The following is a 144179-nucleotide window of genomic DNA, read 5'->3' as shown; positions in this document are numbered from 1 at the left end:
AAGATTCTTACTAGTCAGATATATTCCTCTGTGGGAAATATGGGGTTTTGAGTCTCTTTCACTGAGGAAGGTGTAGGTCTTGTCTATTCCAAAGTTGGTTTTTGGAACGGTCCCTGTGCTTATATCAAACTCTGGTTTTATGCATCACCCCACCTCTCCTTCCCCTTTAAGCAGGCATAAGAGTGTTTTCTAAATGTGAGACTCTGTTCTCTTTCCTAACTCAGTTCACGTGTAGCCATGTTTACAGGATCTTCATAAGTGATATCTTATGATAAGTTTCTTTTTCTGTGTGACTTATTTCACTTAGAATCATCGTACCTGAATCCACTCACTTTGCTGCTACTGGTCTTATGACATTGATTTCATGGCTGAGGGATATTCCATCGTACGTAAGTACCACAATGTATTGAACCATTTTTATATTTCCTGGGATATTTAAGGTGTACCCAAGTTGAGGTTCTTGTAGTCAGTGCAGCCCTAAATTTGGAGGTGGCTCTTTCTTATTGATTTTCAGTTTTCCCAAGGTATATTGCCTAAACTGGAAGTGGCCTTGGCTCTGTAGCTCTGTTGTTTACTTGTTTTAGGGAACACAATGCACTCCTCCAGTGAGGCAGTTGGCAATTTACATCCCGCCCATCAGCATAACAAGGCTCCCAGTTCTCCAGGGCCTGTCTTGCCTTTCTGGTTTTTACACATTTTGTGGATGTCCCTTTTGACCGGTGGGAAGTGATACTTCTTTGTAGTGCAGATTTGCATTGCCCGCTTGCTTGCTTGGCCAAAAAGGGCGTATGTGTTTTCTCCTGAATATATTCAGGAGAAAACGCATACGCCCTTTTTGGCCAAGTGCACCATTGTCCAAGTTGTGCCCCTCTTCCTGTGCTTTACAGGCGATTCCAAGGTACCTCTTGAAATCTGTTTCCTGCTATTTTGCCTCGCTTTCAAGTCCGCCTCGTTGACTTCCCTCAACAGATTTTTGGACGATAGTTGTCCTTTATCACTCTGCCAGTTTGTGAATTGCTGTGCCCCTGAGCTCCATTTCTCAACTCGTTTTTTGTGAGCTGAACGCAAGTCCAAAATTTTGGATCATGTCCTATACTGGTTCCTGGTGGGTGGCTGAGACTTTGGTTAATTCTTCTTCCTGCCGGGAAATTAGAGTGACATGTGCCCGTCCAAATGCCTAACAGCTACTCTCTCATGGGTTCTCCCTCGTCCCTTCCATCCTCTGCCAAATTGGGAACCTGTGCAAACCAGGAGGTTAAAGGGCCTGTCTCTCCAAGTTGGGAGATTGATAGTAAGGCAGTTGGAAAGTCAAACTGGAGCACCAGGAGAGGGACTATTCGTTGAGTTTTAGAAACCTTTCGTATTCACAGTGTGTCCATTCTCTAGGTTTCCTGTACATGTTATAGCTGTAGTAATATTCCCTTGAACCTGGAGAGTTGGGACCCATGGAATGGGGGCCATGCATTATTGCTTGAAAGGGTCTGCATTTGCTCACCCAATCTCACCAATCCTCTCAGTCCCAAGTGTCCAGCCTTATGCCACATCCAGCTGTCATTGTACATAGGGTCTTTCCAGGTTTCCTCAGACACCCTGAAGGAATTGTAAAGAATTTCCCTGTTTTTTGGTTTTGCTTTTGAAATTCCTTTTTATAGTGGGTTTGAGCTGATTCTCGCTGCCATGTTTATGCCACTCTAGACACACTTGATTCCCTTATGGAGACATATCAATACATAGGTTTTAAGATTCTTACTAGTCAGATATATTCCTCTGTGGGAAATATGGGGTTTTGAGTCTCTTTCACTGAGGAAGGTGTCGGTCTTGTCAATTCCAAAGTTGGTTTTTGAAACGGTCCCTGTGCTTATATCAAACTCTGGTTTTATGCATCACCCCACCTCTCCTTCCCCTTTATGCAGGCATAAGAGTGTTTTCTAAATGTGAGACTCTGTTCTCATTCCTAACTCAGTTCACGTGTAGCCATGTTTACAGGATCTTCCTAAGTGATATCTTATGATAAGTTTCTTTTTCTGTGTGACTTATTTCACTTAGAATCATCGTACCTGAATCCACTCACTTTGCTGCTACTGGTCTTATGACATTGATTTCATGGCTGAGGGATATTCCATCGTACGTAAGTACCACAATGTTTTGAACCATTTTTATATTTCCTGGGATATTTAAGGTGTACCCAAGTTGAGGTTCTTGTAGTCAGTGCAGCCCTAAATTTGGAGGTGGCTCTTTCTTATTGATTTTCAGTTTTCCCAAGGTATATTCCCTAGACTGGAAGTGGCCTTGGCTCTGTAGCTCTGTTGTTTACTTGTTTTAGGGAACACAATGCACTCCTCCAGTGAGGCAGGTGGCAATTTACATCCCGCCCATCAGCATAACAAGGCTCCCAGTTCTCCAGGGCCTGTCTTGCCTTTCTGGTTTTTACACATTTTGTGGATGTCCCTTTTGACCGGTGGGAAGTGATACTTCGTTGTAGTGCAGATTTGCATTGCCCGCTTACTTGCTTGGCCAAAAAGGGCGTATGCGTTTTCTCCTGAATATATTCAGGAGAAAACGCATACGCCCTTTTTGGCCAAGTGCATCATTGTCCAAGTTGTGCCGCTCTTCCTGTGCTTTACAGGCGATTCCAAGGTACCTCTTGAAATCTGTTTCCTGCTATTTTGCCTCGCTTTCAAGTCCGCCTCGTTGACTTCCCTCAACAGATTTTTGGACGATAGTTGTCCTTTATCACTCTGCCAGTTTGTGAATTGCTGTGCCCCTGAGCTCCATTTCTCAACTCGTTTTTTGTGAGCTGAACGCAAGTCCAAAATTTTGGATCATGTCCTATACTGGTTCCCGGTGGGTGGCTGAGACTTTGGTTAATTCTTCTTCCTGCCGGGAAATTAGAGTGACATGTGCCCGTCCAAATGCCTAACAGCTACTCTCTCATGGGTTCTCCCTCGTCCCTTCCATCCTCTGCCAAATTGGGAACCTGTGCAAACCAGGAGGTTAAAGGGCCTGTCTCTCCAAGTTGGGAGATTGATAGTAAGGCAGTTGGAAAGTCAAACTGGAGCACCAGGAGAGGGACTATTCGTTGAGTTTTAGAAACCTTTCGTATTCACAGTGTGTCCATTCTCTAGGTTTCCTGTACATGTTATAGCTGTAGTAATATTCCCTTGAACCTGGAGAGTTGGGACCCATGGAATGGGGGCCATGCATTATTGCTTGAAAGGGTCTGCATTTGCTCACCCAATCTCACCAATCCTCTCAGTCCCAAGTGTCCAGCCTTATGCCACATCCAGCTGTCATTGTACATAGGGTCTTTCCAGGTTTCCTCAGACACCCTGAAGGAATTGTAAAGAATTTCCCTGTTTTTTGGTTTTGCTTTTGAAATTCCTTTTTATAGTGGGTTTGAGCTGATTCTCGCTGCCATGTTTATGCCACTCTAGACACACTTGATTCCCTTATGGAGACATATCAATACATAGGTTTTAAGATTCTTACTAGTCAGATATATTCCTCTGTGGGAAATATGGGGTTTTGAGTCTCTTTCACTGAGGAAGTTGTCGGTCTTGTCAATTCCAAAGTTGGTTTTTGAAACGGTCCCTGTGCTTATATCAAACTCTGGTTTTATGCATCACCCCACCTCTCCTTCCCCTTTATGCAGGCATAAGAGTGTTTTCTAAATGTGAGACTCTGTTCTCATTCCTAACTCAGTTCACGTGTAGCCATGTTTACAGGATCTTCCTAAGTGATATCTTATGATAAGTTTCTTTTTCTGTGTGACTTATTTCACTTAGAATCATCGTACCTGAATCCACTCACTTTGCTGCTACTGGTCTTATGACATTGATTTCATGGCTGAGGGATATTCCATCGTACGTAAGTACCACAATGTTTTGAACCATTTTTATATTTCCTGGGATATTTAAGGTGTACCCAAGTTGAGGTTCTTGTAGTCAGTGCAGCCCTAAATTTGGAGGTGGCTCTTTCTTATTGATTTTCAGTTTTCCCAAGGTATATTCCCTAGACTGGAAGTGGCCTTGGCTCTGTAGCTCTGTTGTTTACTTGTTTTAGGGAACACAATGCACTCCTCCAGTGAGGCAGGTGGCAATTTACATCCCGCCAATCAGCATAACAAGGCTCCCAGTTCTCCAGGGCCTGTCTTGCCTTTCTGGTTTTTACACATTTTGTGGATGTCCCTTTTGACCGGTGGGAAGTGATACTTCGTTGTAGTGCAGATTTGCATTGCCCGCTTACTTGCTTGGCCAAAAAGGGCGTATGCGTTTTCTCCTGAATATATTCAGGAGAAAACGCATACGCCCTTTTTGGCCAAGTGCACCATTGTCCAAGTTGTGCCCCTCTTCCTGTGCTTTACAGGCGATTCCAACGTACCTCTTGAAATCTGTTTCCTGCTATTTTGCCTCGCTTTCAAGTCCGCATCATTGACTTCCCTCAACAGATTTTTGGACGATAGTTGTCCTTTATCACTCTGCCAGTTTGTGAATTGCTGTGTCCCTGAGCTCCATTTGTCAACTCGTTTTTTGTGAGCTGAACGCAAGTCCAAAATTTTGGATCATGTCCTATACTGGTTCCCGGTGGGTGGCTGAGACTTTGGTTAATTCTTCTTCCTGCCGGGAAATTAGAGTGACATGTGCCCGTCCAAATGCCTAACAGCTACTCTCTCATGGGTTCTCCCTCGTCCCTTCCATCCTCTGCCAAATTGGGAAGCTGTGCAAACCAGGAGGTTAAAGGGCCTGTCTCTCCAAGTTGGGAGATTGATAGTAAGGCAGTTGGAAAGTCAAACTGGAGCACCAGGAGAGGGACTATTCGTTGAGTTTTAGAAACCTTTCGTATTCACAGTGTGTCCATTCTCTAGGATTCCTGTACATGTTATAGCTGTAGTAATATTCCGTTGAACCTGGAGAGTTGGGACCCATGGAATGGGGGCCATGCATTATTGCTTGAAAGGGTCTGCATTTGCTCACCCAATCTCACCAATCCTCTCAGTCCCAAGTGTCAAGCCTTATGCCACATACAGCTGTCATTGTAGACAAGGTCTTTCCAGGTTTCCTCAGACACCCTGAAGGAATTGTAAAGAATTTCCCTGTTTTTTGGTTTTGCTTTTGAAATTCCTTTTTATAGTGGGTTTGAGCTGATTCTCGCTGCCATGTTTATGCCACTCTAGACACACTTGATTCCCTTATGCAGACATATCAGTACATAGGTTTTAAGATTCTTACTAGTCAGATATATTCCTCTGTGGGAAATATGGGGTTTTGAGTCTCTTTCACTGAGGAAGGTGTAGGTCTTGTCTATTCCAAAGTTGGTTTTTGGAACGGTCCCTGTGCTTATATCAAACTCTGGTTTTATGCATCACCCCACCTCTCCTTCCCCTTTAAGCAGGCATAAGAGTGTTTTCTAAATGTGAGACTCTGTGCTCTTTCCTAACTCAGTTCACGTGTAGCCATGTTTACAGGATCTTCCTAAGTGATATCTTATGATAAGTTTCTTTTTCTGTGTGACTTATTTCACTTAGAATCATCGTACCTGAATCCACTCACTTTGCTGCTACTGGTCTTATGACATTGATTTCATGGCTGAGGGATATTCCATCGTACGTAAGTACCACAATGTTTTGAACCATTTTTATATTTCCTGGGATATTTAAGGTGTACCCAAGTTGAGGTTCTTGTAGCCAGTGCAGCCCTAAATTTGGAGGTGGCTCTTTCTTATTGATTTTCAGTTTTCCCAAGGTATATTCCCTAGACTGGAAGTGGCCTTGGCTCTGTAGCTCTGTTGTTTACTTGTTTTAGGGAACACAATGCACTCCTCCAGTGAGGCAGTTGGCAATTTACATCCCGCCCATCAGCATAAAAAGGCTCCCTGTTCTCCAGGGCCTCTCTTGCCTTTCTGGTTTTTACACATTTTGTGGATGTCCCTTTTGACCGGTGGGAAATGATACTTCTTTGTAGTGCAGATTTGCATTGCCCGCTTGCTTGCTTGGCCAAAAAGGGCGTATGCGTTTTCTCCTGAATATATTCAGGAGAAAACGCATACGCACTTTTTGGCCAAGTGCATCATTGTCCAAGTTGTGCCGCTCTTCCTGTGCTTTACAGGCGATTCCAAGGTACCTCTTGAAATCTGTTTCCTGCTATTTTGCCTCGCATTCAAGTCCACCTCGTTGACTTCCCTCAACAGATTTTTGGACGATAGTTGTCCTTTATCACTCTGCCAGTTTGTGAATTGCTGTGCCCCTGAGCTCCATTTCTCAACTCGTTTTTTGTGAGCTGAACGCAAGTCCAAAATTTTGGATCATGTCCTATACTGGTTCCCGGTGGGTGGCTGAGACTTTGGTTAATTCTTCTTCCTGCCGGGAAATTAGAGAGACATGTGCCCGTCCAAATGCCTAACAGCTAGTCTCTCATGGGTTCTCCCTCGTCCCTTCCATCCTCTGCCAAATTGGGAACATGTGCAAACCAGGAGGTTAAAGGGCCTGTCTCTCCAAGTTGGGAGATTGATAGTAAGGCAGTTGGAAAGTCAAACTGGAGCACCAGGAGAGGGACTATTCGTTGAGTTTTAGAAACCTTTCGTATTCACAGTGTGTCCATTCTCTAGGTTTCCTGTACATGTTATAGCTGTAGTAATATTCCCTTGAACATGGAGAGTTGGGACCCATGGAATGGGGGCCATGCATTATTGCTTGAAAGGGTCTGCATTTGCTCACCCAATCTCACCAATCTTCTCAGTCCCAAGTGTCCAGCCTTATGCCACATCCAGCTGTCATTGTAGATAGGGTCTTTCCAGGTTTCCTCAGACACCCTGAAGGAATTGTAAAGAATTTCCCTGTTTTTTGGTTTTGCTTTTGAAATTCCTTTTTATAGTGGGTTTGAGCTGATTCTCGCTGCCATGTTTATGCCACTCTAGACACACTTGATTCCCTTATGGAGACATATCAATACATAGGTTTTAAGAGTCTTACTAGTCAGATATATTCCTCTGTGGGAAATATGGGATTTTGAGTCTCTTTCACTGAGGAAGGTGTCGGTCTTGTCAATTCCAAAGTTGGTTTTTGAAACGGTCCCTGTGCTTATATCAAACTCTGGTTTTATGCATCACCCCACCTCTCCTTCCCCTTTATGCAGGCATAAGAGTGTTTTCTAAATGTGAGACTCTGTTCTCTTTCCTAACTCAGTTCACGTGTAGCCATGTTTACAGGATCTTCATAAGTGATATCGTATGATAAGTTTCTTTTTCTGTGTGACTTATTTCACTTAGAATCATCGTACCTGAATCCACTCACTTTGCTGCTACTGGTCTTATGACATTAATTTCATGGCTGAGGGATATTCCATCGTACGTAAGTACCACAATGTTTTGAACCATTTTTATATTTCCTGGGATATTTAAGGTGTACCCAAGTTGAGGTTCTTGTAGTCAGTGCAGCCCTAAATTTGGAGGTGGCTCTTTCTTATTGATTTTCAGTTTTCCCAAGGTATATTCCCTAGACTGGAAGTGGCCTTGGCTCTGTAGCTCTGTTGTTTACTTGTTTTAGGGAACACATTGCACTCCTCCAGTGAGGCAGGTGGCAATTTACATCCCGCCCATCAGCATAACAAGGCTCCCAGTTCTCCAGGGCCTGTCTTGCCTTTCTGGTTTTTACACATTATTTGGATGTCCCTTTGAACAGTGGGAAATGATACTTCTTTGTAGTGCAGATTTGCATTGCCCGCTTGCTTGCTTGGCCAAAAAGGGCGTATGCGTTTTCTCCTGAATATATTCAGGAGAAAATGCATACGCCCTTTTTGGCCAAGTGCACCATTGTCCATGTTGTGCCCCTCTTCCTGTGCTTTACAGGTGATTCCAAGGTACCTCTTGAAATCTGTTTCCTGCTATTTTGCCTAGCTTTCAAGTCCGCTTCGTTGACTTCCCTCAACAGATTTTTGGACGATAGTTGTCCTTTATCACTCTGCCAGTTTGTGAATTGCTGTGCCCCTGAGCTCCATTTCTCAACTCGTTTTTTTGTGAGCTGAACGCAAGTCCAAAATTTTGGATCATGTCCTATACTGGTTCCCGGTGGGTGGCTGAGACTTTGGTTAATTCTTCTTCCTGCCGGGAAATTAGAGTGACATGAGCCCGTCCAAATGCCTAACAGCTACTCTCTCATGGGTTCTCCCTCGTCCCTTCCATCCTCTGCCAAATTGGGAACCTGTGCAAACCAGGAGGTTAAAGGGCCTGTCTCTCCAAGTTGGGAGATTGATAGTAAGGCAGTTGGAAAGTCAAACTGGAGCACCAGGAGAGGGACTATTCGTTGAGTTTTAGAAACCTTTCGTATTCACAGTGTGTCCATTCTCTAGGTTTCCTGTACATGTTATAGCTGTAGTAATATTCCCTTGAACCTGGAGAGTTGGGACCCATGGAATGGGGGCCATGCATTATTGCTTGAAAGGGTCTGCATTTGCTCACCCAATCTCACCAATCCTCTCAGTCCCAAGTGTCCAGCCTTATGCCACATCCAGCTGTCATTGTAGATAGGGTCTTTCCAGGTTTCCTCAGACACCCTGAAGGAATTGTAAAGAATTTCCCTGTTTTTTGGTTTTGTTTTTGAAATTCCTTTTTATAGTGGGTTTGAGCTGATTCTCGCTGCCATGTTTATGCCACTCTGGACACACTTGATTCCCTTATGGAGTCATATCAATACATAGGTTTTAAGATTCTTACTAGTCAGATATATTCCTCTGCGGGAAATATGGGGTTTTGAGTCTCTTTCACTGAGGAAGGTGTAGGTCTTGTCTATTCCAAAGTTGGTTTTTGGAACGGTCCCTGTGCTTATATCAAACTCTGGTTTTATGCATCACCCCACCTCTCCATCCCCTTTATGCAGGCATAAGAGTGTTTTCTAAATGTGAGACTCTGTTCTCTTTCCTAACTCAGTTCACGTGTAGCCATGTTCACAGGATCTTCATAAGTGATATCTTATGGTAAGTTCCTTTTTCTGTGTGACTTATTTCACTTAGAATCATCGTACCTGAATCCACTCACTTTGCTGCTACTGGTCTTATGACATTGATTTCATCGCTGAGGGATATTCTATCGTACATAAGTACCACAATGTTTTGAACCATTTTTATATTTCCTGGGATATTTAAGGTGTACCCAAGTTGAGGTTCTTGTAGTCAGTGCAGCCCTAAATTTGGAGGTGGCTTTTTCTTATTGATTTTCAGTTTTCCCAAGGTATATTCCCTAGACTGGAAGTGGCCTTCGCTCTGTAGCTCTGTTGTTTACTTGTTTTAGGGAACACAATGCACTCCTCCAGTGAGGCAGTTAGCAATTTACATCCCGATCATCAGCATAACAAGGCTCCCTGTTCTACAGGGCCTGTCTTGCCTTTCTGGTTTTTATACATTTTTTGGATGTCCCTTTTGACCGGTGGGAAATGATACTTCTTTGTAGTGCAGATTTGCATTGCCTGCTTGCTTGCTTGGCCAAAAAGGGCGTATGCGTTTTCTCCTGAATATATTCAGGAGAAAACGCATACGCCCTTTTTGGCCAAGTGCACCATTGTCCAAGTTGTGCCCCTCTCCCTGTGCTTTACAGGCGATTCCAAGGTACCTCTTGAAATCTGTTTCCTGCTATTTTGCCTCGTTTTCAAGTCCGCCTCGTTGACTTCCCTCAACAGATATTTGGACGATAGTTGTCCTTTATCACTCTGCCAGTTTGTGAATTGCTGTGCCCATGAGCTCCATTTCTCAACTCGTTTTTTGTGAGCTGAACGCAAGTCCAAAATTTTGGATCATGTCCTATACTGGTTCCCGGTGGGTGGCTGAGACTTTGGTTAATTCTTCTTCCTGCCGGGAAATTAGAGTGACATGTGCCCGTCCGAATGCCTAACAGCTACTCTCTCATGGGTTCTCCCTCGTCCCTTCCATCCTCTGCCAAATTGGGAACCTGTGCAAACCAGGAGGTTAAAGGGCCTGTCTCTCCAAGTTGGGAGATTGATAGTAAGGCAGTTGGAAAGTCAAACTGGAGCACCAGGAGAGGGACTATTCGTTGAGTTTTAGAAACCTTTCGTATTCACAGTGTGTCCATTCTCTAGGTTTCCTGTACATGTTATAGCTGTAGTAATATTCCCTTGAACCTGGAGAGTTGGGACCCATGGAATGGGGGCCATGCATTATTGCTTGAAAGGGTCTGCATTTGCTCACCCAATCTCACCAATCCTCTCAGTCCCAAGTGTCCAGCCTTATGCCACATCCAGCTGTCATTGTAGATAGGGTCTTTCCAGGTTTCCTCAGACACCCTGAAGGAATTGTAAAGAATTTCCCTGTTTTTTGGTTTTCTTTTGAAATTCCTTTTTGTAGTGGGTTTGAGCTGATTCTCGCTGCCATGTTTATGCCACTCTAGACACACTTGATTCCCTTATGGAGACATATCAATACATAGGATTTAAGATTCTTACTAGTCAGATATATTCCTCTGTGGGAAATATGGGGTTTTGAGTCTCTTTCACTGAGGAAGGTGTCGGTCTTGTCAATTCCAAAGTTGGTTTTTGAAACGGTCCCTGTGCTTATATCAAACTCTGGTTTTATGCATCACCCCACCTCTCCTTCCCCTTTATGCAGGCATAAGAGTGTCTTCTAAATGTGAGACTCTCTTCTCTTTCCTAACTCAGTTCACGTGTAGCAATGTTTACAGGATCTTCATAAGTGATATCTTATGATAAGTTTCTTTTTCTGTGTGACTTATTTCACTTAGAATCATCGTACCTGAATCCACTCACTTTGCTGCTACTGGTCTTATGACATTGATTTCATGGCTGAGGGATATTCCATCGTACGTAAGTACCACAATGTTTTGAACCATTTTTATATTTCCTGGGATATTTAAGGTGTACCCAAGTTGAGGTTCTTGTAGTCAGTGCAGCCCTAAATTTGGAGGTGGCTCTTTCTTATTGATTTTCAGTTTTCCCAAGGTATATTGCCTAGACTGGAAGTGGCCTTGGCTCTGTAGCTCTGTTGTTTACTTGTTTTAGGGAACACAATGCACTCCTCCAGTGAGGCAGTTGGCAATTTACATCCCGCCCATCAGCATAACAAGGCTCCCAGTTCTCCAGGGCCTGTCTTGCCTTTCTGGTTTTTACACATTTTGTGGATGTCCCTTTTGACCGGTGGGAAGTGATACTTCTCTGTAGTGCAGATTTGCATTGCCCGCTTGCTTGCTTGGCCAAAAAGGGCGTATGCGTTTTCTCCTGAATATATTCAGGAGAAAACGCATACGCCCTTTTTGGCCAAGTGCACCATTGTCCAAGTTGTGCCCCTCTTCCTGTGCTTTACAGGCGATTCCAAGGTACCTCTTGAAATCTGTTTCCTGCTATTTTGCCTCGCTTTCAAATCTGCCTCGTTGACTTCCCTCAACAGATTTTTGGACGATAGTTGTCCTTTATCACTCTGCCAGTTTGTGAATTGCTGTGCCCCTGAGCTCCATTTCTCAACTCGTTTTTTGTGAGCTGAACGCAAGTCCAAAATTTTGGATCATGTCCTATACTGGTTCCCTGTGGGTGGCTGAGACTTTGGTTAATTCTTCTTCCTGCCGGGAAATTAGAGTGACATGTGCCCGTCCAAATGCCTAACAGCTACTCTCTCATGGGTTCTCCCTCGTCCCTTCCATCCTCTGGCAAATTGGGAACCTGTGCAAACCAGGAGGTTAAAGGGCCTGTCTCTCCAAGTTGGGAGATTGATAGTAAGGCAGTTGGAAAGTCAAACTGGAGCACCAGGAGAGGGACTATTCGTTGAGTTTTAGAAACCTTTCGTATTCACAGTGTGTCCATTCTCTAGGTTTCCTGTACATGTTATAGCTGTAGTAATATTCCCTTGAACCTGGAGAGTTGGGACCCATGGAATGGGGGCCATGCATTATTGCTTGAAAGGGTCTGCATTTGCTCACCCAATCTCACCAATCCTCTCAGTCCCAAGTGTCCAGCCTTATGCCACATCCAGCTGTCATTGTAGATAGTGTCTTTCCAGGTTTCCTCAGACACCCTGAAGGAATTGTAAAGAATTTCCATGTTTTTTGGTTTTGCTTTTGAAATTCCTTTTTATAGTGGGTTTGAGCTGATTCTCGCTGCCATATTTATGCCACTCTAGACACACTTGATTCCCTTATGGAGTCATATCAATACATAGGTTTTAAGATTCTTATTAGTCAGATATATTCCTCTGTGGGAAATATGGGGGTTTGAGTCTCTTTCACTGAGGAAGGTGTAGGTCTTGTCTATTCTAAAGTTGGTTTTTGGAACGGTCCCTGTGCTTATATCAAACTCTGGTTTTATGCATCACCCCACCTCTCCATCCCCTTTATGCAGGCATATGAGTGTTTTCTAAATGTGAGACTCTGTTCTCTTTCCTAACTCAGTTCACGTGTAGCCATGTTTACAGGATCTTCATAAGTGATATCTTATGATAAGTTCCTTTTTCTGTGTGACTTATTTCACTTAGAATCATCGTACCTGAATCCACTCACTTTGCTGCTACTGGTCTTATGACATTGATTTCATGGTTGAGGGATATTCCATCGTACGTAAGTACCACAAAGTTTTGAACCATTTTTATATTTCCTGGGATATTTAAGGTGTACCCAAGTTTAGGTTCTTGTAGCCAGTGCAGCCCTAAATTTGGAGGTGGCTCTTTCTTATTGATTTTCAGTTTTCCCTAGGTATATTCCCTAGACTGGAAGTGGCCTTGGCTCTGTAGCTCTGTTGTTTACTTGTTTTAGGGAACACAATGCACTCCTCCAGTGAGGCAGTTGGCAATTTACATCCCGCCCATCAGCATAACAAGGCTCCCAGTTCTCCAGGGCCTGTCTTGCCTTTCTGGTTTTTACACATTTTGTGGATGTCCCTTTTGACCGGTGGGAAGTGATACTTCTTTGTAGTGCAGATTTGCATTGCCCGCTTGCTTGCTTGGCCAAAAAGGGCGTATGCGTTTTCTCCTGAATATATTCAGGAGAAAACGCATACGCCCTTTTTGGCCAAGTGCACCATTGTCCAAGTTGTGCCCCTCTTCCTGTGCTTTACAGGCGATTCCAAGGTACCTCTTGAAATCTGTTTCCTGCTATTTTGCCTCGCTTTCAAGTCCGCCTCGTTGACTTCCCTCAACAGATTTTTGGACGATAGTTGTCCTTTATCACTCTGCCAGTTTGTGAATTGCTATGCCCCTGAGCTCCATTTCTCAACTCGTTTTTTGTGAGCTGAACGCAAGTCCAAAATTTTGGATCATGTCCTATACTGGTTCCCGGTGGGTGGCTGAGACTTTGGTTAATTCTTCTTCCTGCCGGGAAATTAGAGTGACATGTGCCCGTCCAAATGCCTAACAGCTACTCTCTCATGGGTTCTCCCTCGTCCTTTCCATCCTCTGCCAAATTGGGAACCTGTGCAAACCAGGAGGTTAAAGGGCCTGTCTCTCCAAGTTGGGAGATTGATAGTAAGGCAGTTGGAAAGTCAAACTGGAGCACCAGGAGAGGGACTATTCGTTGAGTTTTAGAAACCTTTCGTATTCACAGTGTGTCCATTCTCTAGGTTTCCTGTACATGTTATAGCTGTAGTAATATTCCCTTGAACCTGGAGAGTTGGGACCCATGGAATGGGGGCCATGCATTATTGCTTGAAAGGGTCTGCATTTGCTCACCCAATCTCACCAATCCTCTCAGTCCCAAGTGTCCAGCCTTATGCCACATCCAGCTGTCATTGTAGATAGGGTCTTTCCAGGTTTCCTCAGACACCCTGAAGGAATTGTAAAGAATTTCCCTGTTTTTTGGTTTTGCTTTTGAAATTCCTTTTTATAGTGGGTTTGAGCTGATTCTCGCTGCCATGTTTATGCCACTCTAGACACACTTGATTCCCTTATGGAGACATATCAATACATAGGTTTTAAGATTCTTACTAGTCAGATATATTCCTCTGCGGGAAATATGGGGTTTTGAGTCTCTTTCACTGAGGAAGGTGTCGGTCTTGTCAATTCCAAAGTTGGTTTTTGAAACGGTCCCTGTGCTTATATCAAACTCTGGTTTTATGCATCACCCCACCTCTCCTTCCCCTTTATGCAGGCATAAGAGTGTTTTCTAAATGTGAGACTCTGTTCTCTTTCCTAACTCAGTTCACGTGTAGCCATGTTTACAGGATCTTCATAAGTGATATCTTATGATAAGTTTCTTTTTCTGTGTGACTTATTTCACTTAGAATCATCGTACCTGAATCCACTCACTTTGCTGCTACTGGTCTTATGACATTGATTTCATGGCTGAGGGATATTCCATCGTACGTAAGTACCACAATGTTTTGAAACATTTTTATATTTCCTGGGATATTTAAGGTGTACCCAAGTTGAGGTTCTTGTAGTCAGTGCAGCCCTAAATTTGGAGGTGGCTCTTTCTTATTGATTTTCAGTTTTCCCAAGGTATATTCCCTAGACTGGAAGTGGCCTTGGCTCTGTAGCTCTGTTGTTTACTTGTTTTAGGGAACACAATGCACTCCTCCAGTGAGGCAGTTGGCAATTTACATCCCGCCCATCAGCATAACAAGGCTCCCAGTTCTCCAGGGCCTGTCTTGCCTTTCTGGTTTTTACACATTTTGTGGATGTCCCTTTTGACCGGGGGGAAGTGATACTTCTTTGTAGTGCAGATTTGCATTGCCCGCTTGCTTGCTTGGCCAAAAAGGGCGTATGCGTTTTCTCCTGAATATATTCAGGAGAAAACGCATACGCCCTTTTTGGCCAAGTGCACCATTGTCCAAGTTGTGCCCCTCTTCCTGTGCTTTACAGGCGATTCCAAGGTACCTCTTGAAATCTGTTTCCTGCTATTTTGCCTCGCTTTCAAGTCTGCCTCGTTGACTTCCCTCAACAGATTTTTGGACGATAGTTGTCCTTTATCACTCTGCCAATTTGTGAATTGCTGTGCCCCTGAGCTCCATTTCTCAACTCGTTTTTTTGTGAGCTGAACGCAAGTCCAAAATTTTGGATCATGTCCTATACTGGTTCCCGGTGGGTGGCTGAGACTTTGGTTAATTCTTCTTCCTGCTGGGAAATTAGAGTGACATGTGCCCGTCCAAATGCCTAACAGCTACTCTCTCATGGGTTCTCCCTCGTCCCTTCCATCCTCTGGCAAATTGGGAACCTGTGCAAACCAGGAGGTTAAAGGGCCTGTCTCTCCAAGTTGGGAGATTGATAGTAAGGCAGTTGGAAAGTCAAACTGGAGCACCAGGAGAGGGACTATTTGTTGAGTTTTAGAAACCTTTCGTATTCACAGTGTGTCCATTCTCTAGGTTTCCTGTACATGTTATAGCTGTAGTAATATTCCCTTGAACCTGGAGAGTTGGGACCCATGGAATGGGGGCCATGCATTATTGCTTGAAAGGGTCTGCATTTGCTCACCCAATCTCACCAATCCTCTCAGTCCCAAGTGTCCAGCCTTATGCCACATCCAGCTGTCATTGTAGATAGGGTCTTTCCAGGTTTCCTCAGACACCCTGAAGGAATTGTAAAGAATTTCCCTGTTTTTTGGTTTTGCTTTTGAAATTCCTTTTTATAGTGGGTTTGAGCTGATTCTCGCTGCCATGTTTATGCCACTCTAGACACACTTGATTCCCTTATGGAGTCATATCAATACATAGGTTTTAAGATTCTTACTAGTCAGATATATTCCTCTGCGGGAAATATGGGGTTTTGAGTCTCTTTCACTGAGGAAGATGTAGGTCTTGTCTATTCCAAAGTTGGTTTTTGAAACGGTCCCTGTGCTTATATCAAACTCTTGTTTTATGCATCACCCCACCTCTCATTCCCCTTTATGCAGGCATAAGAGTGTTTTCTAAATGTGAGACTCTGTTCTCTTTCCTAACTCAGTTCACGTGTAGCCATGTTTACAGGATCTTCATAAGTGATATCTTAGGATAAGTTTCTTTTTCTGTGTGACTTATTTCACTTAGAATCATCGTACCTGAATCCACTCACTTTGCTGCTACTGGTCTTATGACATTGATTTCATGGCTGAGGAATATTCCATCGTACGTAAGTACCACAATGTTTTGAACCAGTTTTATATTTCCTGGGATATTTAAGGTGTACCCAAGTTTAGGTTCTTGTAGTCAGTGCAGCCCTAAATTTGGAGGTGGCTCTTTCTTATTGATTTTCAGTTTTCCCAAGGTATATTGCCTAGACTGGAAGTGGCCTTGGCTCTGTAGCTCTGTTGTTTACTTGTTTTAGGGAACACAATGCACTCCTCCAGTGAGGCAGTTGGCAATTTACATCCCGCCCATCAGCATAACAAGGCTCCCAGTTCTCCAGGGCCTGTCTTGCCTTTCTGGTTTTTACACATTTTGTGGATGTCCCTTTTGACCGGGGGGAAGTGATACTTCTTTGTAGTGCAGATTTGCATTGCCCGCTTGCTTGCTTGGCCAAAAAGGGCGTATGCGTTTTCTCCTGAATATATTCAGGAGAAAACGCATACGCCCTTTTTGGCCAAGTGCACCATTGTCCAAGTTGTGCCCCTCTTCCTGTGCTTTACAGGCGATTCCAAGGTACCTCTTGAAATCTGTTTCCTGCTATTTTGCCTCGCTTTCAAGTCTGCCTCGTTGACTTCCCTCAACAGATTTTTGGACGATAGATGTCCTTTATCACTCTGCCATTTTGTGAATTGCTGTGCCCCTGAGCTCCATTTCTCAACTCGTTTTTTGTGAGCTGAACGCAAGTCCAAAATTTTGGATCATGTCCTATACTGGTTCCCGGTGGGTGGCTGAGACTTTGGTTAATTCTTCTTCCTGCCGGGAAATTAGAGTGACATGTGCCCGTCCAAATGCCTAACAGCTACTCTCTCATGGGTTCTCCCTCGTCCCTTCCATCCTCTGCCAAATTGGGAACCTGTGCAAACCAGGAGGTTAAAGGGCCTGTCTCTCCAAGTTGGGAGATTGATAGTAAGGCAGTTGGAAAGTCAAACTGGAGCACCAGTAGAGGGACTATTCGTTGAGGTTTAGAAACCTTTCGTATTCACAGTGTGTCCATTCTCTAGGTTTCCTGTACATGTTATAGCTGTAGTAATATTCCCTTGAACCTGGAGAGTTGGGACCCATGGAATGGGGGCCATGCATTATTGCTTGAAAGGGTCTGCATTTGCTCACCCAATCTCACCAATCCTCTCAGTCCCAAGTGTCAAGCCTTATGCCACATCCAGCTGTCATTGTAGATAGGGTCTTTCCAGGTTTCCTCAGACACCCTGAAGGAATTGTAAAGAATTTCCCTGTTTTTTGGTTTTGCTTTTGAAATTCCTTTTTATAGTGGGTTTGAGCTGATTCTCGATGCCATGTTTATGCCACTCTAGACACACTTGATTCCCTTATGGAGTCATATCAATACATAGGTTTTAAGATTCTTACTAGTCAGATATATTCCTCTGCGGGAAATATGGGGTTTTGAGTCTCTTTCACTGAGGAAGATGTAGGTCTTGTCTATTCCAAAGTTGGTTTTTGAAACGGTCCCTGTGCTTATATCAAACTCTTGTTTTATGCATCACCCCACCTCTCATTCCCCTTTATGCAGGCATAAGAGTGTTTTCTAAATGTGAGACTCTGTTCTCTTTCCTAACTCAGTTCACGTGTAGCCATGTTTACAGGATCTTCATAAGTGATATCTTAGGATAAGTTTCTTTTTCTGTGTGACTTATTTCACTTAGAATCATCGTACCTGAATCCACTCACTTTGCTGCTACTGGTCTTATGACATTGATTTCATGGCTGAGGAATATTCCATCGTACGTAAGTACCACAATGTTTTGAACCAGTTTTATATTTCCTGGGATATTTAAGGTGTACCCAAGTTTAGGTTCTTGTAGTCAGTGCAGCCCTAAATTTGGAGGTGGCTCTTTCTTATTGATTTTCAGTTTTCCCAAGGTATATTGCCTAGACTGGAAGTGGCCTTGGCTCTGTAGCTCTGTTGTTTACTTGTTTTAGGGAACACAATGCACTCCTCCAGTGAGGCAGTTGGCAATTTACATCCCGCCCATCAGCATAACAAGGCTCCCAGTTCTCCAGGGCCTGTCTTGCCTTTCTGGTTTTTACACATTTTGTGGATGTCCCTTTTGACCGGGGGGAAGTGATACTTCTTTGTAGTGCAGATTTGCATTGCCCGCTTGCTTGCTTGGCCAAAAAGGGCGTATGCGTTTTCTCCTGAATATATTCAGGAGAAAACGCATACGCCCTTTTTGGCCAAGTGCACCATTGTCCAAGTTGTGCCCCTCTTCCTGTGCTTTACAGGCGATTCCAAGGTACCTCTTGAAATCTGTTTCCTGCTATTTTGCCTCGCTTTCAAGTCTGCCTCGTTGACTTCCCTCAACAGATTTTTGGACGATAGATGTCCTTTATCACTCTGCCATTTTGTGAATTGCTGTGCCCCTGAGCTCCATTTCTCAACTCGTTTTTTGTGAGCTGAACGCAAGTCCAAAATTTTGGATCATGTCCTATACTGGTTCCCGGTGGGTGGCTGAGACTTTGGTTAATTCTTCTTCCTGCCGGGAAATTAGAGTGACATGTGCCCGTCCAAATGCCTAACAGCTACTCTCTCATGGGTTCTCCCTCGTCCCTTCCATCCTCTGCCAAATTGGGAACCTGTGCAAACCAGGAGGTTAAAGGGCCTGTCTCTCCAAGTTGGGAGATTGATAGTAAGGCAGTTGGAAAGTCAAACTGGAGCACCAGTAGAGGGACTATTCGTTGAGGTTTAGAAACCTTTCGTATTCACAGTGTGTCCATTCTCTAGGTTTCCTGTACATGTTATAGCTGTAGTAATATTCCCTTGAACCTGGAGAGTTGGGACCCATGGAATGGGGGCCATGCATTATTGCTTGAAAGGGTCTGCATTTGCTCACCCAATCTCACCAATCCTCTCAGTCCCAAGTGTCAAGCCTTATGCCACATCCAGCTGTCATTGTAGATAGGGTCTTTCCAGGTTTCCTCAGACACCCTGAAGGAATTGTAAAGAATTTCCCTGTTTTTTGGTTTTGCTTTTGAAATTCCTTTTTATAGTGGGTTTGAGCTGATTCTCGATGCCATGTTTATGCCACTCTAGACACACTTGATTCCCTTATGGAGTCATATCAATACATAGGTTTTAAGATTCTTACTAGTCAGATATATTCCTCTGCGGGAAATATGGGGTTTTGAGTCTCTTTCACTGAGGAAGATGTAGGTCTTGTCTATTCCAAAGTTGGTTTTTGAAACGGTCCCTGTGCTTATATCAAACTCTTGTTTTATGCATCACCCCACCTCTCATTGCCCTTTATGCAGGCATAAGAGTGTTTTCTAAATGTGAGACTCTGTTCTCTTTCCTCACTCAGTTCACGTGTAGCCATGTTTACAGGATCTTCATAAGTGATATCTTATGATAAGTTTCTTTTTCTGTGTGACTTATTTCACTTAGAATCATCGTACCTGAATCCACTCACTTTGCTGCTACTGGTCTTATGACATTGATTTCATGGCTGAGGGATATTCCATCGTACGTAAGTACCACAATGTTTTGAAACATTTTTATATTTCCTGGGATATTTAAGGTGTACCCAAGTTGAGGTTCTTGTAGTCAGTGCAGCCCTAAATTTGGAGGTGGCTCTTTCTTATTGATTTTCAGTTTTCCCAAGGTATATTGCCTAGACTGGAAGTGGCCTTGGCTCTGTAGCTCTGTTGTTTACTTGTTTTAGGGAACACAATGCACTCCTCCAGTGAGGCAGTTGGCAATTTACATCCCGCCCATCTGCATAACAAGGCTCCCTGTTCTCCAGGGCCTGTCTTGCCTTTCTGTTTTTACACATTTTGTGGATGTCCCTTTTGACCGGTGGGAAATGATACTTCTTTGTAGTGCAGATTTGCATTGCCCGCTTGCTTGCTTGGCCAAAAAGGGCGTATGCGTTTTCTCCTGAATATATTCAGGAGAAAACGCATACGCCCTTTTTGGCCAAGTGCACCATTGTCCAAGTTGTGCCCCTCTTCCTGTGCTTTACAGGCGATTCCAAGGTACCTCTTGAAATCTGTTTCCTGCTATTTTGCCTCACTTTCAAGTCCGCCTCGTTGACTTCCCTCAACAGATTTTTGGACGATAGTTGTCCTTTATCACTCTGCCAGTTTGTGAATTGCTATGCCCCTGAGCTCCATTTCTCAACTCGTTTTTTGTGAGCTGAACGCAAGTCCAAAATTTTGGATCATGTCCTATACTGGTTCCCGGTGGGTGGCTGAGACTTTGGTTAATTCTTCTTCCTGCCGGGAAATTAGAGTGACATGTGCCCGTCCAAATGCCTAACAGCTACTCTCTCATGGGTTCTCCCTCGTCCCTTCCATCCTCTGCCAAATTGGGAACCTGTGCAAACCAGGAGGTTAAAGGGCCTGTCTCTCCAAGTTGGGAGATTGATAGTAAGGCAGTTGGAAAGTCAAACTGGAGCACCAGGAGAGGGACTATTCGTTGAGTTTTAGAAACCTTTCGTATTCACAGTGTGTCCATTCTCTAGGTTTCCTGTACATGTTATAGCTGTAGTAATATTCCCTTGAACCTGGAGAGTTGGGACCCATGGAATGGGGGCCATGCATTATTGCTTGAAAGGGTCTGCATTTGCTCACCCAATCTCACCAATCCTCTCAGTCCCAAGTGTCCAGCCTTATGCCACATCCAGCTGTCATTGTAGATAGGGTCTTTCCAGGTTTCCTCAGACACCCTGAAGGAATTGTAAAGAATTTCCCTGTTTTTTGGTTTTGCTTTTGAAATTCCTTTTTATAGTGGGTTTGAGCTGATTCTCGCTGCCATGTTTATGCCACTCTAGACACACTTGATTCCCTTATGGAGACATATCAATACATAGGTTTTAAGATTCTTACTAGTCAGATATATTCCTCTGTGGGAAATATGGGGTTTTGAGTCTCTTTCACTGAGGAAGGTGTCGGTCTTGTCAATTCCAAAGTTGGTTTTTGAAACGGTCCCTGTGCTTATATCAAACTCTGGTTTTATGCATCACCCCACCTCTCCTTCCCCTTTATGCAGGTATAAGAGTGTTTTCTAAATGTGAGACTCTGTTCTCTTTCCTAACTCAGTTCACGTGTAGCCATGTTTACAGGATCTTCATAAGTGATATCTTATGATAAGTTTCTTTTTCTGTGTGACTTATTTCACTTAGAATCATCGTACCTGAATCCACTCACTTTGCTGTTACTGGTCTTATGACATTGATTTCATGGCTGAGGGATATTCCATCGTACGTAAGTACCACAATGTTTTGAACCATTTTTATGTTTCCTGGGATATTTAAGGTGTACCCAAGTTGAGGTTCTTGTAGCCAGTGCAGCCCTAAATTTGGAGGTGGCTCTTTCTTATTGATTTTCAGTTTTCCCAAGGTATATTCCCTAGACTGGAAGTGGCCTTGGCTCTGTAGCTCTGTTGTTTACTTGTTTTAGGGAACACAATGCACTCCTCCAGTGAGGCAGTTGGCAATTGACATCCCGCCCATCAGCATAACAAGGCTCCCTGTTCTCCAGGGCCTGTCTTGCCTTTCTGGTTTTTACACATTTTGTGGATGTCCCTTTTGACCGGGGGGAAGTGATACTTCTTTGTAGTGCAGATTTGCATTGCCCGCTTGCTTGCTTGGCCAAAAAGGGCGTATGCGTTTTCTCCTGAATATATTCAGGAGAAAACGCATACGCCCTTTTTGGCCAAGTGCACCATTGTCCAAGTTGTGCCCCTCTTCCTGTGCTTTACAGGCGATTCCAAGGTACCTCTTGAAATCTGTTTCCTGCTATTTTGCCTCGCTTTCAAGTCTGCCTCGTTGACTTCCCTCAACAGATTTTTGGACGATAGATGTCCTTTATCACTCTGCCATTTTGTGAATTGCTGTGCCCCTGAGCTCCATTTCTCAACTCGTTTTTTGTGAGCTGAACGCAAGTCCAAAATTTTGGATCATGTCCTATACTGGTTCCCGGTGGGTGGCTGAGACTTTGGTTAATTCTTCTTCCTGCCGGGAAATTAGAGTGACATGTGCCCGTCCAAATGCCTAACAGCTACTCTCTCATGGGTTCTCCCTCGTCCCTTCCATCCTCTGCCAAATTGGGAACTGTGCAAACCAGGAGGTTAAAGGGCCTGTCTCTCCAAGTTGGGAGATTGATAGTAAGGCAGTTGGAAAGTCAAACTGGAGCACCAGGAGAGGGACTATTCGTTGAGGTTTAGAAACCTTTCGTATTCACAGTGTGTCCATTCTCTAGGTTTCCTGTACATGTTATAGCTGTAGTAATATTCCCTTGAACCTGGAGAGTTGGGACCCATGGAATGGGGGCCATGCATTATTGCTTGAAAGGGTCTGCATTTGCTCACCCAATCTCACCAATCCTCTCAGTCCCAAGTGTCAAGCCTTATGCCACATCCAGCTGTCATTGTAGATAGGGTCTTTCCAGGTTTCCTCAGACACCCTGAAGGAATTGTAAAGAATTTCCCTGTTTTTTGGTTTTGCTTTTGAAATTCCTTTTTATAGTGGGTTTGAGCTGATTCTCGATGCCATGTTTATGCCACTCTAGACACACTTGATTCCCTTATGGAGTCATATCAATACATAGGTTTTAAGATTCTTACTAGTCAGATATATTCCTCTGCGGGAAATATGGGGTTTTGAGTCTCTTTCACTGAGGAAGATGTAGGTCTTGTCTATTCCAAAGTTGGTTTTTGAAACGGTCCCTGTGCTTATATCAAACTCTTGTTTTATGCATCACCCCACCTCTCATTGCCCTTTATGCAGGCATAAGAGTGTTTTCTAAATGTGAGACTCTGTTCTCTTTCCTCACTCAGTTCACGTGTAGCCATGTTTACAGGATCTTCATAAGTGATATCTTATGATAAGTTTCTTTTTCTGTGTGACTTATTTCACTTAGAATCATCGTACCTGAATCCACTCACTTTGCTGCTACTGGTCTTATGACATTGATTTCATGGCTGAGGGATATTCCATCGTACGTAAGTACCACAATGTTTTGAAACATTTTTATATTTCCTGGGATATTTAAGGTGTACCCAAGTTGAGGTTCTTGTAGTCAGTGCAGCCCTAAATTTGGAGGTGGCTCTTTCTTATTGATTTTCAGTTTTCCCAAGGTATATTGCCTAGACTGGAAGTGGCCTTGGCTCTGTAGCTCTGTTGTTTACTTGTTTTAGGGAACACAATGCACTCCTCCAGTGAGGCAGTTGGCAATTTACATCCCGCCCATCTGCATAACAAGGCTCCCTGTTCTCCAGGGCCTGTCTTGCCTTTCTGTTTTTACACATTTTGTGGATGTCCCTTTTGACCGGTGGGAAATGATACTTCTTTGTAGTGCAGATTTGCATTGCCCGCTTGCTTGCTTGGCCAAAAAGGGCGTATGCGTTTTCTCCTGAATATATTCAGGAGAAAACGCATACGCCCTTTTTGGCCAAGTGCACCATTGTCCAAGTTGTGCCCCTCTTCCTGTGCTTTACAGGCGATTCCAAGGTACCTCTTGAAATCTGTTTCCTGCTATTTTGCCTCGCTTTCAAGTCCGCCTCGTTGACTTCCCTCAACAGATTTTTGGACGATAGTTGTCCTTTATCACTCTGCCAGTTTGTGAATTGCTGTGCCCCTGAGCTCCATTTCTCAACTCGTTTTTTGTGAGCTGAACGCAAGTCCAAAATTTTGGATCATGTCCTATACTGGTTCCCGGTGGGTGGCTGAGACTTTGGTTAATTCTTCTTCCTGCCGGGAAATTAGAGTGACATGTGCCCGTCCAAATGCCTAACAGCTACTCTCTCATGGGTTCTCCCTCGTCCCTTCCATCCTCTGCCAAATTGGGAACCTGTGCAAACCAGGAGGTTAAAGGGCCTGTCTCTCCAAGTTGGGAGATTGATAGTAAGGCAGTTGGAAAGTCAAACTGGAGCACCAGGAGAGGGACTATTCGTTGAGTTTTAGAAACCTTTCGTATTCACAGTGTGTCCATTCTCTAGGTTTCCTGTACATGTTATAGCTGTAGTAATATTCCCTTGAACCTGGAGAGTTGGGACCCATGGAATGGGGGCCATGCATTATTGCTTGAAAGGGTCTGCATTTGCTCACCCAATCTCACCAATCCTCTCAGTCCCAAGTGTCCAGCCTTATGCCACATCCAGCTGTCATTGTAGATAGGGTCTTTCCAGGTTTCCTCAGACACCCTGAAGGAATTGTAAAGAATTTCCCTGTTTTTTGGTTTTGCTTTTGAAATTCCTTTTTATAGTGGGTTTGAGCTGATTCTCGCTGCCATGTTTATGCCACTCTAGACACACTTGATTCCCTTATGGAGACATATCAATACATAGGTTTTAAGATTCTTACTAGTCAGATATATTCCTCTGTGGGAAATATGGTGTTTTGAGTCTCTTTCACTGAGGAAGGTGTCGGTCTTGTCAATTCCAAAGTTGGTTTTTGAAACGGTCCCTGTGCTTATATCAAACTCTGGTTTTATGCATCACCCCACCTCTCCTTCCCCTTTATGCAGGTATAAGAGTGTTTTCTAAATGTGAGACTCTGTTCTCTTTCCTAACTCAGTTCACGTGTAGCCATGTTTACAGGATCTTCATAAGTGATATCTTATGATAAGTTTCTTTTTCTGTGTGACTTATTTCACTTAGAATCATCGTACCTGAATCCACTCACTTTGCTGCTACTGGTCTTATGACATTGATTTCATGGCTGAGGGATATTCCATCGTACGTAAGTACCACAATGTTTTGAACCATTTTTATATTTCCTGGGATATTTAAGGTGTACCCAAGTTGAGGTTCTTGTAGTCAGTGCAGCCCTAAATTTGGAGGTGGCTCTTTCTTATTGATTTTCAGTTTTCCCATGGTATATTCCCTAGACTGGAAGTGGCCTTGGCTCTGTAGCTCTGTTGTTTACTTGTTTTAGGGAACACAATGCACTCCTCCAGTGAGGCAGTTGGCAATTTACATCCCGCCCATCAGCATAACAAGGCTCCCAGTTCTCCAGGGCCTGTCTTGCCTTTCTGGTTTTTACACATTTTGTGGATGTCCCTTTTGACCGGTGGGAAGTGATACTTCTTTGTAGTGCAGATTTGCATTGCCCGCTTGCTTGCTTGGCCAAAAAGGGCGTATGCGTTTTCTCCTGAATATATTCAGGAGAAAACGCATACGCCCTTTTTGGCCAAGTGCACCATTGTCCAAGTTGTGCCCCTCTTCCTGTGCTTTACAGGCGATTCCAAGGTACCTCTTGAAATCTGTTTCCTGCTATTTTGCCTCACTTTCAAGTCTGCCTCATTGACTTCCCTCAACAGATTTTTGGACGATAGTTGTCCTTTATCACTCTGCCAGTTTGTGAATTGCTGTGCCCCTGAGCTCCATTTCTCAACTCGTTTTTTGTGAGCTGAACGCAAGTCCAAAATTTTGGATCATGTCCTATACTGGTTCCCGGTGGGTGGCTGAGACTTTGGTTAATTCTTCTTCATGCCGGGAAATTAGAGTGACCTGTGCCCGTCCAAATGCCTAACAGCTACTCTCTCATGGGTTCTCCCTCGTCCCTTCCATCCTCTGCCAAATTGGGAACCTGTGCAAACCAGGAGGTTAAAGGGCCTGTCTCTCCAAGTTGGGAGATTGATAGTAAGGCAGTTGGAAAGTCAAACTGGAGCACCAGGAGAGGGACTATTCGTTGAGTTTTAGAAACCTTTCGTATTCACAGTGTGTCCATTCTCTAGGTTTCCTGTACATGTTATAGCTGTAGTAATATTCCCTTGAACCTGGAGAGTTGGGACCCATTGAATGGGGGCCATGCATTATTGCTTGAAAGGGTCTGCATTTGCTCACCCAATCTCACCAATCCTCTCAGTCCCAAGTGTCCAGCCTTATGCCACATCCAGCTGTCATTGTAGATAGGGTCTTTCCAGGTTTCCTCAGACACCCTGAAGGAATTGTAAAGAATTTCCCTGTTTTTTGGTTTTGCTTTTGAAATTCCTTTTTATAGTGGGTTTGAGCTGATTCTCGCTGCCATGTTTAATCCACTCTAGACACACTTGATTCCCTTATGGAGACATATCAATACATAGGTTTTAAGATTCTTACTAGTCAGATATATTCCTCTGCGGGAAATATGGGGTTTTGAGTCTCTTTCACTGAGGAAGGTGTCGGTCTTGTCAATTCCAAAGTTGGTTTTTGAAACGGTCCCTGTGCTTATATCAAACTCTGGTTTTATGCATCACCCCACCTCTCCTTCCCCATTATGCAGGCATAAGAGTGTTTTCTAAATGTGAGACTCTGTTCTCTTTCCTAACTCAGTTCACGTGTAGCCATGTTTACAGGATCTTCATAAGTGATATCTTATGATAAATTTCTTTTTCTGTGTGACTTATTTCACTTAGAATCATCGTACCTGAATCCACTCACTTTGCTGCTACTGGTCTTATGACATTGATTTCATGGCTGAGGGATATTCCATCGTACGTAAGTACCACAATGTTTTGAACCATTTTTATATTTCCTGGGATATTTAAGGTGTACCCAAGTTGAGGTTCTTGTGGTCAGTGCAGCCCTAAATTTGGAGGTGGCTCTTTCTTATTGATTTTCAGTTTTCCCAAGGTATATTCCCTAGACTGGAAGTGGCCTTGGCTCTGTAGCTCTGTTGTTTACTTGTTTTAGGGAACACAATGCACTCCTCCAGTGAGGCAGTTGGCAATTTACATCCCGCCCATCAGCATAATAAGGCTCCCAGTTCTCCAGGGCCTGTCTTGCCTTTCTGGTTTTTACACATTTTGTGGATGTCGCTTTTGACCGGTGGGAAGTGATACTTCTTTGTAGTGCAGATTTGCATTGCCCGCTTGCTTGCTTGGCCAAAAAGGGCGTATGCGTTTTCTCCTGAATATATTCAGGAGAAAACGCATACGCCCTTTTTGGCCAAGTGCACCATTGTCCAAGTTGTGCCCCTCTTCCTGTGCTTTACAGGCGATTCCAAGGTACCTCTTGAAATCTGTTTCCTGCTATTTTGCCTCGCTTTCAAGTCTGCCTCGTTGACTTCCCTCAACAGATTTTTGGACGATAGTTGTCCTTTATCACTCTGCCAGTTTGTGAATTGCTGTGCCCCTGAGTTCCATTTCTCAACTCGTTTTTTGTGAGCTGAACGCAAGTCCAAAATTTTGGATCATGTCCTATACTGGTTCCCGGTGGGTGGCTGAGACTTTGGTTAATTCTTCTTCCTGCCGGGAAATTAGAGTGACATGTGCCCGTCCAAATGCCTAACAGCTACTCTCTCATGGGTTCTCCCTCGTCCCTTCCATCCTCTGCCAAATTGGGAACCTGTGCAAACCAGGAGGTTAAAGGGCCTGTCTCTCCAAGTTGGGAGATTGATAGTAAGGCAGTTGGAAAGTCAAACTGGAGCACCAGGAGAGGGACTATTCGTTGAGTTTTAGAAACCTTTCGTATTCACAGTGTGTCCATTCTCTAGGTTTCCTGTACATGTTATAGCTGTAGTAATATTCCCTTGAACCTGGAGAGTTGGGACCCATTGAATGGGGGCCATGCATTATTGCTTGAAAGGGTCTGCATTTGCTCACCCAATCTCACCAATCCTCTCAGTCCCAAGTGTCCAGCCTTATGCCACATCCAGCTGTCATTGTAGATAGGGTCTTTCCAGGTTTCCTCAGACACCCTGAAGGAATTGTAAAGAATTTCCCTGTTTTTTGGTTTTGCTTTTGAAATTCCTTTTTATAGTGGGTTTGAGCTGATTCTCGCTGCCATGTTTAATCCACTCTAGACACACTTGATTCCCTTATGGAGACATATCAATACATAGGTTTTAAGATTCTTACTAGTCAGATATATTCCTCTGCGGGAAATATGGGGTTTTGAGTCTCTTTCACTGAGGAAGGTGTCGGTCTTGTCAATTCCAAAGTTGGTTTTTGAAACGGTCCCTGTGCTTATATCAAACGCTTGTTTTATGCATCACCCCACCTCTCATTCCCCTTTATGCAGGCATAAGAGTGTTTTCTAAATGTGAGACTCTGTTCTCTTTCCTAACTCAGTTCACGTGTAGCCATGTTTACAGGATCTTCATAAGTGATATCTTATGATAAGTTTCTTTTTCTGTGTGACTTATTTCACTTAGAATCATCGTACCTGAATCCACTCACTTTGCTGCTACTGGTATTATGACATTGATTTCATGGCTGAGGGATATTCCATCGTACGTAAGTACCACAATGTTTTGAAACATTTTTATATTTCCTGGGATATTTAAGGTGTACCCAAGTTGAGGTTCTTGTAGTCAGTGCAGCCCTAAATTTGGAGGTGGCTCTTTCTTATTGATTTTCAGTTTTCCCAAGGTATATTGCCTAGACTGGAAGTGGCCTTGGCTCTGTAGCTCTGTTGTTTACTTGTTTTAGGGAACACAATGCACTCCTCCAGTGAGGCAGTTGGCAATTTACATCCCGCCCATCAGCATAACAAGGCTCCCTGTTCTCCAGGGCCTGTCTTGCCTTTCTGGTTTTTACACATTTTGTGGATGTCCCTTTTGACCGGTGGGAAATGATACTTCTTTGTAGTGCAGATTTGCATTGCCCGCTTGCTTGCTTGGCCAAAAAGGGCGTATGCGTTTTCTCCTGAATATATTCAGGAGAAAACGCATACGCCCTTTTTGGCCAAGTGCACCATTGTCCAAGTTGTGCCCCTCTTCCTGTGCTTTACAGGCGATTCCAAGGTACCTCTTGAAATCTGTTTCCTGCTATTTTGCCTCGCTTTCAAGTCCGCCTCGTTGACTTCCCTCAACAGATTTTTGGACGATAGTTGTCCTTTATCACTCTGCCAGTTTGTGAATTGCTGTGCCCCTGAGCTCCATTTCTCAACTCGTTTTTTGTGAGCTGAACGCAAGTCCAAAATTTTGGATCATGTCCTATACTGGTTCCCGGTGGGTGGCTGAGACTTTGGTTAATTCTTCTTCCTGCTGGGAAATTAGAGTGACATGTGCCCGTCCAAATGCCTAACAGCTACTCTCTCATGGGTTCTCCCTCGTCCCTTCCATCCTCTGCCAAATTGGGAACCTGTGCAAACCAGGAGGTTAAAGGGCCTGTCTCTCCAAGTTGGGAGATTGATAGTAAGGCAGTTGGAAAGTCAAACTGGAGCACCAGGAGAGGGACTATTCGTTGAGTTTTAGAAACCTTTCGTATTCACAGTGTGTCCATTCTCTAGGTTTCCTGTACATGTTATAGCTGTAGTAATATTCCCTTGAACCTGGAGAGTTGGGACCCATGGAATGGGGGCCATGCATTATTGCTTGAAAGGGTCTGCATTTGCTCACCCAATCTCACCAATCCTCTCAGTCCCAAGTGTCCAGCCTTATGCCACATCCAGCTGTCATTGTAGATAGGGTCTTTCCAGGTTTCCTCAGACACCCTGAAGGAATTGTAAAGAATTTCCCTGTTTTTTGGTTTTGCTTTTGAAATTCCTTTTTATAGTGGGTTTGAGCTGATTCTCGCTGCCATGTTTATGCCACTCTAGACACACTTGATTCCGTTATGGAGACATATCAATACATAGGTTTTAAGATTCTTACTAGTCAGATATATTCCTCTGCGGGAAATATGGGGTTTTGAGTCTCTTTCACTGAGGAAGGTGTCGGTCTTGTCAATTCCAAAGTTGGTTTTTGAAACGGTCCCTGTGCTTATATCAAACTCTGGTTTTATGCATCACCCCACCTCTCCTTCCCCTTTATGCAGGCATAAGAGTGTTTATTAAATGTGAGACTCTGTTCTCTTTCCTAACTCAGTTCACGTGTAGCCATGTTTACAGGATCTTCATAAGTGATATCTTATGATAAGTTTCTTTTTCTGTGTGACTTATTTCACTTAGAATCATCGTACCTGAATCCACTCACTTTGCTGCTACTGGTCTTATGACATTGATTTCATGGCTGAGGGATATTCCATCGTACGTAAGTACCACAATGTTTTGAACCATTTTTATATTTCCTGGGATATTTAAGGTGTACCCAAGTTGAGGTTCTTGTAGTCAGTGCAGCCCTAAATTTGGAGGTGGCTCTTTCTTATTGATTTTCAGTTTTCCCAAGGTATATTCCCTAGACTGGAAGTGGCCTTGGCTCTGTAGCTCTGTTGTTTTCTTGTTTTAGGGAACACAATGCACTCCTCCAGTGAGGCAGTTGGCAATTGACATCCCGCCCATCAGCATAACAAGGCTCCCAGTTCTCCAGGGCCTGTCTTGCCTTTCTGGTTTTTACACATTTTGTGGATGTCCCTTTTGACCGGTGGGAAGTGATACTTCTTTGTAGTGCAGATTTGCATTGCCCGCTTGCTTGCTTGGCCAAAAAGGGCGTATGCGTTTTCTCCTGAATATATTCAGGAGAAAACACATACGCCCTTTTTGGCCAAGTGCACCATTGTCCATGTTGTGACCCTCTTCCTGTGCTTTACAGGCGATTCCAAGGTACCTCTTGAAATCTGTTTCCTGCTATTTTGCCTCGCTTTCAAGTCCGCCTCGTTGACTTCCCTCAACAGATTTTTGGACGATAGTTGTCCTTTATCACTCTGCCAGTTTGTGAATTGCTGTGCCCCTGAGCTCCATTTCTCAACTCGTTTTTTGTGAGCTGAACGCAAGTCCAAAATTTTGGATCATGTCCTATACTGGTCCCCGGTGGGTGGCTGAGACTTTGGTTAATTCTTCTTCCTGCCGGGAAATTAGAGTGAAATGTGCCCATCCAAATGCCTAACAGCTACTCTCTCATGGGTTCTCCCTCGTCCCTTCCATCCTCTGCCAAATTGGGAACCTGTGCAAACCAGGAGGTTAAAGGGCCTGTCTCTCCAAGTTGGGAGATTGATAGTAAGGCAGTTGGAAAGTCAAACTGGAGCACCAGGAGAGGGACTATTCGTTGAGTTTTAGAAACCATTCGTATTCACAGTGTGTCCATTCTCTAGGTTTCCTGTACATGTTATAGCTGTAGTAATATTCCCTTGAACCTGGAGAGTTGGGACCCATGGAATGGGGGCCATGCATTATTGCTTGAAAGGGTCTGCATTTGCTCACCCAATCTCACCAATCCTCTCAGTCCCAAGTGTCCAGCCTTATGCCACATCCAGCTGTCATTGTAGATAGGGTCTTTCCAGGTTTCCTCAGACACCCTGAAGGAATTGTAAAGAATTTCCCTGTTTTTTGGTTTTGCTTTTGAAATTCCTTTTTATAGTGGGTTTGAGCTGATTCTCGCTGCCATGTTTATGCCACTCTAGACACACTTGATTCCCTTATGGAGACATATCAATACATAGGTTTTAATATTCTTACTAGTCAGATATATTCCTCTGCGGGAAATATGGGGTTTTGAGTCTCTTTCACTGAGGAAGGTGTCGGTCTTGTCAATTCCAAAGTTGGTTTTTGAAACGGTCCCTGTGCTTATATCAAACTCTGGTTTTATGCATCACCCCACCTCTCCTTCCCCTTTATGCAGGCATAAGAGTGTTTTCTAAATGTGAGACTCTGTTCTCTTTCCTAACTCAGTTCAGGTGTAGCCATGTTTACAGGATCTTCATAAGTGATATCTTATGATAAGTTCCTTTTTCTGTGTGACTTATTTCTCTTAGAATCATCGTACCTGAATCCACTCACTTTGCTGCTACTGGTTTTATGACATTGATTTCATGGCTGAGGGATATTCCATCGTACGTAAGTACCACAATGTTTTGAACCATTTTTATATTTCCTGGTATATTTAAGGTGTACCCAAGTTGAGGTTCTTGTAGCCAGTGCAGCCCTAAATTTGGAGGTGGCTCTTTCTTATTGATTTTCAGTTTTCCCAAGGTATATTCCCTAGACTGGAAGTGGCCTTGGCTCTGTAGCTCTGTTGTTTACTTGTTTTAGGGAACACAATGCACTCCTCCAGTGAGGCAGTTGGCAATTTACATCCCGCCCATCAGCATAACAAGGCTCCCAGTTCTCCAGGGCCTGTCTTGCCTTTCTGGTTTTTACACATTTTGTGGATGTCCCTTTTGACCGGTGGGAAGTGATACTTCTTTGTAGTGCAGATTTGCATTGCCCGCTTGCTTGCTTGGCCAAAAAGGGCGTATGCGTTTTCTCCTGAATATATTCAGGGGAAAACGCATACGCCCTTTTTGGCCAAGTGCACCATTGTCCAAGTTGTAACCCTCTTCCTGTGCTTTACAGGCGATTCCAAGGTACCTCTTGAAATCTGTTTCCTGCTATTTTGCCTCGCTTTCAAGTCTGCCTCATTGACTTCCCTCAACAGATTTTTGGACGATAGTTGTCCTTTATCACTCTGCCAGTTTCTGAATTGCTGTGCCCCTGAGCTCCATTTCTCAACTCGTTTTTTGTGAGCTGAACGCAAGTCCAAAATTTTGGATCATGTCCTATACTGGTTCCCGGTGGGTGGCTGAGACTTTGGTTAATTCTTCTTCCTGCCGGGAAATTAGAGTGACATGTGCCCGTCCAAATGCCTAACAGCTACTCTCTCATGGGTTCTCCCTCGTCCCTTCCATCCTCTGCCAAATTGGGAACCTGTGCAAACCAGGAGGTTAAAGGGCCTGTCTCTCCAAGTTGGGAGATTGATAGTAAGGCAGTTGGAAAGTCAAACTGGAGCACCAGGAGAGGGACTATTCGTTGAGTTTTAGAAACCTTTCGTATTCACAGTGTGTCCATTCTCTAGGTTTCCTGTACATGTTATAGCTGTAGTAATATTCCCTTGAACCTGGAGAGTTGGGACCCATGGAATGGGGGCCATGCATTATTGCTTGAAAGGGTCTGCATTTGCTCACCCAATCTCACCAATCCTCTCAGTCCCAAGTGTCCAGCCTTATGCCACATCCAGCTGTCATTGTAGATAGGGTCTTTCCAGGTTTCCTCAGACACCCTGAAGGAATTGTAAAGAATTTCCCTGTTTTTTGGTTTTGCTTTTGAAATTCCTTTTTATAGTGGGTTTGAGCTAATTCTCGCTGCCATGTTTATGCCACTCTAGAAACACTTGATTCCCTTATGGAGACATATCAATACATAGGTTTTAAGATTCTTACTAGTCAGATATATTCCTCTGCGGGAAATATGGGGTTTTGAGTCTCTTTCACTGAGGAAGGTGTCGGTCTTGTCAATTCCAAAGTTGGTTTTTGAAACGGTCCCTGTGCTTATATCAAACTCTGGTTTTATGCATCACCCCACCTCTCCTTCCCCTTTATGCAGGCATAAGAGTGTTTTCTAAATGTGAGACTCTGTTCTCTTTCCTAACTCAGTTCAGGTGTAGCCATGTTTACAGGATCTTCATAAGTGATATTTTATGATAAGTTCCTTTTTCTGTGTGACTTATTTCACTTAGAATCATCGTACCTGAATCCACTCACTTTGCTGCTACTGGTTTTATGACATTGATTTCATGGCTGAGGGATATTCCATCGTACGTAAGTACCACAATGTTTTGAACCATTTTTATATTTCCTGGGATATTTAAGGTGTACCCAAGTTGAGGTTCTTGTAGCCAGTGCAGCCCTAAATTTGGAGGTGGCTCTTTCTTATTGATTTTCAGTTTTCCCAAGGTATATTGCCTAGACTGGAAGTGGCCTTGGCTCTGTAGCTCTGTTGTTTACTTGTTTTAGGGAACACAATGCACTCCTCCAGTGAGGCAGTTGGCAATTGACATCCCGCCCATCAGCATAACAAGGCTCTCTGTTCTGCAGGGACTGTCTTGCCTTTCTGGTTTTTACACATTTTGTGGATGTCCCTTTTGACCTGTGGGAAGTGAGACTTCTTTGTAGTGCAGATTTGCATTGCCCGCTTGCTTGCTTTGCCAAAAATGGCGTATGCGTTTTCTCCTGAATATATTCAGGAGAAAACGCATACGCCCTTTTTGGCCAAGTGCACCATTGTCCAAGTTGTGCCCCTCTTCCTGTGCTTTACAGGTGATTCCAACGTACTTCTTGAAATCTGTTTCCTGCTATTTTGCCTCGCTTTCAAGTCCGCCTCGTTGAAGTCCCTCAACAGATTTTTGGACGATAGTTGTCCTTTATCACTCTGCCAGTTTGTGAATTGCTGTGCCCTTGAGCTCCATTTCTCAACTCGTTTTTTGTGAGCTGAACGCAAGTCCAAAATTTTGGAGCATGTCCTATACTGGTTCCCGGTGGGTGGCTGAGACTTTGGTTAATTCTTCTTCCTGCCGGGAAATTAGAGTGACATATGCCCGTCCAAATGCCTAACAGCTACTCTCTCATGGGTTCTCCCTCGTCCCTTCCATCCTCTGCCAAATTGGGAACCTGTGCAAACCAGGAGGTTAAAGGGCCTGTCTCTCCAAGTTGGGAGATTGATAGTAAGGCAGTTGGAAAGTCAAACTGGAGCACCAGGAGAGGGACTATTCGTTGAGTTTAAGAAAACTTTTGTATTCACAGTGTGTACATTCTCTAGGTTTCCTGTACATGTTATAGCTGTAGTAATAATCCCTTGAACATGGAGAGTTGGGACCCATGGAATGGGGGCCATGCATTATTGCTTGAAAGGGTCTTCATTTGCTCACCCAATCTCACCAATCCTCTCAGTCCCACATGTCCAGGCTTATGCCACATCCAGCTGTCATTGTAGATAGGGTCTTTCCAGGTTTCCACAGACACCCTGAAGGAATTGTAAAGAATTTCCCTGTTTTTTGGTTTTGCTTTTGAAATTCCTTTTTATAGTGGGTTTGAGCTGATTCTCGCTGCCATGTTTTTGCCACTCTAGACACACTTGATTCCCTTATGGAGACATATCAATACATAGGTTTTAAGATTCTTACTAGTCAGATATATTCCTCTGTGGGAAATATGGGGTTTTGAGTCTCTTTCACTGAGGAAGGTGTCGGTCTTGAAAATTCCAAAGTTGGTTTTTGAAACGGTCCCTGTGCTTATATCAAACTCTGGTTTTATGAATCACCCCACCTCTCCTTCCCCTTTATGCAGGCATAAGAGTGTTTTCTAAATGTGAGACTCTGTTCTCTTTCCTAACTCAGTTCACGTGTAGCCATGTTTACAGGATCTTCATAAGTGATATCTTATGATAAGTTTCTTTTTCTGTGTGACTTATTTCACATAGAATCATCGTACCTGAATCCACTCACTTTGCTGCTACTGGTTTTATGACATTGATTTCATGGCTGAGGGATATTCCATCGTACGTAAGTACCACAATGTTTTGAACCATTTTTATATTTCCTGGGATATTTAAGGTGTACCCAAGTTGAGGTTCTTGTAGCCAGTGCAGCCCTAAATTTGGAGGTGGCTCTTTCTTATTGATTTTCAGTTTTCCCAAGGTATATTCCCTAGACTGGAAGTGGCCTTGGCTCTGTAGCTCTGTTGTTTACTTGTTTTAGGGAACACAATGCACTCCTCCAGTGAGGCAGTTGGCAATTTACATCCCGCCCATCAGCATAACAAGGCTCCCAGTTCTCCAGGGCCTGTCTTGCCTTTCAGGTTTTTACACATTTTGTGGATGTCCCTTTTGACCGGTGGGAAGTGATACTTCTTTGTAGTGCAGATTTGCATTGCCCGCTTGCTTGCTTGGCCAAAAAGGGCGTATGCGTTTTCTCCTGAATATATTCAGGAGAAAACGCATACGCCCTTTTTGGCCAAGTGCACCATTGTCCAAGTTGTGCCCCTCTTCCTGTGCTTTACAGGCGATTCCAACGTACCTCTTGAAATCTGTTTCCTGCTATTTTGCCTCGCTTTCAAGTCCGCCTCGTTGACTTCCCTCAACAGATTTTTGGACGATAGTTGTCCTTTATCACTCTGCCAGTTTGTGAATTGCTGTGCCCCTGAGCTCCATTTCTCAACTCGTTTTTTGTGAGCTGAACGCAAGTCCATAATTTTGGATCATGTCCTATACTGGTTCCCGGTGGGTGGCTGAGACTTTGGTTAATTCTTCTTCCTGCCGGGAAATTAGAGTGACATGTGCCCGTCCAAATGCCTAACAGCTACTCTCTCATGGGTTCTCCCTCGTCCCTTCCATCCTCTGCCAAATTGGGAACCTGTGCAAACCAGGAGGTTAAAGGGCCTGTCTCTCCAAGTTGGGAGATTGATAGTAAGGCAGTTGGAAAGTCAAACTGGAGCACCAGGAGAGGGACTATTCGTTGAGTTTTAGAAACCTTTCGTATTCACAGTGTGTCCATTCTCTAGGTTTCCTGTACATGTTATAGCTGTAGTAATATTCCCTTGAACCTGGAGAGTTGGGACCCATGGAATGGGGGCCATGCATTATTGCTTGAAAGGGTCTGCATTTGCTCACCCAATCTCACCAATCCTCTCAGTCCCAAGTGTCCAGCCTTATGCCACATCCAGCTGTCATTGTAGATAGGGTCTTTCCAGGTTTCCTCAGACACCCTGAAGTAATTGTAAAGAATTTCCCTGTTTTTTGTTTTTGCTTTTGAAATTCCTTTTTATAGTGGGTTTGAGCTGATTCTCGCTGCCATGTTTATGCCACTCTAGACACACTTGATTCCCTTATGGAGACATATCAATACATAGGTTTTAAGATTCTTACTAGTCAGATATATTCCTCTGCGGGAAATATGGGGTTTTGAGCCTCTTTCACTGAGGAAGGTGTCGGTCTTGTCAATTCCAAAGTTGGTTTTTGAAACGGTCCCTGTGCTTATATCAAACTCTGGTTTTATGCATCACCCCACCTCTCCTTCCCCTTTATGCAGGCATAAGAGTGTTTTCTAAATGTGAGACTCTGTTCTCTTTCCTAACTCAGTTCACGTGTAGCCATGTTTACAGGATCTTCATAAGTGATATCTTATGATAAGTTTCTTTTTCTGTGTGACTTATTTCACTTAGAATCATCGTACCTGAATCCACTCACTTTGCTGCTACTGGTCTTATGACATTGATTTCATGGCTGAGGGATATTCCATCGTACGTAAGTACCACAATGTTTTGAACCATTTTTATATTTCCTGGGATATTTAAGGTGTACCCAAGTTGAGGTTCTTGTAGTCAGTGCAGCCCTAAATTTGGAGGTGGCTCTTTCTTATTGATTTTCAGTTTTCCCAAGGTATATTCCCTAGACTGGAAGTGGCCTTGGCTCTGTAGCTCTGTTGTTTACTTGTTTTAGGGAACACAATGCACTCCTCCAGTGAGGCAGTTGGCAATTTACATCCCGCCCATCAGCATAAAAAGGTTCCCTGTTCTCCAGGGCCTGTCTTGCCTTTCTGGTTTTTACACATTTTGTGGATGTCCCTTTTGACCGGTGGGAAGTGATACTTCTTTGTAGTGCAGATTTGCATTGCCCGCTTGCTTGCTTGGCCAAAAAGGGCGTATGCGTTTTCTCCTGAATATATTCAGGAGAAAACGCATACGCCCTTTTTGGCCAAGTGCACCATTGTCCAAGTTGTGCCCCTCTTCCTGTGCTTTACAGGCGATTCCAAGGTACCTCTTGAAATCTGTTTCCTGCTATTTTGCCTCGCTTTCAAGTCCGCCTCGTTGACTTCCCTCAACAGATTTTTGGACGATAGTTGTCCTTTATCACTCTGCCATTTTGTGAATTGCTGTGCCCCTGAGCTCCATTTCTCAACTCGTTTTTTGTGAGCTGAACGCAAGTCCAAAATTTTGGATCATGTCCTATACTGGTTCCCGGTGGGTGGCTGAGACTTTGGTTAATTCTTCTTCCTGCCGGGAAATTAGAGTGACATGTGCCCGTCCAAATGCCTAACAGCTACTCTCTCATGGGTTCTCCCTCGTCCCTTCCATCCTCTGCCAAATTGGGAACCTGTGCAAACCAGGAGGTTAAAGGGCCTGTCTCTCCAAGTTGGGAGATTGATAGTAAGGCAGTTGGAAAGTCAAACTGGAGCACCAGGAGAGGGACTATTCGTTGAGGTTTAGAAACCTTTCGTATTCACAGTGTGTCCATTCTCTAGGTTTCCTGTACATGTTATAGCTGTAGTAATATTCCCTTGAACCTGGAGAGTTGGGACCCATGGAATGGGGGCCATGCATTATTGCTTGAAAGGGTCTGCATTTGCTCACCCAATCTCACCAATCCTCTCAGTCCCAAGTGTCAAGCCTTATGCCACATCCAGCTGTCATTGTAGATAGGGTCTTTCCAGGTTTCCTCAGACACCCTGAAGGAATTGTAAAGAATTTCCCTGTTTTTTGGTTTTGCTTTTGAAATTCCTTTTTATAGTGGGTTTGAGCTGATTCTCGATGCCATGTTTATGCCACTCTAGACACACTTGATTCCCTTATGGAGTCATATCAATACATAGGTTTTAAGATTCTTACTAGTCAGATATATTCCTCTGCGGGAAATATGGGGTTTTGAGTCTCTTTCACTGAGGAAGATGTAGGTCTTGTCTATTCCAAAGTTGGTTTTTGAAACGGTCCCTGTGCTTATATCAAACTCTTGTTTTATGCATCTCCCCACCTCTCATTGCCCTTTATGCAGGCATAAGAGTGTTTTCTAAATGTGAGACTCTGTTCTCTTTCCTCACTCAGTTCACGTGTAGCCATGTTTACAGGATCTTCATAAGTGATATCTTATGATAAGTTTCTTTTTCTGTGTGACTTATTTCACTTAGAATCATCGTACCTGAATCCACTCACTTTGCTGCTACTGGTCTTATGACATTGATTTCATGGCTGAGGGATATTCCATCGTACGTAAGTACCACAATGTTTTGAAACATTTTTATATTTCCTGGGATATTTAAGGTGTACCCAAGTTGAGGTTCTTGTAGTCAGTGCAGCCCTAAATTTGGAGGTGGCTCTTTCTTATTGATTTTCAGTTTTCCCAAGGTATATTGCCTAGACTGGAAGTGGCCTTGGCTCTGTAGCTCTGTTGTTTACTTGTTTTAGGGAACACAATGCACTCCTCCAGTGAGGCAGTTGGCAATTTACATCCCGCCCATCTGCATAACAAGGCTCCCTGTTCTCCAGGGCCTGTCTTGCCTTTCTGTTTTTACACATTTTGTGGATGTCCCTTTTGACCGGTGGGAAATGATACTTCTTTGTAGTGCAGATTTGCATTGCCCGCTTGCTTGCTTGGCCAAAAAGGGCGTATGCGTTTTCTCCTGAATATATTCAGGAGAAAACGCATACGCCCTTTTTGGCCAAGTGCACCATTGTCCAAGTTGTGCCCCTCTTCCTGTGCTTTACAGGCGATTCCAAGGTACCTCTTGAAATCTGTTTCCTGCTATTTTGCCTCGCTTTCAAGTCCGCCTCGTTGACTTCCCTCAACAGATTTTTGGACGATAGTTGTCCTTTATCACTCTGCCAGTTTGTGAATTGCTGTGCCCCTGAGCTCCATTTCTCAACTCGTTTTTTGTGAGCTGAACGCAAGTCCAAAATTTTGGATCATGTCCTATACTGGTTCCCGGTGGGTGGCTGAGACTTTGGTTAATTCTTCTTCCTGCCGGGAAATTAGAGTGACATGTGCCCGTCCAAATGCCTAACAGCTACTCTCTCATGGGTTCTCCCTCGTCCCTTCCATCCTCTGCCAAATTGGGAACCTGTGCAAACCAGGAGGTTAAAGGGCCTGTCTCTCCAAGTTGGGAGATTGATAGTAAGGCAGTTGGAAAGTCAAACTGGAGCACCAGGAGAGGGACTATTCGTTGAGTTTTAGAAACCTTTCGTATTCACAGTGTGTCCATTCTCTAGGTTTCCTGTACATGTTATAGCTGTAGTAATATTCCCTTGAACCTGGAGAGTTGGGACCCATGGAATGGGGGCCATGCATTATTGCTTGAAAGGGTCTGCATTTGCTCACCCAATCTCACCAATCCTCTCAGTCCCAAGTGTCCAGCCTTATGCCACATCCAGCTGTCATTGTAGATAGGGTCTTTCCAGGTTTCCTCAGACACCCTGAAGGAATTGTAAAGAATTTCCCTGTTTTTTGGTTTTGCTTTTGAAATTCCTTTTTATAGTGGGTTTGAGCTGATTCTCGCTGCCATGTTTATGCCACTCTAGACACACTTGATTCCCTTATGGAGACATATCAATACATAGGTTTTAAGATTCTTACTAGTCAGATATATTCCTCTGTGGGAAATATGGTGTTTTGAGTCTCTTTCACTGAGGAAGGTGTCGGTCTTGTCAATTCCAAAGTTGGTTTTTGAAACGGTCCCTGTGCTTATATCAAACTCTGGTTTTATGCATCACCCCACCTCTCCTTCCCCTTTATGCAGGTATAAGAGTGTTTTCTAAATGTGAGACTCTGTTCTCTTTCCTAACTCAGTTCACGTGTAGCCATGTTTACAGGATCTTCATAAGTGATATCTTATGATAAGTTTCTTTTTCTGTGTGACTTATTTCACTTAGAATCATCGTACCTGAATCCACTCACTTTGCTGCTACTGGTCTTATGACATTGATTTCATGGCTGAGGGATATTCCATCGTACGTAAGTACCACAATGTTTTGAACCATTTTTATATTTCCTGGGATATTTAAGGTGTACCCAAGTTGAGGTTCTTGTAGTCAGTGCAGCCCTAAATTTGGAGGTGGCTCTTTCTTATTGATTTTCAGTTTTCCCATGGTATATTCCCTAGACTGGAAGTGGCCTTGGCTCTGTAGCTCTGTTGTTTACTTGTTTTAGGGAACACAATGCACTCCTCCAGTGAGGCAGTTGGCAATTTACATCCCGCCCATCAGCATAACAAGGCTCCCAGTTCTCCAGGGCCTGTCTTGCCTTTCTGGTTTTTACACATTTTGTGGATGTCCCTTTTGACCGGTGGGAAGTGATACTTCTTTGTAGTGCAGATTTGCATTGCCCGCTTGCTTGCTTGGCCAAAAAGGGCGTATGCGTTTTCTCCTGAATATATTCAGGAGAAAACGCATACGCCCTTTTTGGCCAAGTGCACCATTGTCCAAGTTGTGCCCCTCTTCCTGTGCTTTACAGGCGATTCCAAGGTACCTCTTGAAATCTGTTTCCTGCTATTTTGCCTCACTTTCAAGTCTGCCTCATTGACTTCCCTCAACAGATTTTTGGACGATAGTTGTCCTTTATCACTCTGCCAGTTTGTGAATTGCTGTGCCCCTGAGCTCCATTTCTCAACTCGTTTTTTGTGAGCTGAACGCAAGTCCAAAATTTTGGATCATGTCCTATACTGGTTCCCGGTGGGTGGCTGAGACTTTGGTTAATTCTTCTTCATGCCGGGAAATTAGAGTGACCTGTGCCCGTCCAAATGCCTAACAGCTACTCTCTCATGGGTTCTCCCTCGTCCCTTCCATCCTCTGCCAAATTGGGAACCTGTGCAAACCAGGAGGTTAAAGGGCCTGTCTCTCCAAGTTGGGAGATTGATAGTAAGGCAGTTGGAAAGTCAAACTGGAGCACCAGGAGAGGGACTATTCGTTGAGTTTTAGAAACCTTTCGTATTCACAGTGTGTCCATTCTCTAGGTTTCCTGTACATGTTATAGCTGTAGTAATATTCCCTTGAACCTGGAGAGTTGGGACCCATTGAATGGGGGCCATGCATTATTGCTTGAAAGGGTCTGCATTTGCTCACCCAATCTCACCAATCCTCTCAGTCCCAAGTGTCCAGCCTTATGCCACATCCAGCTGTCATTGTAGATAGGGTCTTTCCAGGTTTCCTCAGACACCCTGAAGGAATTGTAAAGAATTTCCCTGTTTTTTGGTTTTGCTTTTGAAATTCCTTTTTATAGTGGGTTTGAGCTGATTCTCGCTGCCATGTTTATGCCACTCTAGACACACTTGATTCCCTTATGGAGACATATCAATACATAGGTTTTAAGATTCTTACTAGTCAGATATATTCCTCTGCGGGAAATATGGGGTTTTGAGTCTCTTTCACTGAGGAAGGTGTCGGTCTTGTCAATTCCAAAGTTGGTTTTTGAAACGGTCCCTGTGCTTATATCAAACTCTGGTTTTATGCATCACCCCACCTCTCCTTCCCCTTTATGCAGGCATAAGAGTGTTTTCTAAATGTGAGACTCTGTTCTCTTTCCTAACTCAGTTCACGTGTAGCCATGTTTACAGGATCTTCATAAGTGATATCTTATGATAAATTTCTTTTTCTGTGTGACTTATTTCACTTAGAATCATCGTACCTGAATCCACTCACTTTGCTGCTACTGGTCTTATGACATTGATTTCATGGCTGAGGGATATTCCATCGTACGTAAGTACCACAATGTTTTGAACCATTTTTATATTTCCTGGGATATTTAAGGTGTACCCAAGTTGAGGTTCTTGTGGTCAGTGCAGCCCTAAATTTGGAGGTGGCTCTTTCTTATTGATTTTCAGTTTTCCCAAGGTATATTCCCTAGACTGGAAGTGGCCTTGGCTCTGTAGCTCTGTTGTTTACTTGTTTTAGGGAACACAATGCACTCCTCCAGTGAGGCAGTTGGCAATTTACATCCCGCCCATCAGCATAATAAGGCTCCCAGTTCTCCAGGGCCTGTCTTGCCTTTCTGGTTTTTACACATTTTGTGGATGTCGCTTTTGACCGGTGGGAAGTGATACTTCTTTGTAGTGCAGATTTGCATTGCCCGCTTGCTTGCTTGGCCAAAAAGGGCGTATGCGTTTTCTCCTGAATATATTCAGGAGAAAACGCATACGCCCTTTTTGGCCAAGTGCACCATTGTCCAAGTTGTGCCCCTCTTCCTGTGCTTTACAGGCGATTCCAAGGTACCTCTTGAAATCTGTTTCCTGCTATTTTGCCTCGCTTTCAAGTCTGCCTCGTTGACTTCCCTCAACAGATTTTTGGACGATAGTTGTCCTTTATCACTCTGCCAGTTTGTGAATTGCTGTGCCCCTGAGTTCCATTTCTCAACTCGTTTTTTGTGAGCTGAACGCAAGTCCAAAATTTTGGATCATGTCCTATACTGGTTCCCGGTGGGTGGCTGAGACTTTGGTTAATTCTTCTTCCTGCCGGGAAATTAGAGTGACATGTGCCCGTCCAAATGCCTAACAGCTACTCTCTCATGGGTTCTCCCTCGTCCCTTCCATCCTCTGCCAAATTGGGAACCTGTGCAAACCAGGAGGTTAAAGGGCCTGTCTCTCCAAGTTGGGAGATTGATAGTAAGGCAGTTGGAAAGTCAAACTGGAGCACCAGGAGAGGGACTATTTGTTGAGTTTTAGAAACCTTTCGTATTCACAGTGTGTCCATTCTCTAGGTTTCTTGTACATGTTATAGCTGTAGTAATATTCCCTTGAACCTGGAGAGTTGGGACCCATGGAATGGGGGCCATGCATTATTGCTTGAAAGGGTCTGCATTTGCTCACCCAATCTCACCAATCCTCTCAGTCCCAAGTGTCAAGCCTTATGCCACATCCAGCTGTCATTGTAGATAGGGTCTTTCCAGGTTTCCTCAGACACCCTGAAGGAATTGTAAAGAATTTCCCTGTTTTTTGGTTTTGCTTTTGAAATTCCTTTTTATAGTGGGTTTGAGCTGATTCTCGATGCCATGTTTATGCCACTCTAGACACACTTGATTCCCTTATGGAGTCATATCAATACATAGGTTTTAAGATTCTTACTAGTCAGATATATTCCTCTGCGGGAAATATGGGGTTTTGAGTCTCTTTCACTGAGGAAGATGTAGGTCTTGTCTATTCCAAAGTTGGTTTTTGAAACGGTCCCTGTGCTTATATCAAACGCTTGTTTTATGCATCACCCCACCTCTCATTCCCCTTTATGCAGGCATAAGAGTGTTTTCTAAATGTGAGACTCTGTTCTCTTTCCTAACTCAGTTCACGTGTAGCCATGTTTACAGGATCTTCATAAGTGATATCTAATGATAAGTTTCTTTTTCTGTGTGAATTATTTCACTTAGAATCATCGTACCTGAATCCACTCACTTTGCTGCTACTGGTATTATGACATTGATTTCATGGCTGAGGGATATTCCATCGTACGTAAGTACCACAATGTTTTGAAACATTTTTATATTTCCTGGGATATTTAAGGTGTACCCAAGTTGAGGTTCTTGTAGTCAGTGCAGCCCTAAATTTGGAGGTGGCTCTTTCTTATTGATTTTCAGTTTTCCCAAGGTATATTGCCTAGACTGGAAGTGGCCTTGGCTCTGTAGCTCTGTTGTTTACTTGTTTTAGGGAACACAATGCACTCCTCCAGTGAGGCAGTTGGCAATTTACATCCCGCCCATCAGCATAACAAGGCTCCCTGTTCTCCAGGGCCTGTCTTGCCTTTCTGGTTTTTACACATTTTGTGGATGTCCCTTTTGACCGGTGGGAAATGATACTTCTTTGTAGTGCAGATTTGCATTGCCCGCTTGCTTGCTTGGCCAAAAAGGGCGTATGCGTTTTCTCCTGAATATATTCAGGAGAAAACGCATACGCCCTTTTTGGCCAAGTGCACCATTGTCCAAGTTGTGCCCCTCTTCCTGTGCTTTACAGGCGATTCCAAGGTACCTCTTGAAATCTGTTTCCTGCTATTTTGCCTCGCTTTCAAGTCCGCCTCGTTGACTTCCCTCAACAGATTTTTGGACGATAGTTGTCCTTTATCACTCTGCCAGTTTGTGAATTGCTGTGCCCCTGAGCTCCATTTCTCAACTCGTTTTTTGTGAGCTGAACGCAAGTCCAAAATTTTGGATCATGTCCTATACTGGTTCCCGGTGGGTGGCTGAGACTTTGGTTAATTCTTCTTCCTGCTGGGAAATTAGAGTGACATGTGCCCGTCCAAATGCCTAACAGCTACTCTCTCATGGGTTCTCCCTCGTCCCTTCCATCCTCTGCCAAATTGGGAACCTGTGCAAACCAGGAGGTTAAAGGGCCTGTCTCTCCAAGTTGGGAGATTGATAGTAAGGCAGTTGGAAAGTCAAACTGGAGCACCAGGAGAGGGACTATTCGTTGAGTTTTAGAAACCTTTCGTATTCACAGTGTGTCCATTCTCTAGGTTTCCTGTACATGTTATAGCTGTAGTAATATTCCCTTGAACCTGGAGAGTTGGGACCCATGGAATGGGGGCCATGCATTATTGCTTGAAAGGGTCTGCATTTGCTCACCCAATCTCACCAATCCTCTCAGTCCCAAGTGTCCAGCCTTATGCCACATCCAGCTGTCATTGTAGATAGGGTCTTTCCAGGTTTCCTCAGACACCCTGAAGGAATTGTAAAGAATTTCCCTGTTTTTTGGTTTTGCTTTTGAAATTCCTTTTTATAGTGGGTTTGAGCTGATTCTCGCTGCCATGTTTATGCCACTCTAGACACACTTGATTCCGTTATGGAGACATATCAATACATAGGTTTTAAGATTCTTACTAGTCAGATATATTCCTCTGCGGGAAATATGGGGTTTTGAGTCTCTTTCACTGAGGAAGGTGTCGGTCTTGTCAATTCCAAAGTTGGTTTTTGAAACGGTCCCTGTGCTTATATCAAACTCTGGTTTTATGCATCACCCCACCTCTCCTTCCCCTTTATGCAGGCATAAGAGTGTTTATTAAATGTGAGACTCTGTTCTCTTTCCTAACTCAGTTCACGTGTAGCCATGTTTACAGGATCTTCATAAGTGATATCTTATGATAAGTTTCTTTTTCTGTGTGACTTATTTCACTTAGAATCATCGTACCTGAATCCACTCACTTTGCTGCTACTGGTCTTATGACATTGATTTCATGGCTGAGGGATATTCCATCGTACGTAAGTACCACAATGTTTTGAACCATTTTTATATTTCCTGGGATATTTAAGGTGTACCCAAGTTGAGGTTCTTGTAGTCAGTGCAGCCCTAAATTTGGAGGTGGCTCTTTCTTATTGATTTTCAGTTTTCCCAAGGTATATTCCCTAGACTGGAAGTGGCCTTGGCTCTGTAGCTCTGTTGTTTTCTTGTTTTAGGGAACACAATGCACTCCTCCAGTGAGGCAGTTGGCAATTGACATCCCGCCCATCAGCATAACAAGGCTCCCAGTTCTCCAGGGCCTGTCTTGCCTTTCTGGTTTTTACACATTTTGTGGATGTCCCTTTTGACCGGTGGGAAGTGATACTTCTTTGTAGTGCAGATTTGCATTGCCCGCTTGCTTGCTTGGCCAAAAAGGGCGTATGCGTTTTCTCCTGAATATATTCAGGAGAAAACACATACGCCCTTTTTGGCCAAGTGCACCATTGTCCATGTTGTGACCCTCTTCCTGTGCTTTACAGGCGATTCCAAGGTACCTCTTGAAATCTGTTTCCTGCTATTTTGCCTCGCTTTCAAGTCCGCCTCGTTGACTTCCCTCAACAGATTTTTGGACGATAGTTGTCCTTTATCACTCTGCCAGTTTGTGAATTGCTGTGCCCCTGAGCTCCATTTCTCAACTCGTTTTTTGTGAGCTGAACGCAAGTCCAAAATTTTGGATCATGTCCTATACTGGTCCCCGGTGGGTGGCTGAGACTTTGGTTAATTCTTCTTCCTGCCGGGAAATTAGAGTGAAATGTGCCCATCCAAATGCCTAACAGCTACTCTCTCATGGGTTCTCCCTCGTCCCTTCCATCCTCTGCCAAATTGGGAACCTGTGCAAACCAGGAGGTTAAAGGGCCTGTCTCTCCAAGTTGGGAGATTGATAGTAAGGCAGTTGGAAAGTCAAACTGGAGCACCAGGAGAGGGACTATTCGTTGAGTTTTAGAAACCATTCGTATTCACAGTGTGTCCATTCTCTAGGTTTCCTGTACATGTTATAGCTGTAGTAATATTCCCTTGAACCTGGAGAGTTGGGACCCATGGAATGGGGGCCATGCATTATTGCTTGAAAGGGTCTGCATTTGCTCACCCAATCTCACCAATCCTCTCAGTCCCAAGTGTCCAGCCTTATGCCACATCCAGCTGTCATTGTAGATAGGGTCTTTCCAGGTTTCCTCAGACACCCTGAAGGAATTGTAAAGAATTTCCCTGTTTTTTGGTTTTGCTTTTGAAATTCCTTTTTATAGTGGGTTTGAGCTGATTCTCGCTGCCATGTTTATGCCACTCTAGACACACTTGATTCCCTTATGGAGACATATCAATACATAGGTTTTAATATTCTTACTAGTCAGATATATTCCTCTGCGGGAAATATGGGGTTTTGAGTCTCTTTCACTGAGGAAGGTGTCGGTCTTGTCAATTCCAAAGTTGGTTTTTGAAACGGTCCCTGTGCTTATATCAAACTCTGGTTTTATGCATCACCCCACCTCTCCTTCCCCTTTATGCAGGCATAAGAGTGTTTTCTAAATGTGAGACTCTGTTCTCTTTCCTAACTCAGTTCAGGTGTAGCCATGTTTACAGGATCTTCATAAGTGATATCTTATGATAAGTTCCTTTTTCTGTGTGACTTATTTCTCTTAGAATCATCGTACCTGAATCCACTCACTTTGCTGCTACTGGTTTTATGACATTGATTTCATGGCTGAGGGATATTCCATCGTACGTAAGTACCACAATGTTTTGAACCATTTTTATATTTCCTGGTATATTTAAGGTGTACCCAAGTTGAGGTTCTTGTAGCCAGTGCAGCCCTAAATTTGGAGGTGGCTCTTTCTTATTGATTTTCAGTTTTCCCAAGGTATATTCCCTAGACTGGAAGTGGCCTTGGCTCTGTAGCTCTGTTGTTTACTTGTTTTAGGGAACACAATGCACTCCTCCAGTGAGGCAGTTGGCAATTTACATCCCGCCCATCAGCATAACAAGGCTCCCAGTTCTCCAGGGCCTGTCTTGCCTTTCTGGTTTTTACACATTTTGTGGATGTCCCTTTTGACCGGTGGGAAGTGATACTTCTTTGTAGTGCAGATTTGCATTGCCCGCTTGCTTGCTTGGCCAAAAAGGGCGTATGCGTTTTCTCCTGAATATATTCAGGAGAAAACACATACGCCCTTTTTGGCCAAGTGCACCATTGTCCAAGTTGTAACCCTCTTCCTGTGCTTTACAGGCGATTCCAAGGTACCTCTTGAAATCTGTTTCCTGCTATTTTGCCTCGCTTTCAAGTCTGCCTCATTGACTTCCCTCAACAGATTTTTGGACGATAGTTGTCCTTTATCACTCTGCCAGTTTCTGAATTGCTGTGCCCCTGAGCTCCATTTCTCAACTCGTTTTTTGTGAGCTGAACGCAAGTCCAAAATTTTGGATCATGTCCTATACTGGTTCCCGGTGGGTGGCTGAGACTTTGGTTAATTCTTCTTCCTGCCGGGAAATTAGAGTGACATGTGCCCGTCCAAATGCCTAACAGCTACTCTCTCATGGGTTCTCCCTCGTCCCTTCCATCCTCTGCCAAATTGGGAACCTGTGCAAACCAGGAGGTTAAAGGGCCTGTCTCTCCAAGTTGGGAGATTGATAGTAAGGCAGTTGGAAAGTCAAACTGGAGCACCAGGAGAGGGACTATTCGTTGAGTTTTAGAAACCTTTCGTATTCACAGTGTGTCCATTCTCTAGGTTTCCTGTACATGTTATAGCTGTAGTAATATTCCCTTGAACCTGGAGAGTTGGGACCCATGGAATGGGGGCCATGCATTATTGCTTGAAAGGGTCTGCATTTGCTCACCCAATCTCACCAATCCTCTCAGTCCCAAGTGTCCAGCCTTATGCCACATCCAGCTGTCATTGTAGATAGGGTCTTTCCAGGTTTCCTCAGACACCCTGAAGGAATTGTAAAGAATTTCCCTGTTTTTTGGTTTTGCTTTTGAAATTCCTTTTTATAGTGGGTTTGAGCTAATTCTCGCTGCCATGTTTATGCCACTCTAGAAACACTTGATTCCCTTATGGAGACATATCAATACATAGGTTTTAAGATTCTTACTAGTCAGATATATTCCTCTGCGGGAAATATGGGGTTTTGAGTCTCTTTCACTGAGGAAGGTGTCGGTCTTGTCAATTCCAAAGTTGGTTTTTGAAACGGTCCCTGTGCTTATATCAAACTCTGGTTTTATGCATCACCCCACCTCTCCTTCCCCTTTATGCAGGCATAAGAGTGTTTTCTAAATGTGAGACTCTGTTCTCTTTCCTAACTCAGTTCAGGTGTAGCCATGTTTACAGGATCTTCATAAGTGATATTTTATGATAAGTTCCTTTTTCTGTGTGACTTATTTCACTTAGAATCATCGTACCTGAATCCACTCACTTTGCTGCTACTGGTTTTATGACATTGATTTCATGGCTGAGGGATATTCCATCGTACGTAAGTACCACAATGTTTTGAACCATTTTTATATTTCCTGGGATATTTAAGGTGTACCCAAGTTGAGGTTCTTGTAGCCAGTGCAGCCCTAAATTTGGAGGTGGCTCTTTCTTATTGATTTTCAGTTTTCCCAAGGTATATTCCCTAGACTGGAAGTGGCCTTGGCTCTGTAGCTCTGTTGTTTACTTGTTTTAGGGAACACAATGCACTCCTCCAGTGAGGCAGTTGGCAATTGACATCCCGCCCATCAGCATAACAAGGCTCTCTGTTCTGCAGGGCCTGTCTTGCCTTTCTGGTTTTTACACATTTTGTGGATGTCCCTTTTGACCTGTGGGAAGTGAGACTTCTTTGTAGTGCAGATTTGCATTGCCCGCTTGCTTGCTTTGCCAAAAATGGCGTATGCGTTTTCTCCTGAATATATTCAGGAGAAAACGCATACGCCCTTTTTGGCCAAGTGCACCATTGTCCAAGTTGTGCCCCTCTTCCTGTGCTTTACAGGCGATTCCAACGTACTTCTTGAAATCTGTTTCCTGCTATTTTGCCTCGCTTTCAAGTCCGCCTCGTTGAAGTCCCTCAACAGATTTTTGGACGATAGTTGTCCTTTATCACTCTGCCAGTTTGTGAATTGCTGTGCCCTTGAGCTCCATTTCTCAACTCGTTTTTTGTGAGCTGAAAGCAAGTCCAAAATTTTGGAGCATGTCCTATACTGGTTCCCGGTGGGTGGCTGAGACTTTGGTTAATTCTTCTTCCTGCCGGGAAATTAGAGTGACATGTGCCCGTCCAAATGCCTAACAGCTACTCTCTCATGGGTTCTCCCTCGTCCCTTCCATCCTCTGCCAAATTGGGATCCTGTGCAAACCAGGAGGTTAAAGGGCCTGTCTCTCCAAGTTGCGAGATTGATAGTAAGGCAGTTGGAAAGTCAAACTGGAGCACCAGGAGAGGGACTATTCGTTGAGTTTTAGAAACCTTTCGTATTCACAGTGTGTCCATTCTCTAGGTTTCCTGTACATGTTATAGCTGTAGTAATATTCCCTTGAACCTGGAGAGTTGGGACCCATGGAATGGGGGCCATGCATTATTGCTTGAAAGGGTCTGCATTTGCTCACCCAATCTCACCAATCCTCTCAGTCCCAAGTGTCCAGCCTTATGCCACATCCAGCTGTCATTGTAGATAGGGTCTTTCCAGATTTCCTCAGACACCCTGAAGGAATTGTAAAGAATTTCCCTGTTTTTTGGTTTTGCTTTTGAAATTCCTTTTTATAGTGGGTTTGAGCTGATTCTCGATGCCATGTTTATGCCACTCTAGACACACTTGATTCCCTTATGGAGTCATATCAATACATAGGTTTTAAGATTCTTACTAGTCAGATATATTCCTCTGCGGGAAATATGGGGTTTTGAGTCTCTTTCACTGAGGAAGGTGTAGGTCTTGTGTATTCCAAGGTTGGTTTTTGGAACGGTCCCTGTGCTTATATCAAACTCTGGTTTTATGCATCACCCCACCTCTCCATCCCCTTTATGCAGGCATAAGAGTGTTTTCTAAAAGTGAGACTCTGTTCTCTTTCCTAACTCAGTTCACGTGTAGCCATGTTTACAGGATCTTCATAAGTGATATCTTATGATAAGTTTCTTTTTCTGTGTGACTTATTTCACTTAGAATCATCGTACCTGAATCCACTCACTTTGCTGCTACTGGTTTTATGACATTGATTTCATCGCTGAGGGATATTCCATCGTATGTAAGTACCACAATGTTTTGAACCATTTTTATATTTCCTGGGATATTTAAGGTGTACCCAAGTTGAGGTTCTTGTAGCCAGTGCAGCCCTAAATATGGAGGTGGCTCTTTCTTATTGATTTTCAGTTTTCCCAAGGTATATTCCCTAGACTGCAAGTGGCCTTGGCTCTGTAGCTCTGTTGTTTACTTGTTTTAGGGAACACAATGCACTCCTCCAGTGAGGCAGTTGGCAATTTACATCCCGCCCATCAGCATAACAAGGCTCCCTGTTCTCCAGGGCCTGTCTTGCTTTTCAGGTTTTTACGCATTTTGTGGATGTCCCTTTTGACCGGTGGGAAGTGATACTTCTTTGTAGTGCAGATTTGCATTGCCCGCTTGCTTGCTTGGCCAAAAAGGGCGTATGCGTTTTCTCCTGAATATATTCAGGAGAAAACGCATACGCCCTTTTTGGCCAAGTGCACCATTGTCCAAGTTGTGCCCCTCTTCCTGTGCTTTACAGGCGATTCCAAGGTACCTCTTGAAATCTGTTTCCTGCTATTTTGCCTCGCTTTCAAGTCCGCCTCGTTGACTTCCCTCAAGAGATTTTTGGACGATAGTTGTCCTTTATCACTCTGCCAGTTTGTGAATTGCTGTGCCCCTGAGCTCCATTTCTCAACTCGTTTTTTGTGAGCTGAACGCAAGTCCAAAATTTTGGATCATGTCCTATACTGGTTCCCGGTGGGTGGCTGAGACTTTGGTTAATTCTTCTTCCTGCCGGGAAATTAGAGTGACATGTGCCCGTCCAAATGCCTAACAGCTACTCTCTCATGGGTTCTCCCTCGTCCCGTCCATCCTCTGCCAAATTGGGAACCTGTGCAAACCAGGAGGTTAAAGGGCCTGTCTCTCCAAGTTGGGAGATTGATAGTAAGGCAGTTGGAAAGTCAAACTGGAGCACCAGGAGAGGGACTGACTATTCGTTGAGTTTTAGAAACCTTTCGTATTCACAGTGTGTCCATTCTCTAGGTTTCCTGTACATGTTATAGCTGTAGTAATATTCCCTTGAACCTGGAGAGTTGGGACCCATGGAATGGGGGCCATGCATTATTGCTTGAAAGGGTCTGCATTTGCTCACCCAATCTCACCAATCCTCTCAGTCCCAAGTGTCCAGGCTTATGCCACATCCAGCTGTCATTGTAGATAGGGTCTTTCCAGGTTTCCTCAGACACCCTGAAGGAATTGTAAAGAATTTCCCTGTTTTTTGGTTTTGCTTTTGAAATTCCTTTTTATAGTGGGTTTGAGCTGATTCTCGCTGCCATGTTTATGCCACTCTAGACACACTTGATTCCCTTATGGAGACATATCAATACATAGGTTTTAAGATTCTTACTAGTCAGATATATTCCTCTGCGGGAAATATGGGGTTTTGAGTCTCTTTCACTGAGGAAGGTGTCGGTCTTGTCAATTCCAAAGTTGGTTTTTGAAACGGTCCCTGTGCTTATATCAAACTCTGGTTTTATGCATCACCCCACCTCTCCTTCCCCTTTATGCAGGCATAAGAGTGTTTTCTAAATGTGAGACTCTGTTCTCTTTCCTAACTCAGTTCACGTGTAGCCATGTTTACAGGATCTTCATAAGTGATATCTTATGATAAGTTTCTTTTTCTGTGTGACTTATTTCACTTAGAATCATCGTACCTGAATCCACTCACTTGGCTGCTACTGGTCTTATGACATTCATTTCATGGCTGAGGGATATTCCATCGTACGTAAGTACCACAATGTTTTGAACCATTTTTATATTTCCTGGGATATTAAAGGTGTACCCAAGTTGAGGTTCTTGTAGTCAGTGCAGCCCTAAATTTGGAGGTGGCTCTTTCTTATTGATTTTCACTTTTCCCAATGTATATTCCCTAGACTGGAAGTGGCCTTGGCTCTGTAGCTCTGTTGTTTATTTGTTTTAGGGAACACAATGCACTCCTCCAGTGAGGCAGTTGGCAGTTTACATTGGGCCCATCAGCATAACCAGGCTCCCACTTCTCCAGGGCCTGTCTTGCCTTTCTGGTTTTTACACATTTTGTGGATGTCCCTTTTGACCGGTGGGAAGTGATACTTCTTTGTAGTGCAGATTTTCATTGCCCGCTTGCTTGCTTGGCCAAAAAGGGCGTATGCGTTTTCTCCTGAATATATTCAGGAGAAAACGCATATGCCCTTTTTGGCCAAGTGCACCATTGTCCAAGTTGTGCCCCTCTTCCTGTGCTTTACAGGCGATTCCAAGGTACCTCTTGAAATCTGTTTCCTGCTATTTTGCCTCGCTTTCAAGTCCGCCTCGTTGACTTCCCTCAACAGATTTTTGGACGATAGTTGTCCTTTATCACTCTGCCAGTTTGTGAATTGCTGTGCCCCTGAGCTCCATTTCTCAACTCGTTTTTTGTGAGCTGAACGCAAGTCCAAAATTTTGGATCATGTCCTATACTGGTTCCCGGTGGGTGGCTGAGACTTTGGTTAATTCTTCTTCCTGCCGGGAAATTAGAGTGACATGTGCCCGTCCAAATGCCTAACAGCTACTCTCTCATGGGTTCTCCCTCGTCCCTTCCATCCTCTGCCAAATTGGGAACCTGTGCAAACCAGGAGGTTAAAGGGCCTGTCTCTCCAAGTTGGGAGATTGATAGTAAGGAAGTTGGAAAGTCAAACTGGAGCACCAGGAGAGGGACTATTCGTTGAGTTTTAGAAACCTTTCGTATTCACAGTGTGTCCATTCTCTAGGTTTCCTGTACATGTTATAGCTGTAGTAATATTCCCTTGAACCTGGAGAGTTGGGACCCATGGAATGGGGGCCATGCATTATTGCTTGAAAGGGTCTGCATTTGCTCACCCAATCTCACCAATCCTCTCAGTCCCAAGTGTCCAGCCTTATACCACATCCAGCTGTCATTGTAGATAGGGTCTTTCCAGGTTTCCTCAGACACCCTGAAGGAATTGTAAAGAATTTCCCTGTTTTTTTGGTTTTGCTTTTGAAATTCTTTTTTATAGTGGGTTTGAGCTGATAATCGCTGCCATGTTTATGCCACTCTAGACACACTTGATTCCCTTATGGAGTCATATCAATACATAGGTTTTAAGATTCTTACTAGTCAGATATATTCCTCTGCGGGAAATATGGGGTTTTGAGTCTCTTTCACTGAGGAAGGGGTAGGTCTTGTCTATTCCAAAGTTGGTTTTTGGAACGGTCCCTGTGCTTATATCAAACTCTGGTTTTATGCATCACCCCACCTCTCCTTCCCCTTTATGCAGGCATAAGAGTGTTTTCTAAATGTGAGACTCTGTTCTCTTTCCTAACTCAGTTCACGTGTAGCCATGTTTACAGGAACTTCATAAGTGATATCTTATGATAAGTGTCTTTTTCTGTGTGACTTATTTCACTTAGAATCATCGTACCTGAATCCACTCTCTTTGCTGCTACTGGTCTTATGACATTGATTTCATGGCTGAGGGATATTCCATCGTACGTAAGTACCACAATGTTTTGAACCATTTTTATATTTCCTGGGATATTTAAGGTGTACCCAAGTTGAGGTTCTTGTAGTCAGTGCAGCCCTAAATTTGGAGGTGGCTCTTTCTTATTGATTTTCAGTTTTCCCAAGGTATATTCCCTAGACTGGAAGTGGCCTTGGCTCTGTAGCTCTGTTGTTTACTTGTTTTAGGGAACACAATGCACTCCTCCAGTGAGGCAGTTGGCAATTTACATCCCGCCCATCAGCATAACAAGGCTCCCTGTTCTCCAGGGCCTGTCTTGCCTTTCAGGTTTTTACACATTTTGTGGATGTCCCTTTTGACCGGTGGGAAGTGATACTTCTTTGTAGTGCAGATTTGCATTGCCCGCTTGCTTGCTTGGCCAAAAAGGGCGTATGCGTTTTCTCCTGAATATATTCAGGAGAAAACGCATACGCCCTTTTTGGCCAAGTGCACCATTGTCCAAGTTGTGCCCCTCTTCCTGTGCTTTACAGGCGATTCCAAGGTACCTCTTGAAATCTGTTTCCTGCTATTTTGCCTCGCTTTCAAGTCCGCCTCGTTGACTTCCCTCAACAGATTTTTGGACGATAGTTGTCCTTTATCACTCTGCCAGTTTGTGAATTGCTGTGCCCCTGAGCTCCATTTCTCAACTCGTTTTTTGTGAGCTGAACGCAAGTCCAAAATTTTGGATCATGTCCTATACTGGTTCCCGGTGGGTGGCTGAGACTTTGGTTAATTCTTCTTCCTGCCGGGAAATTAGAGTGACATGTGCCCGTCCAAATGCCTAACAGCTACTCTCTCATGGGTTCTCCCTCATCCCTTCCATCCTCTGCCAAATTGTGAACCTGTGCAAACCAGGAGGTTAAAGGGCCTGTCTCTCCAAGTTGGGAGATTGATAGTAAGGAAGTTGGAAAGTCAAACTGGAGCACCAGGAGAGGGACTATTCGTTGAGTTTTAGAAACCTTTCGTATTCACAGTGTGTCCATTCTCTAGGTTTCCTGTACATGTTATAGCTGTAGTAATATTCCCTTGAACCTGGAGAGTTGGGACCCATGGAATGGGGGCCATGCATTATTGCTTGAAAGGGTCTGCATTTGCTCACCCAATCTCACCAATCCTCTCAGTCCCAAGTGTCCAGCCTTATGCCACATCCAGCTGTCATTGTAGATAGGGTCTTTCCAGGTTTCCTCAGACACCCTGAAGGAATTGTAAAGAATTTCCCTGTTTTTTAGTTTTGCTTTTGAAATTCCTTTTTATAGTGGGTTTGAGCTGATTCTCGCTGCCATGTTTATGCCACTCTAGACACACTTGATTCCCTTATGGAGACATATCAATACATAGGTTTTAAGATTCTTACTAGTCAGATATATTCCTCTGCAGGAAATATGGGGTTTTGAGTCTCTTTCACTGAGGAAGGTGTCGGTCTTGTCAATTCCAAAGTTGGTTTTTGAAACGGTCCCTGTGCTTATATCAAACTCTGGTTTTATGCATCACCCCACCTCTCCTTCCCCTTTATGCAGGCATAAGAGTGTTTTCTAAATGTGAGACTCTGTTCTCTTTCCTAACTCAGTTCACGTGTAGCCATGTTTACAGGAACTTCATAAGTGATATCTTATGATAAGTGTCTTTTTCTGTGTGACTTATTTCACTTAGAATCATCGTACCTGAATCCACTCTCTTTGCTGCTACTGGTCTTATGACATTGATTTCATGGCTGAGGGATATTCCATCGTATGTAAGTACCACAATGTTTTGAACCATTTTTATATTTCCTGGGATATTTAAGGTGTACCCAAGTTGAGGTTCTTGTAGCCAGTGCAACCTTAAATTTGGAGGTGGCTCTTTCTTATTGATTTTCAGTTTTCCCAAGGTATATTCCCTAGACTGGAAGTGGCCTTGGCTCTGTAGCTCTGTTGTTTACTTGTTTTAGGGAACACAATGCACTCCTCCAGTGAGGCAGTTGGCAATTGACATCCCGCCCATCAGCATAACAAGGCTCCCTGTTCTGCAGGGCCTGTCTTGCCTTTCTGGTTTTTACACATTTTGTGGATGTCCCTTTTGACCGGTGGGAAGTGATACTTCTTTGTAGTGCAGATTTGCATTGCCCGCTTGCTTGCTTGGCTAAAAAGGGCGTATGCGTTTTCTCCTGAATATATTCAGGAGAAAACGCATAGGCCCTTTGTGGCCAAGTGCACCATTGTCCAAGTTGTGCCCCTCTTCCTGTGCTTTACAGGCGATTCCAACGTACCTCTTGAAATCTGTTTCCTGCTATTTTGCCTCGCTTTCAAGTCCGCCTCGTTGACGTCCCTCAACAGATTTTTGGACGATAGTTGTCCTTTATCACTCTGCCAGTTTGTGAATTGCTGTGCCCTTGAGCTCCATTTCTCAACTCGTTTTTTGTGAGCTGAACGCAAGTCCAAAATTTTGGAGCATGTCCTATACTGGTTCCCGGTGGGTGGCTGAGACTTTGGTTAATTCTTCTTCCTGCCGGGAAATTAGAGTGACATGTGCCCGTCCAAATGCCTAACAGCTACTCTCTCATGGGTTCTCCCTCGTCCCTTCCATCCTCTGCCAAATTGGGAACCTGTGCAAACCAGGAGGTTAAAGGGCCTGTCTCTCCAAGTTGCGAGATTGATAGTAAGGCAGTTGGAAAGTCAAACTGGAGCACCAGGAGAGGGACTATTCGTTGAGTTTTAGAAACCTTTCGTATTCACAGTGTGTACATTCTCTAGGTTTCCTGTACATGTTATAGCTGTAGTAATATTCCCTTGAACCTGGAGAGTTGGGACCCATGGAATGGGGGCCATGCATTATTGCTTGAAAGGGTCTGCATTTGCTCACCCAATCTCACCAATCCTCTCAGTCCCAAGTGTCCAGCCTTATGCCACATCCAGCTGTCATTGTAGATAGGGTCTTTCCAGGTTTCCTCAGACACCCTGAAGGAATTGTAAAGAATTTCCCTGTTTTTTGGTTTTGCTTTTGAAATTCCTTTTTATAGTGGGTTTGAGCTGATTCTCGATGCCATGTTTATGCCACTCTAGACACACTTGATTCCCTTATGAAGACATATCAATACATAGGTTTTAAGATTCTTACTAGTCAGATATATTCCTCTGTGGGAAATATGGGGTTTTGAGTCTCTTTCACTGAGGAAGGTGTCGGTCTTGTCAATTCAAAGTTGGTTTTTGAAACGGTCCCTGTGCTTATATCAAACTCTGGTTTTATGCATCACCCCACCTCTCCTTCCCCTTTATGCAGGCATAAGAGTGTTTTCTAAATGTGAGACTCTGTTCTCTTTCCTAACTCAGTTTACTTGTAGCCATGTTTACAGGATCTTCATAAGTGATATCTTATGATAAGTTTCTTTTTCTGTGTGACTTATTTCACTTAGAATCATCGTACCTGAATCCACTCACTTGGCTGCTACTGGTCTTATGACATTGATTTCATGGCTGAGGGATATTCCATCGTACGTAAGTACCACAATGTTTTGAACCATTTTTATATTTCCTGGGATATTTAAGGTGTACCCAAGTTGAGGTTCTTGTAGTCAGTGCAGCCCTAAATTTGGAGGTGGCTCTTTCTTATTGATTTTCAGTTTTCCCAAGGTATATTCCCTAGACTGGAAGTGGCCTTGGCTCTGTAGCTCTGTTGTTTACTTGTTTTAGGGAACACAATGCACTCCTCCAGTGAGGCAGTTGGCAATTGACATCCCGCCCATCAGCATAACAAGGCTCCCACTTCTCCAGGGCCTGTCTTGCCTTTCTGGTTTTTACACATTTTGTGGATGTCCCTTTTGACCGGTGGGAAGTGATACTTCTTTGTAGTGCAGATTTGCATTGCCCGCTTGCTTGCTTGGCCAAAAAGGGCGTATGCGTTTTCTCCTGAATATATTCAGGAGAAAACGCATACGCCTTTTTTGGCCAAGTGCACCATTGTCCAAGTTGTGCCCCTCTTCCTGTGCTTTACAGACGATTCCAAGGTACCTCTTGAAATCTGTTTCCTGCTATTTTGCCTCTCTTTCAAGTCCGCCTCGTTGACTTCCCTCAACAGATTTTTGGACGATACTTGTCCTTTATCACTCTGCCAGTTTGTGAATTGCTGTGCCCCTGAGCTCCATATCTCAACTCGTGTTTTGGGAGCTGAACGCAAGTCCAAAATTTTGGATCATGTCCTATACTGGTTCCCGGTGGGTGGCTGAGACTTTGGTTAATTCTTCTTCCTGCCGGTAAATTAGAGTGACATGTGCCCGTCCAAATGCCTAACAGCTACTCTCTCATGGGTTCTCCCTCGTCCCTTCCATCCTCTGCCAAATTGGGAACCTGTGCAAACCAGGAGGTTAAAGGGCCTGTCTCTCCAAGTTGGGAGATTGATAGTAAGGCAGTTGGAAAGTCAAACTGGAGCACCAGGAGAGGGACTATTCGTTGAGTTTTAGAAACCTTTCGTATTCACAGTGTGTCCATTCTCTAGGTTTCCTGTACATGTTATAGCTGTAGTAATATTCCCTTGAACCTGGAGAGTTGGGACCCATGGAATGGGGGCCATGCATTATTGCTTGAAAGGGTCTGCATTTGCTCATCCAATCTCACCAATCCTCTCAGTCCCAAGTGTCCAGCCTTATGCCACATCCAGCTGTCATTGTAGATAAGGTCTTTCCAGGTTTCCTCAGACACCCTGAAGGAATTGTAAAGAATTTCCCTGTTTTTTAGTTTTGCTTTTGAAATTCCTTTTTATAGTGGGTTTGAGCTGATTCTCGATGCCATGTTTATGCCACTCTAGACACACTTGATTCCCTTATGAAGACATATCAATACATAGGTTTTAAGATTCTTACTAGTCAGATATATTCCTCTGTGGGAAATATGGGGTTTTGAGTCTCTTTCACTGAGGAAGGTGTCGGTCTTGTCAATTCAAAGTTGGTTTTTGAAACGGTCCCTGTGCTTATATCAAACTCTGGTTTTATGCATCACCCCACCTCTCCTTCCCCTTTATGCAGGCATAAGAGTGTTTTCTAAATGTGAGACTCTGTTCTCTTTCCTAACTCAGTTCACGTGTAGCCATGTTTACAGGATCTTCATAAGTGATATCTTATGATAAGTTTCTTTTTCTGTGTGACTTATTTCACTTAGAATCATCGTACCTGAATCCACTCACTTTGCTGCTACTGGTCTTATGACATTGATTTCATGGCTGAGGGATATTCCATCGTACGTAAGTACCACAATGTTTTGAACCATTTTTATATTTCCTGGGATATTTAAGGTGTACCCAAGTTGAGGTTCTTGTAGTCAGTGCAGCCCTAAATTTGGAGGTGGCTCTTTCTTATTGATTTTCAGTTTTCCCAAGGTATATTCCCTAGACTGGAAGTGGCCTTGGCTCTGTAGCTCTGTTGTTTACTTGTTTTAGGGAACACAATGCACTCCTCCAGTGAGGCAGTTGGCAATTGACATCCCGCCCATCAGCATAACAAGGCTCCCACTTCTCCAGGGCCTGTCTTGCCTTTCTGGTTTTTACACATTTTGTGGATGTCCCTTTTGACCGGTGGGAAGTGATACTTCTTTGTAGTGCAGATTTGCATTGCCCGCTTGCTTGCTTGGCCAAAAAGGGCGTATGCGTTTTCTCCTGAATATATTCAGGAGAAAACGCATACGCCTTTTTTGGCCAAGTGCACCATTGTCCAAGTTGTGCCCCTCTTCCTGTGCTTTACAGACGATTCCAAGGTACCTCTTGAAATCTGTTTCCTGCTATTTTGCCTCTCTTTCAAGTCCGCCTCGTTGACTTCCCTCAACAGATTTTTGGACGATACTTGTCCTTTATCACTCTGCCAGTTTGTGAATTGCTGTGCCCCTGAGCTCCATATCTCAACTCGTGTTTTGGGAGCTGAACGCAAGTCCAAAATTTTGGATCATGTCCTATACTGGTTCCCGGTGGGTGGCTGAGACTTTGGTTAATTCTTCTTCCTGCCGGGAAATTAGAGTGACATGTGCCCGTCCAAATGCCTAACAGCTACTCTCTCATGGGTTCTCCCTCGTCCCTTCCATCCTCTGCCAAATTGGGAACCTGTGCAAACCAGGAGGTTAAAGGGCCTGTCTCTCCAAGTTGGGAGATTGATAGTAAGGCAGTTGGAAAGTCAAACTGGAGCACCAGGAGAGGGACTATTCGTTGAGTTTTAGAAACCTTTCGTATTCACAGTGTGTCCATTCTCTAGGTTTCCTGTACATGTTATAGCTGTAGTAAAATTCCCTTGAACCTGGAGAGTTGGGACCCATGGAATGGGGGCCATGCATTATTGCTTGAAAGGGTCTGCATTTGCTCACCCAATCTCACCAATCCTCTCAGTCCCAAGTGTCCAGCCTTATGCCACATCCAGCTGTCATTGTAGATAGGGTCTTTCCAGGTTTCCTCAGACACCCTGAAGGAATTGTAAAGAATTTCCCTGTTTTTTGGTTTTGCTTTTGAAATTCCTTTTTATAGTGGGTTTGAGCTGATTCTCGCTGCCATGTTTATGCCACTCTAGACACACTTGATTCCCTTATGAAGACATATCAATACATAGGTTTTAAGATTCTTACTAGTCAGATATATTCCTCTGTGGGAAATATGGGGTTTTGAGTCTCTTTCACTGAGGAAGGTGTCGGTCTTGTCAATTCAAAGTTGGTTTTTGAAACGGTCCCTGTGCTTATATCAAACTCTGGTTTTATGCATCACCCCACCTCTCCTTCCCCTTTATGCAGGCATAAGAGTGTTTTCTAAATGTGAGACTCTGTTCTCTTTCCTAACTCAGTTCACGTGTAGCCATGTTTACAGGATCTTCATAAGTGATATCTTATGATAAGTTTCTTTTTCTGTGTGACTTATTTCACTTAGAATCATCGTACCTGAATCCACTCACTTTGCTGCTACTGGTCTTATGACATTGATTTCATGGCTGAGGGATATTCCATCGTACGTAAGTACCACAATGTTTTGAACCATTTTTATATTTCCTGGGATATTTAAGGTGTACCCAAGTTGAGGTTCTTGTAGTCAGTGCAGCCCTAAATTTGGAGGTGGCTCTTTCTTATTGATTTTCAGTTTTCCCAAGGTATATTCCCTAGACTGGAAGTGGCCTTGGCTCTGTAGCTCTGTTGTTTACTTGTTTTAGGGAACACAATGCACTCCTCCAGTGAGGCAGTTGGCAATTGACATCCCGCCCATCAGCATAACAAGGCTCCCACTTCTCCAGGGCCTGTCTTGCCTTTCTGGTTTTTACACATTTTGTGGATGTCCCTTTTGACCGGTGGGAAGTGATACTTCTTTGTAGTGCAGATTTGCATTGCCCGCTTGCTTGCTTGGCCAAAAAGGGCGTATGCGTTTTCTCCTGAATATATTCAGGAGAAAACGCATACGCCCTTTTTTGGCCAAGTGCACCATTGTCCAAGTTGTGCCCCTCTTCCTGTGCTTTACAGACGATTCCAAGGTACCTCTTGAAATCTGTTTCCTGCTATTTTGCCTCTCTTTCAAGTCCGCCTCGTTGACTTCCCTCAACAGATTTTTGGACGATACTTGTCCTTTATCACTCTGCCAGTTTGTGAATTGCTGTGCCCCTGAGCTCCATATCTCAACTCGTGTTTTGGGAGCTGAACGCAAGTCCAAAATTTTGGATCATGTCCTATACTGGTTCCCGGTGGGTGGCTGAGACTTTGGTTAATTCTTCTTCCTGCCGGGAAATTAGAGTGACATGTGCCCGTCCAAATGCCTAACAGCTACTCTCTCATGGGTTCTCCCTCGTCCCTTCCATCCTCTGCCAAATTGGGAACCTGTGCAAACCAGGAGGTTAAAGGGCCTGTCTCTCCAAGTTGGGAGATTGATAGTAAGGCAGTTGGAAAGTCAAACTGGAGCACCAGGAGAGGGACTATTCGTTGAGTTTTAGAAACCTTTCGTATTCACAGTGTGTCCATTCTCTAGGTTTCCTGTACATGTTATAGCTGTAGTAATATTCCCTTGAACCTGGAGAGTTGGGACCCATGGAATGGGGGCCACGCATTATTGCTTGAAAGGGTCTGCATTTGCTCACCCAATCTCACCAATCCTCTCAGTCCCAAGTGTCCAGCCTTATGCCACATCCAGCTGTCATTGTAGATAGGGTCTTTCCAGGTTTCCTCAGACACCCTGAAGGAATTGTAAAGAATTTCCCTGTTTTTTGGTTTTGCTTTTGAAATTCCTTTTTATAGTGGGTTTGAGCTGATTCTCGCTGCCATGTTTATGCCACTCTAGACACACTTGATTCCCTTATGAAGACATATCAATACATAGGTTTTAAGATTCTTACTAGTCAGATATATTCCTCTGTGGGAAATATGGGGTTTTGAGTCTCTTTCACTGAGGAAGGTGTCGGTCTTGTCAATTCAAAGTTGGTTTTTGAAACGGTCCCTGTGCTTATATCAAACTCTGGTTTTATGCATCACCCCACCTCTCCTTCCCCTTTATGCAGGCATAAGAGTGTTTTCTAAATGTGAGACTCTGTTCTCTTTCCTAACTCAGTTCACGTGTAGCCATGTTTACAGGATCTTCATAAGTGATATCTTATGATAAGTTTCTTTTTCTGTGTGACTTATTTCACTTAGAATCATCGTACCTGAATCCACTCACTTTGCTGCTACTGGTCTTATGACATTGATTTCATGGCTGAGGGATATTCCATCGTACGTAAGTACCACAATGTTTTGAACCATTTTTATATTTCCTGGGATATTTAAGGTGTACCCAAGTTGAGGTTCTTGTAGTCAGTGCAGCCCTAAATTTGGAGGTGGCTCTTTCTTATTGATTTTCAGTTTTCCCAAGGTATATTCCCTAGACTGGAAGTGGCCTTGGCTCTGTAGCTCTGTTGTTTACTTGTTTTAGGGAACACAATGCACTCCTCCAGTGAGGCAGTTGGCAATTGACATCCCGCCCATCAGCATAACAAGGCTCCCACTTCTCCAGGGCCTGTCTTGCCTTTCTGGTTTTTACACATTTTGTGGATGTCCCTTTTGACCGGTGGGAAGTGATACTTCTTTGTAGTGCAGATTTGCATTGCCCGCTTGCTTGCTTGGCCAAAAAGGGCGTATGCGTTTTCTCCTGAATATATTCAGGAGAAAACGCATACGCCTTTTTTGGCCAAGTGCACCATTGTCCAAGTTGTGCCCCTCTTCCTGTGCTTTACAGACGATTCCAAGGTACCTCTTGAAATCTGTTTCCTGCTATTTTGCCTCTCTTTCAAGTCCGCCTCGTTGACTTCCCTCAACAGATTTTTGGACGATACTTGTCCTTTATCACTCTGCCAGTTTGTGAATTGCTGTGCCCCTGAGCTCCATATCTCAACTCGTGTTTTGGGAGCTGAACGCAAGTCCAAAATTTTGGATCCTGTCCTATACTTGTTCCCGGTGGGTGGCTGAGACTTTGGTTAATTCTTCTTCCTGCCGGGAAATTAGAGTGACATGTGCCCGTCCAAATGCCTAACAGCTACTCTCTCATGGGTTCTCCCTCGTCCCTTCCATCCTCTGCCAAATTGGGAACCTGTGCAAACCAGGAGGTTAAAGGGCCTGTCTCTCCAAGTTGGGAGATTGATAGTAAGGCAGTTGGAAAGTCAAACTGGAGCACCAGGAGAGGGACTATTCGTTGAGTTTTAGAAACCTTTCGTATTCACAGTGTGTCCATTCTCTAGGTTTCCTGTACATGTTATAGCTGTAGTAATATTCCCTTGAACCTGGAGAGTTGGGACCCATGGAATGGGGGCCATGCATTATTGCTTGAAAGGGTCTGAATTTGCTCACCCAATCTCACCAATCCTCTCAGTCCCAAGTGTCCAGCCTTATGCCACATCCAGCTGTCATTGTAGATAGGGTCTTTCCAGGTTTCCTCAGACACCCTGAAGGAATTGTAAAGAATTTCCCTGTTTTTTGGTTTTGCTTTTGAAATTCCTTTTTATAGTGGGTTTGAGCTGATTCTCGATGCCATGTTTATGCCACTCTAGACACACTTGATTCCCTTATGGAGTCATATCAATACATAGGTTTTAAGATTCTTACTAGTCAGATATATTCCTCTGCGGGAAATATGGGGTTTTGAGTCTCTTTCACTGAGGAAGGTGTATGTCTTGTCTATTCCAAGGTTGGTTTTTGGAACGGTCCCTGTGCTTATATCAAACTCTGGTTTTATGCATCACCCCTCCTCTCCATCCCCTTTATGCAGGCATAAGAGTGTTTTCTAAATGTGAGACTCTGTTCTCTTTCCTAACTCAGTTCACGTGTAGCCATGTTTACAGGATCTTCATAAGTGATATCTTATGATAAGTTCCTTTTTCTGTGTGACTTATTTCACTTAGAATCATCGTACCTGAATCCACTCACTTTGCTGCTACTGGTCTTATGACATTGATTTCATGGCTGAGGGATATTCCATCGTACGTAAGTACCACAATGTTTTGAACCATTTTTATATTTCCTGGGATATTTAAGGTGTACCCAAGTTGAGGTTCTTGTAGCCAGTGCAGCCCTAAATATGGAGGTGGCTCTTTCTTATTGATTTTCAGTTTTCCCAAGGTATATTCCCTAGACTGGAAGTGGCCTTGGCTCTGTAGCTCTGTTGTTTACTTGTTTTAGGGAACACAATGCACTCCTCCAGTGAGGCAGTTGGCAATTTACATCCCGCCCATCAGCATAACAAGGCTCCCTGTTCTCCAGGGCCTGTCTTGCCTTTCTGGTTTTTACACATTTTGTGGATGTCCCTTTTGACCGGTGGGAAGTGATACTTCTTTGTAGTGCAGATTTGCATTGCCCGCTTGCTTGCTTGGCCAAAAAGGGCGTATGCGTTTTCTCCTGAATATATTCAGGAGAAAACGCATACGCCCTTTTTGGCCAAGTGCACCATTGTCCAAGTTGTGCCCCTCTTCCTGTGCTTTACAGGCGATTCCAAGGTACCTCTTGAAATCTGTTTCCTGCTATTTTGCCTCGCTTTCAAGTCCGCCTCGTTGACTTCCCTCAAGAGATTTTTGGACGATAGTTGTCCTTTATCACTCTGCCAGTTTGTGAATTGCTGTGCCCCTGAGCTCCATTTCTCAACTCGTTTTTTGTGAGCTGAACGCAAGTCCAAAATTTTGGATCATGTCCTATACTGGTTCCCGGTGGGTGGCTGAGACTTTGGTTAATTCTTCTTCCTGCCGGGAAATTAGAGTGACATGTGCCCGTCCAAATGCCTAACAGCTACTCGCTCATGGGTTCTCCCTCGTCCCTTCCATCCTCTGCCAAATTGGGAACCTGTGCAAACCAGGAGGTTAAAGGGCCTGTCTCTCCAAGTTGGGAGATTGATAGTAAGGCAGTTGGAAAGTCAAACTGGAGCACCAGGAGAGGGACTATTCGTTGAGTTTTAGAAACCTTTCGTATTCACAGTGTGTCCATTCTCTAGGTTTCCTGTACCTGTTATAGCTGTAGTAATATTCCCTTGAACATGGAGAGTTGGGACCCATGGAATGGGGGCCATGCATTATTGCTTGAAAGGGTCTGCATTTGCTCACCCAATCTCACCAATCCTCTCAGTCCCAAGTGTCCAGGCTTATGCCACATCCAGCTGTCATTGTAGATAGGGTCTTTCCAGGTTTCCTCAGACACCCTGAAGGAATTGTAAAGAATTTCCCTGTTTTTTGGTTTTGCTTTTGAAATTCCTTTTTATAGTGGGTTTGAGCTGATTCTCGCTGCCATGTTTATGCCACTCTAGACACACTTGATTCCCTTATGGAGACATATCAATACATAGGTTTTAAGATTCTTACTAGTCATATATATTCCTCTGCGGGAAATATGGGGTTTTGAGTCTCTTTCACTGAGGAAGGTGTCGGTCTTGTCAATTCCAAAGTTGGTTTTTGAAACGGTCCCTGTGCTTATATCAAACTCTGGTTTTATGCATCACCCCACCTCTCCTTCCCCTTTATGCAGGCATAAGAGTGTTTTCTAAATGTGAGACTCTGTTCTCTTTCCTAACTCAGTTCACGTGTAGCCATGTTTACAGGATCTTCATAAGTGATATCTTATGATAAGTTTCTTTTTCTGTGTGACTTATTTCACTTAGAATCATCGTACCTGAATCCACTCACTTTGCTGCTACTGGTCTTATGACATTGATTTCATGGCTGAGGGATATTCCATCGTACGTAAGTACCACAATGTTTTGAACCATTTTTATATTTCCTGGGATATTTAAGGTGTACCCAAGTTGAGGTTCTTGTAGTCAGTGCAGCCCTAAATTTGGAGGTGGCTCTTTCTTATTGATTTTCAGTTTTCCCAATGTATATTCCCTAGACTGGAAGTGGCCTTGGCTCTGTAGCTCTGTTGTTTACTTGTTTTAGGGAACACAATGCACTCCTCCAGTGAGGCAGTTGGCAGTTTACATCCCGCCCATCAGCATAACAAGGCTCCCAGTTCTCCAGGGCCTGTCTTGCCTTTCTGGTTTTTACACATTTTGTGGATGTCCCTTTTGACCGGTGGGAAGTGATACTTCTTTGTAGTGCACATTTGCATTGCCCACTTGCTTGCTTGGCCAAAAAGGGCGTATGCGTTTTCTCCTGAATATATTCAGGAGAAAACGCATACGCCCTTTTTGGCCAAGTGCACCATTGTCCAAGTTGTGCCCCTCTTCCTGTGCTTTACAGGCGATTCCAAGGTACCTCTTGAAATCTGTTTCCTGCTATTTTGCCTCGCTTTCAAGTCCGCCTCGTTGACTTCCCTCAACAGATTTTTGGACGATAGTTGTCCTTTATCACTCTGCCAGTTTGTGAATTGCTGTGCCCCTGAGCTCCATTTCTCAACTCGTTTTTTGTGAGCTGAACGCAAGTCCATAATTTTGGATCATGTCCTATACTGGTTCACGGTGGGTGGCTGAGACTTTGGTTAATTCTTCTTCCTGCCGGGAAATTAGAGTGACATGTGCCCGTCCAAATGCCTAACAGCTACTCTCTCATGGGTTCTCCCTCGTCCCTTCCATCCTCTGCCAAATTGGGAACCTGTGCAAACCAGGAGGTTAAAGGGCCTGTCTCTCCAAGTTGGGAGATTGATAGTAAGGCAGTTGGAAAGTCAAACTGGAGCACCAGGAGAGGGACTATTCGTTGAGTTTTAGAAACCTTTCGTATTCACAGTGTGTCCATTCTCTAGGATTCCTGTACATGTAATAGCTGTAGTAATATTCCCTTGAACCTGGAGAGTTGGGACCCATGGAATGGGGGCCATGCATTATTGCTTGAAAGGGTCTGCATTTGCTCACCCAATCTCACCAATCCTCTCAGTCCCAAGTGTCCAGCCTTATGCCACATCCAGCTGTCATTGTAGATAGGGTCTTTCCAGGTTTCCTCAGACACCCTGAAGGAATTGTAAAGAATTTCCCTGTTTTTTGGTTTTGCTTTTGAAATTCTTTTTTATAGTGGGTTTGAGCTTATTCTCGCTGCCATGTTTATGCCACTCTAGACACACTTGATTCCCTTATGGAGTCATATCAATACATAGGTTTTAAGATTCTTACTAGTCAGATATATTCCTCTGTGGGAAATATGGGGTTTTGAGTCTCTTTCACTGAGGAAGGTGTAGGTCTTGTCTATTCCAAAGTTGGTTTTTGGAACGGTCCCTGTGCTTATATCAAACTCTGGTTTTATGCATCACCCCACCTCTCCTTCCCCTTTATGCAGGCATAAGAGTGTTTTCTAAATGTGAGACTCTGTTCTCTTTCCTAACTCAGTTCACGTGTAGCCATGTTTACAGGATCTTCATAAGTGATATCTTATGATAAGTGTCTTTTTCTGTGTGACTTATTTCACTTAGAATCATCGTACCTGAATCCACTCACTTTGCTGCTACTGGTCTTATGACATTGATTTCATCGCTGAGGGATATTCCATCGTACGTAAGTACCACAATGTTTTGAACCATTTTTATATTTCCTGGGATATTTAAGGTGTACCCAAGTTGAGGTTCTTGTAGTCAGTGCAGCCCTAAATTTGAAGGTGGCTCTTTCTTATTGATTTTCAGTTTTCCCAAGGTATATTCCCTAGACTGGAAGTGGCCTTGGATCTGTAGCTCTATTGTTTACTTGTTTTAGGGAACACAATGCACTCCTCCAGTGAGGCAGTTGGCAATTTACATCCCGCCCATCAGCATAACAAGGCTCCCTGTTCTCCAGGGCCTGTCTTGCCTTTCAGGTTTTTACACATTTTGTGGATATCCCTTTTGACCGGTGGGAAGTGATACTTCTTTGTAGTGCAGATTTGCATTGCCCGCTTGCTTGCTTGGCCAAAAAGGGCCTATGCGTTTTCTCCTGAATATATTCAGGAGAAAACGCATAGGCCCTTTTTGGCCAAGTGCACCATTGTCCAAGTTGTGCCCCTCTTCCTGTGCTTTACAGGCGATTCCAAGGTACCTCTTGAAATCTGTTTCCTGCTATTTTGCCTCGCTTTCAAGTCCGCCTCGTTGACTTCCCTCAACAGATTTTTGGACGATAGTTGTCCTTTATCACTCTGCCAGTTTGTGAATTGCTGTGCCCCTGAGCTCCATTTCTCAACTCGTTTTTTGTGAGCTGAACGCAAGTCCAAAATTTTGGATCATGTCCTATACTGGTTCCCGGTGGGTGGCTGAGACTTTGGTTAATTCTTCTTCCTGCCGGGAAATTAGAGTGACATGTGCCCGTCCAAATGCCTAACAGCTACTCTCTCATGGGTTCTCCCTCATCCCTTCCATCCTCTGCCAAAATGGGAACCTGTGCAAACCAGGAGGTTAAAGGGCCTGTCTCTCCAAGTTGCGAGATTGATAGTAAGGCAGTTGGAAAGTCAAACTGGAGCACCAGGAGAGGGACTATTCGTTGAGTTTTAGAAACCTTTCGTATTCACAGTGTGTCCATTCTCTAGATTTCCTTTACATGTTATAGCTGTAGTAATATTCCCTTGAACATGGAGAGTTGGGACCCATGGAAAGGGGGCCATGCATTATTGCTTGAAAGGGTCTGCATTTGCTCTCCCAATCTCACCAATCCTCTCAGTCACAAGTGTCCAGCCTTATGCCACATCCAGCTGTCATTGTAGATAGGGTCTTTCCAGGTTTCCTCAGACACCCTGAAGGAATTGTAAAGAATTTCCCTGTTTTTTGGTTTTGCTTTTGAAATTCCTTTTTATAGTGGGTTTGAGCTGATTCTCGCTGCCATGTTTATGCCACTCTAGACACACTTGATTCCCTTATGGAGTCATATCAATACATAGGTTTTAAGATTCTTACTAGTCAGATATATTCCTCTGCGGGAAATATGAGGTTTTGAGTCTCTTTCACTGAGGAAGGTGTAGGTCTTGTCTATTCCAAAGTTGGTTTTTGGAACGGTCCCTGTGCTTATATCAAACTCTGGTTTTATGCATCACCCCACCTCTCCTTCCCCTTTATGCAGGCATAAGAGTGTTTTCTAAATGTGAGACTCTGTTCTCTTTCCTAACTCAGTTCACGTGTAGCCATGTTTACAGGATCTTCATAAGTGATATCTTATGATAAGTTTCTTTTTCTGTGTGACTTATTTCACTTAGAATCATCGTACCTGAATCCACTCACTTTGCTGCTACTGGTCTTATGACATTGATTTCATGGCTGAGGGATATTCCATCATACGTAAGTACCACAATGTTTTGAACCATTTTTATATTTCCTGGGATATTTAATGTGTACCCAAGTTGAGGTTCTTGTAGCCAGTGCAGCCCGAAATTTGGAGGTGGCTCTTTCTTATTAATTTTCAGTTTTCCCTAGGTATATTCCCTAGACTGCAAGTGGCCTTGGCTCTGTATCTCTGTTGTTTACTTGTTTTAGGGAACACAATGCACTCCTCCAGTGAGGCAGTTGGCAATTTACATCCCGCCCATCAGCATAACAAGGCTCCCACTTCTCCAGGGCCTGTCTTGCCTTTCTGGTTTTTACACATTTTGTGGATGTCCCTTTTGACCGGTGGGAAGTGATACTTCTTTGTAGTGCAGATTTGCATTGGCCGCTTGCTTGCTTGGCCAAAAAGGGCGTATGCGTTTTCTCCTGAATATATTCAGGAGAAAACGCATACGCCCTTTTTGGCCAAGTGCACCATTGTCCAAGTTGTGCCCCTCTTCCTGTGCTTTACAGGCGATTCCAAGGTACCTCTTGAAATCTGTTTCCTGCTATTTTGCCTCGCTTTCAAGTCCGCCTCGTTGACTTCCCTCAAGAGATTTTTGGACGATAGTTGTCCTTTATCACTCTGCCAGTTTGTGAATTGCTGTGCCCCTGAGCTCCATTTCTCAACTCGTGTTTTGTGAGCTGAACGCAAGTCCAAAATTTTGGATCATGTCCTATACTGGTTCCCGGTGGGTGGCTGAGACTTTGGTTAATTCTTCTTCCTGCCGGGAAATTAGAGTGACATGTGCCCGTCCAAATGCCTAACAGCTACTCTCTCATGGGTTCTCCCTCGTCCCTTCCATCCTCTGCCAAATTGGGAACCTGTGCAAACCAGGAGGTTAAAGGGCCTGTCTCTCCAAGTTGGGAGATTGATAGTAAGGCAGTTGGAAAGTCAAACTGGAGCACCAGGAGAGGGACTATTCGTTGAGTTTTAGAAACCTTTCGTATTCACAGTGTGTCCATTCTCTAGGTTTCCTGTACATGTTATAGCTGTAGTAATATTCCCTTGAACATGGAGAGTTGGGACCCATGGAATGGGGGCCATGCATTATTGCTTGAAAGGGTCTGCATTTGCTCACCCAATCTCACCAATCCTCTCAGTCCCAAGTGTCCAGCCTTATGCCACATCCAGCTGTCATTGTAGATAGGGTCTTTCCAGGTTTCCTCAGACACCCTGAAGGAATTGTAAAGAATTTCCCTGTTTTTCGGTTTTGCTTTTGAAATTCCTTTTTATAGTGGGTTTGAGCTGATTCTCGCTGCCATGTTTATGCCACTCTAGACACACTTGATTCCCTTATGGAGTCATATCAATACATAGGTTTTAAGATTCTTACTAGTCAGATATATTCCTCTGCGGGAAATATGGGGTTTTGAGTCTCTTTCACTGAGGAAGGTGTAGGTCTTGTCTATTCCAAAGTTGGTTTTTGGAACGGTCCCTGTGCTTATATCAAACTCTGGTTTTATGCATCACCCCACCTCTCCTTCCCCTTTATGCAGGCATAAGAGTGTTTTCTAAATGTGAGACTCTGTTCTCTTTCCTAACTCAGTTCACGTGTAGCCATGTTTACAGGATCTTCAGAAGTGATATCTTATGATAAGTTTCTTTTTCTGTGTGACTTATTTCACTTAGAATCATCGTACCTGAATCCACTCACTTTGCTGCTACTGGTCTTATGACATTGATTTCATGGCTGAGGGATATTCCATCGTACGTAAGTACCACAATGTTTTGAACCATTTTTATATTTCCTGGGATATTTAAGGTGTACCCAAGTTGAGGTTCTTGTAGCCAGTGCAGCCCGAAATTTGGATTTGGCTCTTTCTTATTAATTTTCAGTTTTCCCAAGGTATATTCCCTAGACTGCAAGTGGCCTTGGCTCTGTAGCTCTGTTGTTTACTTGTTTTAGGGAACACAATGCACTCCTCCAGTGAGGCAGTTGGCAATTTACATCCCGCCCATCAGCATAACAAGGCTCCCAGTTCTCCCGGGCCTGTCTTGCCTTTCTGGTTTTTACACATTTTGTGGATGTCCCTTTTGACCGGTGGGAAGTGATACTTCTTTGTAGTGCAGATTTGCATTGCCCGCTTGCTTGCTTGGCCAAAAAGGGCCTATGCGTTTTCTCCTGAATATATTCAGGAGAAAACGCATAGGCCCTTTTTGGCCAAGTGCACCATTGTCCAAGTTGTGCCCCTCTTCCTGTGCTTTACAGGCGATTCCAAGGTACCTCTTGAAATCTGTTTCCTGCTATTTTGCCTCGCTTTCAAGTCCGCCTCGTTGACTTCCCTCAACAGATTTTTGGACGATAGTTGTCCTTTATCACTCTGCCAGTTTGTGAATTGCTGTGCCCCTGAGCTCCATTTCTCAACTCGTTTTTTGTGAGCTGAACGCAAGTCCAAAATTTTGGATCATGTCCTATACTGGTTCCCGGTGGGTGGCTGAGACTTTGGTTAATTCTTCTTCCTGCCGGGAAATTAGAGTGACATGTGCCCGTCCAAATGCCTAACAGCTACTCTCTCATGGGTTCTCCCTCATCCCTTCCATCCTCTGCCAAAATGGGAACCTGTGCAAACCAGGAGGTTAAAGGGCCTGTCTCTCCAAGTTGCGAGATTGATAGTAAGGCAGTTGGAAAGTCAAACTGGAGCACCAGGAGAGGGACTATTCGTTGAGTTTTAGAAACCTTTCGTATTCACAGTGTGTCCATTCTCTAGATTTCCTTTACATGTTATAGCTGTAGTAATATTCCCTTGAACATGGAGAGTTGGGACCCATGGAAAGGGGGCCATGCATTATTGCTTGAAAGGGTCTGCATTTGCTCTCCCAATCTCACCAATCCTCTCAGTCACAAGTGTCCAGCCTTATGCCACATCCAGCTGTCATTGTAGATAGGGTCTTTCCAGGTTTCCTCAGACACCCTGAAGGAATTGTAAAGAATTTCCCTGTTTTTTGGTTTTGCTTTTGAAATTCCTTTTTATAGTGGGTTTGAGCTGATTCTCGCTGCCATGTTTATGCCACTCTAGACACACTTGATTCCCTTATGGAGTCATATCAATACATAGGTTTTAAGATTCTTACTAGTCAGATATATTCCTCTGCGGGAAATATGAGGTTTTGAGTCTCTTTCACTGAGGAAGGTGTAGGTCTTGTCTATTCCAAAGTTGGTTTTTGGAACGGTCCCTGTGCTTATATCAAACTCTGGTTTTATGCATCACCCCACCTCTCCTTCCCCTTTATGCAGGCATAAGAGTGTTTTCTAAATGTGAGACTCTGTTCTCTTTCCTAACTCAGTTCACGTGTAGCCATGTTTACAGGATCTTCATAAGTGATATCTTATGATAAGTTTCTTTTTCTGTGTGACTTATTTCACTTAGAATCATCGTACCTGAATCCACTCACTTTGCTGCTACTGGTCTTATGACATTGATTTCATGGCTGAGGGATATTCCATCATACGTAAGTACCACAATGTTTTGAACCATTTTTATATTTCCTGGGATATTTAATGTGTACCCAAGTTGAGGTTCTTGTAGCCAGTGCAGCCCGAAATTTGGAGGTGGCTCTTTCTTATTAATTTTCAGTTTTCCCTAGGTATATTCCCTAGACTGCAAGTGGCCTTGGCTCTGTATCTCTGTTGTTTACTTGTTTTAGGGAACACAATGCACTCCTCCAGTGAGGCAGTTGGCAATTTACATCCCGCCCATCAGCATAACAAGGCTCCCAGTTCTCCCGGGCCTGTCTTGCCTTTCTGGTTTTTACACATTTTGTGGATGTCCCTTTTGACCGGTGGGAAGTGATACTTCTTTGTAGTGCAGATTTGCATTGGCCGCTTGCTTGCTTGGCCAAAAAGGGCGTATGCGTTTTCTCCTGAATATATTCAGGAGAAAACGCATACGCCCTTTTTGGCCAAGTGCACCATTGTCCAAGTTGTGCCCCTCTTCCTGTGCTTTACAGGCGATTCCAAGGTACCTCTTGAAATCTGTTTCCTGCTATTTTGCCTCGCTTTCAAGTCCGCCTCGTTGACTTCCCTCAAGAGATTTTTGGACGATAGTTGTCCTTTATCACTCTGCCAGTTTGTGAATTGCTGTGCCCCTGAGCTCCATTTCTCAACTCGTGTTTTGTGAGCTGAACGCAAGTCCAAAATTTTGGATCATGTCCTATACTGGTTCCCGGTGGGTGGCTGAGACTTTGGTTAATTCTTCTTCCTGCCGGGAAATTAGAGTGACATGTGCCCGTCCAAATGCCTAACAGCTACTCTCTCATGGGTTCTCCCTCGTCCCTTCCATCCTCTGCCAAATTGGGAACCTGTGCAAACCAGGAGGTTAAAGGGCCTGTCTCTCCAAGTTGGGAGATTGATAGTAAGGCAGTTGGAAAGTCAAACTGGAGCACCAGGAGAGGGACTATTCGTTGAGTTTTAGAAACCTTTCGTATTCACAGTGTGTCCATTCTCTAGGTTTCCTGTACATGTTATAGCTGTAGTAATATTCCCTTGAACATGGAGAGTTGGGACCCATGGAATGGGGGCCATGCATTATTGCTTGAAAGGGTCTGCATTTGCTCACCCAATCTCACCAATCCTCTCAGTCCCAAGTGTCCAGCCTTATGCCACATCCAGCTGTCATTGTAGATAGGGTCTTTCCAGGTTTCCTCAGACACCCTGAAGGAATTGTAAAGAATTTCCCTGTTTTTCGGTTTTGCTTTTGAAATTCCTTTTTATAGTGGGTTTGAGCTGATTCTCGCTGCCATGTTTATGCCACTCTAGACACACTTGATTCCCTTATGGAGTCATATCAATACATAGGTTTTAAGATTCTTACTAGTCAGATATATTCCTCTGCGGGAAATATGGGGTTTTGAGTCTCTTTCACTGAGGAAGGTGTAGGTCTTGTCTATTCCAAAGTTGGTTTTTGGAACGGTCCCTGTGCTTATATCAAACTCTGGTTTTATGCATCACCCCACCTCTCCTTCCCCTTTATGCAGGCATAAGAGTGTTTTCTAAATGTGAGACTCTGTTCTCTTTCCTAACTCAGTTCACGTGTAGCCATGTTTACAGGATCTTCAGAAGTGATATCTTATGATAAGTTTCTTTTTCTGTGTGACTTATTTCACTTAGAATCATCGTACCTGAATCCACTCACTTTGCTGCTACTGGTCTTATGACATTGATTTCATGGCTGAGGGATATTCCATCGTACGTAAGTACCACAATGTTTTGAACCATTTTTATATTTCCTGGGATATTTAAGGTGTACCCAAGTTGAGGTTCTTGTAGCCAGTGCAGCCCGAAATTTGGATTTGGCTCTTTCTTATTAATTTTCAGTTTTCCCAAGGTATATTCCCTAGACTGCAAGTGGCCTTGGCTCTGTAGCTCTGTTGTTTACTTGTTTTAGGGAACACAATGCACTCCTCCAGTGAGGCAGTTGGCAATTTACATCCCGCCCATCAGCATAACAAGGCTCCCAGTTCTCCCGGGCCTGTCTTGCCTTTCTGGTTTTTACACATTTTGTGGATGTCCCTTTTGACCGGTGGGAAGTGATACTTCTTTGTAGTGCAGATTTGCATTGCCCGCTTGCTTGCTTGGCCAAAAAGGGCCTATGCGTTTTCTCCTGAATATATTCAGGAGAAAACGCATAGGCCCTTTTTGGCCAAGTGCACCATTGTCCAAGTTGTGCCCCTCTTCCTGTGCTTTACAGGCGATTCCAAGGTACCTCTTGAAATCTGTTTCCTGCTATTTTGCCTCGCTTTCAAGTCCGCCTCGTTGACTTCCCTCAACAGATTTTTGGACGATAGTTGTCCTTTATCACTCTGCCAGTTTGTGAATTGCTGTGCCCCTGAGCTCCATTTCTCAACTCGTTTTTTGTGAGCTGAACGCAAGTCCAAAATTTTGGATCATGTCCTATACTGGTTCCCGGTGGGTGGCTGAGACTTTGGTTAATTCTTCTTCCTGCCGGGAAATTAGAGTGACATGTGCCCGTCCAAATGCCTAACAGCTACTCTCTCATGGGTTCTCCCTCATCCCTTCCATCCTCTGCCAAAATGGGAACCTGTGCAAACCAGGAGGTTAAAGGGCCTGTCTCTCCAAGTTGCGAGATTGATAGTAAGGCAGTTGGAAAGTCAAACTGGAGCACCAGGAGAGGGACTATTCGTTGAGTTTTAGAAACCTTTCGTATTCACAGTGTGTCCATTCTCTAGATTTCCTTTACATGTTATAGCTGTAGTAATATTCCCTTGAACATGGAGAGTTGGGACCCATGGAAAGGGGGCCATGCATTATTGCTTGAAAGGGTCTGCATTTGCTCTCCCAATCTCACCAATCCTCTCAGTCACAAGTGTCCAGCCTTATGCCACATCCAGCTGTCATTGTAGATAGGGTCTTTCCAGGTTTCCTCAGACACCCTGAAGGAATTGTAAAGAATTTCCCTGTTTTTTGGTTTTGCTTTTGAAATTCCTTTTTATAGTGGGTTTGAGCTGATTCTCGCTGCCATGTTTATGCCACTCTAGACACACTTGATTCCCTTATGGAGTCATATCAATACATAGGTTTTAAGATTCTTACTAGTCAGATATATTCCTCTGCGGGAAATATGAGGTTTTGAGTCTCTTTCACTGAGGAAGGTGTAGGTCTTGTCTATTCCAAAGTTGGTTTTTGGAACGGTCCCTGTGCTTATATCAAACTCTGGTTTTATGCATCACCCCACCTCTCCTTCCCCTTTATGCAGGCATAAGAGTGTTTTCTAAATGTGAGACTCTGTTCTCTTTCCTAACTCAGTTCACGTGTAGCCATGTTTACAGGATCTTCATAAGTGATATCTTATGATAAGTTTCTTTTTCTGTGTGACTTATTTCACTTAGAATCATCGTACCTGAATCCACTCACTTTGCTGCTACTGGTCTTATGACATTGATTTCATGGCTGAGGGATATTCCATCATACGTAAGTACCACAATGTTTTGAACCATTTTTATATTTCCTGGGATATTTAATGTGTACCCAAGTTGAGGTTCTTGTAGCCAGTGCAGCCCGAAATTTGGAGGTGGCTCTTTCTTATTAATTTTCAGTTTTCCCTAGGTATATTCCCTAGACTGCAAGTGGCCTTGGCTCTGTATCTCTGTTGTTTACTTGTTTTAGGGAACACAATGCACTCCTCCAGTGAGGCAGTTGGCAATTTACATCTCGCCCATCAGCATAACAAGGCTCCCAGTTCTCCCGGGCCTGTCTTGCCTTTCTGGTTTTTACACATTTTGTGGATGTCCCTTTTGACCGGTGGGAAGTGATACTTCTTTGTAGTGCAGATTTGCATTGGCCGCTTGCTTGCTTGGCCAAAAAGGGCGTATGCGTTTTCTCCTGAATATATTCAGGAGAAAACGCATACGCCCTTTTTGGCCAAGTGCACCATTGTCCAAGTTGTGCCCCTCTTCCTGTGCTTTACAGGCGATTCCAAGGTACCTCTTGAAATCTGTTTCCTGCTATTTTGCCTCGCTTTCAAGTCCGCCTCGTTGACTTCCCTCAAGAGATTTTTGGACGATAGTTGTCCTTTATCACTCTGCCAGTTTGTGAATTGCTGTGCCCCTGAGCTCCATTTCTCAACTCGTGTTTTGTGAGCTGAACGCAAGTCCAAAATTTTGGATCATGTCCTATACTGGTTCCCGGTGGGTGGCTGAGACTTTGGTTAATTCTTCTTCCTGCCGGGAAATTAGAGTGACATGTGCCCGTCCAAATGCCTAACAGCTACTCTCTCATGGGTTCTCCCTCGTCCCTTCCATCCTCTGCCAAATTGGGAACCTGTGCAAACCAGGAGGTTAAAGGGCCTGTCTCTCCAAGTTGGGAGATTGATAGTAAGGCAGTTGGAAAGTCAAACTGGAGCACCAGGAGAGGGACTATTCGTTGAGTTTTAGAAACCTTTCGTATTCACAGTGTGTCCATTCTCTAGGTTTCCTGTACATGTTATAGCTGTAGTAATATTCCCTTGAACATGGAGAGTTGGGACCCATGGAATGGGGGCCATGCATTATTGCTTGAAAGGGTCTGCATTTGCTCACCCAATCTCACCAATCCTCTCAGTCCCAAGTGTCCAGCCTTATGCCACATCCAGCTGTCATTGTAGATAGGGTCTTTCCAGGTTTCCTCAGACACCCTGAAGGAATTGTAAAGAATTTCCCTGTTTTTCGGTTTTGCTTTTGAAATTCCTTTTTATAGTGGGTTTGAGCTGATTCTCGCTGCCATGTTTATGCCACTCTAGACACACTTGATTCCCTTATGGAGTCATATCAATACATAGGTTTTAAGATTCTTACTAGTCAGATATATTCCTCTGCGGGAAATATGGGGTTTTGAGTCTCTTTCACTGAGGAAGGTGTAGGTCTTGTCTATTCCAAAGTTGGTTTTTGGAACGGTCCCTGTGCTTATATCAAACTCTGGTTTTATGCATCACCCCACCTCTCCTTCCCCTTTATGCAGGCATAAGAGTGTTTTCTAAATGTGAGACTCTGTTCTCTTTCCTAACTCAGTTCACGTGTAGCCATGTTTACAGGATCTTCAGAAGTGATATCTTATGATAAGTTTCTTTTTCTGTGTGACTTATTTCACTTAGAATCATCGTACCTGAATCCACTCACTTTGCTGCTACTGGTCTTATGACATTGATTTCATGGCTGAGGGATATTCCATCGTACGTAAGTACCACAATGTTTTGAACCATTTTTATATTTCCTGGGATATTTAAGGTGTACCCAAGTTGAGGTTCTTGTAGCCAGTGCAGCCCGAAATTTGGATTTGGCTCTTTCTTATTAATTTTCAGTTTTCCCAAGGTATATTCCCTAGACTGCAAGTGGCCTTGGCTCTGTAGCTCTGTTGTTTACTTGTTTTAGGGAACACAATGCACTCCTCCAGTGAGGCAGTTGGCAATTTACATCTCGCCCATCAGCATAACAAGGCTCCCAGTTCTCCCGGGCCTGTCTTGCCTTTCTGGTTTTTACACATTTTGTGGATGTCCCTTTTGACCGGTGGGAAGTGATACTTCTTTGTAGTGCAGATTTGCATTGGCCGCTTGCTTGCTTGGCCAAAAAGGGCGTATGCGTTTTCTCCTGAATATATTCAGGAGAAAACGCATACGCCCTTTTTGGCCAAGTGCACAATTGTCCAAGTTGTGCCCCTCTTCCTGTGCTTTACAGGCGATTCCAAGGTACCTCTTGAAATCTGTTTCCTGCTATTTTGCCTCGCTTTCAAGTCCGCCTCGTTGACTTCCCTCAACAGATTTTTGGACGATAGTTGTCCTTTATCACTCTGCCAGTTTGTGAATTGCTGTGCCCCTGAGCTCCATTTCTCAACTCGTTTTTTGTGAGCTGAACGCAAGTCCAAAATTTTGGATCATGTCCTATACTGGTTCCCGGTGGGTGGCTGAGACTTTGGTTAATTCTTCTTCCTGCCGGGAAATTAGAGTGACATGTGCCCGTCCAAATGCCTAACAGCTACTCTCTCATGGGTTCTCCCTCGTCTCTTCCATCCTCTGCCAAATTGGGAACCTGTGCAAACCAGGAGGTTAAAGGGCCTGTCTCTCCAAGTTGGGAGATTGATAGTAAGGCAGTTGGAAAGTCAAACTGAAGCACCAGGAGAGGGACTATTCGTTGAGTTTTAGAAACCTTTCGTATTCACAGTGTGTCCATTCTCTAGGTTTCCTTTACATGTTATAGATGTAGTAATATTCCCTTGAACATGGAGAGTTGGGACCCATGGACTGGGGGCCATGCATTATTGCTTGAAAGGGTCTGCATTTGCTCACCCAATCTCACCAATCCTCTCAGTCCCAAGTGTCCAGGCTTATGCCACATCCAGCTGTCATTGTAGATAGGGTCTTTCCAGGTTTCCTCAGACACCCTGAAGGAATTGTAAAGAATTTCCCTGTTTTTTGGTTTTGTTTTTGAAATTCCTTTTTATAGTGGGTTTGAGCTGATTCTCGCTGCCATGTTTATGCCACTCTAGACACACTTGATTCCCTTATGGAGACATATCAATACATAGGTTTTAAGATTCTTACTAGTCAGATATATTCCTCTGCGGGAAATATGGGGTTTTGAGTCTCTTTCACTGAGGAAGGTGTCGGTCTTGTCAATTCCAAAGTTGGTTTTTGAAACGGTCCCTGTGCTTATATCAAACTCTGGTTTTATGCATCACCCCACCTCTCCTTCCCCTTTATGCAGACATAAGAGTGTTTTCTAAATGTGAGACTCTGTTCTCTTTCCTAACTCAGTTCACGTGTAGCCATGTTTACAGGATCTTCATAAGTGATATCTTATGATAAGTTTCTTTTTCTGTGTGACTTATTTCACTTAGAATCATCGTACCTGAATCCACTCACTTGGCTGCTACTGGTCTTATGACATTCATTTCATGGCTGAGGGATATTCCATCGTACGTAAGTACCACAATGTTTTGAACCATTTTTATATTTCCTGGGATATTTAAGGTGTACCCAAGTTGAGGTTCTTGTAGTCAGTGCAGCCCTAAATTTGGAGGTGGCTCTTTCTTATTGATTTTCAGTTTTCCCAATGTATATTCCCTAGACTGGAAGTGGTCTTGGCTCTGTAGCTCTGTTGTTTACTTGTTTTAGGGAACACAATGCACTCCTCCAGTGAGGCAGTTGGCAGTTTACATCCCGCCCATCAGCATAACAAGGCTCCCAGTTCTCCAGGGCCTGTCTTGCCTTTCTGGTTTTTACACATTTTGTGGATGTCCCTTTTGACCGGTGGGAAGTGATACTTCTTTGTAGTGCAGATTTGCATTGCCCGCTTGCTTGCTTGGCCAAAAAGGGCGTATGCGTTTTCTCCTGAATATATTCAGGAGAAAACGCATACGCCCTTTTTGGCCAAGTGCACCATTGTCCAAGTAGTGCCCCTCTTCCTGTGCTTTACAGGCGATTCCAAGGTACCTCTTGAAATCTGTTTCCTGCTATTTTGCCTCGCTTTCAAGTCCGCCTCGTTGACTTCCCTCAACAGATTTTTGGACGATAGTTGTCCTTTATCACTCTGCCAGTTTGTGAATTGCTGTGCCCCTGAGCTCCATTTCTCAACTCGTTTTTTGTGAGCTGAACGCAAGTCCAAAATTTTGGATCATGTCCTATACTGGTTCCCGGTGGGTGGCTGAGACTTTGGTTAATTCTTCTTCCTGCCGGGAAATTAGAGTGACATGTGCCCGTCCAAATGCCTAACAGCTACTCTCTCATGGGTTCTCCCTCGTCCCTTCCATCCTCTGCCAAATTGGGAACCTGTGCAAACCAGGAGGTTAAAGGGCCTGTCTCTCCAAGTTGGGAGATTGATAGTAAGGCAGTTGGAAAGTCAAACTGGAGCACCAGGAGAGGGACTATTCGTTGAGTTTTAGAAACCTTTCGTATTCACAGTGTGTCCATTCTCTAGGATTCCTGTACATGTAATAGCTGTAGTAATATTCCCTTGAACCTGGAGAGTTGGGACCCATGGAATGGGGGCCATGCATTATTGCTTGAAAGGGTCTGCATTTGCTCACCCAATCTCACCAATCCTCTCAGTCCCAAGTGTCCAGCCTTATGCCACATCCAGCTGTCATTGTAGATAGGGTCTTTCCAGGTTTCCTCAGACACCCTGAAGGAATTGTAAAGAATTTCCCTGTTTTTTGGTTTTGCTTTTGAAATTCTTTTTTATAGTGGGTTTGAGCTGATTCTCGCTGCCATGTTTATGCCACTCTAGACACACTTGATTCCCTTATGGAGTCATATCAATACATAGGTTTTAAGATTCTTACTAGTCAGATATATTCCTCTGCGGGAAATATGGGGTTTTGAGTCTCTTTCACTGAGGAAGGTGTAGGTCTTGTCTATTCCAAAGTTGGTTTTTGGAACGGTCCCTGTGCTTATATCAAACTCTGGTTTTATGCATCACCCCACCTCTCCTTCCCCTTTATGCAGGCATAAGAGAGTTTTCTAAATGTGAGACTCTGTTCTCTTTCCTAACTCAGTTCACGTGTAGCCATGTTTACAGGATCTTCATAAGTGATATCTTATGATAAGTGTCTTTTTCTGTGTGACTTATTTCACTTAGAATCATCGTACCTGAATCCACTCACTTTGCTGCTACTGGTCTTATGACATTGATTTCATGGCTGAGGGATATTCCATCGTACGTAAGTACCACAATGTTTTGAACCATTTTTATATTTCCTGGGATATTTAAGGTGTACCCAAGTTGAGGTTCTTGTAGCCAGTGCAACCTTAAATTTGGAGGTGGCTCTTTCTTATTGATTTTCAGTTTTCCCAAGGTATATTCCCTAGACTGGAAGTGGCCTTGGCTCTGTAGCTCTGTTGTTTACTTGTTTTAGGGAACACAATGCACTCCTCCAGTGAGGCAGTTGGCAATTGACATCCCGCCAATCAGCATAACAAGGCTCCCTGTTCTGCAGGGCCTGTCTTGCCTTTCTGGTTTTTACACATTTTGTGGATGTCCCTTTTGACCGGTGGGAAGTGATACTTCTTTGTAGTGCAGATTTGCATTGCCCGCTTGCTTGCTTGGCCAAAAAGGGCGTATGCGTTTTCTCCTGAATATATTCAGGAGAAAACGCATACGCCCTTTTTGGCCAAGTGCACCATTGTCCAAGTTGTGCCCCTCTTCCTGTGCTTTACAGGCGATTCCAACGTACCTCTTGAAATCTGTTTCCTACTATTTTGCCTCGCTTTCAAGTCCGCCTCGTTGACGTCCCTCAACTGATTTTTGGACGATAGTTGTCCTTTATCACTCTGCCAGTTTGTGAATTGCTGTGCCCTTGAGCTCCATTTCTCAACTCGTTTTTTGTGAGCTGAACGCAAGTCCAAAATTTTGGATCATGTCCTATACTGGTTCCCGGTGGGTGGCTGAGACTTTGGTTAATTCTTCTTCCTGCTGGGAAATTAGAGTGACATGTGCCCGTCCAAATGCCTAACAGCTACTCTCTCATGGGTTCTCCCTCGTCCCTTCCATCCTCTGCCAAATTGGGAACCTGTGCAAACCAGGAGGTTAAAGGGCCTGTCTCTCCAAGTTGCGAGATTGATAGTAAGTCAGTTGGAAAGTCAAACTGGAGCACCAGGAGAGGGACTATTCGTTGAGTTTTAGAAACCTTTCGTATTCACAGTGTGTCCATTCTCTAGGTTTCCTGTACATGTTATAGCTGTAGTAATATTCCCTTGAACCTGGAGAGTTGGGACCCATGGAATGGGGGCCATGCATTATTGCTTGAAAGGGTCTGCATTTGCTCACCCAATCTCACCAATCCTCTCAGTCCCAAGTGTCCAGCCTTATGCCACATCCAGCTGTCATTGTAGATAGGGTCTTTCCAGGTTTCCTCAGACACCCTGAAGGAATTGTAAAGAATTTCTCTGTTTTTTGGTTTTGCTTTTGAAATTCCTTTTTATAGTGGGTTTGAGCTGATTCTCGCTGCCATGTTTATGCCACTCTAGACACACTTGATTCCCTTATGGAGACATATCAATACATAGGTTTTAAGATTCTTACTAGTCAGATATATTCCTCTGCGGGAAATATGGGGTTTTGAGTCTCTTTCACTGAGGAAGGTGTCGGTCTTGTCAATTCCAAAGTTGGTTTTTGAAACGGTCCCTGTGCTTATATCAAACTCTGGTTTTATGCATCACCCCACCTCTCCTTCCCCTTTATGCAGACATAAGAGTGTTTTCTAAATGTGAGACTCTGTTCTCTTTCCTAACTCAGTTCACGTGTAGCCATGTTTACAGGATCTTCATAAGTGATATCTTATGATAAGTTTCTTTTTCTGTGTGACTTATTTCACTTAGAATCATCGTACCTGAATCCACTCACTTGGCTGCTACTGGTCTTATGACATTCATTTCATGGCTGAGGGATATTCCATCGTACGTAAGTACCACAATGTTTTGAACCATTTTTATATTTCCTGGGATATTTAAGGTGTACCCAAGTTGAGGTTCTTGTAGTCAGTGCAGCCCTAAATTTGGAGGTGGCTCTTTCTTATTGATTTTCAGTTTTCCCAATGTATATTCCCTAGAGTGGAAGTGGCCTTGGCTCTGTAGCTCTGTTGTTTACTTGTTTTAGGGAACACAATGCACTCCTCCAGTGAGGCAGTTGGCAGTTTACATCCCGCCCATCAGCATAACAAGGCTCCCAGTTCTCCAGGGCCTGTCTTGCCTTTCTGGTTTTTACACATTTTGTGGATGTCCCTTTTGACCGGTGGGAAGTGATACTTCTTTGTAGTGCAGATTTGCATTGCCCGCTTGCTTGCTTGGCCAAAAAGGGCGTATGCGTTTTCTCCTGAATATATTCAGGAGAAAACGCATACGCCCTTTTTGGCCAAGTGCACCATTGTCCAAGTAGTGCCCCTCTTCCTGTGCTTTACAGGCGATTCCAAGGTACCTCTTGAAATCTGTTTCCTGCTATTTTGCCTCGCTTTCAAGTCCGCCTCGTTGACTTCCCTCAACAGATTTTTGGACGATAGTTGTCCTTTATCACTCTGCCAGTTTGTGAATTGCTGTGCCCCTGAGCTCCATTTCTCAACTCGTTTTTTGTGAGCTGAACGCAAGTCCAAAATTTTGGATCATGTCCTATACTGGTTCCCGGTGGGTGGCTGAGACTTTGGTTAATTCTTCTTCCTGCCGGGAAATTAGAGTGACATGTGCCCGTCCAAATGCCTAACAGCTACTCTCTCATGGGTTCTCCCTCGTCCCTTCCATCCTCTGCCAAATTGGGAACCTGTGCAAACCAGGAGGTTAAAGGGCCTGTCTCTCCAAGTTGGGAGATTGATAGTAAGGCAGTTGGAAAGTCAAACTGGAGCACCAGGAGAGGGACTATTCGTTGAGTTTTAGAAACCTTTCGTATTCACAGTGTGTCCATTCTCTAGGATTCCTGTACATGTAATAGCTGTAGTAATATTCCCTTGAACCTGGAGAGTTGGGACCCATGGAATGGGGGCCATGCATTATTGCTTGAAAGGGTCTGCATTTGCTCACCCAATCTCACCAATCCTCTCAGTCCCAAGTGTCCAGCCTTATGCCACATCCAGCTGTCATTGTAGATAGGGTCTTTCCAGGTTTCCTCAGACACCCTGAAGGAATTGTAAAGAATTTCCCTGTTTTTTGGTTTTGCTTTTGAAATTCTTTTTTATAGTGGGTTTGAGCTGATTCTCGCTGCCATGTTTATGCCACTCTAGACACACTTGATTCCCTTATGGAGTCATATCAATACATAGGTTTTAAGATTCTTACTAGTCAGATATATTCCTCTGCGGGAAATATGGGGTTTTGAGTCTCTTTCACTGAGGAAGGTGTAGGTCTTGTCTATTCCAAAGTTGGTTTTTGGAACGGTCCCTGTGCTTATATCAAATTCTGGTTTTATGCATCACCCCACCTCTCCTTCCCCTTTATGCAGGCATAAGAGAGTTTTCTAAATGTGAGACTCTGTTCTCTTTCCTAACTCAGTTCACGTGTAGCCATGTTTACAGGATCTTCATAAGTGATATCTTATGATAAGTGTCTTTTTCTGTGTGACTTATTTCACTTAGAATCATCGTACCTGAATCCACTCACTTTGCTGCTACTGGTCTTATGACATTGATTTCATGGCTGAGGGATATTCCATCGTACGTAAGTACCACAATGTTTGGAACCATTTTTATGTTTCCTGGGATATTTAAGGTGTACCCAAGTTGAGGTTCTTGTAGCCAGTGCAACCTTAAATTTGGAGGTGGCTCTTTCTTATTGATTTTCAGTTTTCCCAAGGTATATTCCCTAGACTGGAAGTGGCCTTGGCTCTGTAGCTCTGTTGTTTACTTGTTTTAGGGAACACAATGCACTCCTCCAGTGAGGCAGTTGGCAATTGACATCCCGCCCATCAGCATAACAAGGCTCCCTGTTCTCCAGGGCCTGTCTTGCCTTTCTGGTTTTTTCACATTTTGTGGATGTCCCTTTTGACCGGTGGGAAGTGATACTTCTTTGTAGTGCAGATTTGCATTGCCCGCTTGCTTGCTTGGCCAAAAAGGGCGTATGCGTTTTCTCCTGAATATATTCAGGAGAAAACGCATACGCCCTTTTTGGCCAAGTGCACCATTGTCCAAGTTGTGCCCCTCTTCCTGTGCTTTACAGGCGATTCCAACGTACCTCTTGAAATCTGTTTCCTACTATTTTGCCTCGCTTTCAAGTCCGCCTCGTTGACGTCCCTCAACTGATTTTTGGACGATAGTTGTCCTTTATCACTCTGCCAGTTTGTGAATTGCTGTGCCCTTGAGCTCCATTTCTCAACTCGTTTTTTGTGAGCTGAACGCAAGTCCAAAATTTTGGATCATGTCCTATACTGGTTCCCGGTGGGTGGCTGAGACTTTGGTTAATTCTTCTTCCTGCTGGGAAATTAGAGTGACATGTGCCCGTCCAAATGCCTAACAGCTACTCTCTCATGGGTTCTCCCTCGTCCCTTCCATCCTCTGCCAAATTGGGAACCTGTGCAAACCAGGAGGTTAAAGGGCCTGTCTCTCCAAGTTGCGAGATTGATAGTAAGTCAGTTGGAAAGTCAAACTGGAGCACCAGGAGAGGGACTATTCGTTGAGTTTTAGAAACCTTTCGTATTCACAGTGTGTCCATTCTCTAGGTTTCCTGTACATGTTATAGCTGTAGTAATATTCCCTTGAACATGGAGAGTTGGGACACATGGAATGGGGGCCATGCATTATTGCTTGAAAGGGTCTGCATTTGCTCACCCAATCTCACCAATCCTCTCAGTCCCAAGTGTCCAGCCTTATGCCACATCCAGCTGTCATTGTAGATAGGGTCTTTCCAGGTTTCCTCAGACACCCTGAAGGAATTGTAAAGAATTTCCCTGTTTTTTGGTTTTGCTTTTGAAATTCCTTTTTATAGTGGGTTTGAGCTGATTCTCGATGCCATGTTTATGCCACTCTAGACACACTTGATTCCCTTATGAAGACATATCAATACATAGTTTTTAACATTCTTACTAGTCAGATATATTCCTCTGTGGGAAATATGGGGTTTTCAGTCTCTTTCACTGAGGAAGGTGTCGGTCTTGTCAATTCCAAAGTTGGTTTTTGAAACGGTCCCTGTGCTTATATCAAACTCTGGTTTTATGCATCACCCCACCTCTCCTTCCCCTTTATGCAGGCATAAGAGTGTTTTCTAAATGTGAGACTCTGTTCTCTTTCCTAACTCAGTTCACGTGTAGCCATGTTTACAGGATCTTCATAAGTGATATCTTATGATAAGTTTCTTTTTCTGTGTGACTTATTTCACTTAGAATCATCGTACCTGAATCCATTCACTTTGCTGCTACTGGTCTTATGACATTGATTTCATGGCTGAGGGATATTCCATCGTACGTAAGTACCACAATGTTTTGAACCATTTTTATATTTCCTGGAATATTTAAGGTGTACCCAAGTTGAGGTTCTTGTAGTCAGTGCAGCCCTAAATTTGGAGGTGGCTGTTTCTTATTGATTTCCAGTTTTCCCAAGGTATATTCCCTAGACTGGAAGTGGCCTTGGCTCTGTAGCTCTGTTGTTTACTTGTTTTAGGGAACACAATGCACTCCTCCAGTGAGGCAGTTGGCAATTGACATCCCGCCCATCAGCATAACAAGGCTCCCACTTCTCCAGGGCCTGTCTTGCCTTTCTGGTTTTTACACATTTTCTGGATGTCCCTTTTGACCGGTGGGAAGTGATACTTCTTTGTAGTGCAGATTTGCATTGCCCGCTTGCTTGCTTGGCCAAAAAGGGCGTATGCGTTTTCTCCTGAATATATTCAGGAGAAAACGCATACGCCCTTTTTGGCCAAGTGCACCATTGTCCAAGTTGTGCCCCTCTTCCTGTGCTTTACAGGCGATTCCAACGTACCTCTTGAAATCTGTTTCCTGCTATTTTGCCTCGCTTTCAAGTCCGCCTCGTTGACGTCTCTCAACTGATTTTTGGACGATAGTTGTCCTTTATCACTCTGCCAGTTTGTGAATTGCTGTGCCCTTGAGCTCCATTTCTCAACTCGTTTTTTGTGAGCTGAACGCAAGTCCAAAATTTTGGAGCATGTCCTATACTGGTTCCCGGTGGGTGGCTGAGACTTTGGTTAATTCTTCTTCCTGCCGGGAAATTAGAGTGACATGTGCCCGTCCAAATGCCTAACAGCTACTCTCTCATGGGTTCTCCCTCGTCCCTTCCATCCTCTGCCAAATTGGGAACCTGTGCAAACCAGGAGGTTAAAGGGCCTGTCTCTCCAAGTTGCGAGATTGATAGTAAGTCAGTTGGAAAGTCAAACTGGAGCACCAGGAGAGGGACTATTCGTTGAGTTTTAGAAACCTTTCGTATTCACAGTGTGTCCATTCTCTAGGTTTCCTGTACATGTTATAGCTGTAGTAATATTCCCTTGAACATGGAGAGTTGGGACCCATGGAATGGGGGCCATGCATTATTGCTTGAAAGGGTCTGCATTTGCTCACCCAATCTCACCAATCCTCAGTCCCAAGTGTCCAGCCTTATGCCACATCCAGCTGTCATTGTAGATAGGGTCTTTCCAGGTTTCCTCAGACACCCTGAAGGAATTGTAAAGAATTTCCCTGTTTTTTGGTTTTGCTTTTGAAATTCCTTTTTATAGTGGGTTTGAGCTGATTCTCGATGCCATGTTTATGCCACTCTAGACACACTTGATTCCCTTATGAAGACATATCAATACATAGGTTTTAAGATTCTTAATAGTCAGATATATTCCTCTGCGGGAAATATGGGGTTTTGAGTCTCTTTCACTGAGGAAGGTGTCGGTCTTGTCAATTCCAAAGTTGGTTTTTGAAACGGTCCCTGTGCTTATATCAAACTCTGGTTTTATGCATCACCCCACCTCTCCTTCCCCTTTATGCAGGCATAAGAGTGTTTTCTAAATGTGAGACTCTGTTCTCTTTCCTAACTCAGTTCACGTGTAGCCATGTTTACAGGATCTTCATAAGTGATATCTTATGATAAGTTTCTTTTTCTGTGTGACTTATTTCACTTAGAATCATCGTACCTGAATCCACTCACTTTGCTGCTACTGGTCTTATGACATTGATTTCATGGCTGAGGGATATTCCATCGTACGTAAGTACCACAATGTTTTGAACCATTTTTATATTTCCTGGGATATTTAAGGTGTACCCAAGTTGAGGTTCTTGTAGTCAGTGCAGCCCTAAATTTGGAGGTGGCTCTTTCTTATTGATTTTCAGTTTTCCCAAGGTATATTCCCTAGACTGGAAGTGGCCTTGGCTCTGTAGCTCTGTTGTTTACTTGTTTTAGGGAACACAATGCACTCCTCCAGTGAGGCAGTTGGCAATTGACATCCCGCCCATCAGCATAACAAGGCTCCCACTTCTCCAGGGCCTGTCTTGCCTTTCTGGTTTTTACACATTTTCTGGATGTCCCTTTTGACCAGTGGGAAGTGATACTTCTTTGTAGTGCAGATTTGCATTGCCCGCTTGCTTGCTTGGCCAAAAAGGGCGTATGCGTTTTCTCCTGAATATATTCAGGAGAAAACGCATACGCCCTTTTTGGCCAAGTGCACCATTGTCCAAGTTGTGCCCCTCTTCCTGTGCTTTACAGACGATTCCAAGGTACCTCTTGAAATCTGTTTCCTGCTATTTTGCCTCTCTTTCAAGTCCGCCTCGTTGACTTCCCTCAACAGATTTTTGGACGATACTTGTCCTTTATCACTCTGCCAGTTTGTGAATTGCTGTGCCCCTGAGCTCCATATCTCAACTCGTGTTTTGGGAGCTGAACGCAAGTCCAAAATTTTGGATCATGTCCTATACTGGTTCCCGGTGGGTGGCTGAGACTTTGGTTAATTCTTCTTCCTGCCGGGAAATTAGAGTGACATGTGCCCGTCCAAATGCCTAACAGCTACTCTCTCATGGGTTCTCCCTCGTCCCTTCCATCCTCTGCCAAATTGGGAACCTGTGCAAACCAGGAGGTTAAAGGGCCTGTCTCTCCAAGTTGGGAGATTGATAGTAAGGCAGTTGGAAAGTCAAACTGGAGCACCAGGAGAGGGACTATTCGTTGAGTTTTAGAAACCTTTCGTATTCACAGTGTGTCCATTCTCTAGGTTTCCTGTACATGTTATAGCTGTAGTAATATTCCCTTGAACCTGGAGAGTTGGGACCCATGGAATGGGGGCCATGCATTATTGCTTGAAAGGGTCTGCATTTGCTCATCCAATCTCACCAATCCTCTCAGTCCCAAGTGTCCAGACTTATGCCACATCCAGCTGTCATTGTAGATAGGGTCTTTCCAGGTTTCCTCAGACACCCTGAAGGAATTGTAAAGAATTTCCCTGTTTTTTGGTTTTGCTTTTGAAATTCCTTTTTATAGTGGGTTTGAGCTGATTCTCGCTGCCATGTTTATGCCACTCTAGACACACTTGATTCCCTTATGGAGACATATCAATACATAGGTTTTAAGATTCTTACTAGTCAGATATATTCCTCTGCGGGAAATATGGGGTTTTGAGTCTCTTTCACTGAGTAAGGTGTCGGTCTTGTCAATTCCAAAGTTGGTTTTTGAAACGGTCCCTGTGCTTATATCAAACTCTGGTTTTATGCATCACCCCACCTCTCCTTCCCCTTTATGCAGGCATAAGAGTGTTTTCTAAATGTGAGACTCTGTTCTCTTTCCTAACTCAGTTCACGTGTAGCCATGTTTACAGGATCTTCATAAGTGATATCTTATGATAAGTTTCTTTTTCTGTGTGACTTATTTCACTTAGAATCATCGTACCTGAATCCACTCACTTGGCTGCTACTGGTCTTATGACATTCATTTCATGGCTGAGGGATATTCCATCGTACGTAAGTACCACAATGTTTTGAACCATTTTTATATTTCCTGGGATATTTAAGGTGTACCCAAGTTGAGGTTCTTGTAGTCAGTGCAGCCCTAAATTTGGAGGTGGCTCTTTCTTATTGATTTTCAGTTTTCCCAATGTATATTCCCTAGACTGGAAGTGGCCTTGGCTCTGTAGCTCTGTTGTTTACTTGTTTTAGGGAACACAATGCACTCCTCCAGTGAGGCAGTTGGCAGTTTACATCCCGCCCATCAGCATAACAAGGCTCCCAGTTCTCCAGGGCCTGTCTTGCCTTTCTGGTTTTTACACATTTTGTGGATGTCCCTTTTGACCGGTGGGAAGTGATACTTCTTTGTAGTGCAGATTTGCATTGCCCGCTTGCTTGCTTGGCCAAAAAGGGCGTATGCGTTTTCTCCTGAATATATTCAGGAGAAAACACATACACCCTTTTTGGCCAAGTGCACCATTGTCCAAGTTGTGCCACTCTTCCTGTGCTTTACAGGCGATTCCAACGTACCTCTTGAAATCTGTTTCCTGCTATTTTGCCTCGCTTTCAAGTCCGCCTCGATGACTTCCCTCAACAGATTTTTGGACGATAGTTGTCCTTTATCACTCTGCCAGTTTGTGAATTGCTGTGCCCCTGAGCTCCATTTCTCAACTCGTTTTTTGTGAGCTGAACGCAAGTCCAAAATTTTGGATCATGTCCTATACTGGTTCCCGGTGGGTGGCTGAGACTTTGGTTAATTCTTCTTCCTGCCGGGAAATTAGAGTGACATGTACCCGTCCAAATGCCTAACAGCTACTCTCTCATGGGTTCTCCCTCGTCCCTTCCATCCTCTGCCAAATTGGGAACCTGTGCAAACCAGGAGGTTAAAGGGCCTGTCTCTCCAAGTTGGGAGATTGATAGTAAGGCAGTTGGAAAGTCAAACTGGAGCACCAGGAGAGGGACTATTCGTTGAGTTTTAGAAACCTTTCGTATTCACAGTGTGTCCATTCTCTAGGTTTCCTGTACATGTAATAGCTGTAGTAAAATTCCCTTGAACCTGGAGAGTTGGGACCCATGGAATGGGGGCCATGCATTATTGCTTGAAAGGGTCTGCATTTGCTCACCCAATCTCACCAATCCTCTCAGTCCCAAGTGTCCAGCCTTATGCCACATCCAGCTGTCATTGTAGATAGGGTCTTTCCAGGTTTCCTCAGACACCCTGAAGGAATTGTAAAGAATTTCCCTATTTTTTGGTTTTGCTTTTGAAATTCTTTTTTATAGTGGGTTTGAGCTGATTCTCGCTGCCATGTTTATGCCACTCTAGACACACTTGATTCCCTTATGGAGTCATATCAATACATAGGTTTTAAGATTCTTACTAGTCAGATATATTCCTCTGCGGGAAATATGGGGTTTTGAGTCTCTTTCACTGAGGAAGGTGTAGGTCTTGTCTATTCCAAAGTTGGTTTTTGGAACGGTCCCTGTGCTTATATCAAACTCTGGTTTTATGCATCACCCCACCTCTCCTTCCCCTTTATGCAGGCATAAGAGAGTTTTCTAAATGTGAGACTCTGTTCTCTTTCCTAACTCAGTTCACGTGTAGCCATGTTTACAGGATCTTCATAAGTGATATCTTATGATAAGTGTCTTTTTCTGTGTGACTTATTTCACTTAGAATCATCGTACCTGAATCCACTCACTTTGCTGCTACTGGTCTTATGACATTGATTTCATGGCTGAGGGATATTCCATCGTACGTAAGTACCACAATGTTTTGAACCATTTTTATATTTCCTGGGATATTTAAGGTGTACCCAAGTTGAGGTTCTTGTAGCCAGTGCAACCTTAAATTTGGAGGTGGCTCTTTCTTATTGATTTTCAGTTTTCCCAAGGTATATTCCCTAGACTGGAAGTGGCCTTGGCTCTGTAGCTCTGTTGTTTACTTGTTTTAGGGAACACAATGCACTCCTCCAGTGAGGCAGTTGGCAATTGACATCCCGCCCATCAGCATAACAAGGCTCCCTGTTCTGCAGGGCCTGTCTTGCCTTTCTGGTTTTTACACATTTTGTGGATGTCCCTTTTGACCGGTGGGAAGTGATACTTCTTTGTAGTGCAGATTTGCATTGCCCGCTTGCTTGCTTGGCCAAAAAGGGCGTATGCGTTTTCTCCTGAATATATTCAGGAGAAAACGCATACGCCCTTTTTGGCCACGTGCACCATTGTCCAAGTTGTGCCCCTCTTCCTGTGCTTTACAGGCGATTCCAACGTACCTCTTGAAATCTGTTTCCTGCTATTTTGCCTCGCTTTCAAGTCCGCCTCGTTGACTTCCCTCAACAGAATTTTGGACGATAGTTGTCCTTTATCACTCTGCCAGTTTGTGAATTGCTGTGCCCCTGAGCTCCATTTCTCAACTCGTTTTTTGTGAGCTGAACGCAAGTCCAAAATTTTGGATCATGTCCTATACTGGTTCCCGGTGGGTGGCTGAGACTTTGGTTAATTCTTCTTCCTGCCGGGAAATTAGAGTGACATGTGCCCGTCCAAATGCCTAACAGCTACTCTCTCATGGGTTCTCCCTCGTCCCTTCCATCCTCTGCCAAATTGGGAACCTGTGCAAACCAGGAGGTTAAAGGGCCTGTCTCTCCAAGTTGGGAGATTGATAGTAAGGCAGTTGGAAAGTCAAACTGGAGCACCAGGAGAGGGACTATTCGTTGAGTTTTAGAAACCTTTCGTATTCACAGTGTGTACATTCTCTAGGTTTCCTGTACATGTTATAGCTGTAGTAATATTCCCTTGAACCTGGAGAGTTGGGACCCATGGAATGTGGGCCATGCATTATTGCTTGAAAGGGTCTGCATTTGCTCACCCAATCTCACCAATCCTCTCAGTCCCAAGTGTCCAGCCTTATGCCACATCCAGCTGTCATTGTAGATAGGGTCTTTCCAGGTTTCCTCAGACACCCTGAAGGAATTGTAAAGAATTTCCCTGTTTTTTGGTTTTGCTTTTGAAATTCCTTTTTATAGTGGGTTTGAGCTGATTCTCGCTGCCATGTTTATGCCACTCTAGACACACTTGATTCCCTTATGGAGACATATCAATACATAGGTTTTAAGATTCTTACTAGTCAGATATATTCCTCTGTGGGAAATATGGGGTTTTGAGTCTCTTTCACTGAGGAAGGTGTCGGTCTTGTCAATTCCAAAGTTGGTTTTTGAAACGGTCCCTGTGCTTATATCAAACTCTGGTTTTATGCATCACCCCACCTCTCCTTCCCCTTTATGCAGGCATAAGAGTGTTTTCTAAATGTGAGACTCTGTTCTCTTTCCTAACTCAGTTCACGTGTAGCCATGTTTACAGGATCTTCATAAGTGATATCTTATGATAAGATTCTTTTTCTGTGTGACTTATTTCACTTAGAATCATCGTACCTGAATCCACTCACTTTGCTGCTACTGGTCTTATGACATTGATTTCATGGCTGAGGGATATTCCATCGTACGTAAGTACCACAATGTTTTGAACCATTTTTATATTTCCTGGGATATTTAAGGTGTACCCAAGTTGAGGTTCTTGTAGTCAGTGCAGCCCTAAATTTGGAGGTGGCTCTTTCTTATTGATTTTCAGTTTTCCCAACGTATATTCCCTAGACTGGAAGTGGCCTTGGCTCTGTAGCTCTGTTGTTTACTTGTTTTAGGGAACACAATGCACTCCTCCAGTGAGGCAGTTGGCAATTGACATCCCGCCCATCAGCATAACAAGGCTCCCACTTCTCCAGGGCCTGTCTTGGCTTTCTGGTTTTTACACATTTTCTGGATGTCCCTTTTGACCGGTGGGAAGTGATACTTCTTTGTAGTGCAGATTTGCATTGCCCGCTTGCTTGCTTGGCCAAAAAGGGCGTATGCGTTTTCTCCTGAATATATTCAGGAGAAAACGCATACGCCCTTTTTGGCAAAGTGCACCATTGTCCAAGTTGTGCCCCTCTTCCTGTGCTTTACAGGCGATTCCAAGGTACCTCTTGAAATCTGTTTCCTGCTATTTTGCCTCGCTTTCAAGTCCAACTCGTTGACTTCCCTCAAGAGATTTTTGGACGATAGTTGTCCTTTATCACTCTGCCAGTTTGTGAATTGCTGTGCCCCTGAGCTCCATTTCTCAACTCGTTTTTTGTGAGCTGAACGCAAGTCCAAAATTTTGGATCATGTCCTATACTGGTTCCCGGTGGGTGGCTGAGACTTTGGTTAATTCTTCTTCCTGCCGGGAAATTAGAGTGACATGTGCCCGTCCAAATGCCTAACAGCTACTCTCTCATGGGTTCTCCCTCGTCCCTTCCATCCTCTGCCAAATTGGGAACCTGTGCAAACCAGGAGGTTAAAGGGCCTGTCTCTCCAAGTTGGGAGATTGATAGTAAGGCAGTTGGAAAGTCAAACTGGAGCACCAGGAGAGGGACTATTCGTTGAGTTTTAGAAACCTTTCGTATTCACAGTGTGTCCATTCTCTAGGTTTCCTGTACATGTTATAGCTGTAGTAATATTCCCTTGAACATGGAGAGTTGGGACCCATGGAATGGGGGCCATGCATTATTGCTTGAAAGGGTCTGCATTTGCTCACCCAATCTCACCAATCCTCTCAGTCCCAAGTGTCCAGGCTTATGCCACATCCAGCTGTCATTGTAGATAGGGTCTTTCCAGGTTTCCTCAGACACCCTGAAGGAATTGTAAAGAATTTCCCTGTTTTTTGGTTTTGCTTTTGAAATTCCTTTTTATAGTGGGTTTGAGCTGATTCTCGCTGCCATGTTTATGCCACTCTAGACACACTTGATTCCTTTATGGAGTCATATCAATACATAGGTTTTAAGATTCTTACTAGTCAGATATATTCCTCTGTGGGAAATATGGGCTTTTGAGTCTCTTTCACTGAGGAAGGTGTAGGTCTTGTCTATTCCAAAGTTGGTTTTTGAAACGGTCCCTGTGCTTATATCAAACTCTGGTTTTATGCATCACCCCACCTCTCCTTCCCCTTTATGCAGGCATAAGAGTGTTTTCTAAATGTGAGACTCTGTTCTCTTTCCTAACTTAGTTCACGTGTAGCCATGTTTACAGGATCTTCATAAGTGATATCTTATGATAAGTTTCTTTTTCTGTGTGACTTATTTCACTTAGAATCATCGTACCTGAATCCACTCACTTGGCTGCTACTGGTCTTATGACATTCATTTCATGGCTGAGGGATATTCCATCGTACGTAAGTACCACAATGTTTTGAACCATTTTTATATTTCCTGGGATATTTAAGGTGTACCCAAGTTGAGGTTCTTGTAGCCAGTGCAGCCCTAAATTTGGAGGTGGCTCTTTCTTATTGATTTTCAGTTTTCCCAAGGTATATTCCCTACACTGGAAGTGGCCTTGGCTCTGTAGCTCTGTTGTTTACTTGTTTTAGGGAACACAATGCACTCCTCCAGTGAGGCAGTTGGCAATTGACATCCCGCCCATCAGCATAACAAGGCTCCCTGTTCTCCAGGGCCTGTCTTGCCTTTCTGGTTTTTACACATTTTGTGGATGTCCCTTTTGACCGGTGGGAAGTGATACTTCTTTGTAGTGCAGATTTGCATTGCCCGCTTGCTTGCTTGGCCAAAAAGGGCGTATGCGTTTTCTCCTGAATATATTCAGGAGAAAACGCATACGCCCTTTTTGGCCAAGTGCACCATTGTCCAAGTTGTGCCCCTCTTCCTGTGCTTTACAGGTGATTCCAAGGTACCTCTTGAAATCTGTTTCCTGCTATTTTGCCTCGCTTTCAAGTCTGCCTCGTTGACTTCCCTCAACAGATTTTTGGACGATAGTTGTCCTTTATCACTCTGCCAGTTTGTGAATTGCTGTGCCCCTGAGCTCCATTTCTCAACTCGTTTTTTGTGAGCTGAACGCAAGTCCAAAATTTTGGATCATGTCCTATACTGGTTCCCGGTGGGTGGCTGAGACTTTGGTTAATTCTTCTTCCTGCCGGGAAATTAGAGTGACATGTGCCCGTCCAAATGCCTAACAGCTACTCTCTCATGGGTTCTCCCTCGTCCCTTCCAGCCTCTGCCAAATTGGGAACCTGTGCAAACCAGGAGGTTAAAGGGCCTGTCTCTCCAAGTTGGGAGATTGATAGTAAGGCAGTTGGAAATTCAAACTGGAGCACCAGGAGAGGGACTATTCGTTGAGTTTTAGAAACCTTTCGTATTCACAGTGTGTCCATTCTCTAGGGTTCCTGTACATGTTATAGCTGTAGTAATATTCCCTTGAACCTGGAGAGTTGGGACCCATGGAATGGGGGCCATGCATTATTGCTTGAAAGGGTCTGCATTTGCTCACCCAATCTCACCAATCCTATCAGTCCCAAGAGTCCAGTCTTATGCCACATCCAGCTGTCATTGTAGATAGGGTCTTTCCAGGTTTCCTCAGACACCCTGAAGGAATTGTAAAGAATTTCCCTGTTTTTTGGTTTTGCTTTTGAAATTCCTTTTTATAGTGGGTTTGAGCTGATTCTCACTGCCATGTTTATGCCACTGTAGACACACTTGATTCCCTTATGGAGTCATATCAATACATAGGTTTTAAGATTCTTACTAGTCAGATATATTCCTCTGCGGGAAATACGGGGTTTTGAGTCTCTTTCACTGAGGAAGGTGTAGGTCTTGTCTATTCCAAAGTTGGTTTTTGGAACGGTCCCTGTGCTTATATCAAACTCTGGTTTTATGCATCACCCCACCTCTCCTTCCCCTTTATGCAGGCATAAGAGTGTTTTCTAAATGTGAGACTCTGTTCTCTTTCCTAACTCAGTTCACGTGTAGCCATGTTTACAGGATCTTCATAAGTGATATCTTATGATAAGTTCCTTTTTCTGTGTGAATTATTTCACTTAGAATCATCGTACCTGAATCCACTCACTTTGCTGCTACTGGTCTTATGACATTGATTTCATGGCTGAGGGATATTCCATCGTACGTAAGTACCACAATGTTTTGAACCATTTTTATATTTCCTGGTATATTTAAGGTGTACCCAAGTTGAGGTTCTTGTAGCCAGTGCAGCCCTAAATTTGGAGGTGGCTCTTTCTTATTGATTTTCAGTTTTCCCAAGGTATATTCCCTAGACTGGAAGTGGCCTTGGCTCTGTAGCTCTGTTGTTTACTTTTTTTAGGGAACACAATGCACTCCTCCAGTGAGGCAGTTGGCAATTTACATCCCGCCCATCAGCATAACAAGGCTCCCTGTTCTGCAGGGCCTGTCTTGCCTTTCTGGTTTTTACACATTTTGTGGATGTCCCTTTTGACCGGTGGGAAGTGATACTTCTTTGTAGTGCAGATTTGCATTGCCCGCTTGCTTGCTTGGCCAAAAAGGGCGTATGTGTTTTCTCCTGAATATATTCAGGATCAAACGCATACGCCCTTTTTGGCCAAGTGCACCATTGTCCAAGTTGTTCCCCTCTTCCTGTGCTTTACAGGCGATTCCAACGTACCTCTTGAAATCTGTTTCCTGCTATTTTGCCTCACTTTCAAGTCCGCCTCGTTGACTTCCCTCAACAGATTTTTGGACGATAGTTGTCCTTTATCACTCTGCCAGTTTGTGAATTGCTGTGCCCCTGAGCTCCATTTCTCAACTCGTTTTTTTGTGAGCTGAACGCAAGTCCAAAATTTTGGATCATGTCCTATACTGGTTCCCGGTGGGTGGCTGAGACTTTGGTTAATTCTTCTTCCTGCCGGGAAATTAGAGTGACATGTGCCCGTCCAAATGCCTAACAGCTACTCTCTCATGGGTTCTCCCTCGTCCCTTCCATCCTCTGCCAAATTGGGAACCTGTGCAAACCAGGAGGTTAAAGGGCCTGTCTCTCCAAGTTGGGAGATTGATAGTAAGGCAGTTGGAAAGTCAAACTGGAGCACCAGGAGAGGGACTATTCGTTGAGTTTTAGAAACCTTTCGTATTCACAGTGTGTCCATTCTCTAGGTTTCCTGTACATGTTATAGCTGTAGTAATATTCCCTTGAACCTGGAGAGTTGGGACCCATGGAATGGGGGCCATGCATTATTGCTTGAAAGGGTCTGCATTTGCTCACCCAATCTCACCAATCCTCTCAGTCCCAAGTGTCCAGCCTTATGCCACATCCAGCTGTCATTGTAGATAGGGTCTTTCCAGGTTTCCTCAGACACCCTGAAGGAATTGTAAAGAATTTCCCTGTTTTTTGGTTTTGCTTTTGAAATTCCTTTTTATAGTGTGTTTGAGCTGATTCTCGCTGCCATGTTTATGCCACTCTAGACACACTTGATTCCCTTATGGAGACATATCAATTCATAGGTTTTAAGATTCTTACTAGTCAGATATATTCCTCTGTGTGAAATATGGGGTTTTGAGTCTCTTTCACTGAGGAAGATGTCGGTCTTGTCAATTCGAAAGTTGGTTTTTGAAACGGTCCCTGTGCTTATATCAAACTCTGGTTTTATGCATCACCCCACCTCTCCTTCCCCTTTATGCAGGCATAAGAGTGTTTTCTAAATGTGAGACTCTGTTCTCTTTCCTAACTCAGTTCACGTGTAGCCATGTTTACAGGATCTTCATAAGTGATATCTTATGATAAGTTTCTTTTTCTGTGTGACTTATTTCACTTAGAATCATCATACCTGAATCCACTCACTTTGCTGCTACTGGTCTTATGACATTGATTTCATGGCTGAGGGATATTCCATCGTACGTAAGTACCACAATGTTTTGAACCATTTTTATATTTCCTGGGATATTTAAGGTGTACCCAAGTTGAGGTTCTTGTAGTCAGTGCAGCCCTAAATTTGGAGGTGGCTCTTTCTTATTGATTTTCAGTTTTCCCAAGGTATATTCCCTAGACTGGAAGTGGCCTTGGCTCTGTAGCTCTGTTGTTTACTTGTTTTAGGGAACACAATGCACTCCTCCAGTGAGGCAGTTGGCAATTTACATCCCGCCCATCAGCATAACAAGGCTCCCAGTTCTCCAGGGCCTGTCTTGCCTTTCTGGTTTTTACACATTTTGTGGATATCCCTTTTGACCGGTGGGAAGTGATACTTCTTTGTAGTGCAGATTTGCATTGCCCGCTTGCTTGCTTGGCCAAAAAGGGCGTATGCGTTTTCTCCTGAATATATTCAGGAGAAAACGCATACGCCCTTTTTGGCCAAGTGCACCATTGTCCAAGTTGTGCCCCTCTTCCTGTGCTTTACAGGCGATTCCAAGGTACCTCTTGAAATCTGTTTCCTGCTATTTTGCCTCGCTTTCAAGTCCGCCTCGTTGACTTCCCTCAACAGATTTTTGGACAATAGTTGTCCTTTATCACTCTGCCAGTTTGTGAATTGCTGTGCCCCTGAGCTCCATTTCTCAACTCGTTTTTTGTGAGCTGAACGCAAGTCCAAAATTTTGGATCATGTCCTATACTGGTTCCCGGTGGGTGGCTGAGACTTTGGTTAATTCTTCTTCCTGCCGGGAAATTAGAGTGACATGTGCCCGTCCAAATGCCTAACAGCTACTCTCTCATGGGTTCTCCCGCGTCCCTTCCATCCTCTGCCAAATTGGGAACCTGTGCAAACCAGGAGGTTAAAGGGCCTGTCTCTCCAAGTTGGGAGATTGATAGTAAGGCAGTTGGAAAGTCAAACTGGAGCACCAGGAGAGGGACTATTCGTTGAGTTTTATAAACCTTTCATATTCACAGTGTGTACATTCTCTAAGTTTCCTGTACATGTTATAGCTGTAGTAATATTCCCTTGAACCTGGAGAGTTGGGACCCATGGAATGGGGGCCATGCATTATTGCTTGAAAGGGTCTGCATTTGCTCACCCAATCTCACCAATCCTCTCAGTCCCAAGTGTCCAGCATTATGCCACATCCAGCTGTCATTGTAGATAGGGTCTTTCCAGGTTTCCTCAGACACCCTGAAGGAATTGTAAAGAATTTCCCTGTTTTTTGGTTTTGCTTTTGAAATTCCTTTTTATAGTGAGTTTGAGCTGATTCTCGCTGCCATGTTTATGCCACTCTGGACACACTTGATTCCCTTATGGAGTCATATCAATACATAGGTTTTAAGATTCTTACTAGTCAGATATATTCCTCTGCGGGAAATATGGGGTTTTGAGTCTCTTTCACTGAGGAAGGTGTAGGTCTTGTCTATTCCAAAGTTGGTTTTTGGAACGGTCCTTGTGCTTATATCAAACTCTGGTTTTATGCATCACCCCAACTCTCATTCCCCTTTATGCAGGCATAAGAGTGTTTTCTAAATGTGAGACTCTGTTCTCTTTCCTAACTCAGTTCACGTGTAGCCATGTTTACAGGATCTTCATAAGTGATATCTTATGATAAGTTCCTTTTTCTGTGTGACTTATTTCACTTAGAATCATCGTACCTGAATCCACTCACTTTGCTGCTACTGGTCTTATGACATTGATTTCATGGCTGAGGGATAGTCCATCGTACGTAAGTACCACAATGTTTTGAACCATTTTTATGTTTCCTGGGATATTTAAGGTGTACCCAAGTTGAGGTTCTTGTAGTCAGTGCAGCCCTAAATTTGGAGGTGGCTCTTTCTTATTGATTTTCAGTTTTCCCAAGGTATATTCCCTAGACTGGAAGTGGCCTTGGCTCTGTAGCTCGGTTGTTTACTTGTTTTAGGGAACACAATGCACTCCTCCAGTGAGGCAGTTGGCAATTTACATCCCGATCATCAGCATAACAAGGCTCCCTGTTCTCCAGGGCCTGTCTTGCCTTTCTGGTTTTTACACATTTTGTGGATGTCCCTTTGACCAGTGGGAAGTGATACTTCTTTGTAGTGCAGATTTGCATTGCCCGCCTGCTTGCTTGGCCAAAAAGGGCGTATGCGTTTTCTCCTGAATATATTCAGGAGAAAACGCATACGCCCTTTTTGGCCAAGTGCACCATTGTCCATGTTGTGCCCCTCTTCCTGTGCTTTACAGGCGATTCCAAGGTACCTCTTGAAATCTGTTTCCTGCTATTTTGCCTCGCTTTCAAGTCCGCCTCGTTGACTTCCCTCAACAGATTTTTGGACGATAGTTGTCCTTTATCACTCTGCCAGTTTGTGAATTGCTGTGCCCCTGAGCTCCATTTCTCAACTCGTTTTTTGTGAGCTGAACGCAAGTCCAAAATTTTGGATCATGTCCTATACTGGTTCCCGGTGGGTGGCTGAGACTTTGGTTAATTCTTCTTCCTGCCGGGAAATTAGAGTGACATGTGCCCGTCCAAATGCCTAACAGCTACTCTCTCATGGGTTCTCCCTCGTCCCTTCCATCCTCTGCCAAATTGGGAACGTGTGCAAACCAGGAGGTTAAAGGGCCTGTCTCTCCAAGTTGGGAGATTGATAGTAAAGCAGTTGGAAAGTCAAACTGGAGCACCAGGAGAGGGACTATTCGTTGAGTTTTAGAAACCTTTCGTATTCACAGTGTGTCCATTCTCTAGGTTTCCTGTACATGTTATAGCTGTAGTAATATTCCCTTGAACCTGGAGAGTTGGGACCCATGGAATGGGGGCCATGCATTATTGCTTGAAAGGGTCTGCATTTGCTCACCCAATCTCACCAATCCTCTCAGTCCCAAGTGTCCAGCCTTATGCCACATCCAGCTGTCATTGTAGATAGGGTCTTTCCAGGTTTCCTCAGACACCCTGAAGGAATTGTAAAGAATTTCCCTGTTTTTTGGTTTTGCTTTTGAAATTCCTTTTTATAGTGGGTTTGAGCTGATTCTCACTGCCATGTTTATGCCACTGTAGACACACTTGATTCCCTTATGGAGTCATATCAATACATAGGTTTTAAGATTCTTACTAGTCAGATATATTCCTCTGCGGGAAATATGGGGTTTTGAGTCTCTTTCACTGAGGAAGGTGTAGGTCTTGTCTATTCCAAAGTTGGTTTTTGAAACGGTCCCTGTGCTTATATCAAACTCTGGTTTTAAGCATCACCCCACCTCTCCATCCCCTTTATGCAGGCATAAGAGGGTTTTCTAAATGTGAGACTCTTATCTTTCCTAACTCAGTTCACGTGTAGCAATGTTTACAGGATCTTCATAAGTGATATCTTATGATAAGTTCCTTTTTCTGTGTGACTTATTTCACTTAGAATCATCGTACCTGAATCCACTCACTTTGCTGCTACTGGTCTTATGACATTGATTTCATGGCTGAGGGATTTTCCATCGTACGTAAGTACCACAATGTTTTGAACCATTTTTATGTTTCCTGGGATATTTAAGGTGTACCCAAGTTGAGGTTCTTGTAGCCAGTGCAGCCCTAAATTTGGAGGTGGCTCTTTCTTTTTGATTTTCAGTTTTCCCCAGGTATATTCCCTAGACTGGAAGTGGCCTTGGCTCTGTCGCTCTGTTGTTTACTTGTTTTAGGGAACACAATGCACTCCTCCAGTGAGGCAGTTGGCAATTGACATCCCGCCCATCAGCATAACAAGGCTCCCTGTTCTCCAGGGCCTGTCTTGCCTTTCTGCTTTTTACACATTTTGTGGATGTCCCTTTTGACCGGTGGGAAGTGATACTTCTTTGTAGTGCAGATTTGCATTGCCCGCTTGCTTGCTTGGCCAAAAAGGGCGTATGCGTTTTCTCCTGAATATATTCAGGAGAAAACGCATACGCCCTTTTTGGCCAAGTGCACCATTGTCCAAGTTGTGCCCCTCTTCCTGTGCTTTACAGGCGATTCCAAGGTACCTCTTGAAATCTGTTTCCTGCTATTTTGCCTCGCTTTCAAGTCCACCTCGTTGACTTCCCTCAACAGATTTTTGGACGATAGTTGTCCTTTATCACTCTGCCAGTTTGTGAATTGCTGTGCCCCTGAGCTCCATTTCTCAACTCGTTTTTTGTGAGCTGAACGCAAGTCCAAAATTTTGGATCATGTCCTATACTGGTTCCCGGTGGGTGGCTGAGACTTTGGTTAATTCTTCTTCCTGCCGGGAAATTAGAGTGACATGTGCCCGTCCAAATGCCTAACAGCTACTCTCTCATGGGTTCTCCCTCGTCCCTTCCATCCTCTGCCAAATTGGGAACCTGTGCAAACCAGGAGGTTAAAGGGCCTGTCTCTCCAAGTTGGGAGATTGATAGTAAGGCAGTTGGAAATTCAAACTGGAGCACCAGGAGAGGGACTATTCGTTGAGTTTTAGAAACCTTTCGTATTCACAGTGTGTCCATTTTCTAGGTTTCCTGTACATGTTATAGCTGTAGTAATATTCCCTTGAACCTGGAGAGTTGGGACCCATGGAATGGGGGCCATGCATTATTGCTTGAAAGGGTCTGCATTTGCTCACCCAATCTCACCAATCCTCTCAGTCCCAAGTGTCCAGTCTTATGCCACATCCAGCTGTCATTGTAGATAGGGTCTTTCCAGGTTTCCTCAGACACCCTGAAGGAATTGTAAAGAATTTCCCTGTTTTTTGGTTTTGCTTTTGAAATTCCTTTTTATAGTGGGTTTGAGCTGATTCTCGCTGCCATGTTTATGCCACTCTAGACACACTTGATTCCCTTATGGAGTCATATCAATACATAGGTTTTAAGATTCTTATTAGTCAGATATATTCCTCTGCGGGAAATATGGGGTTTTGAGTCTCTTTCACTGAGGAAGGTGTAGGTCTTGTCTATTCCAAAGTTGGTTTTTGGAACGGTCCCTGTGCTTATATCAAACTCTGGTTTTATGCATCACCCCACCTCTCCATCCCCTTTATGCAGGCATAAGAGTGTTTTCTAAATGTGAGACTCTTATCTTTCCTAACTCAGTTCAAGTGTAGCAATGTTTACAGGATCTTCATAAGTGATATCTTATGATAAGTTCCTTTTTCTGTGTGACTTATTTCACTTAGAATCATCGTACCTGAATCCACTCACTTTGCTGCTACTGGTCTTATGACATTGATTTCATGGCTGAGGGATATTCCATCGTACGTAAGTACCACAATGTTTTGAACCATTTTTATGTTTCCTGGGATATTTAAGGTGTACCCAAGTTGAGGTTCTTGTAGCCAGTGCAGCCCTAAATTTGGAGGTGGCTCTTTCTTATTGATTTTCAGTTTTCCCAAGGTATATTCCCTAGACTGGAAGTGGCCTTGGCTCTGTAGCTCTGTTGTTTACTTGTTTTAGGGAACACAATGCACTCCTCCAGTGAGGCAGTTGGCAATTGACATCCCGCCCATCAGCATAACAAGGCTCCCTGTTCTCCAGGGCCTGTCTTGCCTTTCTGCTTTTTACACATTTTGTGGATGTCCCTTTTGACCGGTGGGAAGTGATACTTCTTTGTAGTGCAGATTTGCATTGCCTGCTTGCTTGCTTGGCCAAAAAGAGCGTATGCGTTTTCTCCTGAATATATTCAGGAGAAAACGCATACGCTCTTTTTGGCCAAGTGCATCATTGTCCAAGTTGTGCCCCTCTTCCTGTGCTTTACAGGCGATTCCAAGGTACCTCTTGAATTCTGTTTCCTGCTATTTTGCCTCGCTTTCAAGTCCACCTCGTTGACTTCCCTCAACAGATTTTTGGACGATAGTTGTCCTTTATCACTCTGCCAGTTTGTGAATTGCTGTGCCCCTGAGCTCCATTTCTCAACTCGTTTTTTGTGAGCTGAACGCAAGTCCAAAATTTTGGATCATGTCCTATACTGGTTCCCGGTGGGTGGCTGAGACTTTGGTTAATTCTTCTTCCTGCCGGGAAATTAGAGTGACATGTGCCCGTCCAAATGCCTAACAGCTACTCTCTCATGGGTTCTCCCTCGTCCCTTCCATCCTCTGCCAAATTGGGAACCTGTGCAAACCAGGAGGTTAAAGGGCCTGTCTCTCCAAGTTGGGAGATTGATAGTAAGGCAGTTGGAAATTCAAACTGGAGCACCAGGAGAGGGACTATTCGTTGAGTTTTAGAAACCTTTCGTATTCACAGTGTGTCCATTCTCTAGGTTTCCTGTACATGTTATAGCTGTAGTAATATTCCCTTGAACCTGGAGAGTTGGGACCCATGGAATGGGGGCCATGCATTATAGCTTGAAAGGGTCTGCATTTGCTCACCCAATCTCACCAATCCTCTCAGTCCCAAGTGTCCAGCCTTATGCCACATCCAGCTGTCATTGTAGATAGGGTCTTTCCAGGTTTCCTCAGACACCCTGAAGGAATTATAAAGAATTTCCCTGTTTTTGGTTTTGCTTTTGAAATTCCTTTTTATAGTGTGTTTGAGCTGATTCTCGCTGCCATGTTTATGCCACTCTAGACACACTTGATTCCCTTATGGAGTCATATCAATAAATAGGTTTTAAGATTCTTACTAGTCAGATATATTCCTCTGCGGGAAATATGGGGTTTTGAGTCTCTTTCACTGAGGAAGATGTAGGTCTTGTCTATTCCAAAGTTGGTTTTTGAAACGGTCCCTGTGCTTATATCAAACTCTTGTTTTATGCATCACACCACCTCTCATTCCCCTTTATGCAGGCATAAGAGTGTTTTCTAAATGTGAGACTCTTATCTTTCCTAACTCAGTTCACGTGTAGCAATGTTTACAGGATCTTCATAAGTGATATCTTATGATAAGTTCCTTTTTCTGTGTGACTTATTTCACTTAGAATCATCGTACCTGAATCCACTCACTTTGCTGCTACTGGTCTTATGACATTGATTTCATGGCTGAGGGATATTCCATCGTACGTAAGTACCACAATGTTTGGAACCATTTTTATGTTTCCTGGGATATTTAAGGTGTACCCAAGTTGAGGTTCTTGTAGCCAGTGCAGCCCTAAATTTGGAGGTGGCTCTTTCTTATTGATTTTCAGTTTTCCCAAGGTATATTCCCTAGACTGGAAGTGGCCTTGGCTCTGTAGCTCTGTTGTTTACTTGTTTTAGGGAACACAATGCACTCCTCCAGTGAGGCAGTTGGCAATTGACATCCCGCCCATCAGCATAACAAGGCTCCCTGTTCTCCAGGGCCTGTCTTGCCTTTCTGCTTTTTACACATTTTGTGGATGTCCCTTTTGACCGGTGGGAAGTGATACTTCTTTGTAGTGCAGATTTGCATTGCCCGCTTGCTTGCTTGGCCAAAAAGGGCGTATGCGTTTTCTCCTGAATATATTCAGGAGAAAACGCATACGCCCTTTTTGGCCAAGTGCATCATTGTCCAAGTTGTGCCCCTCTTCCTGTGCTTTACAGGCGATTCCAAGGTACCTCTTGAAATCTGTTTCCTGCTATTTTGCCTCGCTTTCAAGTCCACCTCGTTGACTTCCCTCAACAGATTTTTGGACGATAGTTTTCCTTTATCACTCTGCCAGTTTGTGAATTGCTGTGCCCCTGAGCTCCATTTCTCAACTCGTTTTTTGTGAGCTGAACGCAAGTCCAAAATTTTGGATCATGTCCTATACTGGTTCCCGGTGGGTGGCTGAGACTTTGGTTAATTCTTCTTCCTGCCGGGAAATTAGAGTGACATGTGCCCTTCCAAATGCCTAACAGCTACTCTCTCATGGGTTCTCCCTCGCCCCTTCCATCCTCTGCCAAATTGGGAACCTGTGCAAACCAGGAGGTTAAAGGGCCTGTCTCTCCAAGTTGGGAGATTGATAGTAAGGCAGTTGGAAATTCAAACTGGAGCACCAGGAGAGGGACTATTCGTTGAGTTTTAGAAACCTTTCATATTCACAGTGTGTCCATTCTCTAGGTTTCCTGTACATGTTATAGCTGTAGTAATATTCCCTTGAACCTGGAGAGTTGGGACCCATGGAATGGGGGCCATGCATTATTGCTTGAAAGGGTCTGCATTTGCTCACCCAATCTCACCAATCCTATCAGTCCCAAGTGTCCACTCTTATGCCACATCCAGCTGTCATTGTAGATAGGGTCTTTCCAGCTTTTCTCAGACACCCTGAAGGAATTGTAAAGAATTTCCCTGTTTTTTGGTTTTGCTTTTGAAATTCCTTTTTATAGTGGGTTTGAGCTGATTCTCACTGCCATGTTTATGCCACTCTAGACACACTTGATTCCCTTATGGAGTCATATCAATACATAGGTTTTAAGATTCTTACTAGTCAGATATATTCCTCTGCGGGAAATATGGGGTTTTGAGTCTCTTTCACTGAGGAAGGTGTAGGTCTTGTCTATTCCAAAGTTGGTTTTTGGAACGGTCCCTGTGCTTATATCAAACTCTGGTTTTATGCATCACCCCACCTCTCCATCCCCTTTATGCAGGCATAAGAGTGTTTTCTAAATGTGAGACTCTTATCTTTCCTAACTCAGTTCACGTGTAGCAATGTTTACAGGATCTTCATAAGTGATATCTTATGATAAGTTCCTTTTTCTGTGTGACTTATTTCACTTAGAATCATCGTACCTGAATCCACTCACTTTGCTGCTACTGGTCTTATGACATTGATTTCATGGCTGAGGGATATTCCATCGTACGTAAGAACCACAATGTTTTGAACCATTTTTATGTTTCCTGGGATATTTAAGGTGTACCCAAGTTGAGGTTCTTGTAGCCAGTGCAGCCCTAAATTTGGAGGTGGCTCTTTCTTATTGATTTTCAGTTTTCCCCAGGTATATTCCCTAGACTGGAAGTGGCCTTGGCTCTGTAGCTCTGTTGTTTACTTGTTTTAGGGAACACAATGCACTCCTCCAGTGAGGCAGTTGGCAATTGACATCCCACCCATCAGCATAACAAGGCTCCCTGTTCTCCAGGGCCTGTCTTGCCTTTCTGGTTTTTACACATTTTGTGGATGTCCCTTTTGACCGGTGGGAAGTGATACTTCTTTGTAGTGCAGATTTGCATTGCCCGCTTGCTTGCTTGGCCAAAAAGGGCATATGCGTTTTCTCCTGAATATATTCAGGAGAAAACGCATACGCACTTTTTGGCCAAGTGCATCATTGTCCAAGTTGTGCCCCTCTTCCTGTGCTTTACAGGCGATTCCAAGGTACCTCTTGAAATCTGTTTCCTGCTATTTTGCCTCGCTTTCAAGTCCACCTCGTTGACTTCCCTCAACAGATTTTTGGACGATAGTTGTCCTTTATCACTCTGCCAGTTTGTGAATTGCTGTGCCCCTGAGCTCCATTTCTCAACTCGTTTTTTGTGAGCTGAACGCAAGTCCAAAATTTTGGATCATGTCCTATACTGGTTCCCGGTGGGTGGCTGAGACTTTGGTTAATTCTTCTTCCTGCCGGGAAATTAGAGTGACATGTGCCCGTCCAAATGCCTAACAGCTACTCTCTCATGGGTTCTCCCTCGTCCCTTCCATCCTCTGCCAAATTGGGAACCTGTGCAAACCAGGAGGTTAAAGGGCCTGTCTCTCCAAGTTGGGAGATTGATAGTAAGGCAGTTGGAAAGTCAAACTGGAGCACCAGGAGAGGGACTATTCGTTGAGTTTTAGAAACCTTTCGTATTCACAGTGTGTCCATTCTCTAGGTTTCCTGTACATGTTATAGCTGTAGTAATATTCCCTTGAACCTGGAGAGTTGGGACCCATGGAATGGGGGCCATGCATTATTGCTTGAAAGGGTCTGCATTTGCTCACCCAATCTCACCAATCCTCTCAGTCCCAAGTGTCCAGCCTTATGCCACATCCAGCTGTCATTGTAGATAGGGTCTTTCCAGGTTTCCTCAGACACCCTGAAGGAATTGTAAAGAATTTCCCTGTTTTTTGGTTTTGCTTTTGAAATTCCTTTTTATAGTGGGTTTGAGCTGATTCGCGCTGCCATGTTTATGCCACTCTAGACACACTTGATTCCCTTATGGAGACATATCAATTCATAGGTTTTAAGATTCTTACTAGTCAGATATATTCCTCTGTGTGAAATATGGGGTTTTGAGTCTCTTTCACTGAGGAAGATGTCGGTCTTGTCAATTCCAAAGTTGGTTTTTGAAACGGTCCCTGTGCTTATATCAAACTCTGGTTTTATGCATCACCCCACCTCTCCTTCCCCTTTAAGCAGGCATAAGAGTGTTTTCTAAATGTGAGACTCTGTTCTCTTTCCTAACTCAGTTCACGTGTAGCCATGTTTACAGGATCTTCCTAAGTGATATCTTATGATAAGTTTCTTTTTCTGTGTGACTTATTTCACTTAGAATCATCGTACCTGAATCCACTCACTTTGCTGCTACTGGTCTTATGACATTGATTTCATGGCTGAGGGATATTCCATCGTACGTAAGTACCACAATGTTTTGAACCATTTTTATATTTCCTGGGATATTTAAGGTGTACCCAAGTTGAGGTTCTTGTAGTCAGTGCAGCCCTAAATTTGGAGGTGGCTCTTTCTTATTGATTTTCAGTTTTCCCAAGGTATATTCCCTAGACTGGAAGTGGCCTTGGCTCTGTAGCTCTGTTGTTTACTTGTTTTAGGGAACACAATGCACTCCTCCAGTGAGGCAGTTGGCAATTTACATCCCGCCCATCAGCATAACAAGGCTCCCAGTTCTCCAGGGCCTGTCTTGCCTTTCTGGTTTTTACACATTTTGTGGATGTCCCTTTTGACCGGTGGGAAGTGATACTTCTTTGTAGTGCAGATTTGCATTGCCCGCTTGCTTGCTTGGCCAAAAAGGGCGTATGCGTTTTCTCCTGAATATATTCAGGAGAAAACGCATACGCACTTTTTGGCCAAGTGCACCATTGTCCAAGTTGTGCCCCTCTTCCTGTGCTTTACAGGCGATTCCAAGGTACCTCTTGAAATCTGTTTCCTGCTATTTTGCCTCGCTTTCAAGTCCGCCTCGTTGACTTCCCTCAACAGATTTTTGGACAATAGTTGTCCTTTATCACTCTGCCAGTTTGTGAATTGCTGTGCCCCTGAGCTCCATTTCTCAACTCGTTTTTTGTGAGCTGAACGCAAGTCCAAAATTTTGGATCATGTCCTATACTGGTTCCCGGTGGGTGGCTGAGACTTTGGTTAATTCTTCTTCCTGCCGGGAAATTAGAGTGACATGTGCCCGTCCAAATGCCTAACAGCTACTCTCTCATGGGTTCTCCCTCGTCCCTTCCATCCTCTGCCAAATTGGGAACCTGTGCAAACCAACAGGTTAAAGGGCCTGTCTCTCCAAGTTGGGAGATTGATAGTAAGGCAGTTGGAAAGTCAAACTGGAGCACCAGGAGAGGGACTATTCGTTGAGTTTTATAAACCTTTCATATTCACAGTGTGTACATTCTCTAAGTTTCCTGTACATGTTATAGCTGTAGTAATATTCCCTTGAACCTGGAGAGTTGGGACCCATGGAATGGGGGCCATGCATTATTGCTTGAAAGGGTCTGCATTTGCTCAACCAATCTCACCAATCCTCTCAGTCCCAAGTGTCCAGCCTTATGCCACATCCAGCTGTCATTGTAGGTAGGGTCTTTCCAGGTTTCCTCAGACACCCTGAAGGAATTGTAAAGAATTTCCCTGTTTTTTGGTTTTGCTTTTGAAATTCCTTTTATAGTGGGTTTGAGCTGATTCTCGCTGCCATGTTTATGCCACTCTAGACACACTTGATTCCCTTATGGAGTCATATCAATACATAGGTTTTAAGATTCTTACTAGTCAGATATATTCCTCTGTGGGAAATATGGGGTTTTGAGTCTCTTTCACTGAGGAAGATGTCGGTCTTGTCAATTCGAAAGTTGGTTTTTGAAACGGTCCCTGTGCTTATATCAAACTCTGGTTTTATGCATCACCCCACCTCTCCTTCCCCTTTATGCAGGCATAAGAGTGTTTTCTAAATGTGAGACTCTGTTCTCTTTCCTAACTCAGTTCACGTGTAGCCATGTTTACAGGATCTTCATAAGTGATATCTTATGATAAGTTTCTTTTTCTGTGTGACTTATTTCACTTAGAATCATCGTACCTGAATCCACTCACTTTGCTGCTACTGGTCTTATGACATTGATTTCATGGCTGTGGGATATTCCATCGTACGTAAGTACCACAATGTTTTGAACCATTTTTATATTTCCTGGGATATTTAAGGTGTACCCAAGTTGAGGTTCTTGTAGTCAGTGCAGCCCTAAATTTGGAGGTGGCTCTTTCTTATTGATTTTCAGTTTTCCCAAGGTATATTCCCTAGACTGGAAGTGGCCTTGGCTCTGTAGCTCTGTTGTTTACTTGTTTTAGGGAACACAATGCACTCCTCCAGTGAGGCAGTTGGCAATTGACATCCCGCCCATCAGCATAACAAGGCTCCCTGTTCTCCAGGGCCTGTCTTGCCTTTCTGGTTTTTACACATTTTGTGGATGTCCCTTTTGACCGGTGGGAAGTGATACTTCTTTGTAGTGCAGATTTGCATTGCCCGCTTGCTTGCTTGGCCAAAAAGGGCGTATGCGTTTTCTCCTGAATATATTCAGGAGAAAACGCATACGCCCTTTTTGGCCAAGTGCACCATTGTCCAAGTTGTGCCCCTCTTCCTGTGCTTTACAGGCGATTCCAAGGTACCTCTTGAAATCTGTTTCCTGCTATTTTGCCTCGCTTTCAAGTCCGCCCCGTTGACTTCCCTCAACAGATTTTTGGACGATAGTTGTCCTTTATCACTCTGCCAGTTTGTGAATTGCTGTGCCCCTGAGCTCCATTTCTCAACTCGTTTTTTGTGAGCTGAACGCAAGTCCAAAATTTTGGATCATGTCCTATACTGGTTCCCGGTGGGTGGCTGAGACTTTGGTTAATTCTTCTTCCTGCCGGGAAATTAGAGTGACATGTGCCCGTCCAAATGCCTAACAGCTACTCTCTCATGGGTTCTCCCTCGTCCCTTCCATCCTCTGCCAAATTGGGAACCTGTGCAAACCAGGAGGTTAAAGGGCCTGTCTCTCCAAGTTGGGAGATTGATAGTAAGGCAGTTGGAAAGTCAAACTGGAGCACCAGGAGAGGGACTATTCGTTGAGTTTTAGAAACCTTTCGTATTCACAGTGTGTCCATTCTCTAGGTTTCCTGTACATGTTATAGCTGTAGTAATATTCCCTTGAACCTGGAGAGTTGGGACCCATGGAATGGGGCCCATGCATTATTGCTTGAAAGGGTCTGCATTTGCTCACCCAATCTCACCAATCCTCTCAGTCCCAAGTGTCCAGCATTATGCCACATCCAGCTGTCATTGTAGATAGGGTCTTTCCAGGTTTCCTCAGACACCCTGAAGGAATTGTAAAGAATTTCCCTGTTTTTTGGTTTTGCTTTTGAAATTCCTTTTTATAGTGAGTTTGAGCTGATTCTCGCTGCCATGTTTATGCCACTCTGGACACACTTGATTCCCTTATGGAGTCATATCAATACATAGGTTTTAAGATTCTTACTAGTCAGATATATTCCTCTGCGGGAAATATGGGGTTTTGAGTCTCTTTCACTGAGGAAGGTGTAGGTCTTGTCTATTCCAAAGTTGGTTTTTGGAACGGTCCCTGTGCTTATATCAAACTCTGGTTTTATGCATCACCCCACCTCTCATTCCCCTTTATGCAGGCATAAGAGTGTTTTCTAAATGTGAGACTCTGTTCTCTTTCCTAACTCAGTTCACGTGTAGCCATGTTTACAGGATCTTCATAAGTGATATCTTATGATAAGTTCCTTTTTCTGTGTGACTTATTTCACTTAGAATCATCGTACCTGAATCCACTCACTTTGCTGCTACTGGTCTTATGACATTGATTTCATGGCTGAGGGATATTCCATCGTACGTAAGTACCACAATGTTTTGAACCATTTTTATGTTTCCTGGGATATTTAAGGTGTACCCAAGTTGAGGTTCTTGTAGTCAGTGCAGCCCTAAATTTGGAGGTGGCTCTTTCTTATTGATTTTCAGTTTTCCCAAGTTATATTCCCTAGACTGGAAGTGGCCTTGGCTCTGTAGCTCTGTTGTTTACTTGTTTTAGGGAACACAATGCACTCCTCCAGTGAGGCAGTTGGCAATTTACATCCCGATCATCAGCATAACAAGGCTCCCTGTTCTCCAGGGCCTGTCTTGCCTTTCTGGTTTTTACACATTTTGTGGATGTCCCTTTGACCAGTGGGAAATGATACTTCTTTGTAGTGCAGATTTGCATTGCCCGATTGCTTGCTTGGCCAAAAAGGGCGTATGCGTTTTCTCCTGAATATATTCAGGAGAAAACGCATACGCCCTTTTTGGCCAAGTGCACCATTGTCCATGTTGTGCCCCTCTTCCTGTGCTTTACAGGCGATTCCAAGGTACCTCTTGAAATCTGTTTCCTGCTATTTTGCCTCGCTTTCAAGTCCGCCTCGTTGACTTCCCTCAACAGATTTTTGGACGATAGTTGTCCTTTATCACTCTGCCAGTTTGTGAATTGCTGTGCCCCTGAGCTCCATTTCTCAACTCGTTTTTTGTGAGCTGAACGCAAGTCCAAAATTTTGGATCATGTCCTATACTGGTTCCCGGTGGGTGGTTGAGACTTTGGTTAATTTTTCTTCCTGCCGGGAAATTAGAGTGACATGTGCCCGTCCAAATGCCTAACAGCTACTCTCTCATGGGTTCTCCCTCGTCCCTTCCATCCTCTGCCAAATTGGGAACCTGTGCAAACCAGGAGGTTAAAGGGCCTGTCTCTCCAAGTTGGGAGATTGATAGTAAGGCAGTTGGAAAGTCAAACTGGAGCACCAGGAGAGGGACTATTCGTTGAGTTTTAGAAACCTTTCGTATTCACAGTGTGTCCATTCTCTAGGTTTCCTGTACATGTTATAGCTGTAGTAATATTCCCTTGAACCTGGAGAGTTGGGACCCATGGAATGGGGGCCATGCATTATTGCTTGAAAGGGTCTGCATTTGCTCACCCAATCTCACCAATCCTCTCAGTCCCAAGTGTCCAGCCTTATGCCACATACAGCTGTCATTGTAGATAGGGTCTTTCCAGGTTTCCTCAGACACCCTGAAGGAATTGTAAAGAATTTCCCTGTTTTTTGGTTTTGCTTTTGAAATTCCTTTTTATAGTGGGTTTGAGCTGATTCTCGCTGCCATGTTTATGCCACTCTAGACACACTTGATTCCCTTATGGAGTCATATCAATACATAGGTTTTAAGATTCTTACTAGTCAGATATATTCCTCTGCGGGAAATATGGGGTTTTGAGTCTCTTTCACTGAGGAAGGTGTAGGTCTTGTCTATTCCAAAGTTGGTTTTTGGAACGGTCCCTGTGCTTATATCAAACTCTGGTTTTATGCATCACCCCACCTCTCCATCCCCTTTATGCAGGCATAAGAGTGTTTTCTAAAGGTGAGACTCTGTTCTCTTTCCTAACTAAGTTCACGTGTAGCCATGTTTACAGGATCTTCATAAGTGATATCTTATGATAAGTTTCTTTTTCTGTGTGACTTATTTCACTTAGAATCATCGTACCTGAATCCACTCACTTTGCTGCTACTGGTTTTATGACATTGATTTCATCGCTGAGGGATATTCCATCGTACGTAAGTACCACAATGTTTTGAACCATTTTTATATTTCCTGGGATATTTAAGGTGTACCCAAGTTGAGGTTCTTGTAGTCAGTGCAGCCCTAAATTTGGAGGTGGCTCTTTCTTATTGATTTTCAGTTTTCCCAAGGTATATTCCCTAGACTGGATGTGGCCTTGGCTCTGTAGCTCTGTTGTTTACTTTTTTTAGGGAACACAATGCACTCCTCCAGTGAGGCAGTTGGCAATTTACATCCCGCCCATCAGCATAACAAGGCTCCCTGTTCTCCAGGGCCTGTCTTGCCTTTCTGGTTTTTACACATTTTGTGGATGTCCCTTTTGACCGGTGGGAAGTGATACTTCTTTGTAGTGCAGATTTGCATTGCCCGCTTGCTTGCTTGGCCAAAAAGGGCGTATGCGTTTTCTCCTGAATATATTCAGGAGAAAACGCATACGCCCTTTTTGGCCAAGTGCACCATTGTCCAAGTTGTGCCCCTCTTCCTGTGCTTTACAGGCGATTACAACGTACCTCTTGAAATCTGTTTCCTGCTATTTTGCCTCGCTTTCAAGTCCGCCTCGTTGACTTCCCTCAACAGATTTTTGGACGATAGTTGTCCTTTATCACTCTGCCAGTTTGTGAATTGCTGTGCCCCTGAGCTCCATTTCTCAACTCGTTTTTTGTGAGCTGAACGCAAGTCCAAAATTTTGGATCATGTCCTATACTGGTTCCCGGTGGGTGGCTGAGACTTTGGATAATTCTTCTTCCTGCCGGGAAATTAGAGTGACATGTGCCCGTCCAAATGCCTAACAGCTACTCTCTCATGGGTTCTCCCTCGTCCCTTCCATCCTCTGCCAAATTGGGAACGTGTGCAAACCAGGAGGTTAAAGGGCCTGTCTCTCCAAGTTGGGAGATTGATAGTAAAGCAGTTGGAAAGTCAAACTGGAGCACCAGGAGAGGGACTATTCGTTGAGTTTTAGAAACCTTTCGTATTCACAGTGTGTCCATTCTCTAGGTTTCCTGTACATGTTATAGCTGTAGTAATATTCCCTTGAACCTGGAGAGTTGGGACCCATGGAATGGGGGCCATGCATTATTGCTTGAAAGGGTCTGCATTTGCTCACCCAATCTCACCAATCCTCTCAGTCCCAAGTGTCCAGCCTTATGCCACATCCAGCTGTCATTGTAGATAGGGTCTTTCCAGGTTTCCTCAGACACCCTGAAGGAATTGTAAAGAATTTCCCTGTTTTTTGGTTTTGCTTTTGAAATTCCTTTTTATAGTGGGTTTGAGCTGATTCTCACTGCCAGGTTTATGCCACTCTAGACACACTTGATTCCCTTATGGAGTCATATCAATACATAGGTTTTAAGATTCTTACTAGTCAGATATATTCCTCTGCGGGAAATATGGGGTTTTGAGTCTCTTTCACTGAGGAAGATGTAGGTCTTGTCTATTCCAAAGTTGGTTTTTGAAACGGTCCCTGTGCTTATATCAAACTCTTGTTTTATGCATCACACCACCTCTCATTCCCCTTTATGCAGGCATAAGAGTGTTTTCTAAATGTGAGACTCTTATCTTTCCTAACTCAGTTCACGTGTAGCAATGTTTACAGGATCTTCATAAGTGATATCTTATGATAAGTTCCTTTTTCTGTGTGACTTATTTCACTTAGAATCATCGTACCTGAATCCACTCACTTTGCTGCTACTGGTCTTATGACATTGATTTCATGGCTGAGGGATATTCCATCGTACGTAAGTACCACAATGTTTGGAACCATTTTTATGTTTCCTGGGATATTTAAGGTGTACCCAAGTTGAGGTTCTTGTAGCCAGTGCAGCCCTAAATTTGGAGGTGGCTCTTTCTTATTGATTTTCAGTTTTCCCAAGGTATATTCCCTAGACTGGAAGTGGCCTTGGCTCTGTAGCTCTGTTGTTTACTTGTTTTAGGGAACACAATGCACTCCTCCAGTGAGGCAGTTGGCAATTGACATCCCGCCCATCAGCATAACAAGGCTCCCTGTTCTCCAGGGCCTGTCTTGCCTTTCTGCTTTTTACACATTTTGTGGATGTCCCTTTTGACCGGTGGGAAGTGATACTTCTTTGTACTGCAGATTTGCATTGCCCGCTTGCTTGCTTGGCCAAAAAGGGCGTATGCGTTTTCTCCTGAATATATTCAGGAGAAAACGCATACGCCCTTTTTGGCCAAGTGCATCATTGTCCAAGTTGTGCCCCTCTTCCTGTGCTTTACAGGCGATTCCAAGGTACCTCTTGAAATCTGTTTCCTGCTATTTTGCCTCGCTTTCAAGTCCACCTCGTTGACTTCCCTCAACAGATTTTTGGACGATAGTTTTCCTTTATCACTCTGCCAGTTTGTGAATTGCTGTGCCCCTGAGCTCCATTTCTCAACTCGTATTTTGTGAGCTGAACGCAAGTCCAAAATTTTGGATCATGTCCTATACTGGTTCCCGGTGGGTGGCTGAGACTTTGGTTAATTCTTCTTCCTGCCGGGAAATTAGAGTGACATGTGCCCTTCCAAATGCCTAACAGCTACTCTCTCATGGGTTCTCCCTCGTCCCTTCCATCCTCTGCCAAATTGGGAACCTGTGCAAACCAGGAGGTTAAAGGGCCTGTCTCTACAAGTTGGGAGATTGATAGTAAGGCAGTTGGAAAGTCAAACTGGAGCACCAGGAGAGGGACTATTCGTTGAGTTTTAGAAACCTTTCATATTCACAGTGTGTCCATTCTCTAGGTTTCCTGTACATGTTATAGCTGTAGTAATATTCCCTTGAACCTGGAGAGTTGGGACCCATGGAATGGGGGCCATGCATTATTGCTTGAAAGGGTCTGCATTTGCTCACCCAATCTCACCAATCCTATCAGTCCCAAGTGTCCACTCTTATGCCACATCCAGCTGTCATTGTAGATAGGGTCTTTCCAGGTTTCCTCAGACACCCTGAAGGAATTGTAAAGAATTTCCCTGTTTTTTGGTTTTGCTTTTGAAATTCCTTTTTATAGTGGGTTTGAGCTGATTCTCACTGCCATGTTTATGCCACTCTAGACACACTTGATTCCCTTATGGAGTCATACCAATACATAGGTTTTAAGATTCTTACTAGTCAGATATATTCCTCTGCGGGAAATATGGGGTTTTGAGTCTCTTTCACTGAGGAAGGTGTAGGTCTTGTCTATTCCAAAGTTGGTTTTTGGAACGGTCCCTGTGCTTATATCAAACTCTGGTTTTATGCATCACCCCACCTCTCCATCCCCTTTATGCAGGCATAAGAGTGTTTTCTAAATGTGAGACTCTTATCTTTCCTAACTCAGTCCACGTGTAGCAATGTTTACAGGATCTTCATAAGTGATATCTTATGATAAGTTCCTTTTTCTGTGTGACTTATTTCACTTAGAATCATCGTACCTGAATCCACTCACTTTGCTGCTACTGGTCTTATGACATTGATTTCATGGCTGAGGGATATTCCATCGTACGTAAGTACCACAATGTTTTGAACCATTTTTATGTTTCCTGGGATATTTAAGGTGTACCCAAGTTGAGGTTCTTGTAGCCAGTGCAGCCCTAAATTTGGAGGTGGCTCTTTCTTATTGATTTTCAGTTTTCCCCAGGTATATTCCCTAGACTGGAAGTGGCCTTGGCTCTGTAGCTCTGTTGTTTACTTGTTTTAGGGAACACAATGCACTCCTCCAGTGAGGCAGTTGGCAATTGACATCCCGCCCATCAGCATAACAAGGCTCCCTGTTCTCCAGGGCCTGTCTTGCCTTTCTGGTTTTTACACATTTTGTGGATGTCCCTTTTGACCGGTGGGAAGTGATACTCCTTTGTAGTGCAGATTTGCATTGCCCGCTTGCTTGCTTGGCCAAAAAGGGCGTATGCGTTTTCTCCTGAATATATTCAGGAGAAAACGCATACGCACTTTTTGGCCAAGTGCATCATTGTCCAAGTTGTGCCCCTCTTCCTGTGCTTTACAGGCGATTCCAAGGTACCTCTTGAAATCTGTTTCCTGCTATTTTGCCTCGCTTTCAAGTCCACCTCGTTGACTTCCCTCAACAGATTTTTGGACGATAGTTGTCCTTTATCACTCTGCCAGTTTGTGAATTGCTGTGCCCCTGAGCTCCATTTCTCAACTCGTTTTTTGTGAGCTGAACGCAAGTCCAAAATTTTGGATCATGTCCTATACTGGTTCCCGGTGGGTGGCTGAGACTTTGGTTAATTCTTCTTCCTGCCGGGAAATTAGAGTGACATGTGCCCGTCCAAATGCCTAACAGCTACGCTCTCATGGGTTCTCCCTCGTCCCTTCCATCCTCTGCCAAATTGGGAACCTGTGCAAACCAGGAGGTTAAAGGGCCTGTCTCTCCAAGTTGGGAGATTGATAGTAAGGCAGTTGGAAATTCAAACTGGAGCACCAGGAGAGGGACTATTCGTTGAGTTTTAGAAACCTTTCGTATTCACAGTGTGTCCATTCTCTAGGTTTCCTGTACATGTTATAGCTGTAGTAATATTCCCTTGAACCTGGAGAGTTGGGACCCATGGAATGGGGGCCATGCATTATTGCTTGAAAGGGTCTGCATTTGCTCACCCAATCTCACCAATCCTCTCAGTCCCAAGTGTCCAGCCTTATGCCACATACAGCTGTCATTGTAGATAGGGTCTTTCCAGGTTTCCTCAGACACCCTGAAGGAATTGTAAAGAATTTCCCTGTTTTTGGTTTTGCTTTTTAAATTCCTTTTTATAGTGGGTTTGAGCTGATTCTCGCTGCCATGTTTATGCCACTCTAGACACACTTGATTCCCTTATGGAGTCATATCAATACATAGGTTTTAAGATTCTTACTAGTCAGATATATTCCTCTGCGGGAAATATGGGGTTTTGAGTCTCTTTCACTGAGGAAGATGTAGGTCTTGTCTATTCCAAAGTTGGTTTTTGAAACGGTCCCTGTGCTTATATCAAACTCTTGTTTTATGCATCACACCACCTCTCATTCCCCTTTATGCAGGCATAAGAGTGTTTTCTAAATGTGAGACTCTTATCTTTCCTAACTCAGTTCACGTGTAGCAATGTTTACAGGATCTTCATAAGTGATATCTTATGATAAGTTCCTTTTTCTGTGTGACTTATTTCACTTAGAATCATCGTACCTGAATCCACTCACTTTGCTGCTACTGGTCTTATGACATTGATTTCATGGCTGAGGGATATTCCATCGTACGTAAGTACCACAATGTTTGGAACCATTTTTATGTTTCCTGGGATATTTAAGGTGTACCCAAGTTGAGGTTCTTGTAGCCAGTGCAGCCCTAAATTTGGAGGTGGCTCTTTCTTATTGATTTTCAGTTTTCCCAAGGTATATTCCCTAGACTGGAAGTGGCCTTGGCTCTGTAGCTCTGTTGTTTACTTGTTTTAGGGAACACAATGCACTCCTCCAGTGAGGCAGTTGGCAATTGACATCCCGCCCATCAGCATAACAAGGCTCCCTGTTCTCCAGGGCCTGTCTTGCCTTTCTGCTTTTTACACATTTTGTGGATGTCCCTTTTGACCGGTGGGAAGTGATACTTCTTTGTACTGCAGATTTGCATTGCCCGCTTGCTTGCTTGGCCAAAAAGGGCGTATGCGTTTTCTCCTGAATATATTCAGGAGAAAACGCATACGCCCTTTTTGGCCAAGTGCATCATTGTCCAAGTTGTGCCCCTCTTCCTGTGCTTTACAGGCGATTCCAAGGTACCTCTTGAAATCTGTTTCCTGCTATTTTGCCTCGCTTTCAAGTCCACCTCGTTGACTTCCCTCAACAGATTTTTGGACGATAGTTGTCCTTTATCACTCTGCCAGTTTGTGAATTGCTGTGCCCCTGAGCTCCATTTCTCAACTCGTTTTTTGTGAGCTGAACGCAAGTCCAAAATTTTGGATCATGTCCTATACTGGTTCCCGGTGGGTGGCTGAGACTTTGGTTAATTCTTCTTCCTGCCGGGAAATTAGAGTGACATGTGCCCGTCCAAATGCCTAACAGCTACGCTCTCATGGGTTCTCCCTCGTCCCTTCCATCCTCTGCCAAATTGGGAACCTGTGCAAACCAGGAGGTTAAAGGGCCTGTCTCTACAAGTTGGGAGATTGATAGTAAGGCAGTTGGAAAGTCAAACTGGAGCACCAGGAGAGGGACTATTCGTTGAGTTTTAGAAACCTTTCATATTCACAGTGTGTCCATTCTCTAGGTTTCCTGTACATGTTATAGCTGTAGTAATATTCCCTTGAACCTGGAGAGTTGGGACCCATGGAATGGGGGCCATGCATTATTGCTTGAAAGGGTCTGCATTTGCTCACCCAATCTCACCAATCCTATCAGTCCCAAGTGTCCACTCTTATGCCACATCCAGCTGTCATTGTAGATAGGGTCTTTCCAGGTTTCCTCAGACACCCTGAAGGAATTGTAAAGAATTTCCCTGTTTTTTGGTTTTGCTTTTGAAATTCCTTTTTATAGTGGGTTTGAGCTGATTCTCACTGCCATGTTTATGCCACTCTAGACACACTTGATTCCCTTATGGAGTCATATCAATACATAGGTTTTAAGATTCTTACTAGTCAGATATATTCCTCTGCGGGAAATATGGGGTTTTGAGTCTCTTTCACTGAGGAAGGTGTAGGTCTTGTCTATTCCAAAGTTGGTTTTTGGAACGGTCCCTGTGCTTATATCAAACTCTGGTTTTATGCATCACCCCACCTCTCCATCCCCTTTATGCAGGCATAAGAGTGTTTTCTAAATGTGAGACTCTTATCTTTCCTAACTCAGTTCACGTGTAGCAATGTTTACAGGATCTTCATAAGTGATATCTTATGATAAGTTCCTTTTTCTGTGTGACTTATTTCACTTAGAATCATCGTACCTGAATCCACTCACTTTGCTGCTACTGGTCTTATGACATTGATTTCATGGCTGAGGGATATTCCATCGTACGTAAGTACCACAATGTTTTGAACCATTTTTATGTTTCCTGGGATATTTAAGGTGTACCCAAGTTGAGGTTCTTGTAGCCAGTGCAGCCCTAAATTTGGAGGTGGCTCTTTCTTATTGATTTTCAGTTTTCCCCAGGTATATTCCCTAGACTGGAAGTGGCCTTGGCTCTGTAGCTCTGTTGTTTACTTGTTTTAGGGAACACAATGCACTCCTCCAGTGAGGCAGTTGGCAATTGACATCCCGCCCATCAGCATAACAAGGCTCCCTGTTCTCCAGGGCCTGTCTTGCCTTTCTGTTTTTTACACATTTTGTGGATGTCCCTTTTGACCGGTGGGAAGTGATACTTCTTTGTAGTGCAGATTTGCATTGCCCGCTTGCTTGCTTGGCCAAAAAGGGCGTATGCGTTTTCTCCTGAATATATTCAGGAGAAAACGCATACGCCCTTTTTGGCCAAGTGCATCATTGTCCAAGTTGTGCCCCTCTTCCTGTGCTTTACAGGCGATTCCAAGGTACCTCTTGAAATCTGTTTCCTGCTATTTTGCCTCGCTTTCAAGTCCACCTCGTTGACTTCCCTCAACAGATTTTTGGACGATAGTTGTCCTTTATCACTCTGCCAGTTTGTGAATTGCTGTGCCCCTGAGCTCCATTTCTCAACTCGTTTTTTGTGAGCTGAACGCAAGTCCAAAATTTTGGATCATGTCCTATACTGGTTCCCGGTGGGTGGCTGAGACTTTGGTTAATTCTTCTTCCTGCCGGGAAATTAGAGTGACATGTGCCCGTCCAAATGCCTAACAGCTACTCTCTCATGGGTTCTCCCTCGTCCCTTCCATCCTCTGCCAAATTGGGAACCTGTGCAAACCAGGAGGTTAAAGGGCCTTTCTCTCCAAGTTGGGAGATTGATAGTAAGGCAGTTGGAAATTCAAACTGGAGCACCAGGAGAGGGACTATTCGTTGAGTTTTAGAAACCTTTCGTATTCACAGTGTGTCCATTCTCTAGGTTTCCTGTACATGTTATAGCTGTAGTAATATTCCCTTGAACCTGGAGAGTTGGGACCCATGGAATGGGGGCCATGCATTATTGCTTGAAAGGGTCTGCATTTGCTCACCCAATCTCACCAATCCTCTCAGTCCCAAGTGTCCAGCCTTATGCCACATACAGCTGTCATTGTAGATAGGGTCTTTCCAGGTTTCCTCAGACACCCTGAAGGAATTGTAAAGAATTTCCCTGTTTTTTGGTTTTGCTTTTGAAATTCCTTTTTATAGTGGGTTTGAGCTGATTCTCGCTGCCATGTTTATGCCACTCTAGACACACTTGATTCCCTTATGGAGACATATCAATACATAGGTTTTAAGATTCTTACTAGTCAGATATATTCCTCTGCGGGAAATATGGGGTTTTGAGTCTCTTTCACTGAGGAAGATGTAGGTCTTGTCTATTCCAAAGTTGGTTTTTGAAACGGTCCCTGTGCTTATATCAAACTCTTGTTTTATGCATCACACCACCTCTCATTCCCCTTTATGCAGGCATAAGAGTGTTTTCTAAATGTGAGACTCTTATCTTTCCTAACTCAGTTCACGTGTAGCAATGTTTACAGGATCTTCATAAGTGATATCTTATGATAAGTTCCTTTTTCTGTGTGACTTATTTCACTTAGAATCATCGTACCTGAATCCACTCACTTTGCTGCTACTGGTCTTATGACATTGATTTCATGGCTGAGGGATATTCCATCGTACGTAAGTACCACAATGTTTTGAACCATTTTTATATTTCCTGGGATATTTAAGGTGTACCCAAGTTGAGGTTCTTGTAGCCAGTGCAGCCCTAAATTTGGAGGTGGCTCTTTCTTATTGATTTTCAGTTTTCCCAAGGTATATTCCCTAGACTGGAAGTGGCCTTGGCTCTGTCGCTCTGTTGTTTACTTGTTTTAGGGAACACAATGCACTCCTCCAGTGAGGCAGTTGGCAATTGACATCCCGCCCATCAGCATAACAAGGCTCCCTGTTCTCCAGGGCCTGTCTTGCCTTTCTGCTTTTTACACATTTTGTGGATGTCCCTTTTGACCGGTGGGAAGTGATACTTCTTTGTAGTGCAGATTTGCATTGCCCGCTTGCTTGCTTGGCCAAAAAGGGCGTATGCGTTTTCTCCTGAATATATTCAGGAGAAAACGCATACGCCCTTTTTGGCCAAGTGCACCATTGTCCAAGTTGTGCCCCTCTTCCTGTGCTTTACAGGCGATTCCAAGGTACCTCTTGAAATCTGTTTCCTGCTATTTTGCCTCGCTTTCAAGTCCACCTCGTTGACTTCCCTCAACAGATTTTTGGACGATAGTTTTCCTTTATCACTCTGCCAGTTTGTGAATTGCTGTGCCCCTGAGCTCCATTTCTCAACTCGTTTTTTGTGAGCTGAACGCAAGTCCAAAATTTTGGATCATGTCCTATACTGGTTCCCGGTGGGTGGCTGAGACTTTGGTTAATTCTTCTTCCTGCCGGGAAATTAGAGTGACATGTGCCCTTCCAAATGCCTAACAGCTACTCTCTCATGGGTTCTCCCTCGTCCCTTCCATCCTCTGCCAAATTGGGAACCTGTGCAAACCAGGAGGTTAAAGGGCCTGTCTCTCCAAGTTGGGAGATTGATAGTAAGGCAGTTGGAAATTCAAACTGGAGCACCAGGAGAGGGACTATTCGTTGAGTTTTACAAACCTTTCATATTCACAGTGTGTCCATTCTCTAGGTTTCCTGTACATGTTATAGCTGTAGTAATATTCCCTTGAACCTGGAGAGTTGGGACCCATGGAATGGGGGCCATGCATTATTGCTTGAAAGGGTCTGCATTTGCTCACCCAATCTCACCAATCCTATCAGTCCCAAGTGTCCAGTCTTATGCCACATCCAGCTGTCATTGTAGATAGGGTCTTTCCAGGTTTCCTCAGACACCCTGAAGGAATTGTAAAGAATTTCCCTGTTTTTTGGTTTTGCTTTTGAAATTCCTTTTTATAGTGGGTTTGAGCTGATTCTCACTGCCATGTTTATGCCACTCTAGACACACTTGATTCCCTTATGGAGACATATCAATACATAGGTTTTAAGATTCTTACTAGTCAGATATATTCCTCTGCGGGAAATATGGGGTTTTGAGTCTCTTTCACTGAGGAAGATGTAGGTCTTGTCTATTCCAAAGTTGGTTTTTGAAACGGTCCCTGTGCTTATATCAAACTCTTGTTTTATGCATCACACCACCTCTCATTCCCCTTTATGCAGGCATAAGAGTGTTTTCTAAATGTGAGACTCTTATCTTTCCTAACTCAGTTCACGTGTAGCAATGTTTACAGGATCTTCATAAGTGATATCTTATGATAAGTTCCATTTTCTGTGTGACTTATTTCACTTAGAATCATCGTACCTGAATCCACTCACTTTGCTGCTACTGGTCTTATGACATTGATTTCATGGCTGAGGGATATTCCATCGTACGTAAGTACCACAATGTTTTGAACCATTTTTATATTTCCTGGGATATTTAAGGTGTACCCAAGTTGAGGTTCTTGTAGCCAGTGCAGCCCTAAATTTGGAGGTGGCTCTTTCTTATTGATTTTCAGTTTTCCCAAGGTATATTCCCTAGACTGGAAGTGGCCTTGGCTCTGTCGCTCTGTTGTTTACTTGTTTTAGGGAACACAATGCACTCCTCCAGTGAGGCAGTTGGCAATTGACATCCCGCCCATCAGCATAACAAGGCTCCCTGTTCTCCAGGGCCTGTCTTGCCTTTCTGCTTTTTACACATTTTGTGGATGTCCCTTTTGACCGGTGGGAAGTGATACTTCTTTGTAGTGCAGATTTGCATTGCCCGCTTGCTTGCTTGGCCAAAAAGGGCGTATGCGTTTTCTCCTGAATATATTCAGGAGAAAACGCATACGCCCTTTTTGGCCAAGTGCATCATTGTCCAAGTTGTGCCCCTCTTCCTGTGCTTTACAGGCGATTCCAAGGTACCTCTTGAAATCTGTTTCCTGCTATTTTGCCTCGCTTTCAAGTCCACCTCGTTGACTTCCCTCAACAGATTTTTGGACGATAGTTTTCCTTTATCACTCTGCCAGTTTGTGAATTGCTGTGCCCCTGAGCTCCATTTCTCAACTCGTTTTTTGTGAGCTGAACGCAAGTCCAAAATTTTGGATCATGTCCTATACTGGTTCCCGGTGGGTGGCTGAGACTTTGGTTAATTCTTCTTCCTGCCGGGAAATTAGAGTGACATGTGCCTGTCCAAATGCCTAACAGCTACTCTCTCATGGGTTCTCCCTCGTCCCTTCCATCCTCTGCCAAATTGGGAACCTGTGCAAACCAGGAGGTTAAAGGGCCTGTCTCTCCAAGTTGGGAGATTGATAGTAAGGCAGTTGGAAATTCAAACTGGAGCACCAGGAGAGGGACTATTCGTTGAGTTTTAGAAACCTTTCGTATTCACAGTGTGTCCATTCTCTAGGTTTCCTGTACATGTTATAGCTGTAGTAATATTCCCTTGAACCTGGAGAGTTGGGACCCATGGAATGGGGGCCATGCATTATTGCTTGAAAGGGTCTGCATTTGCTCACCCAATCTCACCAATCCTATCAGTCCCAAGTGTCCAGTCTTATGCCACATCCAGCTGTCATTGTAGATAGGGTCTTTCCAGGTTTCCTCAGACACCCTGAAGGAATTGTAAAGAATTTCCCTGTTTTTTGGTTTTGCTTTTGAAATTCCTTTTTATAGTGGGTTTGAGCTGATTCTCACTGCCATGTTTATGCCACTCTAGACACACTTGATTCCCTTATGGAGACATATCAATACATAGGTTTTAAGATTCTTACTAGTCAGATATATTCCTCTGCGGGAAATATGGGGTTTTGAGTCTCTTTCACTGAGGAAGATGTAGGTCTTGTCTATTCCAAAGTTGGTTTTTGAAACGGTCCCTGTGCTTATATCAAACTCTTGTTTTATGCATCACACCACCTCTCATTCCCCTTTATGCAGGCATAAGAGTGTTTTCTAAATGTGAGACTCTTATCTTTCCTAACTCAGTTCACGTGTAGCAATGTTTACAGGATCTTCATAAGTGATATCTTATGATAAGTTCCTTTTTCTGTGTGACTTATTTCACTTAGAATCATCGTACCTGAATCCACTCACTTTGCTGCTACTGGTCTTATGACATTGATTTCATGGCTGAGGGATATTCCATCGTACGTAAGTACCACAATGTTTTGAACCATTTTTATATTTCCTGGGATATTTAAGGTGTACCCAAGTTGAGGTTCTTGTAGCCAGTGCAGCCCTAAATTTGGAGGTGGCTCTTTCTTATTGATTTTCAGTTTTCCCAAGGTATATTCCCTAGACTGGAAGTGGCCTTGGCTCTGTCGCTCTGTTGTTTACTTGTTTTAGGGAACACAATGCACTCCTCCAGTGAGGCAGTTGGCAATTGACATCCCGCCCATCAGCATAACAAGGCTCCCTGTTCTCCAGGGCCTGTCTTGCCTTTCTGCTTTTTACACATTTTGTGGATGTCCCTTTTGACCGGTGGGAAGTGATACTTCTTTGTAGTGCAGATTTGCATTGCCCGCTTGCTTGCTTGGCCAAAAAGGGCGTATGCGTTTTCTCCTGAATATATTCAGGAGAAAACGCATACGCCCTTTTTGGCCAAGTGCATCATTGTCCAAGTTGTGCCCCTCTTCCTGTGCTTTACAGGCGATTCCAAGGTACCTCTTGAATTCTGTTTCCTGCTATTTTGCCTCGCTTTCAAGTCCACCTCGTTGACTTCCCTCAACAGATTTTTGGACGATAGTTTTCCTTTATCACTCTGCCAGTTTGTGAATTGCTGTGCCCCTGAGCTCCATTTCTCAACTCGTTTTTTGTGAGCTGAACGCAAGTCCAAAATTTTGGATCATGTCCTATACTGGTTCCCGGTGGGTGGCTGAGACTTTGGTTAATTCTTCTTCCTGCCGGGAAATTAGAGTGACATGTGCCTGTCCAAATGCCTAACAGCTACTCTCTCATGGGTTCTCCCTCGTCCCTTCCATCCTCTGCCAAATTGGGAACCTGTGCAAACCAGGAGGTTAAAGGGCCTGTCTCTCCAAGTTGGGAGATTGATAGTAAGGCAGTTGGAAATTCAAACTGGAGCACCAGGAGAGGGACTATTCGTTGAGTTTTAGAAACCTTTCGTATTCACAGTGTGTCCATTCTCTAGGTTTCCTGTACATGTTATAGCTGTAGTAATATTCCCTTGAACCTGGAGAGTTGGGACCCATGGAATGGGGGCCATGCATTATTGCTTGAAAGGGTCTGCATTTGCTCACCCAATCTCACCAATCCTCTCAGTCCCAAGTGTCCAGCCTTATGCCACATACAGCTGTCATTGTAGATAGGGTCTTTCCAGGTTTCCTCAGACACCCTGAAGGAATTGTAAAGAATTTCCCTGTTTTTTGGTTTTGCTTTTGAAATTCCTTTTTATAGTGGGTTTGAGCTGATTCTCGCTGCCATGTTTATGCCACTCTAGACACACTTGATTCCCTTATGGAGTCATATCAATACATAGGTTTTAAGATTCTTACTAGTCAGATATATTCCTCTGCGGGAAATATGGGGTTTTGAGTCTCTTTCACTGAGGAAGATGTAGGTCTTGTCTATTCCAAAGTTGGTTTTTTAAACGGTCCCTGTGCTTATATCAAACTCTTGTTTTATGCATCACACCACCTCTCATTCCCCTTTATGCAGGCATAAGAGTGTTTTCTAAATGTGAGACTCTTATCTTTCCTAACTCAGTTCACGTGTAGCCATGTTTACAGGATCTTCATAAGTGATATCTTATGATAAGTTCCTTTTTCTGTGTGACTTATTTCACTTAGAATCATCGTACCTGAATCCACTCACTTTGCTGCTACTGGTCTTATCACATTGATTTCATGGCTGAGGTATATTCCATCGTACGTAAGTACCACAATGTTTTGAACCATTTTTATATTTCCTGGGATATTTAAGGTGTACCCAAGTTGAGGTTCTTGTAGTCAGTGCAGCCCTAAATTTGGAGGTGGCTCTTTCTTATTGATTTTCAGTTTTCCCAAGGTATATTGCCTAGACTGGAAGTGGCCTTGGCTCTGTAGCTCTGTTGTTTACTTGTTTTAGGGAACACAATGCACTCCTCCAGTGAGGCAGTTGGCAATTTACATCCCGCCCATCAGCATACCAAGGCTCCCTGTTCTCCAGGGCCTGTCTTGCCTTTCTGGTTTTTACACATTTTGTGGATGTCCCTTTTGACCGGTGGGAAGTGATACTTCTTTGTAGTGCAGATTTGCATTGCCCGCTTGCTTGCTTGGCCAAAAAGGGCGTATGCGTTTTCTCCTGAATATATTCAGGAGAAAACGCATACGCCCTTTTTGGCCAAGTGCATCATTGTCCAAGTTGTGCCCCTCTTCCTGTGCTTTACAGGCGATTCCAATGTACCTCTTGAAATCTGTTTCCTGCTATTTTGCCTCGCTTTCAAGTCCACCTCGTTGACTTCCCTCAACAGATTTTTGGACGATAGTTGTCCTTTATCACTCTGCCAGTTTGTGAATTGCTGTGCCCCTGAGCTCCATTTCTCAACTCGTTTTTTGTGAGCTGAACGCAAGTCCAAAATTTTGGATCATGTCCTATACTGGTTCCCGGTGGGTGGCTGAGACTTTGGTTAATTCTTCTTCCTGCCGGGAAATTAGAGTGACATGTGCCCGTCCAAATGCCTAACAGCTACTCTCTCATGGGTTCTCCCTCGTCCCTTCCATCCTCTGCCAAATTGGGAACCTGTGCAAACCAGGAGGTTAAAGGGCCTGTCTCTCCAAGTTGGGAGATTGATAGTAAGGCAGTTGGAAATTCAAACTGGAGCACCAGGAGTGGGACAATTCGTTGAGTTTTAGAAACCTTTCGTATTCACAGTGTGTCCATTCTCTAGGTTTCCTGTACATGTTATAGCTGTAGTAATATTCCCTTGAACCTGGAGAGTTGGGACCCATGGAATGGGGGCCATGCATTATTGCTTGAAAGGGTCTGCATTTGCTCACCCAATCTCACCAATCCTATCAGTCCCAAGTGTCCAGTCTTATGCCACATCCAGCTGTCATTGTAGATAGGGTCTTTCCAGGTTTCCTCAGACACCCTGAAGGAATTGTAAAGAATTTCCCTGTTTTTTGGTTTTGCTTTTGAAATTCCTTTTTATAGTGGGTTTGAGCTGATTCTCACTGCCATGTTTATGCCACTCTAGACACACTTGATTCCCTTATGGAGTCATATCAATACATAGGTTTTAAGATTCTTACTAGTCAGATATATTCCTCTGCGGGAAATATGGGGTTTTGAGTCTCTTTCACTGAGGAAGGTGTAGGTCTTGTCTATTCCAAAGTTGGTTTTTGGAACGGTCCCTGTGCTTATATCAAACTCTGGTTTTATGCATCACCCCACCTCTCCATCCCCTTTATGCAGGCATAAGAGTGTTTTCTAAATGTGAGACTCTTATCTTTCCTAACTCAGTTCACGTGTAGCAATGTTTACAGGATCTTCATAAGTGATATCTTATGATAAGTTCCTTTTTCTGTGTGACTTATTTCACTTAGAATCATCGTACCTGAATCCACTCACTTTGCTGCTACTGGTCTTATGACATTGATTTCATTGCTGAGGGATATTCCATCGTACGTAAGTACCACAATGTTTTGAACCATTTTTATGTTTCCTGGGATATTTAAGGTGTACCCAAGTTGAGGTTCTTGTAGTCAGTGCAGCCCTAAATTTGGAGGTGGCTCTTTCTTATTGATGTTCAGTTTTCCCCAGGTATATTCCCTAGACTGGAAGTGGCCTTGGCTCTGTAGCTCTGTTGTTTACTTGTTTTAGGGAACACAATGCACTCCTCCAGTGAGGCAGTTGGCAATTGACATCCCGCCCATCAGCATAACAAGGCTCCCAGTTCTCCAGGGCCTGTCTTGCCTTTCTGGTTTTTACACATTTTGTGGATGTCCCTTTTGACCGGTGGGAAGTGATACTTCTTTGTAGTGCAGATTTGCATTGCCCGCTTGCTTGCTTGGCCAAAAAGGGCGTATGCGTTTTCTCCTGAATATATTCAGGAGAAAACGCATACGCCCTTTTTGGCCAAGTGCATCATTGTCCAAGTTGTGCCCCTCTTCCTGTGCTTTACAGGCGATTCCAAGGTACCTCTTGAAATCTGTTTCCTGCTATTTTGCCTCGCTTTCAAGTCCACCTCGTTGACTTCCCTCAACAGATTTTTGGACGATAGTTGTCCTTTATCACTCTGCCAGTTTGTGAATTGCTGTGCCCCTGAGCTCCATTTCTCAACTCGTTTTTTGTGAGCTGAACGCAAGTCCAAAATTTTGGATCATGTCCTATACTGGTTCCCGGTGGGTGGCTGAGACTTTGGTTAATTCTTCTTCCTGGCGGGAAATTAGAGTGACATGTGCCCGTCCAAATGCCTAACAGCTACTCTCTCATGGGTTCTCCCTCGTCCCTTCCATCCTCTGCCAAATTGGGAACCTGTGCAAACCAGGAGGTTAAAGGGCCTGTCTCTCCAAGTTGGGAGATTGATAGTAAGGCAGTTGGAAAGTCAAACTGGAGCACCAGGAGAGGGACTATTCGTTGACTTTTAGAAACCTTTCGTATTCACAGTGTGTCCATTCTCTAGGTTTCCTGTACATGTTATAGCTGTAGTAATATTCCCTTGAACCTGGAGAGTTGGGACCCATGGAATGGGGGCCATGCATTATTGCTTGAAAGGGTCTGCATTTGCTCACCCAATCTCACCAATCCTCTCAGTCCCAAGTGTCCAGCCTTATGCCACATACAGCTGTCATTGTAGATAGGGTCTTTCCAGGTTTCCTCAGACACCATGAAGGAATTGTAAAGAATTTCCCTGTTTTTTGGTTTTGCTTTTGAAATTCCTTTTTATAGTGGGTTTGAGCTGATTCTCGCTGCCATGTTTATGCCACTCTAGACACACTTGATTCCCTTATGGAGTCATATCAATACATAGGTTTTAAGATTCTTACTAGTCAGATATATTCCTCTGCGGGAAATATGGGGTTTTGAGTCTCTTTCACTGAGGAAGGTGTAGGTCTTGTCTATTACAAAGTTGGTTTTTGGAACGGTCCCTGTGCTTATATCAAACTCTGGTTTTATGCATCACCCCAACTCTCATTCCCCTTTATGCAGGCATATGAGTGTTTTCTAAATGTGAGACTCTGTTCTCTTTCCTAACTCAGTTCACGTGTAGCCATGTTTACAGGATCTTCATAAGTGATATCTTATGATAAGTTCCTTTTTCTGTGTGACTTATTTCACTTAGAATCATCGTACCTGAATCCACTCACTTTGCTGCTACTGGTCTTATGACATTGATTTCATGGCTGAGGGATATTCCATCGTACGTAAGTACCACAATGTTTTGAACCATTTTTATGTTTCCTGGGATATTTAAGGTGTACCCAAGTTGAGGTTCTTGTAGCCAGTGCAGCCCTAAATTTGGAGGTGGCTCTTTCTTATTGATTTTCAGTTTTCCCCAGGTATATTCCCTAGACTGGACGTGGCCTTGGCTCTGTAGCTCTGTTGTTTACTTGTTTTAGGGAACACAATGCACTCCTCCAGTGAGGCAGTTGGCAATTGACATCCCGCCCATCAGCATAACAAGGCTCCCTGTTCTCCAGGGCCTGTCTTGCCTTTCTGGTTTTTACACATTTTGTGGATGTCCCTTTTGACCGGTGGGAAGTGATACTTCTTTGTAGTGCAGATTTGCATTGCCCGCTTGCTTGCTTGGCCAAAAAGGGCGTATGCGTTTTCTCCTGAATATATTCAGGAGAAAACGCATACGCCCTTTTTGGCCAAGTGCATCATTGTCCAAGTTGTGCCCCTCTTCCTGTGCTTTACAGGCGATTCCAAGGTACCTCTTGAAATCTGTTTCCTGCTATTTTGCCTCGCTTTCAAGTCCGCCTCGTTGACTTCCCTCAACAGATTTTTGGACGATAGTTGTCCTTTATCACTCTGCCAGTTTGTGAATTGCTGTGCCCCTGAGCTCCATTTCTCAACTCGTTTTTTGTGAGCTGAACGCAAGTCCAAAATTTTGGATCATGTCCTATACTGGTTCCCGGTGGGTGGCTGAGACTTTGGTTAATTCTTCTTCCTGCCGGGAAATTAGAGTGACATGTGCCCGTCCAAATGCCTAACAGCTACGTTCTCATGGGTTCTCCCTCGTCCCTTCCATCCTCTGCCAAATTGGGAACCTGTGCAAACCAGGAGGTTAAAGGGCCTGTCTCTCCAAGTTGGGAGATTGATAGTAAGGCAGTTGGAAATTCAAACTGGAGCACCAGGAGAGGGACTATTCGTTGAGTTTTAGAAACCTTTCATTTCACAGTGTGTCCATTCTCTAGGTTTCCTGTACATGTTATAGCTGTAGTAATATTCCCTTGAACCTGGAGAGTTGGGACCCATGGAATGGGGGCCATGCATTATTGCTTGAAAGGGTCTGCATTTGCTCACCCAATCTCACCAATCCTCTCAGTCCCAAGTGTCCAGCCTTATGCCACATACAGCTGTCATTGTAGATAGGGTCTTTCCAGGTTTCCTCAGACACCCTGAAGGAATTGTAAAGAATTTCCCTGTTTTTTGGTTTTGCTTTTGAAATTCCTTTTTATAGTGGGTTTGAGCTGATTCTCGCTGCCATGTTTATGCCACTCTAGACACACTTGATTCCCTTATGGAGTCATATCAATACATAGGTTTTAAGATTCTTACTAGTCAAATATATTCCTCTGCGGGAAATATGGGGTTTTGAGTCTCTTTCACTGAGGAAGATGTAGGTCTTGTCTATTCCAAAGTTGGTTTTTGAAACGGTCCCTGTGCTTATATCAAACTCTTGTTTTATGCATCACCCCACCTCTCATTCCCCTTTATGCAGGCATAAGAGTGTTTTCTAAATGTGAGACTCTGTTCTCTTTCCTAACTCAGTTCACGTGTAGCAATGTTTACAGGATCTTCATAAGTGATATCTTATGATAAGTTCCTTTTTCTGTGTGACTTATTTCACTTAGAATCATCGTACCTGAATCCACTCACTTTGCTGCTACTGGTCTTATGACATTGATTTCATGGCTGAGGGATATTCCATCGTACGTAAGTACCACAATGTTTTGAACCATTTTTATGTTTCCTGGGATATTTAAGGTGTACCCAAGTTGAGGTTCTTGTAGCCAGTGCAGCCCTAAATTTGGAGGTGGCTCTTTCTTATTGATTTTCAGTTTTCCCCAGGTATATTCCCTAGACTGGAAGTGGCCTTGGCTCTGTAGCTCTGTTGTTTACTTGTTTTAGGGAACACAATGCACTCCTCCAGTGAGGCAGTTGGCAATTGACATCCCGCCCATCAGCATAACAAGGCTCCCTGTTCTCCAGGGCCTGTCTTGCCTTTCTGGTTTTTACACATTTTGTGGATGTCCCTTTTGACCGGTGGGAAGTGATACTTCTTTGTAGTGCAGATTTGCATTGCCCGCTTGCTTGCTTGGCCAAAAAGGGCGTATGCGTTTTCTCCTGAATATATTCAGGAGAAAACGCATACGCCCTTTTTGGCCAAGTGCATCATTGTCCAAGTTGTGCCCCTCTTCCTGTGCTTTACAGGCGATTCCAAGGTACCTCTTGAAATCTGTTTCCTGCTATTTTGCCTCGCTTTCAAGTCCACCTCGTTGACTTCCCTCAACAGATTTTTGGACGATAGTTGTCCTTTATCACTCTGCCAGTTTGTGAATTGCTGTGCCCCTGAGCTCCATTTCTCAACTCGTTTTTTGTGAGCTGAACGCAAGTCCAAAATTTTGGATCATGTCCTATACTGGTTCCCGGTGGGTGGCTGAGACTTTGGTTAATTCTTCTTCCTGCCGGGAAATTAGAGTGACATGTGCCCGTCCAAATGCCTAACAGCTACGCTCTCATGGGTTCTCCCTCGTCCCTTCCATCCTCTGCCAAATTGGGAACCTGTGCAAACCAGGAGGTTAAAGGGCCTGTCTCTCCAAGTTGGGAGATTGATAGTAAGGCAGTTGGAAATTCAAACTGGAGCACCAGGAGAGGGACTATTCGTTGAGTTTTAGAAACCTTTCGTATTCACAGTGTGTCCATTCTCTAGGTTTCCTGTACATGTTATAGCTGTAGTAATATTCCCTTGAACCTGGAGAGTTGGGACCCATGGAATGGGGGCCATGCATTATTGCTTGAAAGGGTCTGCATTTGCTCACCCAATCTCACCAATCCTCTCAGTCCCAAGTGTCCAGCCTTATGCCACATCCAGCTGTCATTGTAGATAGGGTCTTTCCAGGTTTCCTCAGACACCCTGAAGGAATTCTAAAGAATTTCCCTGTTTTTTGGTTTTGCTTTTGAAATTCCTTTTTATAGTGGGTTTGAGCTGATTCTCGCTGCCATGTTTATGCCACTCTAGACACACTTGATTCCCTTATGGAGTCATATCAATACATAGGTTTTAAGATTCTTACTAGTCAGATATATTCCTCTGCGGGAAATATGGGGTTTTGAGTCTCTTTCACTGAGGAAGATGTAGGTCTTGTCTATTCCAAAGTTGGTTTTTGAAACGGTCCCTGTGCTTATATCAAACTCTTGTTTTATGCATCACCCCACCTCTCATTCCCCTTTATGCAGGCATAAGAGTGTTTTCTAAATGTGAGACTCTGTTCTCTTTCCTAACTCAGTTCACGTGTAGCAATGTTTACAGGATCTTCATAAGTGATATCTTATGATAAGTTCCTTTTTCTGTGTGACTTATTTCACTTAGAATCATCGTACCTGAATCCACTCACTTTGCTGCTACTGGTCTTATGACATTGATTTCATGGCTGAGGGATATTCCATCGTACGTAAGTACCACAATGTTTTGAACCATTTTTATGTTTCCTGGGATATTTAAGGTGTACCCAAGTTGAGGTTCTTGTAGCCAGTGCAGCCCTAAATTTGGAGGTGGCTCTTTCTTATTGATTTTCAGTTTTCCCCAGGTATATTCCCTAGACTGGACGTGGCCATGGCTCTGTAGCTCTGTTGTTTACTTGTTTTAGGGAACACAATGCACTCCTCCAGTGAGGCAGTTGGCAATTGACATCCCGCCCATCAGCATAAGAAGGCTCCCTGTTCTCCAGGGCCTGTCTTGCCTTTCTGGTTTTTACACATTTTGTGGATGTCCCTTTTGACCGGTGGGAAGTGATACTTCTTTGTAGTGCAGATTTGCATTGCCCGCTTGCTTGCTTGGCCAAAAAGGGCGTATGCGTTTTCTCCTGAATATATTCAGGAGAAAACGCATACGCCCTTTTTGGCCAAGTGCATCATTGTCCAAGTTGTGCCCCTCTTCCTGTGCTTTACATGCGATTCCAAGGTACCTCTTGAAATCTGTTTCCTGCTATTTTGCCTCGCTTTCAAGTCCACCTCGTTGACTTCCCTCAACAGATTTTTGGACGATAGTTGTCCTTTATCACTCTGCCAGTTTGTGAATTGCTGTGCCCCTGAGCTCCATTTCTCAACTCGTTTTTTGTGAGCTGAACGCAAGTCCAAAATTTTGGATCATGTCCTATACTGGTTCCCGGTGGGTGGCTGAGACTTTGGTTAATTCTTCTTCCTGCCGGGAAATTAGAGTGACATGTGCCTGTCCAAATGCCTAACAGCTACTCTCTCATGGGTTCTCCCTCGTCCCTTCCATCCTCTGCCAAATTGGGAACCTGTGCAAACCAGGAGGTTAAAGGGCCTGTCTCTCCAAGTTGGGAGATTGATAGTAAGGCAGTTGGAAATTCAAACTGGAGCACCAGGAGAGGGACTATTCGTTGAGTTTTAGAAACCTTTCGTATTCACAGTGTGTCCATTGTCTAGGTTTCCTGTACATGTTATAGCTGTAGTAATATTCCCTTGAACCTGGAGAGTTGGGACCCATGGAATGGGGGCCATGCATTATTGCTTGAAAGGGTCTGCATTTGCTCACCCAATCTCACCAATCCTCTCAGTCCCAAGTTTCCAGCCTTATGCCACATCCAGCTGTCATTGTAGATAGGGTCTTTCCAGGTTTCCTCAGACACCCTGAAGGAATTGTAAAGAATTTCCCTCTTTTTTGGTTTTGCTTTTGAAATTCTTTTTATAGTGGGTTTGAGCTGATTCTCGCTGCCATGTTTATGCCACTCTAGACACACTTGATTCCCTTATGGAGTCATATCAATACATAGGTTTTAAGATTCTTACTAGTCAGATATATTCCTCTGCGGGAAATATGGGGTTTTGAGTCTCTTTCACTGAGGAAGATGTAGGTCTTGTCTATTCCAAAGTTGGTTTTTGAAACGGTCCCTGTGCTTATATCAAACTCTTGTTTTATGCATCACCCCACCTCTCATTCCCCTTTATGCAGGCATAAGAGTGTTTTCTAAATGTGAGACTCTGTTCTCTTTCCTAACTCAGTTCGCGTGTAGCAATGTTTACAGGATCTTCATAAGTGATATCTTATGATAAGTTCCTTTTTCTGTGTGACTTATTTCACTTAGAATCATCGTACCTGAATCCACTCACTTTGCTGCTACTGGTCTTATGACATTGATTTCATGGCTGAGGGATATTCCATCGTACGTAAGTACCACAATGTTTTGAACCATTTTTATATTTCCTGGGATATTTAAGGTGTACCCAAGTTGAGGTTCTTGTAGTCAGTGCAGCCCTAAATTTGGAGGTGGCTCTTTCTTATTGATTTTCAGTTTTCCCAAGGTATATTGCCTAGACTGGAAGTGGCCTTGGCTCTGTAGCTCTGTTGTTTACTTGTTTTAGGGAACACAATGCACTCCTCCAGTGAGGCAGTTGGCAATTTACATCCCGCCCATCAGCATAACAAGGCTCCCTGTTCTCCAGGTCCTGTCTTGCCTTTCTGGTTTTTACACATTTTGTGGATGTCCCTTTTGACCGGTGGGAAGTGATACTTCTTTGTAGTGCAGATTTGCATTGCCCGCTTGCTTGCTTGGCCAAAAAGGGCGTATGCGTTTTCTACTGAATATATTCAGGAGAAAACGCATACGCCCTTTTTGGCCAAGTGCATCATTGTCCAAGTTGTGCCCCTCTTCCTGTGCTTTACAGGCGATTCCAATGTACCTCTTGAAATCTGTTTCCTGCTATTTTGCCTCGCTTTCAAGTCCACCTCGTTGACTTCCCTCAACAGATTTTTGGACGATAGTTGTCCTTTATCACTCTGCCAGTTTGTGAATTGCTGTGCCCCTGAGCTCCATTTCTCAACTCGTTTTTTGTGAGCTGAACGCAAGTCCAAAATTTTGGATCATGTCCTATACTGGTTCCCGGTGGGTGGCTGAGACTTTGGTTAATTCTTCTTCCTGCCGGGAAATTAGAGTGACATGTGCCCGTCCAAATGCCTAACAGCTACTCTCTCATGGGTTCTCCCTCGTCCCTTCCATCCTCTGCCAAATTGGGAACCTGTGCAAACCAGGAGGTTAAAGGGCCTGTCTCTCCAAGTTGGGAGATTGATAGTAAGGCAGTTGGAAATTCAAACTGGAGCACCAGGAGAGGGACTATTCGTTGAGTTTTAGAAACCTTTCGTATTCACAGTGTGTCCATTCTCTAGGTTTCCTGTACATGTTATAGCTGTAGTAATATTCCCTTGAACCTGGAGAGTTGGGACCCATGGAATGGGGGCCATGCATTATTGCTTGAAAGGGTCTGCATTTGCTCACCCAATCTCACCAATCCTATCTGTCCCAAGTTTCCAGTCTTATGCCACATCCAGCTGTCATTGTAGATAGGGTCTTTCCAGGTTTCCTCAGACACCCTGAAGGAATTGTAAAGAATTTCCCTGTTTTTTGGTTTTGCTTTTGAAATTCATTTTTATAGTGGGTTTGAGCTGATTCTCACTGCCATGTTTATGCCACTCTAGACACACTTGATTCCCTTATGGAGTCATATCAATACATAGGTTTTAAGATTCTTACTAGTCAGATATATTCCTCTGCGGGAAATATGGGGTTTTGAGTCTCTTTCACTGAGGAAGGTGTAGGTCTTGTCTATTCCAAAGTTGGTTTTTGGAACGGTCCCTGTGCTTATATCAAACTCTGGTTTTATGCATCACCCCACCTCTCCATCCCCTTTATGCAGGCATAAGAGTGTTTTCTAAATGTGAGACTCTTATCTTTCCTAACTCAGTTCACGTGTAGCAATGTTTACAGGATCTTCATAAGTGATATCTTATGATAAGTTCCTTTTTCTGTGTGACTTATTTCACTTAGAATCATCGTACCTGAATCCACTCACTTTGCTGCTACTCTTCTTATGACATTGATTTCATGGCTGAGGGATATTCCATCGTACGTAAGTACCACAATGTTTTGAACCATTTTTATGTTTCCTGGGATATTTAAGGTGTACCCAAGTTGAGGTTCTTGTAGTCAGTGCAGCCCTAAATTTGGAGGTGGCTCTTTCTTATTGATTTTCAGTTTTCCCCAGGTATATTCCCTAGACTGGAAGTGGCCTTGGCTCTGTAGCTCTGTTGTTTACTTGTTTTAGGGTACACAATGCACTCCTCCAGTGAGGCAGTTGGCAATTGACATCCCGCCCATCAGCATAACAAGGCTCCCTGTTCTCCAGGGCCTGTCTTGCCTTTCTGGTTTTTACACATTTTGTGGATGTCCCTTTTGACCAGTGGGAAATGATACTTCATTGTAGTGCAGATTTGCATTGCCCGCTTGCTTGCTTGGCCAAAAAGGGCGTATGCGTTTTCTCCTGAATATATTCAGGAGAAAACGCATACGCCCTTTTTGGCCAAGTGCACCATTGTCCAAGTTGTGCCCCTCTTCCTGTGCTTTACAGGCGATTCCAACGTACCTCTTGAAATCTGTTTCCTGCTATTTTGCCTCGCTTTCAAGTCCGCCTCGTTGACTTCCCTCAACAGATTTTTGGACGATAGTTGTCCTTTATCACTCTGCCAGTTTGTGAATTGCTGTGCCCCTGAGCTCCATTTCTCAACTCGTTTTTTGTGAGCTGAACGCAAGTCCAAAATTTTGGATCATGTCCTATACTGGTTCCCAGTGGGTGGCTGAGACTTTGGTTAATTCTTCTTCCTGCCGGGAAATTAGAGTGACATGTGCCCGTCCAAATGCCTAACAGCTACTCTCTCATGGGTTCTCCCTCGTCCCTTCCATCCTCTGCCAAATTGGGAACCTGTGCAAACCAGGAGGTTAAAGGGCCTCTCTCTCCAAGTTGGGAGATTGATAGTAAGGCAGTTGGAAATTCAAACTGGAGCACCAGGAGAGGGACTATTCGTTGAGTTTTAGAAACCTTTCGTATTCACAGTGTGTCCATTCTCTAGGTTTCCTGTACATGTTATAGCTGTAGTAATATTCCCTTGAACCTGGAGAGTTGGGACCCATCGAATGGGGGCCATGCATTATTGCTTGAAAGGGTCTGCATTTGCTCACCCAATCTCACCAATCCTATCAGTCCCAAGTGTCCAGTCTTATGCCACATCCAGCTGTCATTGTAGATAGGGTCTTTCCAGGTTTCCTCAGACACCCTGAAGGAATTGTAAAGAATTTCCCTGTTTTTTGGTTTTGCTTTTGAAATTCCTTTTTATAGTGGGTTTGAGCTGATTCTCACTGCCATGTTTATGCCACTCTAGACACACTTGATTCCCTTATGGAGTCATATCAATACATAGGTTTTAAGATTCTTACTAGTCAGATATATTCCTCTGCGGGAAATATGGTGTTTTGAGTCTCTTTCACTGAGGAAGGTGTAGGTCTTGTCTATTCCAAAGTTGGTTTTTGGAACGGTCCCTGTGCTTATATCAAACTCTGGTTTTATGCATCACCCCACCTCTCATTCCCCTTTATGCAGGCATAAGATTGTTTTCTAAATGTGAGACTCTGTTCTCTTTCCTAACTCAGTTCACGTGTAGCAATGTTTACAGGATCTTCATAAGTGATATCTTATGATAAGTTCCTTTTTCTGTGTGACTTATTTCATTTAGAATCATCGTACCTGAATCCACTCACTTTGCTGCTACTGGTCTTATGACATTGATTTCATGGCTGAGGGATATTCCATCGTACGTAAGTACCACAATGTTTTGAACCATTTTTATGTTTCCTGGGATATTTAAGGTGTACCCAAGTTGAGGTTCTTGTAGCCAGTGCAGCCCTAAATTTGGAGGTGGCTCTTTCTTATTGATTTTCAGTTTTCCCCAGGTATATTCCCTAGACTGGAAGTGGCCTTGGCTCTGTAGCTCTGTTGTTTACTTGTTTTAGGGAACACAATGCACTCCTCCAGTGAGGCAGTTGGCAATTTACATCCCGCCCATCAGCATAACAAGGCTCCCTGTTCTCCAGGGCCTGTCTTGCCTTTCTGGTTTTTACACATTTTGTGGATGTCCCTTTTGACCAGTGGGAAATGATACTTCTTTGTAGTGCAGATTTGCATTGCCCGCTTGCTTGCTTGGCCAAAAAGGGCCTATGCGTTTTCTCCTGAATATATTCAGGAGAAAACGCATAGGCCCTTTTTGGCCAAGTTCACCATTGTCCAAGTTGTGCCCCTCTTCCTGTGCTTTACAGGCGATTCCAACGTACCTCTTGAAATCTGTTTCCTGCTATTTTGCCTCGCTTTCAAGTCCGCCTCGTTGACTTCCCTCAACAGATTTTTGGACGATATTTGTCCTTTATCACTCTGCCAGTTTGTGAATTGCTGTGCCCCTGAGCTCCATTTCTCAACTCGTTTTTTGTGAGCTGAACGCAAGTCCAAAATTTTGGATCATGTCCTATACTGGTTCCCGGTGGGTGGCTGAGACTTTGGTTAATTCTTCTTCCTGCCGGGAAATTAGAGTGACATGTGCCCGTCCAAATGCCTAACAGCTACTCTCTCATGGGTTCTCCCTCGTCCCTTCCATCCTCTGCCAAATTGGGAACCTGTGCAAACCAGGAGGTTAAAGGGCCTGTCTCTCCAAGTTGGGAGATTGATAGTAAGGCAGTTGGAAAGTCAAACTGGAGCACCAGGAGAGGGACTATTCGTTGACTTTTAGAAACCTTTCGTATTCACAGTGTGTCCATTCTCTAGGTTTCCTGTACATGTTATAGCTGTAGTAATATTCCCTTGAACCTGGAGAGTTGGGACCCATGGAATGGGGGCCATGCATTATTGCTTGAAAGGGTCTGCATTTGCTCACCCAATCTCACCAATCCTCTCAGTCCCAAGTGTCCAGCCTTATGCCACATCCAGCTGTCATTGTAGATAGGGTCTTTCCAGGTTTCCTCAGACACCCTGAAGGAATTGTAAAGAATTTCCCTGTTTTTTGGTTTTGCTTTTGAAATTCCTTTTTATAGTGGGTTTGAGCTGATTCTCGCTGCCATGTTTATGCCACTCTAGACACACTAGATTCCCTTATGGAGACATATCAATACATAGGTTTTAAGATTCTTACTAGTCAGATATATTCCTCTGTGGGAAATATGGGGTTTTGAGTCTCTTTCACTGAGGAAGGTGTCGGTCTTGTCAATTCCAAAGTTGGTTTTTGAAACGGTCTCTGTGCTTATATCAAACTCTGGTTTAAGCATCACCCCACCGCTCCTTCCCCTTTATGCAGGCATAAGAGTGTTTTCTAAATGTGAGACTCTGTTCTCTTTCCTAACTCAGTTCACGTGTAGCCATGTTTACAGTATCTTCATAAGTGATATCTTATGATAAGTTCCTTTTTCTGTGTGACTTATTTCACTTAGAATCATCGTACCTGAATCCACTCACTTTGCTGCTACTGGTCTTATGACATTGATTTCATGGCTGAGGGATATTCCATCGTACGTAAGTACCACAATGTTTTGAACCATTTTTATGTTTCCTGGGATATTTAAGGTGTACCCAAGTTGAGGTTCTTGTAGCCAGTGCAGCCCTAAATTTGGAGGTGGCTCTTTCTTATTGATTTTCAGTTTTCCCCAGGTATATTCCCTAGACTGGAAGTGGCCTTGGCTCTGTAGCTCTGTTGTTTACTTGTTTTAGGGAACACAATGCACTCCTCCAGTGAGGCAGTTGGCAATTTACATCCCGCCCATCAGCATAACAAGGCTCCCTGTTCTCCAGGGCCTGTCTTGCCTTTCTGCTTTTTACACATTTTGTGGATGTCCCTTTTGACCGGTGGGAAGTGATACTTCTTTGTAGTGCAGATTTGCATTGCCCGCTTGCTTGCTTGGCCAAAAAGGGCGTATGCGTTTTCTACTGAATATATTCAGGAGAAAACACATACGCCCTTTTTGGCCAAGTGCATCATTGTCCAAGTTGTGCCCCTCTTCCTGTGCTTTACAGGCGATTCCAAGGTACCTCTTGAAATCTGTTTCCTGCTATTTTGCCTCGCTTTCAAGTCCGCCTCGTTGACTTCCCTCAACAGATTTTTGGACGATAGTTGTCCTTTATCACTCTGCCAGTTTGTGAATTGCTGTGCCCCTGAGCTCCATTTCTCAACTCGTTTTTTGTGAGCTGAACGCAAGTCCAAAATTTTGGATCATGTCCTATACTGGTTCCCGGTGGGTGGCTGAGACTTTGGTTAATTCTTCTTCCTGCCGGGAAATTAGAGTGACATGTGCCCGTCCAAATGCCTAACAGCTACTCTCTCATGGGTTCTCCCTCGTCTCTTCCATCCTCTGCCAAATTGGGAACCTGTGCAAACCAGGAGGTTAAAGGGCCTGTCTCTCCAAGTTGGGAGATTGATAGTAAGGCAGTTGGAAAGTCAAACTGGAGCACCAGGAGAGGGACTATTCGTTGACTTTTAGAAACCTTTCGTATTCACAGTGTGTCCATTCTCTAGGTTTCCTGTACATGTTATAGCTGTAGTAATATTCCCTTGAACCTGGAGAGTTGGGACCCATGGAATGGGGGCCATGCATTATTGCTTGAAAGGGTCTGCATTTGCTCACCCAATCTCACCAATCCTCTCAGTCCCAAGTGTCCAGCCTTATGCCACATCCAGCTGTCATTGTAGATAGGGTCTTTCCAGGTTTCCTCAGACACCCTGAAGGAATTGTAAAGAATTTCCCTGTTT

This window comes from Mesoplodon densirostris, unplaced genomic scaffold, assembly GCF_025265405.1.
Source record: "Mesoplodon densirostris isolate mMesDen1 unplaced genomic scaffold, mMesDen1 primary haplotype scaffold_35, whole genome shotgun sequence".
Lineage (NCBI taxonomy): Eukaryota > Metazoa > Chordata > Mammalia > Artiodactyla > Ziphiidae > Mesoplodon > Mesoplodon densirostris.
Note: the sequence above shows the minus strand (reverse complement) of the source record.